The 143,676-nt window shown below is 47.7% G+C and overlaps 1 protein-coding gene across 2 annotated transcripts; it reads left to right on the forward strand.

The window, feature by feature from the left end:
* The first annotated feature begins 7,129 nt into the window (after positions 1–7,129).
* Tent4a (terminal nucleotidyltransferase 4A) lies at positions 7,130–41,699 on the forward strand. Of its 2 annotated transcripts, none has more exons than XM_057789805.1 (13): positions 7,130–8,144; positions 26,633–26,756; positions 27,582–27,628; positions 28,764–28,884; positions 29,879–29,986; positions 31,212–31,340; positions 33,512–33,725; positions 35,329–35,455; positions 36,109–36,209; positions 36,727–36,899; positions 37,377–37,535; positions 38,438–38,602; positions 39,608–41,699. In XM_057789805.1, exons 1-13 carry the CDS (start codon positions 7,429–7,431, stop codon positions 39,800–39,802), a joined length of 2,379 nt encoding a protein of 792 aa, XP_057645788.1. In that variant the 5' UTR covers positions 7,130–7,428; the 3' UTR covers positions 39,803–41,699. The 2 variants fall into 2 exon arrangements, with proteins under 2 accessions (XP_057645788.1, XP_057645790.1); XM_057789807.1 differs by having other exon boundaries at positions 39,611–41,699.
* Positions 41,700–143,676: the final 101,977 nt, after the last annotated feature.

The following is a 143,676-nucleotide window of genomic DNA, read 5'->3' on the forward strand; positions in this document are numbered from 1 at the left end:
GCACCCGAGGTGGTGAGGTGTGGCACTGGGCTGTCCTGAGACGTGACCTCAGCCAGGAAACACAGCCAGCTTGGCTGATGCAGCTGCAGGAAGTGTCTGAGGGTAGCCTGTGGTGTGAACACTGGCCCTCAGCAATCACTTCTTGTCCCTTCAGACTACAACCAGGACAGCGCGGGGATGCGGAAGAGAAATGGGAAAACATAGATGGTCCTGCCTTATTTTTAAGTGACTTGTCATCTTCCTATAGATTTTAGTCGGTTCCAAAAAATAAAAGAAACATCCTATAAGCTGAACACAAGCCAGAGACACCAACGTGTGGTGTCAAGGGCTCCATGGAGATTTCGCCGTCACTCATGCTGACTTGTGCGAGCGGTGGCTGCCGTGTTCACACCCGAGCCCTCCTGCCACAGTCCCTTCAGCTGAACCCCACAGCTCTTAACACCCCTCTCTCCTGCCTCCGCACACCATACCAGTCACGGATCCTGGGACCCACCTGTTCATAGCAGTTAGCACCACACACCTGCTGGTTTCAGACTTTCTTAGGGATACATATTTGAGTTCTGGATGCGAGAGGTGAACTGATCACCCCAGGCTTGGCCACTCAACCTCCTTCAGGACCCTCTTCCTAGTTCTCCCCCACCCCCCAGCCCCGTTTGCCCTCCACCAGGAAGCAGAGGGCTCTCAGGGCCAAGGGGATGGGAAGACGCCTGAATCTGAGGGAGTGGATGGCGCTGAGCCCCCACCTCACGCTCAGTTCCCTATTGCCAGCTGAGAGGTCTTTTATTCCACCTGGATGGGGCCACAGATAGGAAAGAAGCTTTCCAAATGCGAGTTTCCTTCAGTATTTGACAGCAGCGAATTGGAGTAAGAGGCAGGAAGCAAGTAGCACCCTCTGGCCATACCATCTCCACACAAGTCTTGGTGCTGGGACCCTTGGGCCCTGGACAAGTTTGGTGTTAGAGCTGTCAGTCTTGGGTCTGAGCCCCTTGGACTTGACGGTTGTGTGGAGGTCTTCCGGTGGCCGGGGCTCTTTGTGACCCACTTTGTCACTGTCTTTCCATTTCCCGCTGTCCTCCTGTCCTGACTGTCCTTGAGCTGTTCAGCCCTCAGGTGTCAGTGGCTGCATTCAGGACCCAGCTTCAGTCACCGTCTCTGCTGGAAAGCACAGAGCTGGGATGCAGCCGCAGCAGCTGCGGCACCCAGAAGGCCAGACAGGAATTGGGCATCAGGGGCAGTTGGGATCAGTCACGTGCAGTCGTCTCCTCCTGTAAGAGGTGGGATCCCAGTGGGTCAGTGGGATGCCCAGGTGGCCTCAGTGGCCACTGTTGCACCGGTTCTATCCTCTGCTGATTCTGTCTGCAGCTCAGCACGTACTACTGGAGGCAGGACAGACTAGTCAAGACAACGCTTCACTACACCAAACAGGAAGTAGGAGGACGTCTTCCTACACAGCCTGAAAGGGAACCATTTGGACCAATCCCAGCCATTTCTTTTGGATCAGTTATGGTTATTAAAAATTGTGCTTTCGACCAATCATGATCTTGCTACAAATCATAGCCTTCCCTCTATTAGGGGGCGTGTTTCCTCTCTCCCAGGTAGGAATGGTTCGAGGAGGCTTGCGATTGCAAGCCTGGTACAGATTGACAAGCCCTGTCTGGGTCTGTGCCTCCGAGAGCCAGAACAATCATCTGAGGTGTTTCACAGTTATCTCTAGGTGTCCACGGTGTGTTCAGAATGGCTGATGCTGGCACAAGCATTATCCTGCCAGCGACAGGTCTTTTGCTCAAGGAAGCTAGGGTAACAAGAGAGAGTCCTGTATCTAATTAGGTAGTCAAGTTGCTCTTCCTGGTGTCTTGGCTTATTTACAGAAAATGTCCACTAGAAGGAAGGCTTACAAACTTAAAGGACTCACTATTAGCACTAATAGGCTTTACCAATGCTTAGCCTTGCCCAGTGCCCAGAGAGAGCCCACCTGTTCTGTTTCAGCTGAGCTCTGGACACTGCCCTCAAATCCTTATCTGACTGGGTAGAGCTGAACCTCCTCCCTTCTCACACCCTTGATCCCCAGATAACAAGGTAGAGTTGAAGTCCCTTCTCTGTCACCCACATCCCTGGATATCCAAACCCTGGAAGGCTGGGTGGACTGAGTCCTCCTGCCTATACACCCTGTCCACCTTGGGCCCACGCTGACAGGGTTGTGTCAGAAATAAGCTCTCGCTGGGCACACGTCATTAATTTCAGCACTCAGGAGGCAGATTTCTGTGAGTTCAAAGCCAGCCTGGTCTACAGAGTGAGCTCCAGGATAGTCAAAGATACACAGAGAAACCCTGCCTTGGGAAAAAAAAAATAAGAAAAGAAACAAGCTCTCAACACATTATTTCCTCCAGCCTGAGATTGCTTCCTATAGTGGCCATGGTTGCTGACCCTCACACTGTCCTTCTGAATGATCTCCACACTAAAAACTGTGCCTGTCACTGATTTCCTGCTCTCGCCTCAGCCAGTCAGACAGAGTGGGCTCTTCTAACACGGTCAGACTGCATTGTCCTAGGAATAAACCTTTAAAGGGAGCTCCTCAATGTCAGAGCATGACACCTTGCCTTCCCAGGCCTGTTAGCATGTGCGGGCTTCAGCATTTGGGTCATTGCCCTTCCACAGATCTCTCCCTGGAAGGCATCTGCCCTGTTACTGGTCCGGAAGCTCTTCTTGACTCCCCCTTTTGCCCACCACCTCCTCTGTGCATTCAGGGTGCATCTCCACTTTCTCCACTGAGAATCTCTGGGCTCTCGCTCACACAGAGCCTGTGCAGGTCGTGTGTCTGTACTGAACAACTGCAGGAACCTTCCAGTTACAACAATCAAAGTGCCCTCTTGTGGAGACACAGTCAGTCCTGCTGACAATTCCTGACCTGGAGTGAGCTGGGGAGAAAGCCATGTCACCTAGGGCCCTGAAATGAAATCAGAGGGCTGCATTCTCCTGGTGGAGTTATTCTAAGGATGACCCGAAGAAGTCAGAACAGGCTCTTAGACTTAAAACACATCCATTGGCTTTGTGGTACCCTCCCCTAACTGGTTTCCCCTTTGAAGCAGATCCCCCCTTCTGTCATTTGTCCCCAGTACAAGCCATGACTCTACTGGTTTCTTGTCTCATTTCTTAGCCTCTCTGGCAGTTGAAAATGGCTATAATTATGATCAGTTCATCAATACAATTTAAGGAAAAAATGTAGAAAGGTTTTCTTGAAAAGTGATTGCTGTTCTGACCAAAGAGGTCAAATGCAGTAGACACTGCCCTTTACTTCCCTACACGTTCTTAGTAGGAACACGAGCTGGGTCGGGACAGCCCTCAGCAAAGGTCTGGGCTCACAGGCAGGACCAGCTTGTACAGGCTAGGGTGCTGTGCCACCACACCACTGGTCTGCTATCTCAGGGCTTCTTACAATTGGAGCAAAGGAACCTGCCTCCAGGTCTAAGCCTCTGTAGAGCGCTGGAGAGAGTCCTCTCAAAATTCACTCTCAGAACCTCCGCCCATGACCTTGATTGGAAATATTTATAGATATAACTGGTTAGGGATTGTGAGATGAGATCACCCTGGATTCAACATGGGCCCTAACTCCAACGATTTGCATGTTTGTAAGAAGGTGGGGGTGGGGTGGGGTGGAGAGATGGCTCAGTGGTTAAGAGTGTTTCCTGCCCTTGTAGAGGACATGGGTTAGGTCCCCAGCCTCCACACTGGGTGGCACAGCATCTCTGTAACTCTAGTTCCAGGATATGCAACATCTTCTTCTGGCCTCCTCAGACATCTGCATGCATGCATGAGCACACAGATACATGGACCACTTACAAACAACTCATTAATGAATCTTTAAAAAGTAATAAATAAGAGAAGACACAGACACATGGGGAGACAGTGGAGCCCTTATTATTAGCTGTCCTGTATCCACATACCATGTGTGTGATTGCAGCATCATCCGTTAAGACGGAGAGACCCATGTTTGTGTTAAGATCACACCTGTCCCTTGGGCTCACGGCATGTTGAGCAATGACGACATGCCGGCTCACACCTGCTTGTTTCTGGCCCTGCTCAGCCACACTAAGAACAAGCAGTGACATCTTGTGGCATGAGGAAACACATGAGGTTGTCAGCCTTGGTGCCCCCATTGCCTGCCAGCCAAATGTCAGGTGCATGAATGAGACCCTCTGGGAAAATCTACCTTTGGCTGTCTCAGCCCCTACCCACCAGTTGCTGATACATCACGTAGCCTGGAAACTCGGGTCTACATTTTCAGACCTGACTGTGTGAGCTCTTCGAGCCCCAAAGGGAAAGTGTTAGGTTTTTTTTTTCCTCCATGGAAACTGATGAGAATGATCTCCCTGCCCAGGGTTTCCAAGACTGAGTTTTTCTCTCAGCATCAAGGAATACATGGCTTCTGTGTGGAGAGATGGCTCAGCAGTGAAGAGCACCTGCTGTCCCTGCAGAGGACTTAGGTTTGGTTCCCATCGCCCATATGGCACCGCGTAATCATCTGGAGCTCCAGTTCCAGGGCATCTGACACTCCTCTTTGGCTTCTGTGGGCACCAGGCACACATGCAGTGCACTTACAATACATGTAGGCAAACATTTATACACATAAAATAAGAATAAGTAAATCTCAGAAAAAAGATATGGCTTCTATTTTACATAAAATGTTTGTGATCAAAACCTTTGTTCTAAGTACAAAACTTGTCTAGGGGCTGATTGATGGGGGGGTGCAGCTAAAGGCAACTGTAAAGAGCATTGCACTTTATGAAAAAAACCCACAATAAAGCATTGTAAGGAGAAAATAATGGCAACATGAATGACAGACCCTGGGAGCTGGCAAGGAGTCTGCAGTCAGTGCTCTCATGCCCTTGGCCATTCTGCTAACACTCACGGGAGGACTTACTCTCTGTGCTACACTGTCCTAGAGCTGACTTCCAGCAGAGGATGAGCCTTCCTCTCCCTAGGGACCTGTCATTCTGATGGAGTAGAGGGACCACAGTGAAACTATGTATCAGATGTTGTAGTGGGTAGAATCAAAAGGTGTTGAAGCCATCCTGGGCACCTGAATGGACTTATAAGGAGACAGATTTTACAGATGTTCTCAAGTTATGCTGATGCTGTTAGGGTGAGCCCAATCCAACATGACTGGTATCCTAGGAAAAGACACGGAAGCAGGGAAAGTGTCCTGCAGTGGTGGAGACAGGTTAGTGCTGTGGCCAGGCAAGCAGTGCCCAGGACTGCCAAGAAGAGCAGTCACTTAGAGGAAAGCGAGAAGCAGCGGCTGTTTTTGCTGTACAACCTTCTGAGACAACAGGGCCTACTGACATTTTGATGCCAGACTTCCCAGTCTCCAGAATGGGGAAGGAACAAACTTGTTTTCTGGGCAAAACTTGTCTTAGTCAATCAGGGAAAGGAATGGGGAAGTTGAGGACAAGGTCTGCAACCACTTGGAAGTCATGAAAATGAAAAGGGAAGAAGGAATCATGTATGTCTGGAGAAGACCATGCCAAGAAGCTGTAAGAGTCAGCGTGAAAGCTCTGGGGCAGGAGTGTGCCCCACCCTGTGCGGCCGGTGCAAGCGAGGTTAAGGGATAGCTGTGGAGAGGGAAAGATGACAACACAGAGTCTAGAAGGTGAGCATCGAAAGAGCAAGCCCCCGTACAATTTTGAGGATGTAGATGATCTGATTTCTTAAAAGTAACAACTTGAATATGTATGCATACATGTGTGGACATAAAAGCACACAAATCCCTTAAAAAACCACCTGCTGTGTGGGTAAAAGCTAAAGGGGGCGAGAGAATGGGATGGATGCGGGAAACAGACCGACCCAAGGTAGAGGTGATTGGAAGGACCAAGGAGAGGAAAGGTAATGGTATGGTTTCGGATGCGCCTGGAAGCCAAATAGGGCAGAGGGATGGAAGGTGAAGAGGGCAAGGTCTCGAAATATTTTCCCTGATCCATTAAAATTGAATTCCAAGCTAAGGACTGTTTTTTTTTCTTTCCTGTAGTATTCAACACAACACACCCTATCTCTTTGGGACTGGGCTTTTTTGATTTAGACTGGCTTGTACTGTTTGCAATCCTCCTGCCTTGGCCTTCCAAGTGCTGGAATTAGAGACATACACCGCTGTACACAGCTTAACGCGGGCTCTCTCTCAGCACTGGCGGTGATTGCTACATGGACAGGTGGTCAGAAAACGCCAGAGACAAAACATTTATTCGTATTTGCGCCCCCGACCAAAGGAACTAAGTCCGCACTATGGCCCCGTCCACGTTGGTGCAGCCTTAGAAGCGCCAAGCACTCAGAACGATTTGCCCCTCCGTGGTACAGACCAGGAGCGGAGCCGCTCCCTTAGGCTCACAAATAGAGGAGCCCGGGTGCAGCGGGGCCAATCGCAGCCGGAGCAGAGAGGCTGCATCTGCCGGGCACCTGCCCTCCTGCCCAGGCTCGCCCCGCACATCAAACGCGCAGGACGCTGCAACTGCTTCCGACTTCACCGGCCGCGTGGCCCGTGGCGCAACCCAAACCACGCGTCCCGGCCGGGCGCTGGGGACTGCGGCGGGCCACGCGGGTCAGGGCTCTACTGGGTCACTTGACCGCACAGGACGGGCGAGCAGAGGGCGGCGGCTAACCCCGCAACCCTCGCCCGGCGCAGTCGCAGCAGTTTCGTTTTCCCGGCCAGCCGGGACCGGCAACCGCAGCACGCCAGCCACCACGGAAACTTCCACCCGGCCGCCCGAGGCCTCTGCGCACGCGCGGCGCGGCGGCCCGCGCCCCGCCCCCTCCGGCTCCGCCCTGTCTGTCTGGTCTGCAGGCGCCCTCGCCGCCGTCTCCCCGCCGCCGCCTCCCAGGGCGCAGGCGCGGTAACCAAGGCGGCGCTGTCTAGTGAGGATTTGAAATCCCCGCGCGTGCGCACTGCGCCGCGGCCCGCCAGGGAGGCCGCGCCTCCGCCCCGCCGCCCCCGCCGCGCCGCCTCCCCGCCCCTCATTGGAGCGGAGGCGGCGGCCCCCGTCCCTCCCCGCGCCCGGCCGCCGCCGAGGGCGTCTTTCCGCTGCCGCGCCGCAGGAGCCCCGTGACGGACTGACGGCCCGGCGCTCTGGGCCCGCCCCCTCGGCCGGTCGCCGCCCCTCCGATGGCCTCTCCCCGCCGCCCGCACGCAACGCCACCGCCGCCACGGCCCCCTCGCCCTCCCCGCGCCTCCTGAGCCGCCCGGACCGCAGCCGCGCCGCGCGCTCCACCGAGCGCCGCCCGCGCCCGCCCACCCGCGCGCGCACCGGAGCCGCGCGCCTCAGGCCCGTCCGTCCGTCCGTCTCGGTCCGTCTCCGTCCGTCCGTCCGCGCGGCCGGCCCGGGGCGCGGCGGGGGCGGGGCGGGGCGCGGCGGGCGGCGCGGGCCCCGCGGGGGCGGCGCGTGGATGGATCCGCGCGTGGCCTGGATTCAGCCCGAGCAGAAGGGGCCGGCCAATGCCCTGTGGATGCAGATCTGGGAGACCTCGCAGGGCGTGGGCCGCGGCGGCTCCGGCTTCGCGTCCTACTTCTGCCTCAATTCGCCGGCTCTGGACACGGCGGCCGCGCCCGGGGCTGCGGGACGCGCGGCGGTAGCGGCAGCAGCGGCAGCCACCACCGCGGGAGGCTCGGGGCCGGCGCCCGCCGCGTCGCCTCCACCGCCCGCTCCCGGCCCCTCCGCGCTACCTCCGGCTCTGCTGACGGCGCTCGGGCCCGCGGCGGACGGCGCGCGGCGCCTGCACAAGTCCCCGTCGCTGTCGTCGTCGTCTTCGTCGTCTTCCAACGCCGAGTCGGGCACCGAGAGCCCCGGCTGCTCGTCGTCGTCGTCCTCCGGCAGCACCTCGCTCAGCCGCGCGAGCGCCGGCCGCACCTTCTTCAGCTTCGCCGACGGCGCGGCCCACGCGCACCCCGGCCCACGCGGCCCCACGCCCGCCGGCTCGCCGCCGCAGCACCAGTTCCACCCGGGCCGGCGGAAACGCGAGAACAAGGCTAGCACGTACGGCCTCAACTACCTGCTGTCGGGCAGCCGCGCGGCCACGCTGAGCGGAGGGGGCGGCCCCGGGGCCCAGGCGGCGAGGCCCGGCACGCCGTGGAAGAGCCGCGCGTACAGCCCGGGCATCCAGGGGTGAGTGCGCCCGCCCGACCCGCGGGGCCGCCGAGGACGCGGGCACTTTAAAAACTCCGTTAGGACCAGATCTACCGGGCCGGGGATTGACAGTTCTAGATGGCGGCCCGGGGGTAGACGGGGAAGCCATTCTCGGCTTCCTCCCCTCCGGGGCAGGGAAGCCAGGGGAGCTTGCTGGGGAGTTCGTTCTTTCCTGTGAGTTAAATCGTGTATTTTAGATTTTGGTGTAGTCAGATTGAAGGCGATGTGTTTCTTCCATTTCTTCTTATTTTTAGAAGTGGAGTGTTGTGTGTGCTGAGGTTACGAGCTACGTGTTAATTCTGGGCAGACATTAACAGAAAGCATCACCTGGGGAGTCTAAAACTGCTTAAAAGCTCTCAGAATTTTTTCCCTGTGTACTCACAGGAAGGTGTCATTTTCATTTAAAAATTTTCCACACATCCCAGAGGACCTTTAGGGTTTAGTGTCCCCAGTGACAGCAAGGTGGGGGGTGCTGGTTTGGAATTGCCCCAGGTGAGACTGCTCTTGTAAAGCTATTTATTCAACCCGTTGGCATTTCTGAGCGTCTAGAACAAAATATTCGTGTATACTTTGTGTGTTTCAAGGCTGGTGAGTGTCTTGCTTCAGTTCCTGCAGATCTAAAAGGCATCGAGCCCCCACCCTTACCCCCTCAACCCTAGGCTTTCGCAGGGAGCCAGATCTGCCCGAAAGATTGCTAGACCCTGAGACTCCTTTGAGGTAACTGCTTAGGGGGCGGTTTGCGGCTTGAGGTGTGTGGGAACACTGATACTCTTTAATGGGCGTGTGTTACACTGTAACAGTTGCCCACCCTGCAACTTGTTTCACCGGGTACAGCATGCACTCCAGACCAGGAGTCGTGCCGGCTTGTAGAACTTTCTGAGGCAGGTGTCAGGGACCAGATTGTGTGTGTGGCGGTGAACCTGAGGGAGGTTTCTAGACTGTTACATAACTGCTGTGGAAATGGTGTTTCTCTTGGAAGATGGCTTGACCCCCCGACACTTCTGCTTGTGTGCTTCTTAAACACAAGCAGTGTTGTCTGTTCCTCAGCGATAGCCGTGGCTCTTGAAGTGACCCACGTGGTGGTTTGTAAGCTGGTGGGCCTCTGTATGTTCTTCTGGATGGGCCAGGTGTTTTTTGAGTCTGGGGCGGAGTTGAACTGGGTGACATGTGTAGTCTTACTGATCCCCAGACCTGGTCCCTCCTTTGAGTGCCCCTTCCTGGTATACTGGTGTATATTGCTACCTACGTGTTTATTCTTGGCTCCTGTCACCCTTTCTCTCAAGTCCAGTCATTGAGCAGATGCTGTCCCATGGACCTGTGTGTCTCTTCATACCTCAAGCACATTGGAATCATTTCTGGTGGAGACTGCCTGAGCAGTCCTAGCCTGCTGTCTTCTGTAACTGTGGCCTGGATGTGTCACTGGTCAGCATTCTCAGTGGGATGAGGTGCTGCCAGCTCCCAACTCCAAGAAGATCATCACCCCGTACCCTCCCCTCCCCCACTGACCCCCATCTCCAAGAGAGATGAAAGCTGGAACTCGGTGGTGCTTGGGATCTGTTACTCCGTCGCCCTGGACTCTTCCTCAGTTGGTCACTATGGTATAGAGGTCTTAAGAGGACTCTGAACCAGCTAAGAGGTTCGCTTTGGTCCTCCCTGGACCAGGAGATGCTTAACCACATCTCTTTCCTGTGCCTTGTGACTCCTTGTCTGTTTCAGGTGCATGTGCCCTGACTTTGTTGGGTGCTGAATCCTGGAGGAGGAGCTCTCTAGCTAGCCTGACCTGCCTGGGAGGGCAGGGTACCTCTGTCAGGTTCCTCCTGTGGGCAGCAGTAGAGCTGAGCCTGTATGTTAGGAGTAAAGGGGGCCCCAGTGACTGCTTCCATGTGACTGCTTGGTTGTATGTGAACCGACCTTGGGATGGCGTGAAAGAGACGTCTCTGAATCTTGTCTCGTCCACCAGCATGTCTAGAGTGATGTGTGGGTCAGCACCAAGTCCTTGTGCCTAGCAAGAGACAGAACTAAGGTCAAGTGCTAGCTGAAGTGTGGCCCAGTTAACGGTTGGTGAGGGGCTGCCGAGTAGTGTTCTTTCTAGTCTTGAGGTGTGTCTTCCCGAGGAGACTCTGCAGACCTCCCGAAAGGAGGATGAGTGCTTTCACGGTGGGTGAGAGTCTGCAGCTCTTGCTGACCCCAGTTGCTTCTCCGGCTGGTGGACACATGGCACCTGTGACATCCCCCAGCTCTGGGAGGAGTCTGCCCTTGGAAACTGCTTGCTGGCCTGGGTTCGTGGGACTGCTAGACTGCTTTCCACCTCGAGCTGGATGAAGAAAGAGGACGGCTTAGTGCATGAGTTTGGGGAGTAGAGAAGGTGGATCGTGGTTTGCGTACTGCTCCTGGCACAGGTTTAAGTTGAACTGCGAGACCTTTGTTTAGGACATGGCATACGTAATGTCAGATTACCTCTGCATGATCTCTCCTAGAGATGGAGGCAAGTGTGGATGGGCCCTCTGGGTCCTCTCTTTCTCCTAGTGATGGAGGCGGGTGTGGATGGGCTCTCTGGGTCTTCTCTTTCCCTTTTCAACCTGCTTTGCCTTCTGAATGCTCACCTCTGACCCACAGTTTTATTCCTTTGCCATGGTCAGCCTCAGTGACTTTAGAAGTTGCCTCAGGTTAAAGCTAAAACAAAGCCCTCTAAGTGGAATGGGAGTGTGGTCCTCATGCATTTAGTCAAATCCTCACAGGTGTCTTCCAGCAGGAGTGCAGTTGGACATGGAAGGCCTTTGCATACCCCTGCAGCCCCATGACCTGAGTTGACTCTGAAGGTTGTGTCCTTCCAGGTGTGCCTGCAGTGACAGCAGCCATGTGCAGCTTCTTTGAAGCTCTCCTCACCATGGTTAGTCTTTCAATGTGCTCTGCACTCGGTGATGGGAACCCATTGTCTGTGTTGAGCCCGAGAAGCCTCCCGATCAGCAGTTTACAGCGTGGTTGTGGTTGGTGATGCTCACAGGGCTCCATGCATGCTCTTTTTGCTGTATTCTTGGGAGGGAGTCAGAGCTTGATGGAGCCACCAGGTTCCTTCTCGTCCTGCACGGTTCCTGCCTGCTTGACAGAATTAGCGGGCCTGGGAAGAAGGCAGGTGAGGGCCAGTGGGGTGTACTGTGGAGCACAGGTACAGTCACCCTTGTCACCTTTGCCTTCATCCCTGTCTTTCTGGGAGCTTGGGGGTGGGGATGCTGATGCCTGGAAGGCTGGGAGCACTCCCTCTGCAGGTGACTGTGGCACAAGTGGGCATGCTTTATGGATTTCTTGCGCTGAGATCTGCCTTGGATTGGAGAGGGAGGTGAGAATGGTCATGCTGGCCACATTAACTCCTGTGCAAAACTTCTTCAGCTTAGTGGCCTCACTGTTGTCCATGTTCCCACGGCCAGTCTCCACATACATGGCTGCTAGGGTGGCTGAGGGGAGTCCTAGAGAACTGCTGAGCCACTTGCCTCTCTAGTGCACCATGGCTTGCTCAGGGCTACCCAGGAGGACAAGGCCAGTATATATATATATATATATATATATATATATATATATATATATATATATATATATATATATAATTAATTAATTAATTTTTATTTTTTGGTTTTTCGAGACAGGGTTTCTCTGTGATTTTGGAGCCTGTCCTGGAACTAGCTCTTGTAGACCAGGCTGGTCTCGAACTCACAGAGATCCGCCTGCCTCTGCCTCCCGAGTGCTGGGATTAAAGGCGTGCGCCACCACCGTCCGGCAGGCCAGTATATTTTTTTTGGACAAGAGTATTAAACAAGTTGGCATGGTCCTTTGGAAAAATGAGAGGCCTTATGGTTGGGGAGGCCCTGGGTTTGGTTCCTAACATCGAGGAGAAAAGGAATAGAAGGGAGGGGGAGACAAAAATAAAACCGGAAGCCGTGAGCGATTTTTAGACAGAAGTGGCTCAGTGCCCATGCTGTGGAAGGTGGGGTCCTGGGGTCTTGCTGCCGTGGTCTTTGGATGAAAAACAGTGCTGTTTTCACTAGAAACAGCATGCTTACAACTTAAAGTATTTTTAAGTAAACTTTATAATATTTATCTTGTTGTTATATATTTTTAGTTTTGATTTTGTGTATGTCTTTGTGAGTTTTTGTGCATCGTGTGTGAGCATCCACATGTCCGCATTCGCTGGAAGAGGCCGCTGGGTTCCCCTGGACCTGTAGTTACAAGCAATTGTGAGCAAACAGATGTGGCTGTTGGGACAACCGGGGTTCTCTGGAAGAGGAGCGAGTGCTCTTAACTGGTGGACTCTCCATCTAGCTCCTTAAGTAGACGTTTAAAAGAAAAAAAATACATAATTTTAAAGGCTTGTGCTTCAGTGTCTTGGATAGTTTTTGATCACAAATGTGAGCTTTTAGGTGTCATCTTTAAAAAATTCATACAAAAGTGGCCTTTGGGAGCAGGGGTACCAGTGCCCCTTGGAGTAAGAGGTTGTTGCGCCTTGGTGAGGTGGTTTGGGTCAGATCTTCAGGTTGTGCAGGAAAAGAGCTGTACTTAGAAAGTTATCCAAGATGACCAAGTTCACACAGTTAATTTGATGGTGCAACCAGAGTTGAAGCTGCAGGATGATCACCTTCCTGGGAGCCACCCCTACAGCTTGCCCTGAACTCCTGTTGCTGCCCTGAGGCCAGGTACGGGACTGGCCAGCCAGTCAGTGTTGCTTTTCCTTTAAGCACAGCTGGATGGCACACTAACCCCAGAAGACTGCCCAGGAGGTGCAGCCTGCCGCAGAGGCAAGCAGGTGATGCTCTGTGTGAGCGTGGCCCAGTGGGGCAGCCATGTCTTCTCCCCACCTGGCGTGTGCACTGACTACCCCACTTTTCTGTGGTCAAGTAGCCAAGTGCTGTGAACAGTTGTCTCACTAGGCACGGTCTTTGAGTCACATTGGGATAAGTTGGGTGGGCTTTCCACTCAGTTCTTACAAGGCGGGGGTCTAAGTATCAGGTGACGTGTGTCCCTAGGGCATACTCATTCCTGCCCTTGTGGCACTTAGGCTCTCTCCTTTTCTAGGGGCTCCCTTCCATCTTAAAGCCCACAAGATGCCTTAACCCCGATGTCTCCTGCCAGTTAGAGGAGACCCCTTCCTTCCAAGGGCTCACATGACTGGGTAGACCCATCCAGACACCCTGTCTCTGTCAGACTGTTTCCTAAGAACCACAGGTTTGGTGATTGGGCACTGACTGCCACACATAGGCATTGTTTAGTGAGGAGACAGCACTGCTGTGGGAAGAGGAGGCCATGGTTGTCTTTTCCCACACTCTGCCCTTGGCTTGGACATCAGCCAGTCCTGTCCTCTGGCTTGATCCTTACTCCTAGGAGATGACACGAGCAGTGTTGCCTCTGTGCCTTTTGCAGAAGGATCAATCTTTAGTTTCTTATTTTAAAAAGTTTACAGAAGAACCATGAGACTGCACAGAAACTGTATCTGAAAAGTGCCAGCCATGAGGTGTCCTGCATTAGTCAGATTGTCTTGGTGACCCACTTAAGTTGCCACTCGATAATTACAAAGTAGCCCATCATTGTTTAGTTTAAGATGTGGGCAACACCTGATCTGCAAGCCAGGTTGATGGGAATTGTGGTTCACCTATGGCCTTAGTTTCAGAATATGTGCCATGTCCAGGAGGAGCTAGAAGACCCCTCACAAGTCTTTCCTTGTCCTTCCTGACCCCACCTCTGCATGTTTAGTTCCTGTGGAGTTAGCTCCTACTGCCCCAGCCTGCACTCTGTGGAGTTAGCTCCCACTGCCCCAGCCTGCACTCTGTGGAGTTAGCTCCTACTGCCCCAGCCTGCACTCTGTGGAGTTAGCTCCTACTGCCCCAGCCTGCACTCTGTGGAGTTAGCTCCTACTGCCCCAGCCTGCACTCTGTGGAGTTAGCTCCCACTGCCCCAGCCTGCACTCTATGGAGTTAGCTCCCACTGCCCCAGCCTGCTTCCCCTACATTAGCTTGTACTCCCAGCACCAAAGACATACTAAGAAAGAGGCAAAGGACAAGTAGACTTTGTGTGCAGAAGTGAAGGAAACTTTAGTTTTTGTCTTAGGCATTTTAAAGATTCGCCTGTGAATGCTGCAGTGGATTTAACTGCTGAACTGTTTTAGTTGGTGCAGGAAAGCATGGCTAAGACCTACAGGATAAAAACATTCACAAGACACAGGATGGAAAGCAAGTTGCAGAGTCGCAGGTCGCATCCAAAAGGCTTCCCACTTGGTTGTAACATCTTCCTTTTTTAAAAAATAGATACCAACAGAAAAGTTACAAAACTTGAGTAAGTTCGGAGATTAACTGGTGACCTGCTGAGTGTCCCTAGTTACTTGTGCTGTTTGCTGGCAGCCAGTGTAGGCTGGGCTACATCGAGGCTTGACAACATGGGTTTCTGCATAGCCTTATCTTTTCCCAGCTGACAAGGCCAACTGGACGGGAGCATCTCAAGGGTCCTTGTTCCAGAGCTTGCTCGCCTTTCTCTCGTGGGTCGTGATACTCCTTTGCCTTTCCACAGATGCTGCTTCACACAGCTCTGGGTTTGGCCAGTGTTTGTTTCCCGAGGGACAGCGTGGGCATAACCTTCCAGTTCTAGTCCTGGGAATGCTGAGGTTGGTTAAGGGAAACACAAAGTCAAATTATTACTGTTTTTACCTGAATTTGTTTCCTGTATTGGGAAACATGCACTTGGCTTTGAGAACCTGCTGCGTCTGTCTTTTGGTTTCACCTGGGATCTCATTCCCAACTCAGCTTCTGCACCTGAAAAGTAGACCCTGTGACATCTACCTCATAGCAGTCGAAGACTTGGAGTCAGCTTGTGAGCTGGTCTGCATGTGTGAGAAAGGCTGCTCCTTCCCCTGTTCTCCCCTCAGGAAATAGAAACCCAAAATGGGCTTTGTGTTGCCAACAGTAAAAGCCTTCCTCTTTTTTTTTTTTTTTTTTTAAATAGGCAAAACTACAGACCCAAAGTTCCACGTCTTAGGGAGGGGAGGAGGATGTAGACTCAGCTGAGACCAGTGTTGACACTGGGCAGTTCTGGGATAGCCCCACCCCCCAGAAATCTGCAGTTGTATTTTAACTGCAGACAGCACCTTAGTCTGTTCTGTGTTGTGTGCGTGTGTGATATAACTGGTGGTCGGTGGGTTATGAGATGTGTGTGTTGTAGTGTAACTGGTGGTCGGTGGGTTATGAGATCTCAATCTTGTGCTCAGAGTGTGTGTGGCAGGATATGGCTCCTAGTCCCTCCTCAGTGGGTTTGTAGGGAAGACACAGCAGGGGCTGAGGTCCTGGGCAGAGGACGGCAGCTGTGTCTCTCCTGGGTTATGGGCACTGGCTGTGTGTGCTAGCCAGTACTAAGAGGGTGGCCAGTGAAGGTGAAAAACTGAGTTGAAGTTTAATTTATTGATTGTTTTGTGGAGTTGGGAATCAAGCTGAGTACCTTGAGCTTGCCAGGCAGATACTCCTCTAGTGAGCACCCTCCTGAGCCCTTATTTAATTTTAGTTAAAATTTAAATGGCCTTGTGTTTGGACAGTGCTGACTTTGTGCAGCTCTGCGTTCCATTTGAAATAGTGTGATTCAGTAAGTTGCTGAAATAAATTGAAACTCAACAGCAGTAAAAACTGTGTTGCTCAGCAAGTTGCTATGGAGAAAGCGCTAGAATCCATGTTTCTGAGTTTCCAGTGCAAATCTTTTATGAAAGGCTGATGATTCCCTGACTCGTGGAGTCGGGAGAGTGTAACGGAGCGACTCTGAGGGTTGGAGCACCGCTGGTTCAGCATGCAAAAGATGTGATGCCTGTTGGTATTTTACCCCGGGTCATCGATAGCCTCTGCTTCCCAGTCCCATCTCCCAGCAGCTCCTGCGCGCAGCATTCTTGGAGGCTAGTGAGCCCTGCACTTTCTTCTTTGACTTTCTGGATCACAACCACAAATGGGCACTATTATTTGTGTTTTACAGACACAGACACAGTCTAGATTGGACATACAGGTCAGTGCTGTTGATGAGGGAGTTAGCTTCCTCCAGGCTAAGGATTTAACAAGACACTAGGCAAACCGGAAGATAAGTTCATAAGGGACCGTTACTGTTCCTGTTCCAAGGAGTCCCTTTCCTAATGAAAACGAGCGTGTTCAGACCCTGCCTGTGGCTCCTCTTCTGTGGGTACTTGACTGCAGGGGACAGAGGAAGCACTTCAGGACTGGATCTTGCTTCCCAGGCTATCTTAGGGTCGATGGAAGGTGCTGACTTGCAGACTTGCCTTCCACTGGAAAAGCTGGGTATCCTACACTCCTCAACAGCTCGTTTTAACGAGATGAGGGAAAGTTTTGAGAGACTCTTAGATCTTGTCCAAGGATCACCTAAGAAGTGGTAGAACTGGGCTCAGGCTCCTTGCCTGGCAAGTCCATATGCTTCATCAGTGCTTCCCAGAGAGGGTGTGGGAGCATTTGAGTGCAGAGCCAGAGGCATGATTTGGTGACATGGCAGAGGCAGAGGTATGGCGAAGTGTAAGAAGATTATTTTGGTCACAGGCATCTTCTCTAAATCTAAGCAGCATTTTAAGAAGTGAGAAACAACTATGATATGGTGTCCAAATGTGAAACAGGCACTTGGCATGGTCTGGGAAATAGAAAGGAATTCTGAGTGTAACTACCAGTTTCCTCACGAGTCAGTCACCAGAGATTAGTGTATACACAGAAGCAGGATGGCTAGAAGGAATTTATTGCTGACCCTGATGACCTACACCTGCTGCTCTTCAGGATGCTCCCAGGAGGCATGGCGCTAAGCGAAGCAGTCCATCCAGAGTGGCACAGCTGGTAGGGGCAGGCTGTCAGGGCAGCCCGGGCCCACTCGTCAGCTAGGGTTGCCAGAGAGGTGAGGTTGACAGGAGCAGTACCTGTGAGTCCTGGGCTCTGGCTCCTTGGAGAGAGGCCAGATGCGGCCATGACTGCCTAGCTTAGAGGGCAGGACTCTGAATGCAACTTCCCACAGATCCAGCGCACGACCTGGCGCTGTGCTCTGCTACTAGAGTGGCCTCCTTCCTCACTGCCCAGGTTACAGATGGCCCTTTGGAGCATTTATGCCCATTCATTTAGTCATTGCTTTTTAAGAGTGGACCTCAAACTTGGGGCTGTTCTCCTGCCTCAGCCTCCAGTCTGCTGGAATTACAAATCTGAGCCACCATATCTGGCACCAATTTTAAAATAATGATGTATTTGTGAAGTTGATGCATTTTCTTAAACGTGGGAGCTTTGAAGTTAGTTCCATCACCCAGAAATCACCAGGTGACCACAAGTATAGATGGCATTCTCTCAGATCCTATAGATGATACTTGGCGCCATCAATAGCAGATTCACTAGAGCCATCTTCATTTAAACTTTGGTGAATTATTTATCTTGCTTTAGTAAGAGCTGTGCAGTTTCAGATAGAAACACAGGTTTCTAAGAGCTACTGCCAAAGCTCAGAATGTAAAGTGAAGAAACAAGGCACTGATTTGCTCTCTGTGTGCACTGAGACCTTCTGGGTCTTCCCGCCTACTGCTGGTACACAAGGCAGCATTGCTGTGAATTTGGTACATCTACTAGCATTTGTTGAGCCCTCCCTGAGCCAGTGTCCCAGGCCCTGTTCTCAGGACTACCTGTGTGGATTCTGTGCAGATTCCAAGTTGCTGTCCTGTTGCTTTCATTGGCTTGGCAGGGTTGGCCCTGCTTCCCCGAGGCATCCCTGTATTCTGGCTGGGTTCTGGGTTACCACGCTCTGACCCTGTGTCTGGTTTTTGCCTGCTGTGTGGCCTGGTGGTACTGCACAGCGGCCACTGCCAGTACTTTTTTGTGTAGGGACTAGATGGAGCACTTTTGAAGAGCAGATAAGGGCTGCTGCACTGCCTGATGGGTTGCTTGGCTGGCTTTCCATCTCAGAACAGTGCCACCACCACCTTGTCTTCTCTGGTCTCTGAAGATAGATACTAATTGCTCACCTGTCCAGAACACCTCTGTCCAGTGAGGCAGACTTTTCTGGACTCATGCTGTGTGCTGCAGACTTGACATTGCCCTGCAGAGTAGGGAGGGGCTTTATTATGTTGCTGGCTTTACCTTCCTGGGGTGGCAGTATCTGATGTCTGTTCGTCCTTGGATGCCTTGTTTTGACCCCTGACTTTCCCCTACATTAGTGATACGTTCTTTCTGTTTTTTCTGTGGAGCTGGCAATGAGGTGGTTTTGTCTGTCTTTAATTTTTTTCCCCTTTGGGGTTGACTGTTTTTATGATACCTTCCTCCTTCCCTACCTGTGCACAGCATATTTCCCCACTGCTCGTCTTAATACTGACTTGCTGTGAATCCTGTGGGAGCAGCTCCCATCCCTAGTCCACCTGCTGTTCTGAAAGTCTGCCTGTGCCCGAGGATGATCATTCTGTGCCCTGCAGGTCCCAGATATTGGGCGGCAGAGGTGCAGACTGAGCTTTTTCTTGGGACCTGAACTTGGCTTTGAGTTGTTTCAGCTTTCCAGGGCTCAGTGCTCTTGGCTTCTCCCTGGACTTCCTAGAAGGCCTGGTGGCCTCTTGTTTACAGTCAGCCCCTGGGGACCGAGGCCGCTCCAGGGCTCCTGCACTCAGTCTGCAGTGTAGGGATACTCCTCCCCGCAGGGTTTCCTTGCCTGGGGCTGCTGTTCCTGTCTGACTGCTGCTTCTTCTTCCAGCCCCAGCCTCAGCAGCACCTCCTTGGAAGGTCAGCCCTGGCAACTCATCCTGAGCCACATAGCACATTTTGTGTTTCTTGTAGCGTGTTGTTTATTCGTTACCCCTCTCCACGAGGAAGCCCCTTCCGGGAGAGCAGAGTGAGAGCAAGGGCCTTGTTTGTCCTCACTAAGTAACTGGAGCATACAGGTTGCTTCTGCATTTGGTTCTGAATATTAGCAGAAATCTTTGGGCCTCTTGGGTTATTTTCTTTTCCTCTCTCTTAATCCCTGCTCTTTCTTTCTATAGTTTTGGTAATTTTCCACCCTGATAGGGTCCCCTTTTTCTTACAAGGTTCATCTTGTCATCTTGCATCTCGGCTAGGGGCATGGCTGCAGTGGGGCTGGTTCAGAGTGCATGTCAGTGATGCCATGTGCTCCATGACCAGTGTCGCGCACACATGAGAGAGCAGCGCTCATGTTCAACCAAGATGCTTCTTTCTGCAAGTCTGAATGCAGCTGCAGAGCTAGCTAGTCTGCAGTTTCTGGTCTTATGCCTCTAAGGAGCTTGGGCAGCTGGGCTGTTGGGGTGGGGTCTGATCAGGTGCCTACTCCTACCCAACTCCCTGCTCAGCACATGGAATTGTGGGATAGGTTTTCAGGGCCCTGACTTTGCAAGTGGGATGGGGACCATCTGGAATGACTTCCTATAGTAGTGACCTGAGAGGAACCAAATCTGAAGGGCCTGCAGAAGGTGTCTGCCAAGTCAGAAGGAACACCACCAGCCAGCTTTAAGGTAGAGGCTACGAAAGGTGGGGTATTGATGGAGATGCAGGCCTAAGGGTGCCTTCTGCTTGATTTTGGTGTGCCACTGGCAAGAGTGGTAAAGCTAGGGTTCTATTAGTGTTTGGGGGGATCAGGATCATAAAAGCAGGAACTTACTGAAAAAAATTTAAAAGAAACTACCCATCATTCCCCTACTGTTGACCCAAGTGTGTTTGTTTCTATTTTATAGTAGGGCTACTCTTGTAACAAATGCGCCATTCTGTGCTTGTTTGTTAAAGTCTAGTTCTAGGTCAACATTTCTTACCATCATAATTGAAGGCTGTTTTTCCTAATCATTGGGAATCAATATCCCTTTGTGTGGAAGGGTTGCTCTGAGGTGGTATTTCTCAGCGAGGTGGCTGCTTGTTTCTGTATTTGCTCCAGTACCCATGACATGAAGTGGAACTGAGCTGTGCTCCTCAGATTTAGTGCAGTGGCTCAGTCATCATCTGGGTGCCAGTCCCACTGCTGCGTTTCCATGTGCTCGGGGCCTGAGCACTGGGGCTGATCAACTGGTCCTTCTGTAGGGATCGAGGGGCTGTAGCCATGGCGGCTCTGCCAGCACTGGAAGATTCGCCATGAGGTACCTGCTGTTGAAGCTAAGTTCTTGCTTTGCATTATGAGAAAGAAGCCCCCTGGTGGCTTTAGGGCTTTTGCAGTGTCCTTGGGTTTTCTCTGCCTGGGGTACAGTCTTGGGTCACTGAGGGTGCACATGGGCACCTCTCAAACCCTTGGTTAGACTCTGGAAGGTTCTTGGACATCTGTTTGCTTAAAGTCAAACTGACAGCTTTGGTCACAAAGCTGCAGAGCCCTCTGTCTTCATCCCCTGTGTATACTAGTTGGTATTAACAAGTTAGAGCCTGGAGTCTCCTGATGTGGGAATCTCAATTGAAGAATTGCCCAGATCAGATTAGCCTGTGGGCACGCTGGTGGAAGATTGTTTCCTAGTTAATTATCTGGGAGAGGTGCCCACAGTGGACAAGCCATTCCCTGGGCTGATATTCCTGGGTTGTATGAGAAGTCTAGCTAAGCATGATCCCGAGTAAACCAGCAAGCAACCCCTCCCCCCCCCTCTGGCTGCTGAGTTCTGACTTGATGTCCCTCACTGATAGACTGTGACCTGGAAGTAGGGCCACATAATGATGGCCAGTGACCTGAAAGTAGGGCCACATAAACTCAGAGTGTTTTATCACAGCAACACTTGACCCTGGCCTCTCTTGGTGCCCCCAGGGAGTAGCTGCTGCTGGAGAGACCTTCCTTCTCTCCTGAGCTTCCCGAGGTCAAGCCCTCACACACCTCTGTAGTATAGCTGTCATCCCTCCCCCTGCTTGTGCCTTCTCATTCCTTTCAGAGCCCCTTGTAGAAGATAGGTACCAGAAAGGCTCCTGCAGCTACTCAGAGAGCAGCTAGTGGGAGTTCTCTAAACACCCATGGGCCCAGTTCCAGGCTACTTCCTTCTACTTGTTTTGAGCCTGCAGTTAAAAAAAGGTGTTTGATAGTATGATTCAAGATTTCCTAATTTGTTTCTGATTCAAAGTTTACTAAATCTGTCCAGATACTCTTTGCCTTGTGTCATAATTAAATAAGTGATTTATAATTAATTCATAAACTATGCTAGTTAATGATGCTTTAAAGAAGATTATCTGCTCTCAGAATAGTGGAAGTGATTCATTCATTCTCTCATTGGATACTTGTACTTCCCATTTTCTTAGCAGTCCATTTCTTCTGGCTAGTAAGGAGGTAACTGCAGCTTAGTACCATGGGAATCAAAGAAAGCTGCAAGACCTTTCCTGTCTGGCTGCTCTGTGTACACCAGTCGGTGTTAACCTACTGTAGTCAACTTTAATTTTTAGCTTCACGGGGTGTGTGTATCAGTTAATTCCAAATATTTTTACCAAGGTGCTGTTTCCTGGCTAAAGTGGTGCCTAAAGGAAAGGGTTTTGGTTTCTCAGAAGCTACTGATTTTAAAGTTTTTTGAGGCTGGGCATGGTGGTGCATACCGTTAAGTCCAGCACTTGGGAGACAAAGGCAGGTGGATCTGTGTGAGCTTGAGGCCAGCTTGGTTGGCATAGCAAGTTTAAGGTCAACTAGAGCTATGTAATGATGCCATGTCTGAAACCAACAAGAACAAAACCCCAAACAAAAGCTTTTGAAGACAAAGTTGGAGGAAGGGAGAGAATAATTGATAGCTGAGGACTGTTGCCAGTGTTTTGTGTTGAAAAAGACCAGGAAGGGAAATCAGCACTTGAAGTCAAGTACGGTCCTAACATCACTTTCCAGCAGAACTGGGAGCTGATGACCAATGGGCTCTCTAGGTAAAGGAGGCAAGCGTTAACAGTTGTAGAGCTTTGGACCTTTGGGGCCCAAGAGCTGTGTCTAGGCAAGTTGGGAAGCCACAGTGCTAGCAGCTCACAGTTGATGTGTTAAATGCTGTGGACACATCCAGGGAGGGTCACCCATTAATCTGTGTGTGTTCTTTCTCATTTGCACACACTTTCTTTCTCTTTTCTCTCAGATTTATCTTATGTCCTATGTATATGAGTATCTTGCCTGCATGGTCTGTACACCATCTGGGTCCAGAAGAAGGCATCGAGTTTCCTGGACCTGGAGTCCAAATGGTTAGGAGCCTCCATGTGGTGCCAGGGACAGAACCTGGGTCCTTTGCAAGAGCAACAGATGTTCTTCACCCCTAAACCGTATCTTCAGCTCTAACCCTATTTTCTTTCAGTAAAGGCACTGCTGTCACTCAGCATTTGGGTGTTTTCTTTGTCCCTTCTTCCTGTGGCTGTGGTGTCTAAGCCACCCTTGTTGCATGCTGTGACTGCCTCTGCTGCACATTTCCCTGTGTCCTTTACTCGACGCAGTGCAGCTGCCGGCCTAGGCTTGAGAAGAAGAGCGGCACCTCAGGACAGTTTAGGAGTTGTGCTGGTTGGGGGTGGAGAGCCCAAGCCAGAAGCTCTGGGACTTGTGGAGTAGAGAAGGAACCAGCTTTGCCAGGGAGGAGTGGTACCTCCTTCACCTGGCTTGGATTTGCGAAGATTGTTTGGATGCGGCACTTCCATAGTGGAAGCTGTCCTCCCTGGATGGCCATTGTTTTCCCCAGTAGCTGGGTTTGCTATGGAATGATTTGGTTTGGCTTTGTAGCTGTGGTTGCTTCTTCTTACAAACAGCCCAGTGATCTAGGCTCCATGCCCTGATTTGGGTATTAAGGGCAGAAACTGATAGAGCATACAGAAGAGACATGAGAAAATGTTATGTTTTCCCTCCGTGTTCTAAGGTGGTGTCATGTAGTCCAGTCTCGATTCAACTCTCCATTCCCATGCTCTGTCTCAAGTGCTGGGATTATAGATGTGGGCTGTTGGAGGGAGGCCACTTGTTGGTTCTCAACTGCTCAGCCCTGAAATAATCACACAGAAACTGTATTATTTAAATCACTGCTTGACCCATTTGCTCTAGCTTCTTATTTTCTAACTCTTACATCTTGATTTAACCCATTTCCCCTAATCTGTGCATCATGAGGTCATGGCCTACCAGCAAAATTTCAGCATGTCTGTCTGTCTCCGGTGGCAGCTCCATGGCTTCTCCCTGACTCTACCCTTCTTTCTCCCAGCATTCAGTTTAGCTTTCCCCACCTAGATCTGTTCCCCTATAGCTCTGCTATAGGCCCAAAGCAGTTCCTGAATTAACCAGTGATATCCGCAGCATACAGAGGGGAATCTCACATCAGTGGGCCACCACACTTAGCCTGCCATTATCCTTGAATGGATTTGGACTTTCAGGAAATTGATTATAGACAAAAACTATCTTATTTTTTTTTAATGAACTTTATTTTTCAGTAGAAAATACACAACAAAAGTCAGCTCTCTAGTATTCTCATGCTGAAAACTAAAAGCTCACCAAGAAGCCTTTGGTCTGGCCATTTCTGCCCTCTTCAGAACAATCACAGAGTGCCCAGTTCAGGCACTGCAGTGCTCAGTGCAGTCCCTGCCCTCGATGGAATTGGAGCTGTGCCTGGCCTGTAGATCAGATGTCATGGTTGGTATCTCAGAGACAAACATGGTCCCCTTGTTTACAATGCTCCTTTTCTACACTGTAACAAGAGCAAATGGAGTACAGAACTCAAGATGCTCAGGGAACCCAGCAGGTGTAGTGGTGGCGATCCCTTCCCAGGCACTGGTGAGGAGGACTGAGACCTGCAGGCCCAGCGTATGAAGACGAGGCTCTGACACAGTGAACACACAGGCCTCTAGCACACCCCTTTGCATTCTTCCTTTTCTGCACCCGGGGAGGCTCCAGGATCTAGGAGTGGACGTAGAGTCCCACCATGCTTCCAGGCCATCTGAAACCAAGAGGTTTCTCAGCGCTGTCCCTGCACAGGGGTGACTTTTCTCACTGGGCAGTGCTGACCACAGGCCTGCTGGACAGCAGAGGCTTAGCATTGACTCCCACTGGCTGTGGGATGCTACCTCCATGGCCCAGGAGGGCTGGAACAGATCTGTTTCCCATGTCTGTTAACAGCTGCTGTCAGTCGTCAGGCGTCCTGCCCTCACTGACTCATTCATGGTGCTGTGGTGACCCTGCTTCCTTCCAGGAAAGGCCAACAGGAGGCTTGGCTTTTTGTTGAACCCCTTTGTCTTAGTTACGGTTTCTTTTGCTGTGCAGAGACACCATGACCAAGGCAACTCTTTTTTTTTTTTTTTTTTTTGGTTTTTCGAGACAGGGTTTCTCTGTGGCTTTGGAGCCTGTCCTGGAACTAGCTCTGTAGACCAGGCTGGTCTCGAACTCACAGAGATCCGCCTGCCTCTGCCTCCCGAGTGCTGGGATTAAAGGCGTGCGCCCGGCCCCAAGGCAACTCTTATAAAGGAAAACATTAACTGGGTCTGGTTTACACTTTCAGAGGTTGGTCTAGTCTATTGTTGTCATGGCGGGAAGCATGGCAGTTTGCAGGCAGACACGATGCTGGAGAACGAACTGAGAGTTCTACATACGGATCAGTAGGCAGCCAGAGGTGAATTGGCTTGAACCCCTGAGACCTCAAAGCCACCCCTTAGTGGCACACTTCTTCCAACAAGGCTACACCTCTTAATAGTACCACTTCCTATGGACCAAGTATTCAAACCCATGAGTCTATGGGAGATTTCTATTCAGACCACCACACCCTCATCTCAGAGGAGCTGAGGCAGTCCAGCAGCAGTGTCCTGTTCTGAGAACAAAGCACACGTTCTTGACTGACTTTTTCCCAGAGCAGTGATAATGTTTGCATCTCATTTGCCATGATTTCAGACAGACAGAGTGCCTGTTCTCCTAGCTGTTAGAACCACAGCACTGGAATCAGGACACCTGTGTTCTGCAGGGCACCACTTCTTGCTCAGGCACCTGGGTAGGTTGTGGCCTTCTTTACCTTGGAGAAATGCTGGTCATTCCCTCTTGGCCCTGAATGAGTGATCAGACATCTGACCATACTGTTTTACTGGTGGGGTGCCTGCTGTAGACCAGAGGACTTGTCCAGCTGTCCTCTCTGGAGTATCAGGGACAGTCCTCCAGGTAACTTCACCTGAGGGAAAAAGCCCAACACTTGAGGCGTCAGGAGCAGAAAGGTGACTGTTTCATTCTGTTGATATTTCAGACACAGCTTAAAGAAGGTTGATTGTATATGCTGCTTTGCTAGTGAAGACTTAAGTCACGTTTTGGCCATTGAACCTCTCTGTTTACAAGATGTGTGAGTGTAGCCAGCCTGGGAACTATGCATGAGTTTTTTGTGAGTTAGCCTTAGTGTTCTGCTGTGACTTTGGGCCAGTTATTTAATTATCTCCTCTGTCTCTGTGTTGGCCTGTCTCTGAACCTTGCTCTCAGTCTGTGAACACTACTGGTCTCATCCGGAGCTGCTGAGACCTGGGGCTGTTGGGCTCCTGGGGATGGATGTTCATGAATCTTTTCTGTCTCAGGCTGTGGGTGTTGTCTATCATGAGGTATCCTGTGTGATTCAGGATGCCTTGCTGGGGTCTGATCCTTTGGCTGGCTGCTGTGCTGCACTGTGTTCATTGGAAACTGCCTTTGCTATGAGTGTACCTCTCAAATTCACATCGTCTTGAATGTATCTTTAAAGGCTAGTCATCAGTACACTGATATCTAGAATTGACAGGAGTTCATCTGTGGAGCTGAACCATGCTGTGAGCTCTCATGTACTCCAAAGTTTTCATTCTGTACTTTCATAGAAAAGAAACTCGGGGCTAGAAAGATGCCTCAGCAGTTAGGAGCACTGGCTGTTCTTTCAGAGGACCTGTGCCTGATTCTCAGCTCACTGCTGTCTGTAACTCTAGTTCCCGGAGATCTGATATCCTCTTATGGCCTCTGAGAGTACCATGTGTACAAGTGGTGTGCAGACATGCCTGCAAACAGAACTCCCATACACATTAAATAAATAATAATAAAAATTAAATAAGTAGATTTTTTTATTTTTTTATTTTATTATTATTATTATTATTATTTTTTTGGTTTTTCGAGACAGGGTTTCTCTGTGGCTTTGGAGCCTGTCCTGGAACTAGCTCTGTAGACCAGGCTAGTCTCGAACTCACAGAGATCCGCCTGCCTCTGCCTCCCAAGTGCTGGGATTAAAGGCGTGCACCACCACCGCCCGGCAGTTTAATTTTTATTTTATGTGTATGGTGGTTTGCTGTATGTCTGTGTACCATGGGTGTATCTTTGGAGACCAGAAGAGGTCATCAGGGCCTCTAGAATTAGATTGACAAAGGATTGTGAGCCACCATGTGGGTGCTGGAAATCGAACCTGGGGTCCTCTGTAAGAGCAGCAAGTGTTCTTAACCCCTGAGACATCACTCCAATCCCAGAAACTAGATTCTGAGTAGCTCCAAATATGTTTTCACCTGTAGAAAAAGGTAGGATTCTATTTAATTGTAACTCTCTTGTTTTTCTTTTTTATTCACCAGACTTCATGAGGAGATAATTGACTTCTATAACTTCATGTCCCCTTGTCCTGAAGAAGCAGCCATGAGAAGGGAAGTGGTGAAACGGATTGAAACTGTGGTGAAAGACCTCTGGCCAACAGCTGATGTGGGTATCTTTTGTGTTACTTCACACATACCAGTCAATATGAATGCCCTGTAATTGTTTTGCCAGCTGTGTCCACACACATCCATGCTTCCCATTACTCTGGGTATAGTGGCTGTCGAGGCACAATCCTGGGTAGCACCTGGGAGCTGTTTAGAAAAGCATTTTCCACTGCACTGCTGAATCAAACTCTGGAGTGGTCCAGCCATTGGTTAGCTCACCAGTGCACAGTTGGTTGAGGACCTAAATTAGCTTGAGAAATTAATTCATATTTATATTTTCATTTTCATTTATCCTCTCTCTCTCCCTCATTCTTGTTTTAAAATCTCCTTAAGGTTAGAAATCTCACTCCTGCCCCACCCCCTGCAGTCACTGCATTTTGCAGCATATAACTTGTTTTATTAGAAATTGCAAGTCCAAATGGAGCATGGTGGTGTATGCCTTTAGTTTCAGCACCCAGGAGGCAAAGCCTGTGAGTTCGAGGCCAGCTTGTTTTGCATAGTAAGTTCCAGGACAGCCAGAGCCACATAGAGAGACTCTGTCTCTAAAAAACCAACACAAGACAGTGTTTTATAGTACCTCACTTTCACGTGGATGAGTAAGTATCTGTGGAAATGAGGAACTTGGTTGTAGTTGTGCAGACACCCTGCAGTATGCCACCTGACTGGGCAGCTAAAAACTGTGCCTGGATTTTGATAACAAACATAAACGGATTTTTTAGTTTGTAGCATTCCACCTGCTCCCTCCCCTATCCAAGCTGGTTTGTTGTTTACTCATGTTTTGCAAGGTGGGAGCCTGCTGACTCCAATGTGGGGTGTTTTCTTTCAGGTGCAGATATTTGGCAGCTTTAGTACAGGTCTCTATCTTCCAACAAGGTAAGTACCACTCAGATGACTGTGTGCTTTAGTATTTATTGGGTAGATGGTTCTGTGTATCTGAGGCTCCAATAGTCAGCTGGAGAAGAATTGTGGAGCACAGAGGGATGCTAGGCAGAAAGTGAATTTTAGATTATTATTATTAAGGTATCAAATTGCTTGCTTGGCTTTTTTCGTCTTGCATTTAATTTTTTATGGAATAGAAATGTTGGGCATTAGAGACAGATGAATGGGAACTGCCTTAGTCTCGTGCTACTGTAATACAATAAATACCACAGTCTGGCTGAATTGTAGACACTGTCTCAGTCTCCTGATACTGTAACATAGTAACCACAGTCTGAGTTGTCGATAGTGCCTTAGTCTCCTGATACTGCAACATAGTAATCACAGTCTGGCCGAATTGTAAACATTGTCTTCAATCTCCTGATACTGTAACATAGTAACCACAGTCTGGCCGAATTGTAAACATTGTCTTCAATCTCCTGATACTGTAACATAGTAACCACAGTCTGGCAGAATTGTCTACACTGCCTAAGTCTCTTGATTCTGTAACATAGTAACCACAGTCTGGCTGAATTGTAAACATTGTCTTCAGTCTCCTGATACTATAACATAGTAACCACAGTCTGGTTGAACTGTCAACACTGCCTTAGTCTTCTGATACTGTAACATAGTAACCACAGGTTGGCTGAATTGTAAACAATAGAAGCTTATTTGGCTCTCTGTTCTGCTGACTGAAAAGTCCAAGATTCAGAGGCCGCAATTGGATTAAACTCTTCCTTTCTATAAGTACCCCACCCATGTGTCAGTGGTCTTGATATCACAAAGACAGTGCCCAGAATCTGTTCCCCCTCATAAAGGTCATCATGCAAGAGTCAGTGACAGTAGCACAGCTGACTGGAAAGTGGTATCTGTTTCACCCCTGTGGTTCTGGGGGCTTTGAGGACCTTCTCACTCTTGTTTTTCATAGTTACATGAGTTGAGCTATGTTCAGTGCCCAAGGCTTAGGTCCTTAGTGGGATTCTGCCGCTGCCTGGTAGTATAGTGGCCACATGCTGTGGGGCTGGCCTCCCATGTATGATGTCACCTCCTGGTAAGGTGTGTTGTGACCAATATATGTTTCTCTTCTGTCCAGTGACATAGACCTGGTTGTCTTTGGAAAGTGGGAACGTCCTCCATTACAGCTGTTGGAACAAGCCCTTCGAAAGCACAACGTGGCTGAGCCATGCTCCATCAAAGTCCTTGACAAAGCTACAGTGAGTATGGAGGCCTGACACCTCCACCTGAATAAGAGTTCCCACATAGTGCCAGCGTCCTCTGGTCTTTCTTGTCGTGGTTACTGCCTACATTTAAAGATTGTCCTCTTGTGGTATATACATGCAACTGATCATCTTCATGCTTAACCAGCTGAGAAGCTGCCCGCCCGTGATAATTGGACTTTTTGACATTTGTGAGATCGCCACCCTTGATGCTAAAAGACAGAATTGTGTCCATGTGTGTTCGAGGAACAAGAGGAAGAAGAGGATAGCTCAGGAAAAACTAGCGTTCCTTGTGCTGTTGTTGGAGTGCAGCTTAGGGATCTGTGTGGCTGTGTGGTTTTCATGTGGGAAAGACAACATGCTAGCTTATATTGCAGGAGGAAAATCAAGAGTTCCCTTTGTTACCCAGAGCTGTGTCTGCATAGGAAAGGGCTCCCATCTTAACAGCTAGAAGGTGAGATTGCATCTAAGGCTTTTCAGCTGCTGCAGGGGTGTGCTCTCTCTACTGACCATCCTCGATAATATCCATGGATTCAGATCTTGGAGTGCAGGGGCTTTGTGTGTGGTGCAACCTGTGTGTCTGCTGCAGCTGCTCCAAAACAAGTACGGTAGTGTTGCGGCTTACTGCTCCGTGTGTCTGACCCCTGCCCCAAGTCTACCGAGAAGAAATGGCATTTATGTGTGGTAATGGTTTCTTAGGGTGCATGTGCAGGTCAGGCCTTCCCACGGGAGTCTTCTTTTTCAGGCTCTTGTTCCCCTCTGACTGTCCCACTTCAGAGTCAGCCTGCAGGAGCAGGTGCAGTGGGGACCTGCCGTGAGGACAGTGAAGGGGGACGTTGGACATCTTTTGGGTCTCTAGTGACCACTGACAGAGCCTTTCTCTTTAAAACTGCCCTTGAGGACTGCTGATTCCCTTTGTGAAGAAAGGGAGGGGAATGGCTGTCTGGAGAATGTAGACGCCAAAGCCGCTTTTTAAATTAAATCTTCGCAGGTGCCAATCATAAAGCTCACAGACCAGGAGACTGAAGTTAAAGTCGACATTAGCTTTAACATGGAGACTGGTGTCCGGGCGGCAGAGTTCATCAAGAACTACATGAAGGTACTGCTATTACAGGTTCCATGTGAGATCCTGTTACTCCTTTTTCTCATGAACGCTAAAAACCTTGGAATGGGGCATTGTTAGCAATACAGAGGGTTCAGTTATGAGTGCCCTGTAAAGGGGTTTCTAGAGGTACTTGAGAAGTACGTAGCTGTTTTTCTGATTTACTATGAGTAACCACTTCCTAACATTGAGTGTCATTTTAGAGAGCTTTGGGGAAATGTTCTTTCTGTTAGTGCACATCCTTGCTCCCGGCTCAGGGTCACATTCACAAGTTTAGGTCGACATTCCTTCTGTCTGTTCCCTCGCTTTAGAGGCCTCAGTGTTGGGGAATATTATTTTCAGGTGTGTGACTTTTGTTTATACTGCATTTATACTGTGTAGCTGTGTGAAGCTGTGTTACTGTGTCTGTCTAAAACACCTGATGTTCCTAATAAAGAGATGAGCAGCCAAGAGTGAGACTGGAGCAAGGATAGACGAAGCTGACAGGCAGAGTAGGAGTAGGAGAAAGGAAGAGGAGCCAGAGAACACGCAGAGGAGGATACTAGGAGCCCACCAGCCACAGAGTAAGAGTGAAAGTAAGAAAAGGGGAAAACCCAGAGCTTAAATCATCCTAACTACAGGAAAGTCAGCTAGAAGTAAGCCAAACTAAGGCCAGGCATTATATTATAATATTATAAGCAATATTAAGCCTCTGTGTGTGATTTATTTGGGAACGGGGTAGCGCCCCCCTCCCCACAAACAAAGAGTGATAAAAGATTGGCCTAGTGCTTGAGCTGGTGCCTTCTGGAGCTCTGACCAGGCCTGTCTGGCTCCCTCCTCTCTGTCTTCCACTTTGTCAGCTCCTCTCCTTTCTCATCTGATCTCAGCATTTGCACCCGTGAGAACACTGGATCAGCTCCTCTGCGCATGCCTTGGTCTCGCTGCTTTCCCTTGTGCTGCTCGCAGCCCGAGTACACCTGCTTACTCTTGCGTGCTCGGGATTCTGCTGGCAGCCCTACTGTGTCCCCTGACTGAGTCACTGCTCGAGCGGAAAGGGTGTTCTCATACTCCCTCAACAAGTGTGAATCCTTCAGCCTTGGAGACAGTTAAATTTGGAGACAGTTCTTTTTTGGAGGTGGGGGCAAGAGGATGGATTAGCAGTTCTTTCTCTTGTGAAACTTGCTGTCTGCCGTCTCTTTAAAAGCAGATCAGCTGACCTGTATGTGTCTTCTTGCGTTTACAGAAGTACTCGCTACTGCCGTACTTGATTTTAGTGTTGAAACAGTTCCTCCTGCAGAGGGATCTGAACGAGGTCTTCACAGGAGGAATCAGCTCCTACAGCCTCATCTTAATGGCTATCAGCTTCCTGCAGGTGAGTGGACCTTCTGTGAACTTGTTCTCTCAGCGTAAGTGGCGGCCCTCACCACTAGTGAGCAGTCTCCCCCTCCTGCTTCTGTTCTGGCTCAAGGTGTGGCTGTCTTGGCCAGTGTCATTCCTGCGTCTTGATTCTGTGGCTGGCTTCTGTCAGGCGATGTCTGTCTGATTTCCAGGAAGCTTTTACTATGTTGAGACCGTGTGAATTGTGTATTTGGAGCAAGAGAGCAAGAGCTAGTTGGTTTATTGCTATATGAACTATACAGAGCCCTTTCCATTGGTGCTTATCTGTAATCTGTCCCATCACTTTCAGAATGAAGGACGGGCACCAACATGGGGAAAAGATGGAGAAAGTTTCTTCTACGTTTTTCTCATTTTGCTTTTGGAGATGAAGTCGCTCTAGTTCTGGATGGCCTGGAGCTGACTGTGTAGCCCAGACTGACTTGGACTCATGGCAGTCCTTCTGACACAGCTCCCTAGTGCTGAGATTACATGTGTGAGCCACACTCCCTGCCAAGCCTTCTGTGATTGGTGGTCTTAGTTATGTGTCATCATTGTTCTGGTGAGTGAAGCGTAGGAGAGGCCAGTGACACCAGACCTCCACTCTAGTCCAGATGACCTAGAATTCACCTTGTGCTCCAGGCTGGCCTTAAACTAGTAGCAGGTTTTCTGCCTTAGCCGCCCAGGTGCTGGAATTATAGGCATGATCTCTTAAACCTGTTAACGATGTCACATATATAAAGTAGTACCCGAGTTAATTAAAATTTTATGACATTTAACGTTTGCTTGAGAAAAAAAAATTCCTGTGTATTTTATCCCCTCAAGTATATGCCCCATGTATATCAATAATTTTCTTTGCCCTGTACTTGGGGAGGGTTGTCATTTCCAGCGACCTTGCTGCCCTACAAGTTAAACCACAATGCTGACTGTGTGTTAGCTTTGACTCCCAGGCTTGTTGCCCCTGAAGCTTATGTCCCCGAAGTGTGACAGCAGAGGAGCTTTTGGTGTTGAGCCCCCCGTTCTGATGTGATGGTGCAACCTCCCAGTGCACTGAGCATTGCCACCACTGTGAACTAAATGGCTCTGTTTGTTTCTTGAGTGCCCCTGATTAGAGGTGACATTTCAGTTATCTTGTAAAGACAGTTGTGATGTGCATGTCACCTCCTGATGTGCTTGTTCCTGGGGTCCTTGCGGCTGTGAGACCTCACAGGGCCATCGAGACAGGATGGGATTGCTGTTTCCTTTCTACCTTCTGTGCCTATGTTAGAACCCACCAGCCTCAGGCTGGACCATCTCACAGTTGCCTGAGGGAAGGAGGCCAGGCCCTGGACTGGACTGACTTGAGTGTCTGATTTGATTCAAAGGCAAGGGAATAAAGGCAGACAGACAGACTGCCCTGTTCTTTGGCAAAGGTTCGATCCAGGAACCCCCAGAGCTCTATGTCACAAGGGAGCCATGCTTCCTGCTTCAGCCACTGTGCTGCCAGGACTTGTGTGTTATTGAGACTTGACCATCGTGTTGTAGAATTGTGCGGAGGACAGAGTTCCCTGTGTGGCTAAAGAGACTGAGTGGTGAGCCATATACAACCTTTGAGTGCTTGAAGTGTGACCAGTGAGACTGCAGGTGCTCGTTCCTTAGTGCTGGCTGCATGTGGGCAGTCACTGGTGCAGAGGAGTTGTCGGGACAGTGGGCAAGGGACCTTAGGAGGCTTTGGCTTGCTTGCTTGAAGAGAGTGTGGTGATGAGCTCGGCCTGACAGTGGTGTGTCTGGGAGCAGGATGAGTTTCCTGGGCAGAGTTAGCTTAGTCCACTCACATTCTGGTTCACGCGAGGTGTGATTCTATTCAGTGTTGTTCTGCCACCTATTGGTGGCATTTCAGGAGGATGAGATTAATGTGAAATGGTGTGTCCACCATCCACTTGACAGTCACACAGAATATGGAAAACTTACCTACTGTCAGGCAGCATGGGGCTAATCAGGTGTCTGTGTTTGGAAGTCATGGTCTGAGTGACTGACAGGCTGGCAGGTGCACTGGGGCCTCCTGGATGCGGCTCACACTTTCTTAGGGGCTGTTGAGTGGGGACTCTGAGTCTCTGGAGAGGCTGCTAGGGACGTGTCTTTAGAACGTATCCCTAGTTCATACGCTTTGTGGCTGTGCTACTTTTACAGTTACATCCAAGAATTGATGCCCGGAGAGCTGACGAAAACCTTGGAATGCTTCTTGTAGAATTTTTTGAACTTTATGGAAGAAATTTTAATTACTTGAAAACTGGTATTAGAATAAAAGAAGGAGGTGCCTATATCGCCAAAGAAGAGATTATGAAAGCCATGACCAGTGGGTACCGACCATCGATGCTGTGCATTGAGGACCCCCTGCTGCCTGGTGAGCTTATTCCCTCTGGCTGGTTTTGTACCCACAGACCTTAGCGGTGACACTGTCAGTCCTTGTTCTAACTGACTTACTGCATTTTAAACGTCACGTCACGTGAGTGCTGGACTTGGGAAGGTTAATCACTGCGTCCTCTAGAAACCATTCACTCCTGGGAAGGAGCACACCAGGAAGGGTGGAGTCTCCCGTCCTGCAGCACTTTCTCCCTGGCTTTCCTGTGTCATCATGAACGTTGCTGTTGTTTCCATGGGGGCTGAGCCAGGGCTCTCCCAGCCTCACTCCCCTTGGCATGTGTAAGGGGGCTCGTGTCACCGTGGTAACAGTGACCTTTAAACCTTTGCCAGTCTGGTAAAACCATGCTGCAAATTCCTGTTTAACTCTGTTCTTTTCAGCTCTGCACATGGCTTATTGAGCACCCCTTGGGTGAGAGTCAGCGAGGGCAGGGGGACAGGGTGGCTGTGCTCTGTCCCTTCTCATAGGACTGCAGGTGTGGATGCTGGGTCTGCTGAGCAGGCTCCTCAATGGATTTTTATCTTAGGGGAACCTGTCCCACGCTGTACCCCTGTGTTAGGGGAACCTGTCCCACGCTGTACCCCTGTGTTAGGGGAACCTGTCCCACGCTGTACCCCTGTGTTAGGGGAACCTGTCCCACACTGTACCCCTGTGTTAGGGGAACCTGTCCCATGCTGCACCCCAGTTTGTGGTTTTATTTGTGTTTATTCCTGTTCATTATTTGTTTTATTATCCTCAAATTTAATGAACATTTTATTAGTGTTTCAATGCTTCTAGGATGTGATTAATTTCCTTAAAAATTTATTGAAGAGAATGTCCTGACAGTTCTTCTCAGCTGTCTTTTAAGAGGTCTGAAAGATTCCATAGACGGGGAGGTGTGGTTTTCCTGAGTGTTGGACCAACGAGCTTGTGCCTTCAAGTGTCTGTATCAGTGTGTCTGCATGACTGCTGTCCTATAGCTGAGTCCAGGAAGACGAAACTCCAGTGTCCTCCCTAAGAGTCCGCACCTCACCCGCCCGTGAGGGATGAATGTGTGTAGTTCCTCTTAACTCTAGGGACAGCTTCGTTGGGTTGCTCTGAGTTTAGACTGGTAGCGCTCTTCCTTAGAGTGCTCACTCCCCACCAGCTCTCCTTGTGTGTTCAGGTGACTGCCCTCTCATCTGTGGGACACTGTCAGGACTTACCACTGAGGTTATTGATCATGCCAGAGCCACACTGCTGGTTCGTGCTTAGGATGTCTTGGATTTCCTTGTGGTGGGTGGTTCCTTGTGGGTATTTTTTCCTTTTTCTTTTCCTGCTACCCTGGGACTTAGGTGACCTCATGAACTCTCAGGATCCCTGTGATTGCCCCCTTTGCAGTCGAAGTAGTAGACTGCTGATGTGGCATCTGATGTACACTGATCCTGTGTGTGTTTACATACGTGAGCTCTGTACTGCAGTCGGCAGCACTCGGCGCTGTGTTCTCATGCCTGTTACATGAGCTGCTGAAGTTGGAGGCCCTGTTCCCAGGACCGTGTTTGAGAAGTTAGAAATGGCAGGGTGATGCTCAGGCCTGAAGCAGTCTGACAGTTGCCTTTTGTTGCAGGAAACGATGTTGGGCGGAGTTCCTACGGGGCCATGCAGGTGAAGCAGGTGTTTGACTATGCCTACATTGTGCTCAGCCATGCCGTGTCGCCGCTCGCCAGGTCTTACCCCAACCGGGATTCTGAAAGGTAATGGGTCTTGGACCTGGGTCCCGGGGAGTGGCAGCTCTGCTTTCTCTAGTTGTGTGTTTCTGTGATACTGGTGGGTACACTGTCATTCTTGAGTGGACCTTGGTAATAAGGATTGGGATTCGGGATGGCTGTTGGATGGCCCATGGTCTAGGGCTGAACATTCCTTAGTGGGGTGGTATTTTACTGGAGTATTCTGTATGGGGGCAGATCCTGACTTCTAAACCCTGGATTGGTGCTGGTCCATCCTCCAGTCGTGCATGGTTATCTCTGACTCTAGGTTAGCTACCGCATAGGTATAGCATGTGGGGGTGGGGAGCAGACAGCTGGTGGGGAGGACAGGACTGCGCAGCCTGCTGTTGGGAATGGCACTGTGGCTGTGCTGCAGACCAGCACTGGGGTCTTTCCTATCCTGTAGTGGGAAACAGTCAGCACTCCATGGCTGCTGTGAATGGGGGTCTGGGCCCCTAAGAGCTGGATTGGAGCCGTCGTCTTTCGTGGGCAGATGGTGGTTAAGGACCTCCTTTTATCATGACCTCATAGTACACTTGAATGTAAACACATAAGAACTCATTCACTCAGCTCGACTTCTTTTGTCTTTTATGACCCTCACACCTGAAACATGATGTCTGTGTCCAACCTGTTCTTTGCAGTACTTTAGGAAGAATCATCAAAGTCACCCAGGAAGTGATTGACTACCGGAGGTGGATCAAAGAAAAGTGGGGTAGCAGAATCCTCCCATCTCCAGACCTGGGTGAGAGACTGACACGGTCTGAGGCTTGGCCCTCTGCCCTTACCCTCTCGTGGGTTGTTCAAGCCAGGAAAGTGGCTCCTTCTACTTTTTCTGACAGACTGTTCCTTCTGTAAGACCTAAGCTAATAGAAGTAGAGCAGAAGTTGCAGTAGAAGTGTGGAAAGGGGCAGGCAGACGTTGTTGTTAAGGTTGATTGGATTCCAGCATGTAATGGCCAGAAATCATTGAGATAGGTATTTTTTCATTTCAAATCTTAGAATTCCAGTGTATCTTTGTATTTCAGAATTCTGCATTTCTATTTCAAATACTTGCTTTATGTTATAGTTTATAAAAGCTATAGGTAAGATTTACACACCCAATGTTGGACAGATATTTTAATGCTTTCTGATAACTAGTTTAATATACATTTAAAATTAGGTTAACTCAGATTTAAGGTTTGGTTTGTTAGTTGCACAGGTGACATTTCAGAGCTCCGCAGCCCTGGGCTGCTGGCACATTGCTTTGCTTTCCTGCCCCAGACAACAGGATTAAGATGAAGGAGAGAATCAACACTTGCAATGGGGAGCAGATGCAGAGCCGGGAGCCCGGCTCCCCCTACAGCCAGCGCCTGACTCTGTCCCTGTCCAGTCCCCAGCTGCTGTCCTCAGGTTCCTCTGCTTCTTCCGTGTCCTCGCTCTCTGGAAGTGATATTGTGAGTGGGTTTTTGCTCTTGACTGTCTCCCTCACCTGTGGGGTGGTTGGTATCCTTGTTATCTCTAACAGGGAGTTCAGGACCTTTTCCTCCGTCTCAGTCCCTTCCTGGGTGTGCATGCATACGAAGTCTGTGCTTGGTGTTCTTTGCCATAGGCCTTAAGCCCAGGCTGTGCTGCTCACACGACCGAGGTAGTAATAGCCCTCAGCCAAGCCATGGACTTTTTTCAGTGGTTTTTGTTTTTTTAAATCTGGTTTAGAGATTTATAAACTGAAGTCCACGTGTTTCATCTGTATTTCCTATAGCCTGGTCTTTCTCAGTTTTGAAGTAACTCTGAGGAAGCGGGTACACTTGGACCATCTGTTGCTCAGCCTGATTTGCTCGAATGACCTTTTCTGCTTGTCTCCCTGAGGGTGCGTTTTGAGACCTCAGTGGCACCCTGCTCACAGCTCTCCTTGTTTCTGTGCTGGACTCTAGGACTCAGATGCGCCCGCCTGCACCACTCCCAGTGTTTGTCAGTTCAGCCTACAAGCACCCACCACCCTGATGGCCAGCCTGCCTACAGCCTTGCCAATACCCAGCAGCAAGCCTCAGCCTGCTGCTCCCAGAACATTGATCATGACAACGAACAATCAGGTACAGACTCCCTCTCCAGAGCCAGCATCTGAGCCAGCAGTGTTCACTGTGAACTGACTCTCCTTCGGGCATATTTGTGTCCTAGGAACTGACATATTTGGGTGGCTGTAGAACACAACCCTGGCCATTCTGTAAGATTTGGTGGAATCTGATGCGGTTGTGTGGGTGCCCTGCATGCAATGTCTAGGTGTTATCCAGCGTTACCCACTGCTGGCTGCAGTAGACGCTTGTCTTCGTTCCCCCAGAAATCAGTGTACAGACCCTGAAATGTCAGCATGGAATTGAACTCTTCTGTTAATTACATGTTGTTTAGGAATTTTTTTCTTTTTAAAATTTATATAAAATCAATCTAAAATATAAGTATTCAATTTTATGTAGGCATTCCAATTGTATATCAGTTGGATTTGTAGCCATTCAGTACAGTGTTTACTTGAAAGAAAAGCAGTCTGGGTGGTGGTGGTCCGCACCTTTAATTCCAGCATATGGGAGGCAGAGGCAGGCCGATCTCTGTGAGTTTGAGGCCAGCCTGGTCTACAGAGTTAGGTCTGGGACAGCCAGAGCTACACAGAGAAACTGTGTCAAGAGGGGCAAAAAAGAAAAAAGTAAAAACAGCATTTGAAATGGAGGGCAAACGCAGAAGATAGAGATGTGTCTCCTGGAGTCGCATGGCCCTGCTGAAATCATCCCAGACTGCTCTGAGTCGTGAGCTGCTGAAGCATATGACTCCAGTGTTGGCGTGTCTGACACAGTTCACCCCAGCTGTGTAGACTAGTGCACACGGGAGCTGCCGAGGCAGTTGTTTAGGAGTTAAGTTCTGTCCCGGGTCAACTTGATAGTCTTCTGATAGGGACGTTGGTCCCCACTGTCCGCTCTGGAAGCTCATGTTTATCTTTTCCTTCTAGACCAGGTTTACCATCCCCCCGCCAACCCTCGGAGTCGCCCCTGTTCCTTGCAGACAGGCTGGCGTGGAAGGAACCACGTCTTTGAAGGCCGTTCACCATGTGACTTCCCCAGCCATCCCCTCGGCATCCCCCAATCCACTGTCCAGTCCCCATCTGTATCACAAGGTGAGTGCTGTCTGTCGTGCTACAGGAGTCACCGCAGCTGGGTCTGTGCCTCTCAGAGAGACCAGAAAGTTTCAAAGGGGCCTCTGTGTCTGCTGTGCATCTCACCCTGTGTCTGCCTGTGCAGCTCACCCCTGTGTCTGCCTGTGCAGCTCACCCGTTTTCCTTTGTCAGCAGCATCTCAAGTGCTAGTTGGTTCACTGCGACAGTTTAAGCAGTGACAGCACTGCCATTCTCCCTGGTGCTGCAGCGTGAAGGAGAGCAGGGCTTTCAGTGGACTCCAGTTCACGTTACCACTTACTTTGGTTTTTAAAGTCAAAAGGTAGAGCCAAGCCTTACCCTTGCCACAGCCTGTAGTGGCACTGTCAGCCAGTCTACCCAGTTGCTGGCTTCCCTGCCCGTGGGAAGCTTTGTGCTGAACCATGCTGGGATGTCTTGCCAAGTCTCATTAGCCATGGGAGTACTTCATGCCCTGGGACCCTTCCCCTTCCTCTAAGGCATCAGAGAGAGCCCATGACCCATGCAGGGCTGGATGCAGTACTTACTAAAGTAGCTCCTCTTTGCTTACCCCATCCCAGTTGGCCAGTGTAGTTTTGCTCTGGGAGGGGATAATTCCTTATTATGGGTGTGCTGGCACTGGGGATGGAGAACTCCTGCCCTCCGCACTGCCACCTCCTCCACCTGGTGGGTTTGCCCAACTCTTCCCGGAAGCACCTCATGCTTCTCTTGTCCTCTTTGCAGTTGCTTTGGTCCTGTAAAGGTCCTGAGAATTAGGTAGGCATACGTGACTCCTATGTATGCTTCCGGTCACGGACAGTGAGGTTTACAGGGACCTTCTCATACCTGTGACGAAACAGAGCAAATCAGAAATCTGTATAGGACGTGGAGCGAAGTGACCTCTTGTTTGCCCATTGCACAGCACAGCACAGCAGGGACGACGTGGCTGTGGTTCTTGTCATCTCATGGTCTGTGTGCTGCATTTCAGCCCTGCTCTCTCTATCTTTCCAGCAGCACAGCGGCATGAAACTGTCTATGAAAGGCTCCCACAACCACACCCAGGGCGGCGGCTACAGCTCTGTGGGTAGTGGAGCCGTGAGGCCTCCTGTTGGCAACCGAGGACACCACCAGTACAACCGCACCGGCTGGAGGAGGAAAAAGCACGCACACACGAGGGACAGCTTGCCTGTGAGTCTCAGCAGATAATGGCTCCTGGCTGCTCCCACCCCAGACTGCGCACAGCACCTCCACTGTGGGCTGCCGAGGGCCGCCCGGCACAGGTCACTCTGCATGTTTGTGTGGTGGCCGCATCCATCCTACAGAGCAGCTCCCTGTGCTCATCTGTGAAGCCTTACTACACGTGGATGTGCGTCTGCCTGCCTACGAGTCTGCGCCCGTGCCCAGCAGGGCGGCTGAGGAGTGAAGGACTGCGTGTGCTCCTGTCTGTCCCAGGCAGAGAGGTCAAGCCCTGCTACATGTCTTTCTCACAGGAGTGTGCAGGCTGCCATTTTACTGCCCTCATGTCTTGTTTGAAACTTTGGGACTGTTTTTCTATGTAAATATTGAAAACTTATGATTTGTGCAATAACTCAGATATTTTTTATTTAATTTCATATTTTCACATAAGTTATATTTAAGGGAGGAGGGAATTTTTTTTAAACACGCTTAGATCCTTTCCCAATTTGCATTTTCTAAGTTGGGTTCCTCGTGTCGGCTGTTGTCTGTTAAGTGTCGTTACCTGAACACCGTGAGGAGGGGCTTGCGGGTTTTATTTTTACGTCTTTTCTTTTGGTCGGATGCAGTGAAGGAGCCAAGTCATCGTGATGGTTTTGTGAGGCGTTCAGCTCCCAGGCCTCCAGTGCATTCCTGGCAGCCTTGCTGTAGGCCTTCGGCTGTGGTCCTGCTCTGACCACAAGTTCTGACATTTTGGTTTGGGTTTTTAAAAACTAGACAGCAAATCCAGCATTTAAAGTGCCAGAAGTAAAAACCTCTAGGGAGCAGAGGTGGTCACATCATAGAGATTGTACAGTACTGTGGCTGTGCCGTGCTACGGTCCGGGAAGTGATGTGTCTGAACCGTGGGCCTGGGGAGTATCGTTACAGACAATGGCACCCAGATTAGGAATGTGGAGAGAGGAATTTCCTTGATTCCGTTGAGGAATCTGCATAGCGGTATGCACTGTTCTGTTAAGAGCAAATATCTGAAAAGTACCTCCACGGTTCGGGGCACGTGGGGAGTATTTTATTGTATCACAGGAGAGCACAGCCCAGCCAGCGTGGGCCCAGGAGCGGCTGGTGCCTGACGTCAGCAGCATACAGGTATACTATGCAAGTGTATTCTGCCACAACAACCACTGTCTTTGTTACTTGTTTTGAACAAGATTATATCCATCGCCTAACCCGAGTCTCTGGAGCACCACGGTTGTCCTGGGAGTGCTTGCTCTTGTAGGCCCTCTGGCTTCCATTTCTAAAATGGGGGCTCTGGCCCTGCTAAACACTACAGTAGGTCGGTCTTTAAGTCCACTGGTAGAGAGTGTCAAGACAAGACGCTGATTGCTGTGACATCTGATTGGCATGCAGCAGTGGGAGTTGTAGATTGATGTCTGAATGTGACGGACGCCTAGCCAAGGACAAGTTGTGCGTGTCTGGGTCTGCCTCTCGCTGCCACTGCCATGGGGGCTGCTGACTCTGAGACAGTCCTGAGCAGAGTAGCACATGGGGTCTGCAGCTCATGAGGATTGGAATCATCCAGAGTATTTAAACTATTTAAATTGTGAAACCTGTTGCTAAAGAATATTTAGGAACACTGGTCCACAGGCCTGTACTAGTTATACATTAGCAATATTGACTGTATCTGCATTAAGGAGCCACCCTGGGGCCGTGCGAGTGACCCGCAGATGTGCGTTTTAAAGTTCTGTCCAGGCACAGGTGTGTGTCCATCCCTGTAATGGTGAACCAAATGAATTGGCCTGGCTACCACTGTGGCCACATGCTACAGGTTGACAAAAGCTACCATGTTTCAATTCTGTGTATGGACAACAATGTGGACACTAAAATTGACATATTTTTATGTAAAGTTTTTCTATTCTTTGATTTTTAATAAACTTTAGAAATCAGCTTTGTGTTGACTAGATGCTTTCCTCTGAAGGGTGGAGTGGGGTGGTTTCTGTATTAGCTGCTTGCTGGGGTTAATACGATCCTCAGGTCATCACATGGGGTCATGCCTGCTGCAGGAGTTTGAGCCCCACATGTGGGTGCTTGAAGTTTCAGGAGCACTGTGTGCTCCCCACTATGCTGTGGTCTGGAGGCCGGCATCCCAGGGAAACGTGCCTGCATGCAGATCAACGCTGCCACACTCGAAGCTCCCAAACATGATACCTGCAGTTTCTGGTGTGTAGGGAGTTTGCTAAGCATGCCTGTAAGTGACAGGACTCTCAACTGCTCAGCCCATTCAGTGTGTGTGGTGGGACGCTGTACCGCCTACTGCACAGGCCGGGAACAAAGCACGCATCCGTCCTAACACAATCGTTCTTTCAATCAGAAAAGGACCAGTTCATGGCCTTAGAAGCTGCAGTGAGTTCCAGGCAAGGTAGGAAACCATACCAGGCCATTTTCCTTGGAAGCTGGTCTTCTCTCCTCGTGCCTGAGGCTGGCTGTGGAATGTGGGCAGTTTCCATTTCTGCAGAGCAGTCCACTGCTCCTGTTTGCTCTCACCCACAAGTTCTCAAGTCTTGAGTGTGTGTCCAGGCAGTGGGGACAGATGTGACCCCTACCTCATAACTGTTGGCTCAGGTGTGTGTGGGGGGATGCCTATCTTAGGGGGCTCAGTCATAAAGGTGAGAGTCAGGCCAGATGCTGTGGTGCCATTCGCTGCCGCTGAAGGCCACATGCAGATGAGAGGAGCTTCACGTTGTGACAGAGCCCCTCTGAGTTGTGGTGCCCATGCTTTGCGGTCCACACGGTTGCCTGACAGGGAAGCTGGTGCTGGAGGTCGGTCTTCTGCTGTGCAAGGTAGGCACTGCCCTCGAGCCAGTTCCAGCAATGTTTGCCCAGTGCTACCTGCATGCCTTTGCACCTGGTCTCCTGTCCCCTCTGGTTTGCCCAGCTTTGAGGACACAGGTCAGTCTCTCACTGAGCTTTTGTCTTGACAAAACAAGCAGGCTCATCTGCTAGCCACCTCAGCCCTGGGCTCAGGAAAAGGGATGCTGCAGTTACTTGAGATGCGGATAAATGACAGAATCCTCTCCAGTGAGGGTCAGCTTCAGACCTTCGTGCTTCCAGGGACAGCTCCAGCTTTACCTGGTCAGACTTGGTGTTTGCCTCAGCCCCAGAAGCCCTGCTCTTAATAAACTGAAAGACCACTTCTTTCTTGAGGCTGCCTGCCTCTCTCCTTCACTCCAGCTGGGGTCCACATCCTCTCTCCACTGCCTCCAGCTGGTGCTGCCGGCCCTGCCTCTCTTGCTCAGCCTGATTCTGCCCCTGCAAGTTCTCTTCATGGGCTCTCTCCGTATGCTCTCCCCAGCCCTCCTGGTCACACTGGCCAGGTAGCATGAGCACTTCTGGCTTGAGCCTGTCTTCTGATCATATAATCTAGACGGGCTTTCTGTATAGTTCCCCCGCCCCAGGCCGCCAACTCAGTGGGTCTCCAAGCTCATCCTCTCTTGCTCCCTTAGCCCTGTAGCCACCTGCTTCAGGTGACCTCCTAGTCAGGCATCATGGCCTTGAGATCCACTTTATTGGCAGGTTGTCAGCCTCTGCTGATCTCTGTTTGCATTCCTTCGCCACTGAGAAGCTTCCATCCCTGTGTTCCCATTGTCTCTCTTTTGGGTATCAGATACTCCTCACCTGCTGCATTCCTCCAGCCCCTTCTGTATCACCCAGAAAACCATCTGTGAAAGACACAGGTAACTCTCTCACTGCCTGGGGTCCTCAGGTGCTGACTTTCCCCTTCATTGTGTTCACCATTCCCATGGATGCCTTGACCTAACCAATGTCCAAGTACACTGTACTGAGATCCTCTTAGAAGGGAAATCCGTGGGGCTAGGGAGAGGGCGTGGTTCCTAAAGTGCTTATATTATAAGCATGAAGACTTGAGTTTATAACCCCAGTATCATGTAAAAAAGCTGGAGATTTGAGGGCAGCAGGATCCCTGGGACTTGCCACCTGTCCAGCCTAGCTTAATTGTGAGAGCCAGAGCAACAAAACACACACACACATACTCATTCCTGCTTGCTGGTAACCCACCGGCTAGAATGCCCCGTGGAATCCTATTTGATAATTGGCTCAGAATCCTTTTCTCTCTCTCATGTTGCTGTCCCCATAGGTGGCTTGTAGGCAGGCTGGATACTTGTCAAGGACCTAGCATTGAGCTCTCATTTCTATCTTCTGTCTCCTCACCACTGAAATGGGGCTGTCCGTCTCAAAGATCCTACAGTACAATAGGTGTGTTTTGACAGAGAATCTTCTCTAGGAGGCAGTACTTTGGTTCCCCCTTTGATTCTCAGTGATGCTGAGAGGTGTGGCAGCCATCTGGAACTACATGGTGGCATAGGGAAAGCGATAGAGGAGGAAGACAGGAAGGCCCTGGAACTCCAACCAGGCACTGGAGCTCTTTTTGTAGGCACAGGTGGGACATTTACATGAAGATCAAACCCGTGCCTGGCACTCTGGACTCTCAGCTGAACACAGTTTTTATTGATGTGTTTAAAAATCATCCAAAATACAAGCAGCCCTGTAGGAGGTACTCTGGCTGCGGGAACAGCTTCATTTGCCTCAAGTCCTTCCTCTCCTTTGCTGTGGGATAATGCTCTTTTACACTGTAAAGATTTGTCACTCGTATTGGTTTAATAAAACATTGATTGGCCAGTAGCCAGGCAAGAAGTATAGGTGGGGCAACCAGACTAAGAGAATTCTGGGAAGAGGAAAGGCAGAGAGTCAGTTACTAGCCAGATACAGAGGAAGCAAGATGAGAATGCCTTACTGAGAAAATGTACCAAGCTACGTGGCTAAAGGACAAAAATTATGAGCTAATTTAAATTGTAAGAGCTAGTTAATAATAAGCCTGAGCGAATAGGCCAAACAATGTATAATTAATATAAACCTCTGTGTGTTTCTTTGAGACTGAATGCTACGGGATGACCAGGTGGCACAGAAACTTCTATCTATATACCTTCCTCCTGGGTTTGGGAGACATGAAGCTCCTAGCAGCCCATGGAACACAGTTTTAAACCCGCAGACCAAACACATTCATCCCCACCTTTTATTCTGACTTCCTAACTTAACAATAACAACTTCTTCTTCTTCTTCTTCTTCTTCTTCTTCTTCTTCTTCTTCTTCTTCTTCTTCTTCTTCTTCTTCTTCTTCTTCTTCTTCTTCTTCTTCTTCCTCCTCCTCCTCCTCCTCCTCCTCCTCCTCCTCCTCTTCCTCCTCCTTCTCCTCCTCCTCCTCTCCCTTCCCCTTCCTCTTTTACTGAACCCACTTGGTTCCGGCTAAGGAAGGCAGCTTTCACACAGGCTATGAATCTTGGGCGTGAAAGTGGACCCTATGTCCTGGAAGGGACAGCTCCCTATATTAATGACTGCACACCTGAAATATCTGGAGAGGGACAAATCCCTACCATCCTGGTTTCTTTCATGTCTGCCTCCTAACCTAGTGAAAGCCTGGGGGACTTCCTCCTCTGCCCTTTCAGGGCTGGTTTTTCTGCTTCCCTTTCTGCAAAGCTCCACATCACAGACCCACCTGAGCATGCAACCAGCAACCACGCAGGCAGCTGTGGCTGTTGCTCTGGGATGCTGTCCGCAGGGTCATGTGGCTCCTACAGGTGGAAGTGTCCTCTACCTCCCATCTGGGCTGGCATTCAGAATGTCTGCTGTTCCTACTGCAGGAAGCAGTGTCCCCAAGAGAAGAGAGAGGGCAGCCTTGTTCCAATCTTGCAGATGCTCAGCTCTGCCAAATCAGAGTCAGAACCCCGGAGCTCCCTTTTGCTAGGCTGTGTGGCCTTTGACCTCCAGGCAAAGGTGTTCTCTGAGTTAACGTTTAATAAGAAACCATGCTGGGCACACAGGATTTTGAAGTGCCCTGAAAACGGGGCTGCGATGTTCTCTGCTGAGGAACAGAGAGGACACAGAGAGGACTGTGGCATCCTGACAATGAGGATGCCTGGGGGTGCTGCCTCTTGGGGGCCACGGGTCTTTCTTACTGCCCCAGGGCAGCAAGAAAGTTGGGGGTGTTTCCAGATTGTTCACTGAAGGACCCCCCTCCCCAGAACCTGCTGTGGAGTTCTCATTCTGAGTTCTGGTGTGGCCGGGGTATTGGTGGCCATCATGGTCCCCCATGTGCTGGGAGGAGACTCCGACTAGCGCCGTGTTAGGTTGCTCTGTCTTTCGGAGGACGATGGTTTCCTCACACTCAGGGCCCAAAGGGCTGTGATGAGAAACATGGATTGCACAGACTTGAGGATGGTATCTAGGATCCCTGTCTTTGCTCATTGCTGTAAGCTTTTGGCAGAGGATGCTCTGCTCTTTTACCTGTGTGGAGAGGAGGCGGCCCACTGTCTGGGTGTGTTGGAGAAGGGGGCAGAACCCACCGAAAAGCACTCTGGAGGCAACACCACGCACAGCCACCCTCCCCTCCAGACATGGCCGTCCATGGCCTTTAGGTGTGGCTTCTCGGCCTCCTCCCTTCTCTCTCTTCCTCTCTGGTGCTGTCTGCCTGGCCGGCTTGATACAGGCTCTTGGGAAGGAGTCTGGGCTACATATGCACCACTTCACTTCCCACTTGAGGATACAGGAGAGTGACGGAGGCTCCAGGCGCTGGCTGGGCCACAAGCTAGAGTGTGGTATAGCTGTCCTCTGTGGGCTTTGGAGGGATGAACAGCAGCACATGCCATGGAGCCCAAGCCCTCATGACAGAGAGACACCTTTCTAGCCACAAACACACTGCGGCGGGTGGGCAGTGTGAGTAGGAGCAAGCAAAGTTGCAGCTGGGGGCAGGGAGGGCTCCCTACAAGTCCTGCTCCCGACCAGGTCCGGGAAGGGATTCTGGGCTCTGACTATTTTGGTGAATATGCCACGGCCACATTCAGGGAATAGCAACTTGGTGAATGGCCTGTAAACAGATACAGCTTAAGCTAATGGTGATGAAATATCCCAGGTTTCATCAGTGAATGAACTCCGAACATGCCTTCTGTGTCATCTGCCTCCCATTTGCCCATCACGCCCCATCCTGGAGGCATCTGAGCGACCACTGTTCTTCACCAGCCAAGCGGACACCACCACAGGGTGACCATTAGGGGTCACTGTTAGGGTCTGTGTCCTTCACAGTTCTGGCAGCTACCCCTCCTCTTCAGTGGCTGTGGCCCATGCAGCCCTAATGAGGCTTTTGTAAACATCTAACTGCTTCCTCAGAACGTGGCTCCCCATTCCCTGAGTTCAGTGTTTGATACATCTGATGGCATACAGTCCACACGTCTAACCCATGGCCCATGGGCCACTCTCACCCCAGGATGTCTATGAGTGCAGCCCAATATGAAAACATTATAATGGTCCTTTGCAACTTTCTTGGTAACCTGATTGCATGGTTCTCAAATGTAAACTTTTTAGGTAACACCGTGTCCTTATGTCCAAAGGTTGGACGTATCTTAAGCCAAATTTCCACGGGAAACATTTCACTCCTTTTCCAGCTTCTCCTTGGTCTTGGGGACGCTATCAAGTCACAAGTTCTATGTGTTCCCCATTATCTGTGCCCCCCACTTTATTTTCCCTTGTTCAGCACTGGGAGCCTCAGGTCAGGGAGTCAAGTTGGAAGGGTGATCCCAGGACGGGAGGAGGATAGCATTTGACGGTCACACCTGAATGACTCAGAGACCAGTTCTATCAAAGGGAGAACTTATTGATTTCCCCAGAGAACAGGGCAGACCAGGCTGCCCCATGACACATTAGGGTAGCCAGGGTCTGCACTGGGGTGTGCCCTGGAGAGTCAAGGCAGCTGACTGAGGTAACTCCAGGGCTCTGGACTGTAGGGGTGGCCTCTAATGGCTTGGCACCTGTCCTGGGACAGTGTAGGCAGAGGATGTTGGCTTGGGCATGCATGTCAGACAAGAAGTTGGGTGGCTAGTTTGCATATGGGAGGTGAGCTTCAGTCTAGCCACCTTGCAGGAGCAGTCACCCGTGTAGAGTGATTGTTTTGTGATTAGTGGAGGCCAGGTATGCACGGGGAATTGCAGCAAACACAGACAGACAGACAGACTGACAGACAGGAGAAGGCTGTTTGGACAGGAGTGGGCTTTGCCTTTTTAGGGAGTGGGAGCTGGAGACACAGATTTCCAAGTTCTCCGCTATGAAAGCTTGTGGGGACGTGTGCGGATCCTGGTCATGTTGCTTTTAAGCACCTTGAGTGGACAAGAGAGCTGGAGGACACAGCTCCCTTGGCCCAGGGCCTACCAGGCGTGGGGACATTCAGCTCATTGGCAGCTTCTGGAACAGGATGGCGTCTGACCGGGTACCCTAGAGCCTCCAAGGACAATACCTCAAAGGACCCTAGGCTCCACATGAGAGACACCTGGAGTCAAGTGTGTCCAAAAGAGGACAGCAGGGGCTGACAGACTCAGAGAAAGTACTGAAGCTGCTTAAGGCAAAATGACATCACGTCCTGAAGCTAAGAAGGGCGTAGTGGAGGGGGGAAGGGGAGGTGAGACACCATTGGTGGAGAGTTTGCTTAGAGTAGTAGGAGGCCTTAGAGCCAGCATCTAACACCTTAAAACAAACAAACAAACGAAAAGTTTGTATCTACAAAAGAAACATTTTCCTACCCTGAAGAAATGGTTAGCCACGTGCCTGGGCCTGGCTCCAGGCAGCAGGAACATAGGAGGCAAACAAGGCCACATCTCACAGAGCTGAGCTCCAGACCACGGTCCCATGGGTCACGATCTCTCTGGCCTGCTTATGTCACACACTTCTGCTGTGTGTCTCTTTTAAAATGTTATTTCTTTTTCTATTTCTGCGTGTGGTTGTTTTATCTGAATATCTGTGCACTGCATGCTTACAGTACCTACAGGAGCCACAAGAGGGCATCGCATCACCAGGAAATGGAGTTGGAGACTGTGAGGAGCCGCCGTGTGGGCGCTGGAATCAAACCCAGATCCTGTGGAAGAGCAGCCGGTGCTATTGACCAAGGAACCATTTCTTCAGCATCTCTCCCTCATCCCTCTTGCTCTGTTCCTGCCTCCTCAGTTTGGATGCTTGCTTTGTGGGCTGCGAGCTTTCGGCTCTTGTGTAGGTAGGGACTAGGGAACCATGCTATGCCTTCCTGTGGTATCTTGATGGAGACAGGGAACCTGTGCCCCTTGAATAGCCCTTAGTCTTTGAAATGGCTTCACGAGCATGGTAGTGGTGGGTGAGGGTGGGCTTATCTGGCAACATCTGTGTTTCTCAACACATTCCCCCAGGAAGGACAGTCTTAGTCTCTGGCTACCCTGCTGGGAACCCGGGGGTCTGCTCTGTCCCTCTCCCTTCCGTGGAGACTCTAGTACTTCAACAGGGCAGCGTCTTGTAACAGGTTTGGGCTCTGCTTTCCCAGGTGGAAGATTTGGGAAGAGGGTCCTGACTTGCCAGTCCACATGGCTTTGGACTGAGTTCCCAACCATCACAAACACGAATACTGGGTTCTCAGCCCGCGGAGATCCTGCGCCCTCTGATGTTTTCTCTGGGATGGGTTGAACATCACTGGCTTTGTGACTGTATTGGGGCTTCAAAGGTCACCCCAGTTTTCAGCAATTCTCTGAGGACTCAGGATGTGATGCGTACCCAGGCACTACTGGGCGTTGCTGTGGCAGTGGAAGGAGACTCAGGCATATGGCAGGGAGCTCGGAAATGGTACCCGGCTTCTGGAAGCCTTTCCAGTGAAGTCACTGAAAGTAGGGTAAGAACAGGGGAGGATAAATCCTTCATGGAGAAGAAAGGAAACACGTCGGAGGTGAGCAGAGCTGTTCCCGCCACCGATCTCTCTCAGGGAGAGGTTCTGTGTCAGCACCTCACCGTGCCAGTCAGTCCCCGGGCAACAGTGCCAGATCAAAGGTAGAACAGTACCTATTCTCCAAACCGCAGAGCGCTTTGCAAGCGTGATTGCTCAAGGCTGCTCGGGCTTGGAGCTCTCTGCTGCTCTTGATTCAACAGTTCTTATCCTCCCAGGAGACAGGGAAGATGAAATGCGTGCAGCAGAGGGCGACAATTCAGTAAGAGAGTTACTCCACGGACTGCTCGAGCTTTGTGTGAGACGCGACATCAAACCATCCCTCCAGCGCTTTTCAAGTCAGCAGATAAAAACCCGTGTTGCAGGCTGCAGGGGATTTTCACACAGGCGGCTGAATCGACTTTTCTGAGACGCAACATGGGCTGGTGTCTATGGTCTGTTTGTGGGGGGGCTGGAAGAGAGAAATAGTTCACAAGTTCCTGTGAGCCTGCCTTTAGTGGCCCAGAAGGAACCCTGCATGCTTCTCTGAGCCTGGGCCCAGCTTCAGGAAAGCCGGCTCCACGGGTCACCGGGTCATGGTGGGCTGGCACTTCCAGCATGAGGAGCTAAAGCATGCTGAGGGAGGGGGTTGGCAGGTGACTTCTAGTTGCTCCCTTTCTTCACTCTGCGGCTTGAATGAAAGTCAGCGACCTAACCCAGTATCAGGATACAGGTTTTAAAGATCTACTTTTAACCTTATTTATGTGTATTTGTGTGTGCGTGTGCGTGCGTGTGCATGTGTGTGTGTGTCTGTCTGTGTACAGGTGCCCTGGAGGGCAGTAGAGGACATTGGATCCCTTGGAACGTGAATTATTTGTGGTTGAGAGCCACCTGAAACGGAAGTTGAAAGCTGAGCTTGGGTCCTCTGAAAGAGCAGCAAGCACTCCTAACCACTATTTTACCTAGCAGAAGGTGCTTCAGGCACCACGCTGGTCCCACCTCAGACCTAATCCAATCCCTGCCCTAAACCTAAGGTGGTCTTCACAGTCCACACTGCTGAATGGCTCTCCTAGGCTCCATTTGCAAGGACCTGGGGTTTGTTTGCCCTTGGACTATGTCATTTCTTTTGTGGCTTCTCTGCTCATATGAGTTAAGTTTGATTTCTAACTTGGGGACCAATCCCCTGGCCACCTGGAAAATGCCACTGAGGACTTCTTCCATCGGAAATTGTCAAGAATTTATCTTCAGCAAAGGCAGTTGCTTCCCTCCTTTTGGAGAAGTCCAGGCCCTTCACTGGGTTCTCTTGATCCTCTGTTCACCTGCCCCTCCGCCACCATGGTGGCCTCCCTGTGGGGCAGAGTTCAGAGGAGCTGATAGACACTTCCAGACATCTTCTCTATTCTCTTATCGACTGCCTAGATGTGAGAAGCAGAAGTAGGGAAATGGCTAAGGTCACTGACTGGGTACCCAGGGAAGGGGCTATTTAGGTGGCAGTCAAAGCATGTGGGGGCTGACACTTCCTGTTGCTCTTGACATATGCCAGAGCGCTCCAGAGATCTTTGGTCCCCAGTGTCAGGGTCACCAAACCGCTGCAATTTCCTCACTGGAACAAAAGGAGGTGTGCTGTAGAATATTATTTTAAGGTGTGTGACTTTTGTTTATGCTGAGGAACATTTGTTTAATGATGTAAAGGTGTGTTACTTTTGTTTATACTGTGGAACATTTAACAATGTAAAGGTGTGTGGCTTTTGTTTATGCTGCATTTGTTTAACTCTGTGAAGCTCTGATCCTTTGCCTGTCTGGAACACCTGATGGTCCAATAAAGCGATGAACGGCCAATAGTGAGGCAGGAGAGAGGATAGGCGGGGCTGGCAGGCCGAGAGGACAAATAGAAGGGAAAAAAACGAGGAGGGGAGCAAGGCAAAAAGAGAGGATGATAGCGGCCACCCAGCCTCTCAGTCCGTGGAGTAAGAGTGAAAGTAAGAAGACAGAAGAAAAGGGGAAACCCAGAGACAAAAGGTAGACGGGATAATTGAAGATAAGAGAAGCTGGTTAGAAACAGGACAGCTGAGGCCGGGCGTTCATATAAGACTGCATGGGTGATATATATGGGAGCTGGGTGGTGGGCCCCCAAAAGAGTTAAGAGTAAAAAACAACAGCAGAGGTGTCCAATCTTTTTTTTTTTGGGGGGGGGTGCGGTTTCGAGATAGGGTTTCTCTATGTAGCCCTGGCTATCCTAGAACTCACTTTGTAAATAAGGCTGGCAGGCTGGTCTCAAACTCAGATTTGCCTGCCTCAGTCTCCCAAGTTCTGGAATTAACGGCACCACCTTGCTGGTGCCCAACGTTTCAATATGACCTTATCTACATTCCAGCCATCCTAGGATGGATGCATGTACTCAGGAGGCCACTGGTTAGACATGCAGCCTGGATAGACGGAACGCTTATGCCTTCCCACAATTTTTATACTAAAACTCAGCGCTCCTACTAAAGGCATTAGGAAGGGAGGTCATTGGGAGGGCAGAACTTCACAAGTAAAGTTGATATCTTGTTAGACGAGCCTGACAGAGCTCCTTGCAACCTCTGTGTGCAAGTGTGCGCATGCGTGTGTGTGTATGACCACGCACATAGATGGTCACCTCTATGTGTGCAAGTATGCACATATGTGTGGGTCAGTATGCATATGCATGGCCACCTCTGCATGCAAGTGTGCGCATGTGTCCTCTGTACCTAGGATCAGTCATACCCTCTCCTTCCTTCCTTTTCACTGCTATGGGAAAACGCTGTTTAGAGAAGCAGCCGTGAACACCACAGCACACACCGAGCCTGAGGGTGGGATGCCATAGTCTTAGAGCTACAAGAAGTTAGCGTTTCTGTTGATTAGTTCTCTAGTCTGGGGTAATCTGTAATAGCAGTGCCAATCGATGACGACAATACCTTGGTGCTTCAACCCAACATGCTGGCAAAGAAATGGGTCTAATTTCGAGCAAGCAGTCATTCTGTTAAGAGACAAGGAAGGACACTTCTCTGGAAACATGCCACCACCCCGAGGAGGGGTCACTGCACACGTGGCTCCCTGGCGTGAGTGGAGGCACGTGAAGCTCATCCATCAAGAGCCTGTCTGTGGTTCCTGCTGCCACACGACTGCATTCACCGTGATGTAAGAAACATAAATATTAGTCTTCTCTATCTGAACAATGTTTGTTCTTTTTTTTTAAATTTTTTTTTATTTTTGAGACAGGGTTTCTCCGTAGCTTTTGGTTCCTGTCCTGGAACTAGCTCTTGTAGACCAGGCTGGCCTCGAACTCACAGAGATCCATCTGCCTCTGCCTCCCGATTGCGGGATTAAAGGCGTGCGCCACCACCACCCGGCCTACAATGTTTGTTCTTGATGAGGAACTCAAAACTATTCACCTTCTCCATCCTGTATACCCTTTGTGCAAATGTTCTGACCCCCACACACTGGGAAAATGTTTGCTTGTGCAAAGGTCGTAAGTTAGTGGCCCATCCCTCTCCACTTTCCTTGATTTCCTTTGCACTTTATTTTTGATTTTTGTTTTGAGACAAGGTTTCTCTGTGAGGCCTTGGCTGTCCTGGAACTTACTCTGTAGACTAGGCTGGCCTTGAACTCAGATCTGCCTCCTGAGTGTTGGGATTAAAGATGTGTGCCATCATACTGAGTTTATTATTTTAAAACTAGTCAATATCAAGACTGTGGGGTTAAACACCAGTCAGTGGGGAAAGACACCGTCTCCATCTGTATTAAGATAGAAACCAGTTGTTGCATTCGGAGAGCAGACCCTGTACCTTATGGGGCAGCACAGTGGAGCTTGCCCTGGAGCGTGTGGGTGAGCGGGCCCTGAGGGCAGGAGAGCAAGGACATGGCCCTGCTCCTAGCTGCCTGTAGCATTGGGTGAGCTGGCCAGGGCAGTGCTGGGGATGTATCTCCCTAGTGCTGGGATCAAAGGCGCGTGATCCCAAATGTTAGGATCACCTTTGTGTGAGCTCTATTTCTCTTTTAGACAGATGCAATTTTAGTATAGCCCAGGGTAGCCTTGAACTCACGGAGATTCCTCTGCTGCCTCTGTCCCCCAGTGCTGGGGTTAAAGGTGTGTGCACCACTGTCTGGCTCTATGGCTGACTAGTGGCTTAGCTCTGCACTTTGATCTTCAGACAAGCTTTGTTTGTTAGATTAGAAACAAAAATATCACTACAGAAAATGTACTGGAGGGCAGGCAAGAGGGCTCAGCTGGTAGAACTTGCTGTCAGGTCACATGACCTGAGTTTGATCCCCAGGAATCTACATAGAGGTAGGAGAAAACTGAGTCCACAAAGTTGTCCTTTGGCTTCCACACGGGCGCCTTGGCACCAGTGCCCACGCTCAGACACCCCGCCCGTCTAAAATTCCTAAACGGAAGGAACTTCCATTGCTCTGAGTGGTGCTGAGTTTCCTACCCTAGCATCCCTGTCATCCCCAGCCCCTGAGTACAGGACATTAATAAAGGGTCCCCCTCCCTGAAGCCCACCCCCAACACATTCTCTCTGCCGCACCTGCACAGAATCTTTATTGCAAAGAAAAAACAAAAACAGGTTGAAGACGGTGTGTGATGGCAACGCACCTTTCTGGGAAACGAAAATGGCCCAGTTCCCAGCCAATGTTGCTTTTCTCCGAGACGAATATCTGGCTGCACTTGCAGCCTCGGAATGCTGGGAGTTCAGCACAGCACATGGGAGCCAGAGCGTGCCTGCCTCTGCTGACAGACCTGAGAGCCTCTCTAAATTTATCCCGTTTCCTGCTGTGCTGGATCCAATTTGACTTTGAACTTTAAGAAAAACAGCTCCCTGGGTTACATAACTGGCAGCACGGCGGACGTGAGCCGAGATGGGAGACAGGAGCGCTTGTGAAAAGAAGGGAAAAGTTTCCCTTGCTCCAAGGCAGGTGGCGCTGGCGGCTGCTAGGCAGGGTGGGGAAGTGGGTGCCCCCCCCCCCCAATTTCTGTTTGAGTCAGGGTTTTTCCTGTTTCCCCTAGACAGGTTGCTTCTGGGCTCCGCAGAGGCCTGGCAGATGAACGTGGAACCATTTAAGGGTTTGCTGCCGGCATCCCGCCATCTTGGCCGCACATTAGGCTCAGACCTGGGACCCTGTGGCAGTGATGCAGATCTATTTAAGCTGGGGTGGAGTGTGGTGTGAAATAGGTTTACGAGCTCTTGGCTGTTTTGATTTACGGTCAGGTCTGTGTTCAGTTGGACGGAATGCATTGCTTTCTCAGACAGCATTTGACGATGAGCGGGGAAACCCACATGCCTCTCTTCGGAATCTGTAACCCGGGAGGTGTGGTTTTTAACACCATCAAGTCATCAAGTCCCCCAAGTTCCCTGCATCACGGTTCATGTGTCCTTTCGTGCCTCGGGTCACTGGTATTTCTAACAGTGTTTAGAGCCACAAACGCTCCCCCAATGACTCTATAGCTCTGTGCTGTATTTAAAACCAAACGGTAACTGGTTCAGGCAGGGGTGGGGAGGTGTGGGGGTGTGGGGGTGGTGGTGGTGGTTCCCTGATAAAGTTGTCTGTGAGTGTGTTACCTGGAAAACTTGAGTTCCCCATTTTGTTTCCTTAATTTTATTAATAAGAATTAGAACCGGGAGGTGGTGGCCCAGGCCTTTAACCTCAGCACCCAAGAGGCAGAGACAGGTGGATCTCTGTGAGTTCGAGGCCAGTCTGAGCTACAGCCCGAGTTCCAGGACAGGCTCCATTTTCTTAGAGTTTGAGAGCAGCAACAGTGGTCAGTAAGCAGCTGCTGCAGCTGCTGGGAGCAGCAAGATGAGAGAAAGCCACACTCCTTGTAAGCAGCTACCTTGTGGATGTCATAGTAGCCCAACTATTAACCTGACAAAAACCCAGAGTCACCTGATCAGATGGGGGCACATCTGTGAGAGATTTGCTTGATCGCTAATTGTTTAGGCTGCCCCCCACCCCCATTGCGGGTCGTACCATCCTCAGGCATGTGATCCTGGCTGTTTGAGAAGGGCAATTGAAGGTGAGTCTGGGAGCAAGCTAGTAAATGGCATTTCTCTGTGGTTTCTGTTTCAAGCTCCTGGCCAAGTTCTTGCTTTGGTTTTCCTTAGTGATGGACTGTATGTGACATGTGAGAGGAAATAAAGCCTTTTCTCCCTAAATTGTAGTCAATACCTGGTCACAGCAACAGAGACCAAAGTACAAAGACAATGGACAAGCAGTCACATGATGGGAGGACGGAGGGATGTGGCTTCAGAGAGGAAGACTGAGATGAGGACAAGGAACATGTGCCCAGGCTTAGGCCAGTGTGTGAAAGAAAAAATAAACAGGAAGAAGGAGAGGTTACAGGTTTCTGAGTAACCCAGACAAGCAGAAGACTCCTGTGCCACCCGATGGAAGTTCCGCAAGTGCCTTCTCCAAGGGCGGGGCTTCTGGGAAGGACAGGTACCTTAGCTCATTAGGGGATAATTATTGCTCCCTTGTTAGCATGTTTCTGGGTAAAACAGCTTTCCTGGGCGGGTAGACTTCTGGCGTGGTGACTGGCAAACCCAGTTGCATTTACTCTTCTCTTTGGAGCAGATCAGAATGTTGTGTCTCTACCCAGGGCCAGAGGTTTTCCCTGCTTTGACCAGGAGGCCTAAGGAGCTGTGGGAACGTGATTGACAACTTGGCACAACTGGGAAGAGGGCAGCTGAACTGGAGTGCTCCCATGGTCACGTCTGTGAGTCTGAGAGGCATTAACTGACGCAGGAGGGTCCAGTCCAGCGTGGGCAATGCCATCTCTAGGCAGGTTGGCTGCATTGTATAAGCCAGGTAGCTGGACAAGGCAGAGCGAGCCAATGAAGAATGATTCCCTGCTGGGCTCTGCTTCAGCCTCTTCCTCAAGGTTCCTGTCTTAGCCTCCCTCAGTGGCAGACTGTAACCTATTAGCTGTAATAAACACTTTCCTTCTCGAGTTCCTTTTGGGCATATATCACAGCAATAGAAAGCAAAGCAGGACGTTGTTACTATGTCTTCTGTTACTACAGAGACAGGAAGTGAAGGACCTAATGCTGTCCTCATGTCTCCCGCGATGGGGCAGGGGCAGAAGTGAAGCAGAAGCCAATTCCTCTACTGGAAATGGTGTGGACTACAAATAAAGCCTCACAATAACAAGCCCATGCTCTCGGCTAGGCTGCTTGCTCAGAACTCTTTTCTTTACTGAAAAAATAATATATGATGGTTTCTGAAAACCACATTATCTATCACTATTTATTGTGTTCTCTGGTTTCTCTAGGATTGTGGCTACACGGAAAAGAGAGGAGGGGCCTTGATGCTACAGCCTAAGCTTAGCCATACATCCGGGGCAGGAGATGTGAGTCTCATATAGCATCTATGCCATTCTGAGTTCCTGTCACTCCAAATCATTTTTTTTTATTTTTTATTTTATTTTGCTTTTTCGAGACAGGGTTTCTCTGTGGTTTTTGGAGCCTGTCCTGGAATTAACTCTTGTAGACCAGGCTGATCTTGAACTCACAGAGATCCGCCTGCCTCTGCCTCCCAAGTGCTGGGATTAAAGGCGTGCGCCACCACCGCCCGGCTCCAAATCATTTTTAATAATGTTTTATTAGAACCAGGACCTGATTGGCGACATTGGTTGTGTTCTGTTCTTAGCTTCAGTTGGTATAGCATGGCTAGCTGCCTCGTGTAGTGGTTTGACTGGGAATTGTCCCCCATAGGCTCATGTATTTGAGCATTTGGTGCCCAGCTGGTGGTGCTGTCTGGGAGGTTATGGAGCTCCTAGGAGGTGGAGGCTCGCTAGAGAAAGTAGTCACTGCCGGGAGGATTTGAGGGTTTGGAGCTGTGTCTCTCTGTGTCCTGTATGTGGATGGCATGACCTGTGAGTGTCTTGCTCCGGCAACCATGCCTTCCCCACTGTCACTGACTCCTCCTGTGGGACTTTCAGCCAGAACAAACCCTTTCTTCCTTCAGCTGCTTCTGGTTATGAAGTTTTATCATCATCATAGGAAAGCAACTGCTGCATCTCTCCTACGGATGCTTTGCTGAGAGAAGGCAGTTATCTCCTAAAGATAACTTTTCTTATCATTTCCCCTTTGTGTTCTTTAACTTTTTTCTTCTCCATATATTGCCTGCAAACTGGAAGTTAGTTCTAAAAGTCTGATTGGATTCCAATGCAAGCGTCTTGGCAGGAACGCTCGGACAGTATATTTTTCCGTCACCGTGGGTTTCACAGTGCCAGGTGCTGCTATTTTGGGGTCACCACACCTAGGTGGCTGTCTTAGTTAGGGTTTCTATTGCTGTGAAGAGACACCATGACCACAGCAACTCTTATAAAGGAAAACATCTAACTGGGGCTTATAGTTCAGAGGTTTAGTCTGTTATCACCATGGTGGGGAGAATGGCAGCATGCAGGCAGACATGGTGCTGGAGAAGGAGCTGAGAGTTCTACATCTTGATCTGCAGGTAGAGGAAGAGACTGCCCCTCTAGGCGGAGTTTGAGCATGTAAGTCCTCAAAGCTTATCCCAACAGTGACAGGTTCTTCCAACCAGGCCAGACCTGCTCCAACAAAGCCACATCTAAAAGTACCACTTCCTGTACGGCAAGAATTTAAATATATGTGTTTATGAGCAGGAGCCTTCCCATTCAAACCCCACAGTGGCTGTGGTGAGTTCTCACTACCAAAGAGCAATGCTTGACGCTGTAATAGCTCAGAGGCTATGGGTGGATGTTGTCATTATTTGGTTATCTTGTTCCCCAGTATTTTTTATTTTATTATTAATATTAAATAGTATTAAAATATTATTTTTAAGACAGGATTTCTCTTTGTAGCCCTGGCTGTCCCAACTCACTTTGTAAACAAGGTTGACATCAAACTCGCAGAGATTCACTGACCTCTGCCTCCTGAGTGATGGAATTAAGGGTGTGTGCCACCACCACACCTGGCGTTCCTTAGTATCTTTGGCCATTCTATTTTTAGTATATACTGGTGGCCTTTGCTCAAGTCAATGGCTTTTCATGTAATTGTCTCTGTTTATACTTGGCAAATGAGAAGCAGACATGTTCCCAACCCAGACAGGTGCCTTTCTGATTTGCCTCTTTTCTTTGGAATTATTGTTTTTGAGACTTTTATATGTGAGTACTGTATTTGCATCATTTTTACCCCATTTCTTCTCCTCCCAACTCTGTCCACATCTTCCCATTCCCTCTAACTTCATGACTTCTTTAGTTATTATTTTTAATATTGTTGTTCATATGTATATGTGTTTAGGTTGGCTGCTTAGGATTGGAAAAACCTATTCAGAATATCATCCCTAGAGTACCGGATTCTTCTTGTCCTAGCACTCATTGATTGCCCGTAGCTCTTTATTAAGTATGAGACCTTTTGAAATTCCCTTCATCCTTGTTTGCATGACAAGTGGTGTGGTCTTCGCAGGTCTTGCTTAGGCAACCATGTTGTTGGGATTTTGTGGGTGCAGCTTCCCGATCATGCCCAGAAGATGCTGTCTAGCAGCAGACATCCTGGTCCTCTGGGCATCTTTCTGCCTCCAGGGATATGGTTTACTTCAGCTGCCCCTCTTTCAGTCCCATGTCTCTCAGCAGCTGTCTTTTGCTTATAAGCAACCAAAACTTCAAACGCGACACAATCACCTCCAGGATCCAGACTCCCTGTGTATTTCCCTTCTTACTCTCTCTTTAAAGACTTTGTTATTTTTAACCTGTTTTATTTCTATGACCGTCTATATTCATTTTCCATCTTTCTGAAGCCTATGCACATTGTGAACCACGCTGAAACCAGTTTAGAGGTTGTTTCCGTCTGGATCTGTCTTTACTGCGTAGCCCTCGTCTTTTTCGTCTGCATGAGCAAAAGACTGCTAAGCTGTGCTGCCAGGACCTCTGTTGTGGCTTTGGCAGCCGGCTCCTCCCGCTTCTGGAGTTGCATTTGACTTGGAGCTGCATTTAACTTTCCTAGGTTTAGGAATCTGGTGCCTGTGCTGCCACGGGTGTCCTACCCAGCAGGCTGCTTCTACTTAGCTCACCAACAGGAGTTTACCCCTATGGCAGTTTCTTAAAGGGGCTGTATCTTTTTTTTTCTCAGCTTTCTCAGACCCTACCAAGGCGGATATTCCAGCTCCACCTTGGGTAGCAGGATGTATTTTTTTTTCTACTTGTTCTTTGGGGGCCCACCACCCAGCTCCCAGTTAAATACACAGAGGCTTATTCTTACTTATGGATGCCCAGCCTTAGCTTGGCTTGTTTCTAGACAGTTTTGCTAGCTTAAGTTATTCTACCTACTTTTGCCTCTGGGTTTTTACTTCTCTTACTTAGGTATCTCTTTCTCTCTGTCTTACTCCATTGCTGGTTGTGTGGTTGGGTGGCTAGCCTCTGGTACCTTCCTTTCCTCCTTTTCTCCTTCTCCCTCTTCTCTCATCTGTTTATCCTCTCTACCTGATATCCCCACCTATCCCTCTCCTGCCTACCCATTGACCATTCAGCTCTTTATTAGACCAATCAGGTGTTTTAGGAAGGCAAAGCCTCAGAGTTAAACACATGCATCAAAAGAATACAACACATTTTTGCATACAACACATCTTAAAACATTATTCTACAATACCCCATATTCTCCAGTTTCCCCTGAGCTATAGGTGTACACGTATCAGTTGGAGCCAGGCACGCCATGGTCATTTACTCTCTGTGTTTGACCCTGTGTGAATTTCTGTAACAGTCTCTAGGCACTGCAAGAACAGGCTCTTTGAGGAGAAGATCTACACTTAACCTCTTGGTATAAGGATAAGTATTTAGAATATCGTTTAGAATTTAGAATACAATTGAAAATGGCAGAGGTAAGTTCTCCTTTCGGTCCATAACATTCCTTGCCACAGATAGCTGGCTGGATTTATAGTGCCAGGCATGAATCCCCTCCTAATAAATGAACCTTTGGGTCAATTAGACAGTTGCTGATCTCCCCTGCCCTAAGATAAAAATGCCACTATTGCACTGTTGAAGATATCTTACCAGGCCCGCCATTGTAGGTCCCAGTCTTCATAGCTGCATGTGGCGCTGGACTGCTTTTCTCCATTGCTCTAATTGTAGCTGTGCACATTGTCTGTTGGAGGCCAAAGTTCTGAGGGGGAAGGAGTTGGTGTGAATGTGCCCCTCTGCCCTTGCACTCCCTGAGCCTAAATCACTGAGTCCAGTTCTACTCCCTGGACCCACTGCTGGCTAAATTCTCCCACCTGCGAGTTCTGAGTTGTTAAAATTTGAAGAGCAGGTCCACAGGGCTTGGAGGACATCAAGCAGGCATTAACGCTTCTGCTGTGCTTCTTACTACGTCAGTTGATTGAACCCACAGCAGACACTGAGAATACATTATGTTTTAAGCTAGAATACCACGGAGGCTAATCATCTAACTTCAGAAAGAGTTAGGGAGGCCGTGGGAACACTGTTAGTGGGAAGAACAGAGTTACAGAGGACTTGGAAATGGTAACTAAGCTTCAAGAGTCTCCTGGATCTTATCCATAGAATGGGCGCTCCGGTCTGAGGGTCCTGTAGAGTGTGTGCTGACATAAAGACTGAATTCTTGCTTCCTGAGTTAACTGGAAGAACTGTGGAGGGGGTCATCAGGAAGGGAGGGGACCAGAAGCTGCCAGTCACTGAGTTGTCCTATGGTCTTGGGATGGAAGTTGGACACCGGCAACTGCTGTGACATTTCTAGTTTATCTGTTACCGTGACAAAGACCCCGACAGAGAGCAACTTAGGCAGAAGAGTTAATTCAGCTCCCAGTTCCTGGCTACAGTTTCTTTTCATAGAGAAGTCGAGAGGGAAGACCTGGAAGTAGCTGGGCACATCACACACCCTGTCAAGCAGAGAGAGATGAATGCATGCACGTCTCTGCTTAGCTTTATTTCTTTACTCTCATACAGTCCAAGACCCGAATCCAGGGAATGGTGTTGCCCACTGTGGACTGGGTCTTTGCAGCACGCAACGCCTGTCTACTCTCTATACGCTACCATACAGTTCGCGAGCTTCAGGCAAGGGGCTGGAGGTTGAAACAAAGACACACAGACAGAGACATGAACCTCTAGTCACTGGTAAGAAGCCCCTTATTCAATAGCACCACGGAAGCTCATATACCCAACATGGTCAGGTGGGCCAACAGGTGAAAATCTTATCCTCTGATCCTCAAGGCCAAGGCAACACGTACTCGTGAAGCAGAGCTGGTAAACAACTTTGACACAGCTTTCAGTAACTTAAATCAGAAGGAAAGTAAAGATCTCTAGCAGAGAAGAGCAGCTGGAGGCCAGGACTTCAAATGGTCCCAACAGGTCTTCCTTCATCAGTCAACTCGATTAAGAAAAGCATCCCTCACAGACATGCTCACAGGCCAGCAGACGTGCTCATGGGCTAGCCTGATCTCAGACGTGCTTATGGGCTAGCCTGATCTCAGATGTGCTCATGGGCCAGCCTGACCACAGACATGCTCACAGGCCAGCAGACGGGCTCATGTGTTGGGAGCTCTCGAGCCCCTTGATTTTCTTTGCCTGCTTCAGATTCTTTGCCTGCTGGAGTGAACTGAGCACGAGACCTCACCTGCAGCTGCTCTGAACACGAGAACTTGGTGGGAGGCTGATGAGACCTGCAGCTGAAAGATCCGGAGAGCTGGGCATGGCTAAGGATCTTTATGTAAGCTGCCCTTGAGCACAATAAAGTTTGGCATTTGGCATTCTTGTATCAAGGATGACCTGTGTCCATGTCTCTGTCTGTCTGTGTTCGCGTGTGATTTTAAGTCTCCAGCTTAGTTCCCGGTGCGCAACCGGTCCTGTAGTGCAGTCGCTACAGCACTGTCAGCTTTTACACTCACAGGCCAGCCTGACCACAGACATGCTCACAGGTCAGCCTGACCACAGACATGCTCACGGGCTAGCCTGATCTCAGACATGCTCATGGGCCAGCCTGATCTTTACAGCTCCCCACTGAGACACTTTTCCTGGGGACCTCTGGGGTCTGTCAACTTAGCAAGAACTCTAACCACCCAGGCACTGTGCTGGGAAGTCTCTGGAGTCATTGGCTTCCTGCTTTGCGTGTGGAGACATGGACACTACTTGGCTGCCTTGGTGGGGCGCTGTGACTGCAGGGAGACCTCCCCACCCCCTCAGGCTCTGACTGTCATCTGACCCTCTGGCATCCACGCTTGGTTGAGGTTTCCTACAGATCCAGCAGAGCTGAGGGTCTGGTCCTTCTGGTGCCCTGTGGTCCTGGGGATGGACGCCAAGGCTGTCACGGAGGCAGCGCAGCTCTGCCCACACTGCACTGGCACAGGATAGCTGTCCTCCTGCTGGGACCCAAAGAACTGAATAGTGAATGCAGCTGTAAAGAAAGGCTGGTTAGACAGGGAGACAACTTCCGCATCTTGCCGTCACAGGACACGATAGCCATAATCCAGGGCCTTCGAAACAGAGAAGTCACTCAAAAAAGTCTTTTAGATAGGCATGTAATCGGGAAATACTTATAAGATTCTGGGCCTTTTTGTATGCAAAAATTTATTGACTTTCCTTTGCTGTTTTCCTCTAATGGACTATTTTTGGAGCCAATTAATTTGTTCTGGAAAAAAGTACATAAACTGGCGAGAATTAAAAAAATACCCCAGAAAAGCAAGAGTTTAATTATTGTGACTTAATTGCAGTTTTTAGAAAATGATACCTAGATCTTTGAACTTTAAATCGTTTGTATTTTTTCCATATTTTAATAAGTCACTGAGCTTTTGGAATAAAGAAAAATATTGAGTATATTGGGGAAGAGACCTGGCTTGGCTGATGTTGCTAGGCCTCTGTTTATTTCATGCCATACAGATTCAGTAATTCGGACCGCTCTGATAAGATGAGGAAAAAATGCTGGCTTGTAGGAAATTTACCAAAGAGTGACTTTTTTCCTCCATTATCTTTGCTAGGCTTTTCTTCAGTGTCCTACATAGCCCAGCCTGGCCTCTAACCTGCTGTCCTCTGGCCCGAGAAGCGGTGTGGAGGAGGCTTTTTACATGGCCACTGCGGTACTGAAACTGGAGGCGTGGCACTGGAGAGCATTGCGGGCACTGTGTGTGGCAGCAGTGGCTTTAGAGAGTGGGCAAGTTTGTGACCACAGAAAGCACAGTGTGCAGAACACACATCTGGACCCGGTGGTTGCTCTCAATTAGGTGGTATCTCAGTTCCTATTCTATTTCTGTGAGGGGACACTCAGACAAAGGTAGCTGATAAATGAGATCATTTAATTGGAGGCTTACTTACGGTATCAGAGGGTTATAGTCCGTTATCATCATGGTGAGGAGCATAGTGGAAGAGAAGCATTGTGCACATGTGGAGGAGGGGGTGATCCTGGGCCTGACATGGGCTTTTGAAAACTCAAAACTTACCCCCCAAGTGACACACCTCTTCCAAGGCCATACATGCTAGTCCTTCCCAAACAGTTGTGTGTGTGTGTGTGTGGCATTTTTGCCTCTTTTGACTTTTTGAGGGGTCTGCCACCCAGATCACAAATAAACCTTACACAGAGGCTTATTCTTAAGTTATGAACACCTGGCCTTAGCTTGTTTCTTGCCAGCTTTTCTTAAATTATCTTGCCTACCTTTTGCCTCTGGGATTTTATCTTTGTCTATTTCTGTATACCTTTCTTCTTGCTCCATGACTGGGTGGCTGGGTAGCTGGCCCCTGATGTCCTCCTCTCCTTGTTCTCTTGCTCTTCTTTCCCTCCTCTCAGAGTTCTCCTCTCTATCCTCTCTGCCCGCCAGCCCCTCCTGTCCTTGCTCCCGCCTTGCTATTGGTCATTCATCTCTTTGTTAGAACCATAGGTGTTTTAGACAGACACAGTAACACAGTTTCACAGAGTTAAACAAATGCAGCGTAAACAAAAGTCACACACCTGAAAATAATATGCCCCAAGGCAGTTCTACTAACTTCGGGTCAAGCATTCAAACACATGAGCCTATAGGGGCCATACTCATTCAGATGACCACAGGTGGGCTCAGGCTGGTTTCAGAGGCCACATGAGTTAATCTGTGTCTTGGGAACATGGGGGCTGCTCATTGATGGAGACAGCTGTGCTGATGAGCGACTTAGCACGATTGTGGGCGGCAGCAGAGGTTTAGGATCCTTTTGGTTAGGAAAGCAGCTTAGCTGGTTGTGTGGCTCAGTGACATTGGGGTGATGGTGTAGTTCTGCCCAATATGTCAAGCTTGCATACGGTTTAGTCTAGTGCGTGCTTCAGAGACAGTATTGTGGAGGCCATGCCAGGTAACGGAGGCAGCTCAGACTAGCTGTTGCTTGGGATGATTGCATTAAGGCTTAGGATGTTATGGAGGAAGTTTGGAGGCAGCCCAGATGGAAGCAGAGGGCTATCCCCGATACAGCATTCCCACCGTAGCCGCCTGTAATGGGACAGGACCATCACATTTGTTGTTTCGTTCCTGTTCTTTGTGTGGAGGAAGTGCTCACTGGGAATAGCTCAAGTTTTGATGGTTTTTGCCACTGATTTCTGTATCCAAAAGTAAAGTCTGGAGAAAAAAAGCGCGATTGATCCTCAACTCAGGGAGCTTCACCTTTCCCTGTGCCTCTTCCAAGGCACTCTGTATGCAGAGCTGCAGGGCCCAGAAACTGACCCCAGAGCCCAGAGCAGCGAGGGAGAGCTGCGGGGCGCGCATTTCGAGGGGGCGGGGAGACTTCGCTTTTCTTGTTTTTTTTCTTGCTAACTCCCTTCTTCCTCTCATTTAGTCTGCTTAGGGCTCCCATCTTCTAGAAGGGGCAGAAGTTGTGCAGAATGACGGGAAACCAGCCCATCGCCCTTGGATTCTAAGACCTCAGTCCTGCACTTACAGCAACAGCAGCCGCCATCAGGAGCCCGTTCGCGGGTTAGGAAGTCAGTAGGATTCGTTCTCACGAGGAGGGCGTCAGGAAGTGCGGAATAGAATTCTGACTATGGTCGCGTGAGTGTTCTGAGGGGGCGGCCTGAGGAAGTAGGTGCTCGCTATAGACTGGATGCTTTAGGGAAAGGGACAGACATCTTTGTGGGCATGTTAATGCATCTCGTTTACAGGAAGGGCTGAGTGCAGCGAGGCTGAATTCAGATGGTTCAAGGAAAAGACACTGGGAGGCGCTATTTCTCTATCCAGGCGTCACCGAGCCGCTGGGAATGCTTTTTCTCTGTCAGGTGATTGTACTGTACTCTTTTGCTCTTGCCTGGCAGCTCACAGCTGTCTTCTGTCTCTGGGAGTTCAAGGCCAGCCTGGTCTACAAGAGCTAGTTCCGGGACAGGCACCAAAGCTACAGAGAAACCCTGTCTCGAAAAACCAAAAAAAAAAAAAAAAAAAAAAAAGATCCAGGAGTGGATATGCTCCCTTGTCACTGATGAGAGGACCTGGACTGTGTGGGTCAGCTGGAGCAGGGAACTCACCTGGGCAGGACAAGTCCCTAGGGAGTGAGTGGCTGAGATCACAGAAGACTATAGGGCAGGGGAGTTTGGGGCTGAGGAACTGGGTGCAGTAAGCGGGGAGGTTCCAGGTTTAGGGCTAAGGAGCTGGGTGCAGTGAGTGGGGAGGTTCCAGGTTTAGAGCTGAGGAACTGGGTACAGTGAGCAGGGAGGTTCTAGGTTTAGGGCTAAGGAGCTGGGTGCAGTGAGTGGGGAGGTTCCAGGTTTAGGGCTAAGGAACTGGGTGCCGTGAGCAGGGAGGTTCCAGGTTTAGGGTTAAGCAGCTGGGTGCACTGAGCAGGGAGGTTCCAGGTTTAGGGTTAAGCAGCTGGGTTCACTGAGCAGGGAGGTTCCAGGTTAGTTTGTTGCCACAGCTCAACTCCCCTGTACTCTGAGAAGAACACAAAGCATTTAGATGTCAAGTAACTCCATCCATAGTAGCTAAGAAACAGAGTAGGGACGATGCCACCCATGGTTTCCAGCTTAGGAAATAGGGTTTTGTACCGCCCGCCTGTACTACATGACAGTATGGTATTTATTACTCGTGTATTGCATTGCCTGCACTACAGGACCATTCACGAGCCGGGCAAGGGCCTGGAGATTTAAACACATAGACAGATACACGGGTCGTCCTTGAAACAGGAATACCCCCTTTATTATGTCCAGGGGCAGCTTATATAGGGATCCTTAACTGATAGCCACGCCCCAGTAAAACCTCCGCCATCAGGAACTCCTGAGGGTCTCGTGCTCAGAGCAGCTGCAAGCATAGCACATTGTTTACAAGAAATTCAGGATCTGCCAAAGGAGGAGCAGAAGGAGAGAGAGCACGAGGAAGGAACTCAGGACCGCGAGAGGTGCACCCACACACTGAGACAATGGGGATGTTCTATCGGGAACTCACCAAGGCCAGCTGGCCGGGGTCTGAAAAAGCATGGGACAAAACCGGACTCACTGAACATAGCGGACAATGAGGACTACTGAGAACTGAAGAACAATGGCAATGGGTTTTTGATCCTAGTGCACGTAATGGCTTTGTGGGAGCCTAGGTAGTTTGGATGCTCACCTTAATAGACCTGGATGGAGGGGGGTGGTCCTTGGACCTCCCACAGGGCAGGGGAACCTGATTGCTCTTTGGGCGGAGGAGGGAGGAAGACTTGATTGGGGGAGGGGGGAAATGGGAGGTGGTGGTGGGGAAGAGGCAGAAATCTTTAATAATTAAATAAATAAATTAATTAATTAAAAAAAAGAAATTCAGGATCTGGGGGTTCACAGCTCCCAACAGGGTTTGTGGGGTGTCTAGGAAGGGGTCTCAGTTGGTGACGTTTCTAGGACACTTCTAGCTGTCTTCCCCTCGGCACCTTGATATTAGCTCTAAGCACAGAGGAATCTTAACATGTTATTCATAAATAGAAATAGGTGGAAAGGTTATTCTTTCTTGGAAAGGATAGTTGAAAGGGAAAGAGGCATTTTCCATGGCCAGGAACTTCAAGCCAGACAGTTTCACCATTGGCCTCCAGGGGTCGCTATTATCCCACCACAGCCTGATGGTGACTGGGAAGGCTGCAAATCAGAAGACTTTTAATAGAAGAGATTTTAATTGTTTCTACATTTTGGAAATAAAGCAATTTTCATTTGGAGAAAATTTAAAACTTATTGTTGGGGAGCGTAGCTGAAATTCTTCCCTAAATTTAGATAACCCTTTCCTAAAGTGTTTACAGAACTGCATATTGTTTAGAGCTGGCCGTGATTCATGATTTCTTAAGTGATTTGTGCCAGGCCTTGTTTAAATGAAAACTTTTCTATTTCACTTCATTTCTTATAGTTTATGCCATAGTTTTATTTGGAATGTAAACAACACATTACATGTTATATTTTTGTTTCAGTCAGCACACAAAGCTACAGTTGTGTTATGGCATTTGTGGGCTCTCCCTCCTCTCTCCTTCCCTCCCTCCCCTCTCTTCAATCTCTTCATCCCAGCTCCGCCAGCCCCACCCCTCCACCGGCAGCTTCCCTTGTACTCTCCTGCCATACACACTCTTTCAGACTCCTTCTCCTCTTTCCTGGTCCATTCTAGTTTCATGATTTATACCTCTTCATGAATTTCTACATGTATATAAAATTTAAGATATAGGATAGGCATATGAGAGAAAAACACAGTATTTGTCTTCCTGAGTCTGTATTACTTCTTTTAATATAGTATTTTCCAGACTACACATCTTCCTGAAAATATCATGATTTTAGTTTTCTTTAGGTCTGAATAAAATTCCGTCGTGTGCACATATGACATTTTATCGGTTCATCCGGTGGTGGCCATCTGGGCTAGCGAGACCTCCTCTACAGACATGTTACCACTAATGTGACTTCACAGTAGCACACCGTCCCCTTGACACCCAGGAGCGCCATGGCCGAATCATGGGATGATTCTACTTTTAGCTTTTGAGGAACCTCTCTCCTGTTTTCTGTAATGAATACCAACTTTGGGAAAGCAGGCTCCGCAAGCAGGCTGTACAGCACATCTGACTGAAGTTTCTGGTGATGAATAAGGGTGTTGTTCATCAGGTGACTTCTAGGGCACACCCTGTTCACAGAACTCTGGGGGATATTTCTTGTTCAGTCTGATAGTGAGACAGAACTGGGCACTTGCCATCTGGCTGGCCACTGAATCACCATAGGTTGAAAAACTTGATTGTTTAAATTTTGGGGTTGAACGGAACACACACACACACACACACACACACACGGTGATTACTTTCTTCTGTATAGCCATCTCATTAGGTTTCAGACTTCATGTTCACATGACAGAACTCAGCCTGAGGAAAACAGGAAGCAGCAGACATTGGCAAGGTGTAGATGCCATAAACTAGACAGGGTTGGAGGTAAAGTGACTGAGGACCTTCCCTGTCCCCAGCTTCAATCTTGCCATCCACACGGGGCTACTGGTTGCTTTAAGGTGGGCATGCTGGCCATGGAGCCCCAGGCAGCTGCCTGTTCCCATTTCTTCCATACTGGGATTACAGGTGTGTTCTGTTGCTGACATGGGTTCTGAGGGACAAACTTAGGTCCTCATGCTTACGATGCATGACTAAGCCACCTCCTCCACCCTGGAGGGTCTGCTTTAGACCAGTCTCTGGCTTCCATATGCAGCACAGCTGTCTCTTGGCCAGTGTATCTCTGTCATTGGCCGAGGCCTCTCCCTCAGCTAGGCTGAGCCCCATCATCTTTTGTTATCTTTACTTCCTTAGTCCTCACTAGAGACAGCTTTTCTAAGTGAGTTTTTCTTGTCTGCAGAGTGGCATGAAACCATGGCTTTCTACCCAAGGTTATCAACCAAACCAGCTGTGTCCACGCTTGTGGTGGGAGCCCAAGGCTCTGATGGGCCAGTTTCCCCAGCCTGGGTGCTTCCCCAGGGAAAGGACTTTCTCTCTCTCCCACACACTGCTCTGTGGTCCTAGGGTCCCGGATGGTTTGGATGGATGAGTTTAAGGAGGAGTCCTGGAGAGATGAACCAGGTGCTTCTCCTTGGACTACTTGAGCAGGGTCTACAGTGGCCGTGCCATTGGCTTTGAGACCTGTGTCCACCAGAGACGTTTGCTTCCAGTTCCCACGAGGAACCTCTCTTACCGTCTCTGCAGCACGGCGGTTGGCGCTCCCTGTGGGGTTGTCTTAGCCTCCGGTTGGCTCCTCACCTCTGTCACATGTAATGTATCCTCCATGTTAAGCTCCTTGTATTATTTTCTGAGTCCAGGGATGTGTTTCCTCTACCTCCTAAAAGGTTCACAGCCTTCCTGAACAGCACCACCAAGTGGAACCAATTGTTCTGAGACGTGAGCCTTTGGTGGACACGTCATGTTCAAACCCTGGGCCTTTGTCTTCCAGAGTCACACATAGAAATGTGTCGCCCTTCTTGTCCTTGGAAATGGTGTGCCAACAGCATCCTTGTCTCTCAGTGCGAGAGCCGAGCTGCTTGGTTTTAGAGAGAGGTTCTTTTGGCTTGTTGTAAACGACCCGATAACATTTCATAATTAACACTCCCCACCCCCTAAGTCCTTGGTGGTTAATTAGGTTCCTTTGAACTGAGCACACTTCTGTGCTGGAGTTTATAACCTGCAGGAACCCCAGGTGCTGTATTTAATTAGTTCAGAAACCTCCCTTCCTAGCCTATGAAAGAATAATGAATTTTATCCTTACGGTTTAATAAGTTAACCCTGACAAGTTTTGCCCCAGTTAAGCACACACAATCTACGTTTATCCTGGCTTCTGTTTCGAGCATGTCAGTGCCTTTTTGTTATTTACAATTTTCATCTAATTTTGTCTTTATTATGAATTTATTTTTTTTTTAAAAAAACCTTACAGGAAATTTTCCTGCATACTGGGTGTCACGAAGTCTCTTGTCTTGACACCTCCAATGCTGGTTCTTTGCATTACTGGATAGTGCACACTGAGTGGTACCATCCTGTCTGTCTTCTCAGTGGGATAATGTACAGTGTCCATACACCGAGTGGCACCACCCTGTCTATCTTCTTACTACACTGAGTGTTCCTTACCTCCTTCCTCTGGGTCTTCCCAGTTCATCTTTGATCTTTGTTCCTCAGATTTCTGCTCTTTGGCATCTCTCGATTGCCTTAGTGATTTGTTTTTGCATTCATGGAAAATTCCAGATACTGGAGGTAATGGTTTGAATGAGAATGTCCCCCACAGGCTCATATATTTGAATACTTGGTCCCTAGTTATTGGTATTGTTTGGCACTAAGTTTAGGGGGTGTGGACTTGCTGAAGGAAGCAAGGCACTGGAGGCAGGGTTTTGAGGGTTAAAGGCACTTCTTTCTGCTCCTTGCTTGTGCTTCAAGATGTGAGCGCTTAGTTTGCTGCTCCAGGCCCTTGCCTGAGACTCAGAACCATCTTGTAGTACAGGCGGCACACTACAGGTGTAGTCCCATGCATTGTGTGTAGAGTGCAGAACAGGAGTAGCGCTGAGTTTCAGCTTCCTGTTGGGAATCTCCTCACAGCGACAAGAATTTAGCTACTTAACTAAAAATACGCAGTGATAGCTCACTAAGTGCAGAGTCCACGAAGGAGGGAGATGAGGTGCAGGTTCCTTTCCTTTACCCTTGAGTTTTAATTAGTGTTCACCTTGAATGACAGTCACACCTTACTGCTAGTCCAACCTGTGCACCCAGGAACCTCTTCTCCATAATTAGAGGACTCACGTGACTGAACATTAAGTGCAGCCAGGATTGTGCCCTCAGGTGTCGAAGTGTGAGGGGTTCTACGGAAAGTTCTGAAGACGCTGCAACTGGAGCAAGAAAGAGGCACAGTGCCTGGAGAGAGTGGTCCAGGAGCGGGCAGAGAGGTTCCGGAAACAATCCCAGGAGGAGCCTCGTGGCTTCTGAGTTTCCTTGACTATCGCTAGGAGGATCACTAAGGTAACAAAAAGGACAGCTCATCCCTGCGCAGGGCTCTGGTAAGAGGATGGCTCAGTTTCACTGTCCATCCATGGGGACAGAGTGACTCAGTGTGGCTGTCTGTCATCGGGACACGTCACCCTCTGGTGCTCCTAGGCTTCCTCTCCACTAAACCACCTGCTCCATATCACATCCCGTGGTGACCGCTGGTTTCAACAGATGATAGCTTTCTCTTGTCTCTTTTATTGAGAGCCCTTGAAGTTTTACATCAAGGACGGCCCGCGAAAAGCAGCAAGTATACACTCACATGCTTTATGTATTTTTGTAAATCAGCAGAAGATAAAAAGGTGGGTTTCATTTACGTGTATTTTCCAGGGAATGTTTTGAAACACACACATACACACAAGCATAACATACCCAATACATACATACAGTTACACACACATACACACACACTCATAAACATGCATACATACCCACAGTACACAGTCATATGCACATACACACATATAGTAAAAACACACATATATACATATACACACCAGGCACATACATACACACACACTACAAATATAGACACACACACAAAAACACTTAGACATATACATACACACAGTGCACACACATACACACACACATATATATACATACACATACACACATGCATACATTACACACACTTATTTATACACATATACACATATAGTACAAACACACATATAGACACATATACACAAATAGTACCAACATACATATACACGTACACACATACACTCACCACACACACATACACATGCGCGTGAGCACACACACACACATTTTAGAAGAATGATGGCTACAGACAAACCTGGAAAGAGCAGAGAACAAACCATCAAGCATACATACATATACACACATAAACACTCTCTCTCTCTCTCTCTCTCTCTCTCTCTCACACACACACACACACACATTAGAAGAATGATGGCTACAGATAAACCTGGAAAGAGCAGAGAACAAACCATCAAATGCTGCACTTGAAAAAAAAAAAAGCGGAGAAAATCCAAGGGACGCTTCTGTGACTTCCCCATCTATTTTACTCTTGATCGCATTTCTTCCTGAAGTCTGAGTATCTCCATCAGGTGAAGACAAAGAAATCCCAAACACCTGTGGGATGGTGAGCCTTTCTAGTCCAGCTTGTTGCGATATCTTTTCTCTCAGATCATTCCTAGCTTACTGTTTCCCTCTGATTTACACTGGGAATCAGTTTTCCTTTGAAAGTGGCCGAGGAGCAGGGGTTCACCAGAATGCCTTTCTTTGGAACTTGAGCATTGAAGTCTAGTTACTGAGTTTGTTTTTCTGTTCACCAAATTTTATGCAGCTCTGTTAGCTGGAAAAACATGGAAAAGGGAAATTTAGAATGGCCTGAACAGGTAACAAAGTCAGGGCCCCAAACATCCTGCAGAAGGTCAGGAAGTATTTCCCCAACTTGGTTGTGACGGTTACTTAACCCTGTTATGAGTGTAAAATCCACCAGGGACAAAGTTGAAAAGAGCAGGCATGGCTGTGTGGCAATGAAATTCCATTTATGGGTACCCAGACTTCAATTCCCTGTGATAGACACATGGCTCAGATACTAATCTTCACTTTGAAGTGTAAGAACAAATGGCCAATGCAGACACCCACAGCGGGACGAAGTATGTTTCTACAAGGGGCTGAGCCACTCGTGCGACAGCTGCACCTTCCCCACCCCCGAGGCTCAGAGACCAGAGCAGGTAGGAGATCCGGGTGTAGCCTGACAGGACTTCTGCACTCACAGCAGTTAGTGAGTCTGTGGGTGCAGCCGTATGGGGATGGCTTTGCCACTGAAGCAGTGGATGGACTTTTGCTTCTCAGTGCTGGGCTGGTGAGCTTGTTTAGTGACCTCACCTGGGGTCAGCAGCACCTTTTTATCTAACACAGAGATCTGGGATCTGGGCGGGGACCATCAGGAGAGGCACTTATGGGTGCATGTTTTCTTGTATGTGGAGCCGAACAAATACATTGACAGGAAAGTAGAAGGGGGCTGTTTGGGAAGAGGACAAGAATTAGCAAGAGGAGGGAGGGGTAACATGGCAGACAGTAATGGGGCTGACTGTGGCCACAGTGTACCCTACACTGGAATGAAGATATTACTACAAAGCCATCCCTTTATATAACGAATATGCATCAATCAAGAATTTTAACACATGACTCAGAATTGACAACGGTGCACCAAGTGTAGCCCGGGGTTACTGCTGGGTTCATTCAGGTCTCGTGAACGCCTTCGGCTTGTGGAGACGGATGTCACGGAGAGGAAGAACAATCATTTTCAGGCTTCCACCTTACAGGCGCTTACCTGCATGGCCCACTTTTGGAGATGTACTCAATGATCTCTTCCTGTGACAAAGCTCCTGGAAAGTTGCTCCATCTGTCTGTCATCCGTCTGTCTGTCCCCTGGTTGTGCTGTCTGTGTACTGTCTATCTGTCATTTGTCTCTCATCTATTTCTATTTTCTAATCTAGCTAAAATCTATCATATTTATATTTATAAATACAGAGAGAGCTCAGACAGAGACACACAGACACACCCAGGTTGAGAAAGGCAGAGAGACACTGGTTAGTTTTAAGGAGTTATTTTGTGAACTCATGCAGGCCTTGTTGAGTCCACGGCTTTCACCGAGGGCTTCCAGGCCGTGCGTGGATGGATGACCAGGGAGAGTCACAGCGCTGTTTGGAGACCCTACTGCAGAATTCCTTCCTGCTCAGAAGAACACAGTTTTCGTTCAATCCAGGCCATTAACAGTTCAGGCGAGACTGCCTCCACCATGGGCCTTCATCTGCTTTACCCATTGAGAGGAAGATTTCTCTCGGTCACAGAACACTGTCACAGAAATACCCAGAGTAATATTTGATGGAGAATCTAAACCATGCTGTTCCGACTAGTTCAAGCACAGAGTTAATTTGCACAACTCTTACTTAAAAGCAAAGAATGTCTGTGATGAGGGTTTGGCCAACGAGATGTTCACAAGCCCACAGCAGAGGCACCGCCCACTCAGTGTCACAGGCTCTCCTTTCCACGGCCCGCCTGAAGCCAGCAGCCTTCTCTTCTGTACGAATCATTGCAGCATGTCAGTGCCCTTGCCTTGGAGCAGTGAGTCCTGTGTTGACAGAGTGGGCCTGAAAAATCGTTGTCCTGGCATCTTCTATGAAAAAGGGAAATGATTGCTATAATACGGAGCCACTGAGGTTGTAGACAAAGCCTCTCCTGTCCTAGATCAACACTTCCCAAGCTGTATATGGGAGTGTGCATGAGTGTGAGTGTGCACATGTGCTATACATCTTTCAGCACGCTTCTGTGTGTAGGCCACATTTTCACATATATACTCTAGTGTGCACACTTGTGTGTGTGCGTGTGTAAGAATATCTACAGCTTTACAGGCACATGTTTAACTGTGCATGTGTGTGTGTGTGCGCATGTGAACATCTGCGCATGTGTTTCTGAGTGTGGAATTTCCCCTGAATCCTACATATTGGAGCTCACTCATCAGTGTCATGAAAGCCATTTCAAAGGTCCAATCACTGAGGCTTCTCTTGCTGATTTTCATGGCTTTCTGCAGTTGCATTTATCTTTTGCACGGAGCAGTGTTTTAATGATCTATAACACAAAGTGGTGTTGCTATGGGCTATCCTGGAGGACTCTTGTAGGGCAACCCTTCATTTCCTGCCTACACCAATCCTAAGCACTGTCTCCCTAACACATACCCTGCGAGACTGGCAGTCACCCTCCTGCCCAAGCGTGTCATCAGTCTAGAAGGTGCTAAGACACTGACAGCTCCTGCCCTGTGCAATCTTACCAAAGTAGCATAGCAGAAGCAGCTTCCTGGAGTTCTCTGGATGTGGGCAGGAAGGGGGCTCACAGCTAGTGTGTAGATGGCCATATTCAGGGCTGGCAGCTGGACAGTTGGTGCACACTTTCCTGCTCCAGTGTCCCTGCTTCCCTGGGGTTAGATGCCACGCACGGCGCCTTCGTGTCTGCACCCAGTTACTAAGCTTCGGGCAAGGGGGCTGGAGGTTAAAATACACAGACACACACAGACAGAGAGACAGCGACACGGGTCATCCTTGAATTCCCAAAAATGTTCAGGGGCAGATTATATAGAGATAGCCACGCCCCAGCCAAACCCACCAGAAACCACTCTCCTGCCATCAGGAACTCCTGAAGGTCTCATGCTCAGAGCAGCTGAAGGCACTCAGATCAGGGGATTACAAGAAATTCAGGATCTGGGGTCTCACTGCTCCCAACAGCTAGAGACATTGCCAGCAGGGAAAGCGGAAGAGAAATGACAGGGTCTGGGGAATGGAGACCATGCCCTAACATCAAGGTTTTAGCCTCTAGAGTCAACTCATTAGCTTCTCCACAGGCGTCACAGTTAGCTGAGCTGAACAGTCCCTTCTGTCACTTTGTTGGTTAATGGGGGCTCTGCCACTCAGCTAGAAGATGCCTTGACACCCATACAATGTTCACTGGACTGTGACCGGCAGGCCTTCCTGCCCTTTGCTACTGTGATGATGGAACAGCCGGGGTCAGGAAAGCGGGGAGTCCTTCTCAACAGCAGGCAGTGGTCCCCTGTCGGGTGGCTGCTCCCTCTAAACCGAAACATTCTCTCTTAGAAGAAGGTACAAAAGGTTCGTAAGACTCATGAACCCAAGCAGACACACCTGTGAAGCTTAGGAAGCACGAGTCACACGGTTCACAGTTTTACAAACAGAGACTAATTGCTGGGGAAAGGAGACTCTTCCCCAGCGGAGCTGCCTGAAAACTGGGTGGGGAGTTCTTAGGATGCAGCTTCCTTAGTCATTACCATAGCAGGGCATCTTAGACAGGATGTGACTGCCTTGGGCTGCCGGGCTATGTCTGTCGGGTAAGCCACCCCAGCAAACTCTTTGGGGACCAGGCTGGACTCCAGTGGATTTGTTTCTTTGGCTGTTGTGGAAACTTGACTCTGCGCTGCTGTGTACCTGGTGAGCTGCTCTTCCACCCCGCTGAGGCACTTTAGGGGTCATTCCAAGGGCATTCAGTGTCTCTGAATTGGCCGCACAGGCCAGTCACGGAGCGACAGTGATGCTTGGTTCTTTCTGAGTAAGGATTCAAGGTAAGTCACTTAAATCACCTTAAATCCCCAACTCTGTTTGGCTTTGTTGACTGCAACACACTTTCTTCTCCAGGGTTTGTTCCACTCCCTGTTAGCGGCTTTCCTCAGCAGGTATCCCATGACTCTGGCATTGCCAACACTCTAGGGTCTCCAGGTTAAGTTAGGCTTCAAGTTCAGAGATTCATGCAGTGGCCTCTCTAGGCCACCATTCAGGGGCACCCCTGACACATGACCTGCCTTTGCAGCTTTCCTTAGTCTAGGAGGGAGACTCCCCAACCATTTTATTCTATTCTTAATGCTAAAGCCAGAACCAGACGGCCGAAGATGCAAAGTTCTGCTGGTTGCTGAGGTTGGAACATGGCCCCTCAATTACATCTTCACAACTTTCAGGTTTTGGTGGTGACCATCACTGCCTCAGCTTGGCTGTCTTACTCTGTTAAAGTTAAAACTTTTCATTTTTATTTAGAAAGAAAAAAAAGGGACAATATTAGGGAATATTATTTTCAGGTGTCTGACTTTTGTTTACGCTGTGGATCGTTGGTTTAATGACATAAAGATGTGATGCTTTTGTTTATGGTGCTTTTTTTTTTTTTTAACTCTGAAGCTGTGATTTTTTTGCCTCTGAGATACCTGATGGTCTAAAAAAGAGCAAAAACACCCAACAACAGTTCTAGATGCCAGGAGGGAGGTAAGAACTCCTCTCCATAGCAGGTGTGCTGAGATGTCCTGACACGGGTGTGTGAGCTGTGGACACTTCTCTTCCCTGTCCCCTAACTCTTGCTGGCTCAGTCCTGGCATCAGCCCATTGGGCTCAGTTCCATGATGCCAAATGTTCCACTTAGAAGGAAATGGTCCATCCTGAGGAGTTGAGGGCAGGAAGGGACACTCAGTGGTGTCCTCAAATGAGCCCTCCATTGTTTGGTCCCAATAATTAAATATTCTCAGACAGTAGGACTGGCTTTTATTCAAATGCGAATGTAAATTGCCTTTTCTGGCCCAATCTAGGCAACCTTTTAGCATATCTGATTTTGAATACCTGCCTCTCTCCGCTGGCATTAGTGGAGATAATTGAAAAATTGCAGCACTTATATTCATGTTTAAAAAATGGTTTAGGAAGCATGTTTCTGCCTTCAGATTGCCAGAGTGCCTCTTATTCCTGAGAAAAGGGCTGAAACAAGATGTTTTTTCTTTTCTTTTTCCTCCCTCCCCCCCTTTCTTTCAAAAAAACTTAATTTTTTTTTGAGTTGACACATGAAATAACATACATTTATGCTGTACCTTTTTTTTTTTTTTTTGACAAAGTTTCTCTGTGTAGCCCTGGCCATCCTGGGCCTCTGTAGATCAGGCTGACCTCAGACTACCTCCCAAATTCTGGGATTAAAGGCGTGCACCAACCACTGCCTGCCCCTCCCCTATCTTTCTTTTTCTGAGTCAACACTTCACTCAGTATCACAAACTGGCCTGGAACAAGGTGTGTAGCCCAGCCTAGCCTTGGACCTGTGGGCATTCCTCTGCCTCAGACTCCTGGGCACTGTGAATACAGGTATGAGCCACTACGTGCCACCATCGTGATACATGTCTACTGTGTCCAATATTCCGATCAGGGTAAACGTGGAAGGTTGTATTTATATGTATTTGTGCATATACACACATAAATACATACCTACATACATATACACATAATACATAAACACACAAATATGCATGTAACAAAACTAATGTAAGGAGAAAAGGCTATCAACTTGAGAGTGGGAGCAAAGTAATGTAATTCTATGTCAATTATAAACTTATTTTAAAAAATCCTCTCTGTCTTCCCTGGCCTCCCAGGAGACCCAGACGACTTGGCTCTGTGTCTGGGTCGCTCCTGCAGTACTGAACACAGGCTGTCTTTGTGTGAAGGCCACAGTGATTTATTGAACTGACGACCTGGATTAGCTCAGTTCTGCATGTCCTGTTGGTTCCCAGTGCTGGTGCCCAGAGAATGAAATATGGCAGTGAGAGCCCAGGCAACTCCAGAAGCCTCCGGCTTTTTGGTTTGAATACTGTTCAGTCTGGGAGGGAGCCTGGCCCGGCAGGGCGCTGGGGTCATGGGGTCCTTAGAGAGGAGCCCTGTGACTCTCCTGCCTAATGGAGCTTTGTCAGGCTTTCAGACTAACCGCGGAAGCCAAGAACCGCTACTAATTAGTCCTGATAAAAGCATCAAGGAAATCCTCAGTCGCTTGTTTCAGGTGGTGGATGTTTTCTCAGCCTGTCCTCCATGGACAAGAATAACTAGTGTTAATTGCTCTGGGTGTCGTGGTTGCTAATTAGGAAGACCCTGTTTGCTGAGGCCCTGAGAGCCAGCCCCCTCTGACCCATCTTCTGGGATGATGTTTGTCAATGTCTGGGGCTGCTTTTGATCTGCCTACAAGGAACACAAACACCCTGGAAACCACTGTTGAGAAGGATTTTTCTGAAAACAAGCCCCCAAACTGGTCATTTCTCTTAGGCATAGGAACTTGGATCCTTATGTTCCAACTCTTCTTTCTTAGAGCTCACTCTTCTGTTGACCCTCAATTCATTGATTAAAAGTTCCCCCTTTAAATATTTTACATTTCATGTTAATAGTATAATGTTCTGAAAAATAATTTTATTTATCAAATGCTTTGCCCAACTTGGCTCTTAGAGTCATTTCGTGTTCTTCTGTGTGTGTTTGTGTGTCTGTGTCTGCCGTGTGTGTGCACCTGCACATCGAGGCCAGAGCAGGGTGTCGGATCCCCTGGAGCTGGAATTACAGGTGGTTGGGAGCTACTGTTATGGGCGTAGGGACCTGAACTGAGTATTCTGACAACTACTTTTACTCACTGAGCCATCTTTTCAGTATGGGAAAACTCCCCTGGGTTGGTTGCTGGTGACAGAGCTCTGAGATTTGCCTGGACAGAGGCGGGGAGGAGTCGGGGTGCCGACATGCTGAGCTTGGGAGAACTGACAATGGCCGGTTGTGACTTCAGTTGTTCAGTCTCAGACCTAGTGACACCTTTGTCAGCTCTTTTCTCAAAGGAGAGCTTTCTAGTGTGTCTGGACTAATACTGGACTCAGCTTTTTCTGACCCTCCGCCTCCATTACTCGAGTATCCCACAAGTCATGACTTTGTGAGGGAAACCATCCTGTTCTCTCCATGTCCTTTATAGTTGGGTTGCCTGATCCCCCAGGATATTCCCATTTTTCAAGACCTCAGCATTTTAAAATTGAATACCAGGTGCTATAATTTCTTATGTAATTATTGAATATTTTATGCAAATCACTCAATGACTTTGATACTAAGCGTACTAACCCTGCTCTGGGTATATTTCCCCAAAGGCGTTGACTTGCCTGTAGCTTTAGTATTGTGGGGATTCCAAATCACAGTAAAAGGAAGGTCTGTTTAGTTTTGAAAAGCAGAGCAGCCCACCGGGATGGACAAGCTAAGCACACGCCTGCAACTTCTACCTTGTTTTCAGAGTTGCCGAGGCGTGTGTGCATGCAGTGCTATTTGTACAGTCCACTTTGGTACTGACCAGAGGGGCTCGGTGTCTGTTTGTTTATAACTCTAAGTTTTAAATTCTCTGTTACATAAATTTGCTCATTAGAAGTAATTCCACCCCTCTCTTCCCACTCCCTCAATCCCAGCAGAACTCTAGTCTATCTTAGTTGAGGGACTTTGGAGGTAAGAGCCCAGCAGATGGACTATGTCGGGGTTCAGTTACCTTTCAGTCCCACTCCTCTGTGTTAGCACTAGCCCAGAGGACTGTGTGGTCGTCTTTTGTGCGTACCAAGTTTTCTGAGAGCATGTGGCTTAGAGACAGTTTCCTGTACGGAGCTTGACTATGTCTGTAATACTTCAGGTAGCTTCTCCACAGCAAGCAAACCTGGAGACAATTGGGGCCAGGCAGGGAGAAGACTCAGGTGGAGGTGAGGCAGCCGTTCTACTGCCTTGCCTTGGGGCCCTGTGACTTCATAGTAGCCCTGCTGAGTGGTGCGTTAGCACTAACTTAGGTGGGGTAGACAGCACACGCTTAACTGCTAAGTCCATCTGGTGCTGTCTCCATGTGCATGTACTCTTCCACCTGAACGTGGAAGAATCTACTTAGGGCATATCTCCAAAAGAATGGCTCTCCCTTCCCCAGCAGCCATTAACCGCCCATAGTTCCACAGTTAGTGGCAGGGCCTTGTCCCCCTCCACCCCCAATTCTGAAATTTTGACTGGCTTGACAGGCTTGATGTTGTGCAGGTCTTGTTCATGTCACCAGAGCAGTTGTTGAGTTCATGAATGTGACGACCATGGTGTTTCCAGAAGAAAGCATTTCAGAACCCCCTCCCCATTCTCAGAAGCTTACATCTTTTCTGTCTCCCCCTTTCCAATGTTACCCGAGCCTTGATGGAGGGTTGTGGCATTGATAAAGATGTCTTATTTAAGGCTGAGCCGCTAGTCTTAGCTCTTTGAGCAGCTGCGGGTCTCAGCACTGATTGCCGACAACAGCCCAGAGAAGCGTCTCCCACCAGGTGGAAAGCTGCATGGATCTAGTTTAAGCATGTGTATTTAGAAGGCAGTCTGGCAATATGAACATTTAGCAGAGTAACAATAATTGGTTCTACCCTAGGGTCCATGATCTCCCCACCATGGACTTTTGGCCAGGATTATAGCAGGCATGATTTCCATCCTGTTAACGAGGCCTCTGACCCAATAAAAAGCTGTTACCCCGTAACGTTCCTACCACTGTGGCCCCAGTGGGCACGTCGTGCACGGCAGTTTGGTGTTGTGGCACGCAGGGTCCGGTGCCGAGTGAGATCGCTGATGTCCGTTTCCCCTAACAACCTGCACACACCTTCCACCACTCAGTAAAGCCAGTCAGCATGGAGGACATATCCTCCATGGGTTTGTGACTGGCTTCTCTCCATCCTGCAGCCGACGCATGTGATATCTTTAGCAACACGGTCTCACTATGTAGCTCTAGAGTGTAACCAGAAGCAATGGCAACAGCCTGTGCTACTTTGGCAGCCTCTGGGGTCTCCCTGATCAATAACGTATGGGGAGGTATTGTGTGCCTTGCACTGATAATTTTATTTAATGGCCCATGGTTTTCATAGTCTCTGGTAGCACTGTTCAAACTTTTTTTGGGAAAAATATTTTGAAGTTAGCTTATTAACTGGTGGGCGTCTATAAAGCTTGCTCATATGTCCTTTAGTTAACTCATGTGGAATATTGCTGTAAGGTGTACTTTTGTTTATGCTCTGGAACATTTGTTTGATGATGCAAAGATGTGTTTGATTAAATAAAATTCACCTGTGGTCTGGAGGCTGCGTCAGCAACGAGCTGACAAGAAGTTGTAGGGAGGAGCCAGGTGGAGAAGGGTTTATAACGAGGGGCCAGGAAGAGCACGGGGACTTGGGAGACTGAGGAGGTGAGCTGGGTGGGCTGCTTGCTACTCGGGTTTTCTGGGGAGCAGGATTCTACTTCAACCTTTGAATCTTGAGTTCTTTAGTGAGACAGAGATTTAGGTAAGTTCTCTTAGTAGCTTTGAAAGAGTTGGTGCCGGAGGGAACGAATGTCTTCAGTCTGCGGCTCTTCTAGCCGCTGCTGGGAGCGGAAGAGTTGCTGTTGCTGACTGGGATGGGCAGACAACACACTCATCTATCTCCCCCGTCTCTGCTGAGATCTTTACTCCCCAGTCTCCCTTCCCTTCTTTCAGACTACATAGTAGTCCACTATCCCTCCAACTATAGTTCTAGCTGGGTTGTAAGATAGATTTCCATGTGGCTTTTTGTAACTCTCTTCCTCTTCTTTAGGTTTTCCCCATTCTCTCCCGCCCCTCCTTGGCTGAGCATTTCTACCTGTAGGGTTCCTGCTGCATATGTAAGCACACATCAGTCATGGCTTATTCACACAGCAGGCCCCAGTGCTCACGGCTGGCGGGCAGCTTCAGCCCCTACAGCCAGACCCAGGAGGGAAGGTGGAGGTGTGCCGAAGCCGTCAGCACCCATGTCAGCTCTGCTGACGGGATCACGAGAAGTCCTCTCCATTGTCCGTAATTGTCATGAGCTCAGCCTACCACGTTGACCTGAAGAATGAAGTTTCTGTTCTGGTGAGCAATACCTGGTTCTGATTCTGGTAGAGGTTCTAAAGGAGGGCAGTTTGGAATTGTTGCCTGAGAATTAATGTCAGGGTGTCCTTCATATCCTTGTGCGGTGCATTTAAGAAAATGCTTCCATAAGATCGGGCTGTAGGCAAGCCTGTACGGCATTTATTAGTGATTGATGGGGGAGGGTCCAGCCCATCATGGGTGTTACAACCTCTGGGCTGCTGGCCCTGGGTTCTTTAAACAAGCAGGCCGAGCAAACCATGAAGAGCAAGCAGTAAGCAGCATTCCTCATGATCTTTGCGTCAAGTCCTGACTCCAGGTTCCTGCCCTGTTTGAGTTTCTGTCCTGACTTCCTTTAGTGAACAGTGATGTGAATGTGCAGCCAAATAAACCCTTTCCTCCCCAGGCTGCTTTGCTGAAGGTATCTTATCACAGCAGTAGTAGCCCTAAGTAGAACCATCCCAAACTGTCAGCTCAAGGTGTTGTCCTGCCTGCAGCTCGCAGGGCAGCTCGCAGCTATTTCACGGCTGCTGGTTGAAGACATGAAACTCCTGGTCAGCAAAAGAACTTCCTTGTGCAGATCATAGTAATCGCCAGAAAACTAGGACTGTGTGCCCACGCAAGCCCCAATTCCCATAAGGCAGCGTGTTTAGGTTTTAGTGGACAGTAGGACACCCATCTTTTGGTCTAGATAGAGACAATGGCCCTAGACCTCCAAGGTAACCCACTGTTGTAGAAAGGGAGAGCCAGAGCCAAGGAATTTCGGAGTGGCTTTACTTCCTTTGGAGGTTGGCCAGTGGTTCATATACCCTGGGATCTCAGAATACCATAAGAGAAGGGTTAATGGGGTGAAGCTGGAAGGTGCTTACAGCTCCAGTTTCTTCAGTTTGCCCTTGATCCAGTGCTCACGGATGTGTACCTGAGTCATGGCCAATATGGCGCCCTCCTTCCAGGAAGCTGTCCGCGGCAAGGGTGAGCTAGGCACTTATCTGATGCTGCAGAAGGCATCCCTGGTCTCTTTGGACAATTGCTCATTTGGGGGTTTGTCTTTGTGAAGGAACAGTTTCTCTTATACTTGCATGGCTGGCAATGTCATCTATTTATAGCCTCCCTGAGCAACGCGCATTTGCATGTCACAGCATGCCTTTAAGGCATTTCAAAGCCTAGTTTCACCTAACTGTGTACACATTTCTTCCACAATTCTGGCTTCAAAGATCTTTCCTCCTCCTCTCTGGCAAGGTTCTTCCTTTTCATGGGCTGAGTGTCCCCCCCCAAGTGTCATCATGTGTTGGGGACTGCACACCCTCAGACCCTGAACTTTTATGACTCCTTGCCTGTCCGAGTAAACAACTTGTTTTCCTATGCTTGCAGCTGCTCTGAGCACGAGCCCCTCATGAGTTCCTGATGGCAGGGGAGTGGTTTCTGGTGGGCTTGCAGTGGAAAACCCTGAGAGCTAGGACACGGCCACTAGTTGAGGAGGGCACCATATAGTGCAGTTCCGGGTGGAGCAGGAGCCACAATCATACACGCACACTTCGTTTTCCATGTCACCTATGAAGGAGGTAGGATGGGTAGCCTTCAGCAGCCCCAGTCGTGACCTGGAATAGGGCACAAGAGACCCCACCCCATGACCATTACCTCTGACCCTGCTTCCACAGCGGCAGTGGGTGGCAACGTCCTTTGTTTTCCTTCCATTCACAGCCAGCCCCCAGCATCAACCCTGAGCAGCAGTCCCAAATTAGATGCTGCTGTTCTGTTGTGTGTGTGTGTGTGAGAGAGAGAGAGAGAGAGCGAGCAGAGCGAGAGCTGCACTGTACCCTTCTGCAGTCCCCTGGGGGCTGTTTGCAGCAAATGTTTGTGATGCAGACTGGCATCTGCTAACTCAATGTGTTGTTTAATGGTAGATCTCTCTTCTATGGCAGGGAGGGACCCAGGGTGGCAGTGGTGGTTCAGTTGCACTTCTGAATCTGTAGGGTTTAGTTTGTTACAGAAAAATAGGTAATGGAAGGAAAGCTTGCATTAACAGGACTCTATTAAAAGAGCCAATTAAACTGGGCTCAGTGGGAGAGGAGGCATGTGGCCGCCAGCTAGGCAAATCTGATACAAAGGAAATCGCCAAGCCTTCCCTGCAGATAGCCTGAACTCCAGGGAGCTGAGCCACCTTGTGGATCTATGGCTAGCTTCCCCAGGTCCTGAGTCCGTTCTCAGTGCTGATCCCAGCCTTCGGTGTGATGCTTCAGGGGCCTTGTGCGCCACTTGGAATCAGGGCTTCCCTGCATTCCTGTGCTGAGTCAGAACCACCTGCTGGGTGTGCCCATGTGTGAAAGCTCCAACCTGCCCTGCTCCATCTGAGGGCTCTGCAGCCCTCCCTGGCACCGTCCTGTCCTTTTCTCTCCATCCTCTCAGCTTCTTCATCCTGTAAGCCCAGCTGCTCCAGAGGCTGAGGTGGCGCTGGGCTGGCCATGGTGGCTCCACACAGGTTGCTTCTGTTCTGGTAATAGGGACATAAAACTCTTTTAGGTGAAATACCGATGTTGGAATTTTTAAAGGTCAGCTTGCCAGGGGCAGAGTGTGAAGGCCCTTATCTTCCAGGCAGTGCGAAGGCTGAAATGTAGACGAACTAGCCTATGTTATAATCTGCCCCTCCCCCTGAAAAGGCTGGGGACCCTGGGTTCAGTGTCCGTGGTGGGTGGCAGTGGAGCATGACAAAGCAGAGGCACTCAGCAGGCAAACCCACCAGCTTTCCCTCGGACCTCCCTCTGCCTGCTGATGCTGTTAGCTCTGGAGAGGGTCCGCCTGTCTTAGTGGACACCTCCCCAGACCTGCCCAGAGGTGTCAAGTTGACAATCAGGACTGACGACCACAAGAGCCAAGACGTCTTCAGAAGTCTGAGGAGCCACAAGTACAGCAATACAGGCAGAAAGCCATTGTTCATATTAAAGAACAGGTGATGGTTGGGGATGTGGCTCAGTGGTAGAGCAACTGACTAGCATATGTGAGACCTGGATCAGCATGTGTGTGTGTGTGCGTGCGTGCATTAGAGCAACTGACTATCATATGTGAGACCTGGATCTACACACACACATACACACACACACACACACACACACACAGAGAGAGAGAGAGATCAACCAATCAATTGATCAACAGAAGCAGCTTCTTGCCCTTCTCTGAAGAGTGTCTGTGGAGAAGTGTTCAGCAGAGTGGGTGGAAGAACAGGAGGCCCCTGCTGGTGGCCATAATACATGGAGGAAGAAAAACCTACTGTACACAGGTTGGCTCTAGACACATGATCCCTGAAGAGGTCACAAGGACCCTTCATTGTCATGAAAGTCTTACTAATGTCTGTACAAGAGGCCCCACAATTTATTTTTCTAGAGATCATAGTTAAACAACAGCAAAAGAAATCAGCGAGGAAGGGGAGGTGAAGAGTTGGAGAGACTGGGCGGCCAGGAAGCTGGAGAGCGTGTTTTTTAGTATTTGGTTGAGAGGATGAAGAAAAATGCTTTTGTTTCCCAAAGAAAACACAACTATCCTGGTAGGTGACCTCCCAGGTACTTGTGGCAAAAGACGTAATGGATTCAGGGAAATATTAGACCCACAGAAATATTTATTAGTGTGTGTCTGGGGGATAGTAATTAATATTCTGTTGCAGGAGCAAAATCCTTTGAGACTGAGTAATGTTTTAAGGCTGAGGTCTAAAGTTGGTCAGCCTATCGGTGAGGGCTCGCTGACTACATGACAGCATGGTGGAGTCACCGTGGTGGGGGAGATCACAAGAAGTCTGAGGGATTCAAGGTTCCACTTACTCTTGTTATGACAATTCCTGGGAAGCAACTGCAGCCTTGGGAGAACTGTACCAATCCCTGAATGGGGGTCCCCAGTGTCCACCAGCCCCCACCCCTTAAAGATCCCAACAGCTCAACAACTCCACCCCATGGCTGGGTTTACAGAACGTGAATGCTTGCCAGATAATCTGTCTACATCCACACTGAAGTAGGAAGGCTGAGCTGCCAACTCTGGAGCCAAATGGGAGTTCACTTCCAAGGTCATTTCTCTTTATTTTCAGTAAAAGCCATTTAGCAGATTATCTTCTTCAAACTCTACCTGTGTCTTGATCTTTTCCTTAAGAAAGATTTGTTTCCTAGATGACAGGGTGACAGAAGGCCACGCGGGCTCTGCACTATGTTTAAATCAGCAGTGTCCCATTTTTCAGGCCTCCCTGCAAATGATTCCAATTGCATTTCCCTTCTTTCTTCTTTCTCCCTTGGGAGTTTTCTAGCTCCCTGATTTATGCTAAGGTCAGGGGAATGTTGGCGGGCTGCTGCAGAACATAACTCACTGAAACCCCTGACATAATGGCGGGGTCACCAGAGCACAGTAGAATACATTAGCAGCGGGGTAGATTAACATGCTGTTAATGCTGATTTATTCCTGAGAAGTACTTCTTGAACACTCCCTCTCGGTCTGCTTGTCAGGCCCGAAGCTGAGGCTGTGTCTTCTCCATATTCATCAGGGTTCTGCTGCAGCAGGCACGGGCATTGACTTGTGAGAAGCAACTCATTGCTGGTGGGAATAATTCAGGAGATGAGTTGGGAGAAAGTGAGTGATCTTTATATCCCAGGGATGCAGGAATCGAGGGCTCAGAGTGCATTTTGCTCTCCGTGGCACACATGCTACGGCCTGGGGAGATGCTGGGCCTGCAGAGGCTTCATCCTGCTGGGAGAGAAGACTGCTTATGTGTTATTTAGTGTCATGTGTGGCTGATGGCCTGCTGGACAGAGGGGCTCTCTGCCAGATTCTTCTGGTAGATGAGGTCCATGGGGGCATTTGGAAAATACCGGGAAAAATCTGGGAAAGGAAACTCCAGGCACAAAGGATGGATATGATTACTTATATCCATCCTTTTACTTCTAATGGCTGCCAGCCGTTAGAAGAGTGCGGTGAGTGGCTGGGAGAAACATTTTAAGAAGCCAGTGGGTATTGGAGTGGCAGGCCCACCTGGTGGACATTGTGGGTTTGGTCAGGATCTCCTTTGTAAGAATTGCTGTGGTCATAGTCTGTCTTCACAGCAATAGAAACCTAATTAAGACAGCAGCTGTTTGTGTGCACACTGTGAGCCAGTTCCTGTGGAGGCAGAAGACGGTCATGTTGTAGCCCCGTGGTCATTTTGTATAGGATGACTTCCTGCCTGTGCCCCTGTGAAGATACAGAATTTGTCGCTATGGTTGGGTCCTTTTAGTCAGGGTGTTAGTTATTTTTCTCATTGCTGTGGGAAAATTCCCTACTAAAGTGGTTTAGAAGTTTAGAAGGCATGGCTTATTTTGACTTGATCTTGAAGATAAGAGTCCACGTGTTGGGAGGGTGTGGCAGGGGGGGCTAAAGCTACTGGTCAGAGATGACTGCTGGGCCCCAACCCACGTGGGCACTACCCATGTCCAGGATGGCTTTCCAGTTCCCTACTGTGGAAACATGTTCCCAGACTCATGCAGGTGTGTCTCTGAGCTGATCCTGATATCCAGTCAACTTGATAGCTAAAATTAGCTGGGAAGTCCCAGGTCAAGGCACCAGCAGATCTGGTGTCTGGTGAGGCTCCCTTGTGGGTTTGCCAAGGACTGTCTTCTCATCTTGGCAGAGCAGAGACTGTTGAGAGAAGAGTCCAGCTCTAGTTATATCTTAAGATGGTGCTAACCTGATTCCTGGCCCTGGTCATACCTTCTCATGATGGTGCTAACCCGATTCCTGGCCCTGGTCATATCTCATGATGGTGCTAACCCGATTCCTGGCCCTGGCCACATCTCATGATGGTGCTAACCTGATTCCTGGTCCTAGTCATACCTTCTCATGATGGTGCTAACCCGATTCCTGGTCCTAGTCATACCTTCTCATGATGGCACTTACCGGCTTCCTGGCCCTAGTCATACCTTCTCATGATGGTGCTAACCCGATTCCTGGCCCTGGTCATATCTCATGATGGTGCTAACCCGATTCCTGGCCCTGGCCACATCTCATGATGGTGCTAATCTGAATCCTGGCCCTAGTCATACCTTCTCATGATGGTGCTAACCCGATTCCTGGCCCTAGTCACACCTTCTCATGATGGCGCTTACCTGACTCCTGGTCTCTATTTTTCATAGCCTAAGTATTTAATCACCTGAGAGGCTCAGTCTTCACCATCTGAATGAAGGGACATGGACGTTAAATCCTTGTGAATCTACATAAGCAAAAAGTCCCATTGGTGTTTCTCCAGGCCAAGCAAAAATGAATGCCTTCTCGCCTTCACCTTGGGCTCCATACATAGACCAGCATTCCTCCCAGAGGTGAATTCTGTTGCGTGGAGGAAAAATTAGTAGAACCATTGTATCTATGGTAAACATTACCAAAATGAAATACTTGTTTCCAGTGTGTCTGGGGAAACGTCAGAATGGATAGTTCTCTAGAAGTACTTTGACCTTGAGTTCATTGTGGAAAATGGTTATCTATGGAGTTGTTTTCTGAAGCAGTTTTATGGCCTCTGCATGACTTTGGTCACAAGACTATCCAGGCACACATAAACATCTTGAGTTATTGGGTCCTGCAAACAGTGTATAATAAGGACTATAGTGGCAAGGGTGTGATGATTTCAGCCAAACCAACACAGCTGACACTTCCGGGTTCCAGGGCCACACATGCGCAGACAAGCCCTCAGGAAGAAGCGCCTAATGGCCCCGGGGATTTTAAAAGACCCTGTACGACCCACGTGCGGCCTGGTTGCATCACCTTCGTCTGACGCAGTTGACCCTTACGCACATGCGCGAGTTCCGTCATCTGCGTATGACGTAACCACATTATCCACCTGTGCGCATGCGCTAGGCAGCCCTTAAATGCTGGATGCGCCTTCTTCAAGCCCTTTCTCTGCACACTGACTTCACCAGGCCTGTCCACCCCGCCCAATAAACTCCTAAGCAGGTTTGTTGCATGTTCCGTGTTTCCTTCTCACTTGCGCCAGGTAATTTCAAGGAGTGTGGTGCTTTCCTTCAGAAAGAATATATAGTAGATGGGGGCTTTGGTATGCGTTACTTGTTTTATGCAAAAAAAAAAAACCACGTTAGTGTAACAATAAGTAAGCCTTTTGCATGACCGTTGGAGGTTTAGTTCATAGAAACTGTTCCTCCCTGTTGCCAGACAGTCTAAAGTTCATCTTGAACCGACCCTCTTTCTTCAGCTGACATACACAACACAGGACACATGTATGTCATGGTTGCTTCCTTACGACGGTAGGCATCTAAGAAGAGCATGCCATCTGCATGCTTACACTCGCAGTTCCTCTGTCTGTAAGACCAAGGTCCAGGGATGCTCTCCTGCTTTCTGCCCCCTACCCAGCCCCTCACCCACCTGCTGGCCCCACAACCCTGTTCCTTCTGTTTCTGTGCACATGTTCTACAAATATTTTGCCTGGAGTCGTCTTGTGTAAGCAAGCAAATGATCCCAACTTCGCCAGTCTCTGAGAAAGGAGTTTATAGTAGATCCTCAAAGGGCTGGAGATGCCGGGTGTTTTACTTAGACCCGAGGAGGCAGGAGCTCTGAAACCTTCCATCTTCACCCCCAACTTCATCTTGAGCAGCTGATCTTCAGTTTCATTCAGCCTCTCTCCCTTTGGAGCCAGGTCTGTGCACAGCTCACTCATATCGCATTGACTTAAGCAGGCTGAGGAAGCGCCAGCGTTTTCCACTTAGTGATCTGTTTTATTGGTTTGTCCTTGTGCCAGCTGGATGGGAGGAATCGCGCTGACGACAGCCCAGACCGTCCTGGAGCAACCGAACTTCCACCAGGCCAACAGCCGTCGTGGAGACTGCTCCAGCTTGTGCTAGCTCAGTGATTGGTGCTCAGTTTTCACACAGGAACTGATTAGACGCCTAACCGATAGAGGCTCCAAGACTTCGGTAATGTGGTCACACCCACAAATCATTAGTGCTCAGTAGAGAACATAGACCTTGTACCTCGGTGGGATGCAGGGAAGCAAAAGGGTGCTTCAGTGCGTATCCAGCATAGAGCTGGTGGAACAAAGAATGGATTGTGAGCGGAAGTGCCTGTTCCTTCTTTGAATTTCCTTTGGTACCACAGAAGCCTCTGCTGTTGGGTGTTACTGTAATACAGAGTGGATCCTCGGGGCCTGCCTGCATCAGCCCACCTCCTCAGAGCATCTGATTCTAACATTAATTGGTGAATGTTTACACCACGGGCAGTTGTGCCTTGATCTCTCCTTCACGTACTCCATTGAACCCGGGTGACACTCCGTGATTGTGGAAGTTGCTGAGCCTGTCGCACACACTCTAATTGAGACATCTGCAACAAGATGTGAAAGCTCTCTTTTCCAGCTAGGAAGTGTTGAAGACATTGTATGCCCAGTGGGTGACCCAAAGCTCCTCATCTTGAGTCACCTGGGGATGGGCCGTGCTGATAGATTAGCTGCAGTCCCACGTGTGCGTAGTTGTTAACACTGAGAGGTCACAGATGACCACCCCCCCCCCCACACACACATACCCCTGCGTCTTGTTTAAATCACCTTGAAGCCTTTGTGGTCTGGAGTCTGTAAACAAATGTGTCTGTTCCTGACTAAAAGGAATGAGAGAAGCTTCCATAGAATGTCTCCGTCTCAGGTGGGACATGAAAGTCCCTGCTGGGGCTTCATACATTCAGTGTTTCTCAATGTACGGAAAGCCTGTAGATAAGAAGTAAAGCCCCATATGCATGAAGCCCACAGCAAACAGAGGGCTGGCTGTGTGCAGGGGGCTTTAGAGTCATGGGGGTCATGCTGGTGTCTCCCTGGATCTCAGATGTCTCCTCCCTAGGAAGGGATGCTAGTCTCTACCCACAAGGTTGTTGAAAAAGTACGAACATAGTGCAGTACCCTGATCTCAGAGTTGGTACCTGGTGAGGGTCAGACAGCGTTTGCTGCTGTGTATATATGAGGCTCCCTGCACAGCCCTGCCCAGTCTCTCAGCTGTGGTTCTCTACAGCTAAGTTCTTTTTCTTTTAGGAATACATTATTCCAACTCCACTCACCAGGATGGTTTTCTGGACCTGGACCTGAGATGTGGTGTCTGCAGCAGCTGCTGGGAAGCAAAGGGGGTCACCTGACATGGGGAGCCAGTTCCCAGGACTCACCATGACAGCGAGAGACAGAAGAGAGGGGTGAGTGTGATACTCATTTACTGCCAAGGTTCCTGAAGGTCTCTGAAGAGAGAAAGCCATTTGGTAACTACTACCAGGAATCGCTTCTGATTTCCTTTTGAAAGTGCGTGTCTTTGCCCTTGAATAACTCCGTGCAACTCTAGGTCAAAAAGCTTACATGTAATCCATTTAAATGCATCTTCCTGATTCTACCTAACAAAGTGGATGAAGAAAACCTCCGAAAGGCATACAAATAAAAGCCTTCAGGTCACTCTTACAGTAACATCTAAGAAAAGAATCTCTGGGTGACTTTAGTCTTGATCTAGGTTTCTCCTGGCCTTTGGATCTTTCTAGTTGGGACTCCAGATGCCAAAAGGAAGAAGGGGGTTCCCTCTCCAGTCTGCCCAGATGAAGACCCCCTAGGTGCCCAGCAATTCAGGAATGACTGCTGCCTTTCTGTGCTCAGCTTCAAGATACGTTCAACCTTCTGACATTGCAACTCAATCTCATCATCCACAAAGAGCCATACAGTTGAGACACACACACACACACACACACACACACACACACAAAATCATACAACTCCAAACTTTCCTAATGTTTTAAGTGAGTGAATGAGTTTTCATTGGACAACATTCACAAGAGGCCTTACCCACTTCCCAAGGTTCGCAATTACGAGCCTTCTGTGTTTTTTTTCCTTCAAATCCTAATGTTAACTCCTTGAACATAAAAAGTTGGTTTTCTGTAGTTTATGCTACTCAGAGCTGGAGACGAGATCAGTTAACCCACATATAAACGATGCTGGACTTTATGTAATACATGCCCTCGCTGCAGCACCTATTCCTGAATGCGCTGTGCACTTGTGTTGTACGTGCTCATTCTTGGGTGATTTGTTTTGGGGGACCTAACATCGACTCACTGCTATGCCAGAAAGAGTTTTGAGCGTGGGGGGGGGGTCACGGAAAGGACAGACTCCCCTCTCTCTTGTAGCTGGCGTATCAGGAACAGGCTGCCAGAGGGGAGCTTCAGGTTTCAATGACTCTGGCTTCAGACCAGGACACCCTGCGCGATCCAGTTGTGTTCCCTCATTTTCTTGGCACTGTTCTGAGCCCCTAACCTCTATAAATTCATACTTGTTCCATGATAAGAGACCCCACGTCTCCATCCAAGAATGGTCATGCATATGTGTAACCCTAGCACTGTGGAGGTAGAAGCAGGAGGATTAGAAGTTTAAGGCTAGCCTAGTCTGTGTCATGAGTTTTTGAGGTAGCCTGGGGTACATTTGAGTAGCCTAGGCTACACAAGTCTCTGTGTTAAAACACACTCACAGATGTAAGCCCATAATCCCCATAATGGTTAGTGATCACAGTTAACTCGCCAGACCTAGACTCACTGGGAAATAAGCCTCTGGCCACTCCTGTGGGTTGTCTTGATTCATTCACGTGCGAATGTCCCCTCTTAGCTATGAATGGGCTCTTGGGCTGTGTTAAAGAGAGACAATGAGTTGAGGATGAGTGTGAGTGTGCATTGCTCTCTACTTCCTGGCTGTGCATGTGACAAACAAGTCATCTCAAGCCCTGCTGTTGCCCTGCCTGCTCTGCTGTGATGGCTGTACCCTGAACTGTGAGCCAAGCAAACACCTCTCTCGAGTGGCCCTTGTCAGGGTGCTTTATCCTAGCAGCAGGAAAGAAGTGAAGGAACCTGCTTGGACCAAAAGGATTTCTTCAGCTAGGATGAGAAAGAAGAAAGAGGAAGATAATGGACCTCTCATCTTCTTTGTCCCGGATCTACTACAGTTGAGCTTGTGCTCTGCAGTAATATATATTAAGGTTCTGCCAGAACTGTCATTGTGACCTTATTTCAAAACAGTCTTTATAGATGTAACCATGGCAAGATGAGGCCTTCTGAGATTGGGCCTGGGAGCAGGGCGGAGTGCAGTGCCTGTGTGCTGGGGATCAGAGCAAAGACTGCAGTGAAACAGGCGCTCGCCTGGGGACAGAGCATTCCTAGGAGCAGCTAGGAAGAGGTGGCACGTGCCCTCTTGGTGACAGTGCACTCTCGTGTGCTGGCCTCCTGAGCTGAGAGAGGATGAGAGGCTGGTTCTGCTGCGCACAGTGCTCAGGAAATGAGGGTGACAAATGCGTTCCAGCAGTCAGCTTCAGATGAAAGCTTGGTTAGTGCAAGGGATACCTGGGTAGCTGCTAAAACATTGTTTCTTGGTGAATCTGCAAGGGTCTCTATGGAAAGATTGGCATTTGAATCAGGGGGCTTTAGAGCACATGTAAGCCCAGAGCAATTCTGAAGATTGGTTTGAAGACAAATGTCATAAGGTAGTGTCACAGTTTCTGTTGATTTGACACGGACCTAGACATCCCTTGGGCAGGTGATTCTGGAATATATAAACAAGAAGACTGTAACAACAGTTTTAACACAAAGAGGCCATGAGTTTGAAAGAGCAAGGAGGGTGTGTATGAGAGGGCTTGAAGGGACGAAAGGGAGGGGAAATGAGGTAATTCTATTATAATCCCAAAAATAAGAGTAAATAATAAGCCAGACTTTTATTACTGGTGTGTATGTGTGTATGTGTATGCAAAATACATAAATATAGCTTATGGAGTCTGTTTTACTGGCGTGTATATGGTTTAATGGCTGACCATTTTTATTGGACAATTGATAAGGCGAGGTTAGTTCTCCTTCTCCCAGCAGTAATTAGTTGCCTGCACTTCTTGTCTATATAAATATATGCATATCAATAATAATAAATGAGAAAGAGGTTATCAACTTGAGTGGCTGTGAGTGGATGGGGTTGGAGGGAGGGCACCCAGGAGGGGCTGGAAGGAGGGAAGGGAAGAGGGAAGCGATGTATCTCAATTAAAACATAAAGAAAGCAAAAGTATCCAAGCAACCCCGGGGGAGCCTATTAGTAAGCTGAGTTTCTCTGTGGTCTCTTCTTTTTCTGCCTCCATGTTCCAGCCTTGAGGACCTGTCCTGACTTCCTCCGGTGACAAGCTGTGACCCAGAAAAGTAAGCTAAAATAGACTTTCCTACCCAAGTTGCTTTGGTTATGGTGTTTATTAGGGTAACAGAATATGAGGTAGGACAGGGAGATCTGGGGAATTCTCTGGGGAAATACCAGAGAGGAGGTAGCTTAAGATGGCACGGTAGCACTTCCAACACGGGTTACCCAGCCGGCAGGGGCAGGGGCACAACACAGGCTTCACATGCCCTGCCCCCCGTGTCTAGCTGGTCCCCATGTCTGCCTCTGGCCTGTGATATATGATCCTGACTCCAGGCCACTGCTGACTTATCAGAGCCAGACAGTAGCACTAATGAGATTCCCTCCAGAAAAAGTCTGCAGTTTTGGCTGGAGGAGCTCAGGGAATTGGATGCCCTGGGGTTGAGTGAGAACAGATCAGGATCTGGGGCTCATCACTCACTCACCCACTTCTTGCAGCCCTAATGAGTTCACAGAAAGCAATTTCTTGGAATCCGGGTTAAAGAAATGCTAGAGACGCTTGTAAGGGATGAGTATGGCCAAAGGGAAACACGAGTCTGAGCTTTGTGTTGAGTTCAGCTCTGGAGCGGAGCGGCGTGGGATGGAATTGGTCTGCTTCCTATGCATATCTGTGACGTATCAGTGGAGTAGTTCCTACTGCTGGAGAACTGCTGAAACTCCATTGTTGCCTTTTCCCAGCATGCCTTGCAATCTGACGCCACGCCTCTAGCACTCCATCCCTTATTTGGTAGGCTGGGGTTCCATTGGTCTGTACCGCCTTGGTGGGGCAAGATTTTCTCCTGACCTTGCCGATAATTTCCTCTGGCTCTAGAGTTTCATTGACCTCCAGCATGGCTGGGTCTGTGTGACTACATCACCAATCGCTTTTCATGAACTAATAGGAGTCTACAGTGCAGTTCAGGGGAGGGTTTGGCTGCAGGAGGCTGACAATCAACGGCAGCAGCTTAGTCAGTGAGCTTTAATAACAGGCGGCAACAGCAAGGAGCCAGGGCTGGTACCAGGCTTCACCGCCGTACACCGCGCCTCCATGCCTGTGCTCTGTGCACTATTACCCAGTTCGTAAGTTTCGGGCAAGGGGCTGGAGGTTAAAATAGACAAAGAGACAGAGACACGGGTCATTCTTGAATTCCCCAAGAATGCTCCCTTTATTGTGTTCAGGGGCAGCTTATATAGAGATAGCCACGCCCCAGCCAAACCCACCAGAAACCACTCTCCTGCCATCAGGAACTCCTGAAGGTCTCGTGCTCAGAGCAGCTGTAGGCACTCAGATCAGGGGATTACAAGAAATTCAGGATCTAGGGTCTCACTGCTCCCAGCACTTCACAGTTCCAGGGCCAAGCTCCCCTCTTCTTGCTCTATGTCCATAGGAGAGAACTTCTTTCCCTTGGCCTTGGGACACCCCCAGGACCCCCCAGTGAGGAGTCTGTCCTGTGGAGAAGTCAGGTGGTTTTCTGAATGTCACTTCTGTTGCCTGGCACCTATCTCCTCCATGGAAATGAGAGCATTCTGAAGGCATCCATGCTGGTCTTGTCACGCTATGGGCACAGACAGTTAAGAGGATGGATACACACATGCGACTCAGAAAGTACATTAAATGGGAAAGGGGTCAGAGAGGTCTAGAGGAAGAACCCTGAACTGGAAGTCCCCAACCTGAGCTCTCCTTTATGGGGACGTAAATTAATTCTTCCAAGCACCCCTCCCCAACATCCTCTTTTCCTCCTTTCTCTTCCGAAAAAGTCAGGTCTTGCAGGGAAATCAACTCAATGTAGAAGCCAGATTTTTGCACGCCTCATCCGCCACTCTGCTTATGGGGTCGGCAGGGACCGGCCCATTGTCTGGCATTTGGAAAGCACTATAGCAGATGTGTGTGCATGAGGGTGAGTGTGAGACTGAGAGTGTGAGCATGTGTGTGCATTTACACAAGTCACATGTGTTTGTGCACGTGAGAGCATGTATGCAAGTCTGCACACAAGGGAGTATGTATTGGTGTGTGTTTCTGCATAGGTGATTGTGTGAACTTGTGTGCCTGCCTGGGCGCACATATTTATGGGTGTGTTATATATGAGTGTGCAAATGTGCACATATCTAAACGCATACGTGCATGAGTAGGTGAGTGTATGTGGTCAAGCTTTGAGTCTGAGAGAATTGTGAAGAGCCGATAAGCCACACAAAAGAAACTCACTTAGGGCCCGAGAGAATGAGTTGTGTGCTGTTTGTGTCTGTCTGTGTCTGTGTTTTATTTTGCGGTGCAGAAGATTTGGGTGCCACATTGTAACAGTTCTGCAGGAAGCGACACGAGGCATGGCCTGGCTTTGGGAAGCTCTCTCTATGCCCAGCCTTCTCGGCAGGTTCTGAGGCCAGCAGCTAATTCACATGGCTAACAGCTGTCTTTCCCCCAAATCTGCCAGATTTGGCCAGGCAGCTGAGGAGGCTGCCTTGGGGCGTGGACCTCTTAGAGGCTCTGTTTGTCTGCGCGGTGGTTGGCACAGCACTTCTGCCTGAGTTGAGATGACCCAGTTTTGATAATTGAACAACTGTTGATCTAGGCTGTTTATCTCCTCGCCTGCTTCTCTCACACAGCCTGTTTGCCTCTGCCTTTTGTCTAGCGACTCAAGAGTGGCTGCCACGGGTGGGCGGAGCTCTTGTTTCTATGAGCATAACAAGATGGTACCCGTCAGACCAAAGGGGGTGGGCATTACCGTCCTGTTTCTTTTGTGGTGTGGAGCCTGGCCAGTTCCCCACTTGTCCTCCTTGGGTCTGTAGTGCAGGGGAGGGGATCACTTCCCTAGAGTCATGATCACGTGCCCCAGCCCCTTTGTGCTGCTGCAACCTTTGCAGACTGTGGCCTGGCTGAGGGTGTTTCAGGAAAGGCCAACAGAAGAGCTGTTCAGGGTCCAGGGCGGGATGTGGAGGGATGTGGTGGGAGACAACAGATGATAGCCATACTTGACTGGTGGTGGCGTGGATCCGCATAAGCAACTGCTCATTCGTGCAGGCCTGGAAGAGGCGTTCTGCCCATTGGTTCCTGCCAATGCACTGGCTTTACTTTTACTTATACCATCCTCTGATGGACGCTTAGAGGCTTTGCTTCCCATCACTGTTAATTTTGTACCTAATACAAAGGGGGTTTGCCTTGGACTGGGCCTGAAATATTTTCTTTGTCATTTTTATGCGTGAATGTGTGTGTGTGGGAGCATGATTGCATGTGTTTCATCATACATGTGTAGGTGTGCATGCATGTGGGTGCATGTACACGTGGAGATTTATTGCTGGACACCACCCTTGTGTGTGTGTGTGTGTGTGTGTTTGTGTGTGTGTAAAACATACAATTCCTTCACATTACTCCTTGAGGCAGGGTTTCTCAGAGGAGCCCAGAGCTTGCCAATATGACTAGTCTCTTAACCAGCTTGCTCTAAAGAGCCTCTGTCTTCACCTTCCTAGGCTAGAATTACAGGCCAGCCACCTCATGTCACCTGTTGTTTGACATATATGTGGGTTCTAGGAATCCAAACTTTGATCTTCATGCTTGCAGGGAAATGAAAGCCCTGTAACCACTGATGTTCCCACACGACAGGCATACATGTACACACACACACACACACACACACACACACCTGGTCATTAAAACAGTATTGACTTTTGTACCTTTTGTGATGTGTAGGTGTAATTACGTGGGCATATGCCCAAGGGGCTGGACTCTGGAGCTGGGCTTAGAGATCTCTGTAGGCTATAATGCACATCCTGGGACCTGAGCTTGGGTTCTCTAAAGAGCAGCCAGCTCTCCTACTGCTGAGCCATCATCTCTCCAGCTCCTGGTCCATCTCTTCTTAACAATGGAGAAGACTGAAAGCTGAACCACAGACAAGGGATTGAGCAAATCTGGTACCAAAGCCCGGGCATCTAGGGCTCTAGGCAACAGATGATATGAAGGTATCTACACATATGTGCATACAAAATGGTAGTACTGCTTCTGATGTGTCTTAGAAAAGTAGGCCCCCATTAGTGGAGATAAAACATTCCTTTATCTCACGCCAATGTGCAGTGTAGCTTGATTTTTCATTTTTTTTAATATATGTATTAGTAACTCAGCGGCTTTTTGACAGGCTTTGGATGCTCTGAAGCCTGTCCCCTTCTATTACTTGATGGAGATACAGTGTGGGCTGGTGACTTTCTCCCTCCCTCCCTTCTGTGACTGGAGAACAGGGGTAGAGACAGAGGAGCAAGATCAGCATTGATAATCAGTTGGCAGATAGAATGTACATTGTTCCCTACCAGGGTAAATGTTAGAGAACAGCGTGACCCAGCAAGAGCCTGAGCATCTCACAGAGGAGGAGCAGCTGTGTAAAGGACCTATGACATTGGACATGAAGGTCACAGAACCTCGCTCAGAGCCCGGTTACATCTTCAAGAGTGCTTTTCTCTATTCCTGTTGTGACTTAAGTGACCCTGGAGAGCAAGAGTCCCTGAAAAGAGCAGAACCGTCCTTGACCCCTCTGCAAGGCTGGTTTGTCAATTAGCACATGTGTGACTGTGGATAGGTTGGGATGTTGCAGGTCTGATCTTCCACCCTGTGTCAATCTGACTAATAATAATTGCTGACTGAATGGCTACAAAGAGAGAGAAAACCACAGAAGAAAATAAGAATAACTCACAATATTATCCCTATTAATATTTTTCATCTATGGTTTTATCATTCACGCTATTTAATGTGTTCGTAGCTGCACATTCTTTTGAATTTCATAACAACTCCCCACGACATTGTCTCTGCAGTAATAATTGCCAGCAGCTGCATGGCGAGCTAGAACTGATGCTTTAATATTGGCCGAGTAAGAGATTTCAAACCCTGTGAAGATTTGTGATTATTTCCTTATGAGATCTTGCTAGAAATGGATATAAGACTTCAAAATGATTTCATTATTTGTACCCGCGACAGCAGAATGTCACCTCCCTCCTTCTCCTTCCTGTCTCCCTCCCTTTCATTTCTTCTTTTCCCTCTTCAGTATTTCAGTCTTAAAAATATGAAGGTGAAACACAAGCTGGTTATTATTATTATTATTAATCATTATTATTAGTCAGATTGACACAGGCTAGAGTTATTGGAAAAGATGCTTCCATAAGATTGCCTATAGGTAAGTCTGTGGGACTATTGTCTTAAAGAATGATTGATGGAAAAAAAAAAAAAGAATGATTGATGGGAGGGCTCAGCTCACTGTAGGTGGTGTCACCTGGGCAGGTGGCCCTACATTTGAGAAGAAAGCAGAATGAGCAAGACACAGGGGACAAGCCAGTGAGCAGCCCTCCTCCACTGTCTCTGCTTCAGTTCCTACCTCCAGGTTCCTGTGTAGGTTTCTGCCCTGACTTTCCTTCAGCTGGTTTGTATACTATTATCTGTAATAAACCTTTTCCTTCCCAAGTTGCTTCTGGTCATGGTGTATTGAACTAATACATGAAATATCCTAGCCTTCCCCCTTCCTTTCCTACAAGGAGGAGATTCATTTTTAAATTATTGTCCTGGTTTCGTTTCTGCGGCCATGAGAGAGGCCCTGGCAGAAAGCAGCACAGATGAAGAAAGGGTTTACTTTTTTACAGTTCAAGGCCACATTCCAGCATTTGGGGGATATCAAGGCAGGAAATCAAGTAGCTGGTTTTATCAAATCTGAGGTCAATGGCAAAGAGAGACTATATACATGCTTACCTTGTTAGCTGCCAGTTTCCTCTGCTCTTTTACTGTCCAGGACTCCCTGAGTGGGGAATGGTGCCAACCACAGTGACTGGGTCTTGCAGTCCAGCTCAATGAAGGCAGTTACTTACAGACAGAACCATGGGCCATCCTGACCCAGGCACTTCCTTCTTCAGGCTCTCTTCCTGGGTTGTTCCAGTCTGTGATGCATTGATGCTTAAAACTAACCATCACAGCCATCCCTATAAATCCCAGCTGCAACGAGCTGTACCAGAAAACCTGTCTGATTGCTCATCAGACCACTGGGATTGTGATGGAAGGAGTTCACTGAATAATGGGATGCCTAAACTCATGGTTTTAGCATCTTTCACCCAGATTCGCCTGTTCCCTGGTCATTGCTGCACGTCCTTGATGTGGTGACGGAATCTCAGCAAACCTAGTCTGTAATCACTGTGCCCACTTGGGTTCAACCACTCTTCTCCATTCTTTTCCTATGTGCTTGTGGTTCTCCAGGTGCATCTTGGGAGGACTAGGAAGGTCTTCCCCGAGTAGGTTACAGGATAAGAACCTGGAAGCGCTCAGTTAAGGGCAGAGTGTTGTCTTTAAGGCAGACTTACCCACATGACAGGAGTCTGCTGTCTTCTTTCAGCTCTGTTGGAGACTGGGCTGCAATTGGCAGGCTCCCCGACTCAGTGACAGCTAGTTGGCAGACATCGTATGTAACGATGCATGAAGTGAACCAGCACACACGTTCTTTGATCAAAGCATGGGGAATCCTGCAAACATAATTCTCGCTGCTGCTGGAATCACAGTGATTTGGTACTTAAATTAGCTTCAGTGTCTGGGCGGGGCACTTGATATTTATCTATGACAAACACAAATGGGAAATGAGGTCTTATGACTTATTAAAATTGTGCTGATCTTTGTATTCCCCGAACAATATATGGGTAGATGAGCATGGGGTTCCTACAGAGTCTGAGGTAGAGGCCCCCACGTGTGCAGTCTTTTCTGTGGACCAGCCTGAGAAGCTAGAGAAGATATTAGGATGCCACACAGGCTGCATCTTTGCAAAGCCTCATATGGCGCTGAGCCCACCGGGCACAGCTAGCGGTGGAACTATGGCCCAAGCCTAAGACATTAGTAATAACAGTGAGTGGTTTCATTAATTGATTCATTAATTCATCGGTGCTTCAATTATCAACTATTTTTGTGTGTCTGCTCCGGAACCTTCCATGGCTCGTTAATGCCCATCTTCTCAGTGAGGAATGATGCTGTGGATGTACCAACTTTGTCTAAGTGGCAGTGATTTTTTAAAATCTCTCCTAGGCGTTTGGCCTCATTAATATTTTAGAGTCATTGACAATTCTCTTTAAGGTTCAAACCATTCTTTATGCGAAAACTGATCACAGTTCTAACACAAAGGGACAAAGTGACCATCAACGTAATCGATTCACTTTAAATTAGACAAAATAAATTAAGTTGGCTTAAAGTTTTAGAAGACAGTAATAAAATCTGTTTGCTTCTTGCCTGAATAGGATGTCAGTTGGGACCCTAGCAGTCAGAGAACAAACTGTTATTACGAGAACACCTTTGGGGATGGGATGGTATGATCTAGAAGCACACATGCTCACTTCTATTCTGCCTCATTCTGAGAATAACTCTTCCTCTACCCAGAAGCCTCTTCCAGCTGATACAGAAGAGGGTCATGCGTTCTGGACAGTAGAGTACCAAGTCAGGGAGAGGAGGGACTTCCCAGCCCATAATTCATTTGAGAGAGAAGCCACTTTCCATCCTGCGTGGACAGAGTAGAGGAATTTCCCCAGGCTCCACACTCACTGTCAGCAAACACAAATTCTAGGCCTGAGAAGGTTGCTGTGATGGCCTCAGAGCATTGAGGAGCCAGCTGGTCACTGGTGTGTTTTCAAAAGCAGTCTGAGCAGCCGTTGTCCGTACACAATCTTTTCCTGCTTCTGACTTAGTTCATTCAGCCCGTGGCACCTCTGATATCATTCATTTCCTGTCCCTCTCTCTCCTCTAGCCTGGCAGCTGTATTTTATTCTTTACTGGCCCTCAGTGAACACATGATAGAACGTAGTAGGGTTTTCTGTGACAACCCTATGTTTTAAATAGTTCCCAGTATCAGTGGGTTACAATGGAGGAATCTACCAACGATAGAGCTGAGAAGCTAGGAGAGAAGCAGGCCAGGGATGCTGGGTGGTCCCCCCTCACCTCAGTCGCTCCCCTCTGGCTCTGGGTTCAGCACCAGGCTTGAATTCTCACTGTCCAGACATGAGTTAGACAGGTGATTTGAGTCACAATGGTGAAAAGCAAGAGAAATTGTCAGGTGATGTCACGGGGAAGGGAGCAGAATCCTACACAAAGGAGCCCCAGGGATGGGACAGAGTGACACTTTTGAGTGTGGAGGTCTAAGCAGTTCATGAAGGAGAAGAGCCAGAAGTTGTCGGGGTGTGGGTCTGTGTATTTGTATGCACATCTTTGTGTAGCTTAGAGGACATTGAGGTTGTCTCATGTGAGAGGTGGCAGGAGTAAGCTGTGAGGAGGCTCAGAAGAAAGTCTCCTGGTTGGAGGGGGAGATGTGGGATTTCCCTCTGTATGCTGTGATTACCAGTGATAAATAAAGGAACTGCTTTGGGCCTGTAGCAGAGCTATAGGGGAACAGAGCTGGGCAGGGAAAACTAAATGGAATGCTGGGAGAAAGGAGGGTGGAGTCAAAGTGAAGCCATGTAGCCCCACTGGAGACAGACATGCCCAGAAATTTACAGGGTAAGCCACAGCCACATGGCGATACACAGATTAATAGAAATGGGTTAAATCAATATGTAAGAGTTAGCCAGTAAGAAACTAAAGCTAATGGACCAAGCAGTGATTTAATATAGTTTCTATGTGATTATTTCAGTTCTGGGCAGCCGGGACAAACAAACAAGCAGCCCTGCCCTCTGCTGTTACAAGTGAAGATGTTGGATGTGGAGTAGGGAAAACTGAGGAACTTTCTGGATAATAAAGTAGGGGAGGGGAGGCATATTAGCACCTGAGAGGTAGGGGCAACCATGTGCAAAGAGGGACAGATTATGAACTAGGGTATGTTGGCAGAAAAATGGGGCGGTGTCCTGGAGATCAGGAATCATGACTGACGTGGGACCCTACCTCTGCCTCTACCCATCAGCGCTCAGCAGGTCCAGGGTAGCTGCTGAGCAGCGGGGCTTGGGCTCTCTAGAAACTAATGGGAGGAGGGTGAGCATCAGAACAGCCATGATAAATAGGCTCTGGTCCAGACAGCCAAGGATCTTGACCCCAACACAGTTCATTCAGGGTCACAGGCAGTAGGCAGGAGCTGCTGCAGAAGGTCAGCTTTCATAGAGCCACCCCAAGTGAGTGACTCAGCCCCTCAGCGTGGAGCACCATCCGTAATCCATCTCTCCTCATCGTTTAGCGTCTCCTGACTCATTCCTCTTCATTTCTCGCTCTACGATTTTGGGGACCTGACAGAAAATTGAAAATCTCTCAAATCAAGAACTTCAAGATGGGGACCGCAGAACAAGTGTGGTGCCCACAAACATCCCTGTCTCCTGCCTTCCTGCTCCTTCTCCATTTGAATCCATTCCCTTTCCATCTTCACTGTTTCTGCCAAGCTGCTACCATGGGCTCAAAATCTGCCTCTAAGTCATTTCCTTGTGCTTTCTCCAGGCCTCTGTTGTGATGCTTAGCACTGACTTGCCTTTTATTGACTGAAATATACAATACATGGGCTGTTGAGTGAGAGCTAGGAAGGAGAGTGAGCTGTGGAAGGCCAGGTATTCAGACTCCTCCAACCCATTTTGCGATCACGACTGTGCCATTGTGCGGTAGTCACACCCTTACGTCCATCATGGGACAGAGTAAGGATGTGGACTGCAGGGGTCAGATTTGTCTCCAAGCCTGGAAAAGATTTGCAGCTTCGCATTTACTTTGAAGATTTGAGTGAAGCAACAGCCTTAACCTGAGTGACTCTATTTGGAGTTTAAGTGCGAAGAAAGAATGATACCTGCATCCCATCTTCATGAGTCAGCAGCGGCCATCTGCCAGCGGAGGAGCGGGCACGGGCTGATAATCCATTTATACCACTAAATGGCGACACCTGAAAATACATCGGATCCCATCGGGAACACCAGACAAACGAGTTTGTCAGTCACACCAGATGTGACTAAAGAAGGATCTCTCCAACGAGAGGGTGGCAGACATGCTGCCTAGTCTGAACCTCAGCCAGGAAGATGAGCATAGGCGATTCCTGCCTCTGCCCCCAGACTGCAGCTCAAATTCAGTTTCTCCTGCCGGTGGCACCCAAGCCTGTCACATGGCCCTGTACCTCCCGCAGATCTGATTCCCAAGCCTTCTTACTTTGCCCCCAGCAGGCCTTTCTCTTTGCCTGTGTTAGATCAGACTCTGAACTCCGTACCCTTTTAACCATTCCTCAGCCATCCTGTTATTGTGTGAACTGTGATGTATGACCCGAGAGTTAGGCTGGAGAGAAAGAAACCGTGATCGCCAACGGCAAGCTACTGGCAGAATCAGAATGAGTTGGCAGATTGCAGCCAGTGGAACTGAGAGAACTTCTGAATTCATTGTTTGACAAATTCTACTGTGGAATCATGGCCATATCTGTTTCTTTTTAAACATAATTCTGTTATTGTGTGTGAGTGTGCATATGTCTGTGGTATGTGTGGGTGTGTGCGTGCCACAGTCCGTGGAAGGCAGACAGTAACTTTGTGGAGTCAGTTCTGTCCTCCTACCTCTGTGACTCTGGGGGATTGAAATCAGGTCAGGGGGTTTGTGTGGCCATCTTGCTGGCCCTGGTATTTATGTCCTTGACACAAGATCCAACAGTAGAGGGTGTCTGTGGCAGACAGTAGAGTGTCTAGATTACCACTGGGGCCTTTCTTAGGTGACTCCCTGGACACTTGCCCTCCTGACTGAGCTTTTATCATCAGTCCAGGGAAGCTGATGTTGGGAGCTGAGTGCAGTCAGAACAGGCCCTGTGGATGGATTTAATACAAGCTGAGGGAATGTTGCTGGGCTATTCTCTAGTGAGGGCCTACCTTTGAGGAGATGAGCACACTCCATCCACTGTGTTACTTCCAGGCCTTCTGCCATAGTGAAGAGACTGTAAAAAAATCTTGAGATGAACAGGGCATGTCTCCTCTCTTCCTCCCTTGAGAGGATGAACAGGGTGCATCTCCTGTCTTCCTCCCTTGAGGGATGAACAGGGTGCATCTCCTGTCTTCCTCCCTTGAGAGGATGAACGGGTTGCTTGAGTGAAGCAACAGCCTTAACCTGAGTGACTCTATTTGGAGTTTAAGTGCGAAGAAAGAATGATACCTGCATCCCATCTTCATGAGTCTTCCTCCCTTGAGAGATGAACGGGACGTATCTCCTGTCTTCCTCCCTTGAGAGATGAATAGGGCGCATCTCCTGTCTTCCTCCCTTGAGAGGATGAACGGGGCACATCTCCTGTTTTCCTTCACACATCAGAAATGATGCAGCATAAGGCTGAATGAAGTTGCAGAGATACTTTGGGACAGCTATAAAGTGGACACTCTGATCTTTTATGGCCAGGGCATGAAAGAAGAAACAAATGGAAACAAAAATCTTAGCATGTCCTTAGCATGTTGAAACACACCCAAGCATGGTGGCTCTCACCTGTATCCCCAACACCTGAGAGACCAACTGTTCTGGGCTACTTGACTCCAGGACAGCCACATGTGAGAGGCTGTGACACTCTTCTCGCTCTACAAAGGGACTGAGAGATGACTCCACAGGTCTAGCCCTTGCTGTGCATGGGGTTCTGAGTGTGGTCTCTGGAAATGCTGGCATGTGGCCAGTGCCTGCCATCCCAGTGCTCAGTATGTAGACAGGGATAATTAGATAGCTAGTCAGTCAGGTTAGCCAAGCAGTGAGCGAGCTGTAGATTCAGTGAGAAGTGCCGTGTCACCAAATAAGGTGGAGCAGGCCATTTACCCCACACTTGGGAGACAGAGGCAGTTGGATCTCTTCGAAGGTCAGTCTGGTCTACACAGTGGGCCCATACCAACCAGGGTTACATAACGAGACCCTATCTCAGGAAACAACCAACCAACCAAAAAAAAAAAAATTTCCCTCAAAATAACAAAGAACAGGCAGAGAGAAAGGTTGATGAAGATGAAATGCTGTCTTTCACCTTCCCCATTCAGGTGTGTGCATAGCCACCTATGACTCAGCTGGAAAAATATTTATGCACAACATATGATCAATATTCACAAAATAATTGCTCATGTGGTGTGCTGCACAGATACAAATGCAGTCCGTACATTGCCCATTGTAGTTTTGTAACCTGCTACATTATAAAATACCACACTGTGAAATGATAAAGGTTTCTTTGGGAGGTAAAAGCTCTAGTGTCTTTGAAGAATCCTAAGAACGTTCTAGAACCTTCATGAAATCAGTCTGCTGCAGTCACAATGGATGCAAAACTTGGATTTCCTTAGCCATGTGGCCCTGAGGAGTGGTCCAGAACATGTTAGGGTCAGCATTGCCGGTCCCCACTGCGTGACTGTGACTTGGGAGGTAATGTGGCCTCTCTTTAGACCTCACTGTGTGTGTAGAGTGTCAGTGTTGTCTGCCAGGACTGGTGTGAAGAGCCGTGAGGTACTACGACGGGTGCGTTGTGTTTGCCCCAGTCGGCTCCCTCAGTTGCCAGCTGTAGATGCTGTGTACCTGTTCAGGGTCTCCTGTCTACGCTCCCAGCGTAGGGCTGTGCAGAGTGCCTGTTTCCTTAAAACTCATCTCTGCTTTACATCCTGGCTGTACATAGGGCTGTGCAGTTGCATTTGGATTATGGGAGGTGTACATTGTCTGACTTCATAGACAGGAAGCAGGAATGTTATGGGATAACACAGTTTAGAGAGCTTTTATATATTCTTATTGGGGAAAAGTGTCCTGGGTCTATAAGAAGCTATTACAATTGGGAAAAATTTAGGAAATAAGACACGATGAAGTATTGGCATGGCCACTGCTGGAATATGACCACCCATACATGGAGGTGGTGAGCCTCGGACACGCATAGCCCCTTTGTGCACTGTGCATCTTTCCGGCCTGGAAGGTTGACTTGGCTTGAAGGTTAGAAGAAAGTATCTGTTTAACTGGCAATAAAATTTAAAGCAATTTAATAGGATCAATTCTTGCCATTGCTGTTTCTTCTTCTTTTTTTCTTTAAATATTATGCACAGCTGGCTTGGTAGCCATCTGTTTGGGGCCAGTTTGTCTGCAGAAGAACTAATTAAAGAAGGAAAGATTTGTCATCTTAAGGAATGCTGGCAGCTCTCATGGCCCTCGGGGGAGCAGAGTCTTGTTAGAAAAATAGTCTCTTTTTTTGTTGTTTGTGTTGCTGTTTATTTGATGTCTAATTTATACTCGTTCTGATGTGTAATCAGCAAGGATGCCTGTTTTCACATAGAGTGTGCATCTTCCTCGGACTGGGGGCAACTCATTTCTAAGGGTTAGATTTTCAATTATTATAAACATTATCTTATTGCTGCGGCGGATTTTCTTTCTTAGCATATTTTAATAATTAATTTTTGTGTGTGCATTTTAATGTGTGCCAAAGGATATGTGTGCGTGTGTGTGTGTGTGTGTAGGTTGAAAGACAGTTTTCTGGAGTGGGTTGTCTCCTTTGCGTATGTGGGATATGCAGATTGAACTCAGAGTGTCAGGCTCTAAACACAGAGCCATCTTGCTGCCTCTATTGTGACTGACTTTATCTTTTTATTGGTGGTTATATATACATATATGCATTCACCTAATATAAAATTTGCTATGAAGCCATGTTTGAAATATCCATGCCACTGGCATTGAAAATGTCCATGGTTTTGTACCGCATCTCTTTGCAACCCGTTTTCATCACTTAGGTACCAAGGATGGTTTCTGTCAGGAAGACATCAATCAACCGTGTGCCAGGAGCCTCTGGGTGTGGCTCCCCTGCAGTGGCAGAGCCACTTTTTGATGGAGGAAGGTCATTGGTTAATTATTAAAAAAACTGCTTGGCCCTCATAGGTTAGAACATAGGTGGGTGGAGTAAACAGAACAGAATGCTGGGAGGAAGAGGAAGTGAGCTAAGACGCCATTTCCTTTCCTCTCTGGGGCAGATGCCATGCCACTGTGCTCCAGAGCAGACGCGATGCAGCCAGCCACCAGGTCAGACATGATGAATCTTTCCCCGTAAGACTGGTGCTACACAGATTATTAGAGATGGGTTGATCGGGATATGAGAAGTAGCCAGTAAGGGCTAGAGCTAATGGGCCAAGCAGTGTTTAAAAGAATACAGTTTGTGTGTTGTTATTTCGGGGCATAAGTTAGCCAGGTGACCAGGAGCTGGGGCGGCAGGAACACAGCCCGCAGCTCCCCACTACAACTTTTGTTCATTGGGGACTTCCAGGACAGGACAGGAAGGCAGACTGTCCTTTGGATTTCCATCCCGTTTGCAAAGGATTTGGGATGGTTGTCTGAGGTGGACGAAGTCTTCGACAACGTAAATGCTGTATTTACACAGAACATAGTGTGCTCCTCTGCTAACTGCTTGGGTGGGGGAACCAGGTCAAATTTCTAATGTATACATCAGTTTTCCATTTCATGGGCTCCCTGGTTTTCCATCCATCAAAAATCTAAGAAAATATGGTAATGAGAAACATGGGTGTATGAGCTTTGACCCCATTTTATCTCCAGTTTCTGGAGTCCTCCAAATGGGGAGCTCTTGTCAGCAATTAATGCGTTTTTTTTTAGAGTGATGAGGCTGAAAAGCAGCCTTGTTCTTTAAGGTCAATTGTTTCTTTTTGATACAAATGTAGTTAAATTATAATCTCATTGGTTCCTGGTGAGGCTTCTATTCAAATCTGTGGGAGACCACCTGCTTCGGATTTCATCAGTAAAAAGCCTATCAGATGATTACACTTCTTTCAGCCTAGAGAGTTTGAAACAAACCCTGAATTCTTTAAAATCTCAGTCACTTAAAAATTAGTTAGCCTTGCTTGTCCTGGTAAATCCACTTATCAAGATGCTAATTACTATTTGGGCATAACTTATATCCGACTGTATTAAATTCATTTGATACGTGTAAGAGTGGAGCCTCTATCTTACTTGTATCTTCCCAGAAATAGTGGCCTACTTAGTGATATATTAGTGATGTATTAATATTTATTAAGTGCTATGTGCATAACATAACATGACATTTTTTTTATTAGAATACATTTTGTAATAGAAAATCAAAGAGACAATTGATTTTTTTGCTCTTGGAGAACTTTCCTGGGGCATATTCATCAGTACCGAGTGATACCTGTGCCACAACCTTGGGAAGGAATGAATCAAGGTTTGCCTACGTCTGCAGGAGGTGATGCTCGGGAGCGATTGTCGAAAGCTTCACATGGCTTTAGAGAGACACTGCAAGGAGAAGGAGGGCATGTGAGGTTGTTGTCGGGCTGGCTCCTGCTGTGGTGTCTGCCTTGTTCACTCCTTTCCCAGTTACCCAGTCAGCGGGAACCAAGGCAAGTGCAGTGCATAAGGCATCTGGAGAGATGGGAGGAGGGAGGAGGATGAGAGAGAGGATATTCATATGCTTTTATTAAAGTTTCATTGTTGCAATTTTTCTATTTTATTCTTGTTCTCTGTCTGGTACTGCACCTAATTAGAAGGTTTTTTTTTTTTTTGTCATAGATATAAGTGCAGAAAGAAAACATAACATATGAGGGTTGGTAGTTTTTACTCTTGTAATGGATTAATGCCCTCAAATATGACCCCAAGAGATCCCTTTTCCTTATGTTGTTTTGTTGGGTTTTTTGTTATAGTGGCAAGATTAATAACTAATACAAAGAGGAACTAGTGTGTGTGTGTGTGTGTGAGTGAGAGAGAGAGAGAGAGAGAGAGAGAGAGGGAGAGGGAGAGGGAGAGGGAGACTGTGTGTGTGATATGTGGAAACTTCCTTTCCTCGTCACCAGGAATCATAAACATGAAGTATGAGCTTAGGAAAGCACATTTGGGTTCAGCGGCTTAGAAATAATTCTGAAAACTTGGGAAGGAAGAAAAGGAACAAAGAGGAGAGTTCTAGAGACCTGGCAGATTCGCGGTGGGACGAAAGAAGGTCAGGACAGGCTGGCTCTGCCACTGTAATGGTCCCCAGGGTGATGTCACCCTCTATCCTCCTCAGCTTAAGCTTATCCCTCTCAGTCTGTCGCTTTGCTGGGCCATGCAGGCTCCTTCTTTGGTGATTCTTACTCCTGAGGTTTGACCAGCACTGGGCTCAGGTGTGGAGTGAAGCCGGTCGTCCCTTGCTTCTGGCTCGAGTGGAGCAGATACCACAAACTATAGCAGGCCTTTTCTTCAGAAGCAGGTATATCATCAGCTGAAAACATCAAGCAAGAATAAACATCACAGCCCAGCAGTCAAGTCCTGTTCACTATGGTGTCTGTCCCCCCTGTGGTCCCCTGGGCTCTGCAGTTCTCTGCTGCTGTCCAGCAGGAGAGAGAACACTGAACCCCACATTTCTAATTCAGGAAGAGATCCAAATTTATAATTGGAAGTAGTGTCTCTTCTGCATGCAACCACTTTAACAACATCAGATATGAAACATTGTTATCAGACATGGTTCATCACTAGGAACTGAAAATTAAGTCAGTGAGATTTTTTTTTATCTTTGAGGGTGAGCATTGGTATTTTTTTTAAACTCATGGTTTAGTGGTTTTTGCTCTATTTTATTTTATTTTACTTTTTTTGAGACAGAATCTTTTCACATAGTCCTCTCTGTCCTGGAACTCACTATGTAGACCAGGCTGGCTTTGAACTCACAGAGATCCACATGCCTCTGCCTCTGCCTCCCAAACACTGGGATTAAAGGCATGTACCACTATTCCCAGCTGTGTTATTTTTATCGTGATATATATGTATATACGTAAAGCTGATTGTATTTTTAGAAGTCATTTGATTCTAAAATACATATATCCACAGCAATAATACATAGTGCATTTTATCTAATTAGTATGTTTTATCTCTTAGAAATATTAGGTTTACATCTTTCATCTGTTGAAATATCCTACATACCTAAAATATCACTTATTAATTGCAGTCAACTTCTCTATTTTAAAGGTTAATTTGTTTTTATTATAAAATACTACAATAAAAATATTTCCATCTAGGTAAATTGTGGCATTTGAAGCCGATCTATAACAGATTTGATTCTATTTCATTTCTAATATGAAAGATGACCTCTGGAATTCTAAAAATATCATTGTAAGCCATGAGCAGAAGGAAAACAGCAGCGTTCCCCACCGCAGCATCAGGGCCTTGGGCTCTGAAGGCTCGCCCAGCCCTGCCAGGTACTCTGTGACCTTTGTGCAATGTTTTGTTTCCTTTTAAAAACTGTTCTCAATCTGCTAACCCATTAACCCAGTCTGTGCCGTGTATACTCGTGGTTGTAGGACCAGCAACCGTGGTCTGATTGTAAGCCAGGTCTAGGAAAGCCGACCTTGCCTCTCCTAGGAGCTCTTCTTTTCCACAGCTGCTCAGTAGAGGTGGGAGTTTCTGGACCGTCTCCCACCCCAAGCTGGATGCCGACTGGCTTGATCTTGGCCAGGCAAAAGGAAGCTTCTGAGTGTAGTGTTCTCCTTGTCCGGAAGAGTCTGTTTCACCTGTTTCGCTCTGCCCACCCGCTCACCTCTGGCTCTTACACTCTGCCCAGCCCCTCTTGGGCACGAGCCTTGGGGAAGGCTGTGGTATAGATGTCCAGTTCGTGCTGAGCCCCTCACTGTACTTCACAGGATCTTCTGCCCTCTGATCAGTTCTGAGTTCCTGCACTCTCTGATACTCACCGCAGGCAGGAACTTCTCAGAGGAGGCCCGAGAGCTACACTAAGGAGACAGACTTAGAAGGCAGTTTGATACTATATCCATTTAGCAGAATTGTGGTAACAGCTTCACCCCAAGGCCTATGCATTCTCCACCCACCAGTTTTGGGCTATGTTTATAGTACCAGGCTTGAGCTTCCTCCTGTAGAGTGGCCCTTTAATACAGTCAGAAAACAGTTGGCTATCTTTATAACGTTCCTCTCACCCCTGACATATCCTGCACCCTGGTCTTTATTGCAGTCCATGGTGTTTGCAGCTGGGCATAGAAGCCTGTATAGCACCTTCCAGTTCTGAGAGCTAGCCAGTATGGAGGAAGCTTCCTAATCATTACCGGGTTCTCCATGTCCTGTGACCAGTGTGTATAGTGTCTTCAGCAATTGGGTCTTACCATCAAGTTCTAGAGAGAAACCAAGAGCAATGACCACAGCCTTTATTTTTTGCATGCCTGTGACATTCCTCTGACGAACAATCCAAGGGCAGGTATCCCCTGGCCAACCCTGGGCTTTTTATTTGGCAGTAGTGATGGGGGTTGTTGGAAGCCCTTCTGTTATGAGACCATCTCAACATGGAGGTGCAGAGTAGGCACCCCAATGGTGTCTTGGTAGATCTGTCATCAGAGTATAATATCTAAGTGGAGTCAGGCTGTCTCTCGAGAGATACTGATGGCGTCCATACACACTAGGGAGGCCTTGGATGGAGCCCTGCTAATCTCCCAGAAAGAAGGTGTGCATGCCAGCATGGGTATTGGAGAGTCTGCTTTCATGAACCCCAAAGGAGTCTTTGTTCATCCCCATTTGGTTGTATACTGGAGATGAAGATGCCTTCTGTGTAGTTGGACGTTTCTCTTCTGTCAGCCTGTTTCCAAATAACCAACACAGAGGCTTAATATTACTTAAGAATGCTCAGTCAATAGCTCAGGCTTGTTACTAATTAATACTTAAATTAATCCATATTTCTTATCTATGTTTTGCCAGTTGGCTCATGGCTTATCTCATTCTCTACATGTCTTGTTTCTTTGGTGACTGGCTGGCATCTCCCTGACTCCACCTTTCTTCCCAGTATGCTCAGTTTGATTGTCTCGCCTAACTTTATCTTGCCTTGCAATAGGCCAATCAACTTCTTTATTAATCAATGAGAGTAATACATATTCACAGTGTATAGGAGGCTTATTCTACAGTGCTTCTGGGACTGAGATTCTAAACAAAAGGTACAATCGAACTGCTATTTAACTCAGAGGGCAGAGATGCAAACCAGGTGAGTCAGATCTCAGCTCAGCATCCAGAGCTCTTGAAGCATTATGGTGTCTGGGGTAAGAAGAGCTGGGGGCAGGAAGATATGGAAAGGGTGAGGTGGGTGGGGTTGAGCTGGACAAAAGCATTTTAGACCGCAATACTGGACAGGAAATCAAAATTTGAGCTTATGGGAAGGCTCAAATCACCTTGGAGAGTCTGAGAGAGGACACTGAGACCCATGCAGCCACATGCTAGACTGTGTGGTATATTCAGATGCTTAGCAGAGAGTTAGATTGCCCATGACCAAGGGGCCAAAGACCAGGAGGAAGAACCAGATGTAGCAGTGTGGTAATAAGAACCATCCAGGACGGGCGGTGGTGCACAACTTTAACCCCAGCACTCGGGAGGCAGAAGCAGGCTGATCTTTGTGAGTTGGAGGCCAGCCTGGTCTACAAGAGCTAGTTCCAGGACAGCCAGGGCTGTTACACAGAAGAACCCTGTCTCAAACCAAACCAAACCACCACCACCAACAACAAAACCCATCCATCACCAATCCCCAGTGCCACCACACCATTGAGCTGGGGAGTCCTCTGTACTTTCCAGCTCTCGTTAGCTAGATGTCCTCAGATGATAACACCTACAGGGGCTTCTGGGTCCTGGTGTGATGTTTGAGGAGTCGTTTTATTGAAGCCATTCACTTACCTCCTGACTTGATCTCATTGAACATAAGTGTATATATGAAGTGAGAGATAGTCTTGATGTTAGGGTGGTGGAGTGACCTCTGGGCCTGAGGTCACGCTGCTGGTGGCCAGCAGCATCCTGGCACAGATACGTGTCTTCTCCTGGGTGAAGGCTACTTATACTCCCTTAAAAAAATAAAGCAGAGGTCATGTCTCTGCAAGTGACGCTTGGGAGGGGTACCCCAGGGGATGGCCATCTCCAAGGCTAAGAGAGCCCTGCCCCATGTCAGAGGCCGACGCCACAGGCACAGGCGAGGATACTGGGCTCTGGATGGAGTGGAGGCCGACGCCACAGGCACAGGTGAGGATACTGGGCTCTGGATGGAGTGGAGGCCGACGCCACAGGCACAGGTGAGGATACTGGGCTCTGGATGGAGTGGAGGCCGACGCCACAGGCACAGGTGAGGATACTGGGCTCTTGATGGAGTGGAGGCCGACGCCACAGACACAGGTGAGGATACTGGGCTCTGGATGGAGTGGAGGCCGACGCCACAGGCACAGGTGAGGATACTGGGCTCTGGATGGAGTTGAGAGTGGGACTCAGAGGTGGGAAAGAGTGGAACTTGAATGCACTGCCTAGGACTCTTGAGGTCTGTCAGTGAGTGATGAGTGACCCGGGACTTCTCTGAGCACAAGAGGGATGGGGAACTGTCCTAGGCACAACACTAGGGGCCTTGTGATTGCCTACTGCCGTTTGCCTCAGGTGGCATTGCCTAGATACTGTATGTCTCTCGAAAGGGTTTTCTCATTGCTCAGATATTCAGCTCCCTCCAGGTTTTACAGCATTCTGCTTTTCTTCTACCCACAGAGAGCTGGAGTTGCCCATGCAATCTTTGAAGACACCAGAATGGGAGACACACATTGATTCCATTTGCATTCTCGGCTTCTCAGATTGTGCCTCCCATTGTCTCTGAGATGGAATTCTTTGCCCAGGCAATCACAACACAGTGTCTCTGTTAATACAGAAGACTCTTAAAATTGGCAAGGGGCCTCCTCCGGTTGCCACGGAAGAACAAGCCTTTTTCACTATAGGATCCAAATTGAAGTGTGTGGGTTCCATGGCTTGGAATGTTTGAGCTTGCTTTCCGGCAGCCATGTGCATGCGTGTGCGTGCGTGCGTGCGTGCGTGTGTGTGTGTGTACTGGACAGTGAAAACTTGGGTTGAGAAACTCCCTAAGCCTGATCACTTTTTCTATGTGGGCAGAGCTAATTAGTTAACTAGTACTAAAAGCCTTTAAGAATGCACGTAGTATAGAATGAACAGGTGTGGAGAGCAGCCTTTCCCCGAACAATGTGTTCCCCAAATCATTTGTTAAAGAAAAGTTCTCAACAACAGGACCAGTGGTAAACATGAAGCCAGCACCTCACATCTGAGAGTGATGATTTCATTGGCTTCCATTCTTCTAACATAGCCATTGAAACTCGATAGGACTCGGTGGTTTTAATTTGAAACTCACAAGATGGCCTCTACATGAAGAAAGCACATCAAATCTCCCTTCCTCTCATCATCTACCTTGTTTCCAGGTGAGAGTGGTCAGGGACATCACAAGCTTGAAGGAACCCGCGCCAGCCATACTGGGAATGTGCTTCAGTACAGCGCTGATGTGTCTCGTCCTATAACCTGGCTTTATGAGGACCTGATGTCTTTGTGTGGCCCGGAAAACCCGATAGAGACATGACAGTGCCCTTGGTGGCTCTCTGAGGGTGATGGGGGCAGGTCACCCCCTCATCCAGCCACACAGTGACCTAGTGCCAACTGTCCAAGTAGCCACGTGTTCAAGTCTTTGGAACTCAGCTTCCAGCAGTTGCCCCCGACCCCCAATGAGGTGGGGAGGAGCAGCAGGTGCTCAGAGAGGCAGCAGTGTTTTTTAAGTTTTAATTTTATTTTATCTACAGTAGGGTTTGCAGAGGTTGCCCTTGATCTCCATGGAGTTGCATTTTTTTTCATGTGATGTCCAAGACAGCATCCTGACAAGTCCACACAAGGGAGTTGTAGTCTTGTTTAATGTCTCTGGGCAGCTGCACAGTAAGTGTCTTGCGGGAGAGACACAGATGATATTGTCACAGTTCCATCCAGTCCAGTCCCAGAGGACACTGTCTGCCCGCCGATGCATTGGGTGGTACCGTGAAATCAGAACCGGAGGCTCCAGAGAGTGGCACAGTGAGGAGGTCTTGTTCAAGGAGCACTCAGTGCTGTCTGTAGTAACAGCTGCTACTCTCTGGGTGACAGGCAGGCCCCCAGCAGGGTGGGATATTGAATCTGCTCAGTGGGGGTTGGCGTTTCTTCAAACCTTGTCTTCTCTCGTCATTTCCCACTTCCCACACTGCATGGATCATCTGGGGGATGGAGTCTCAGACTCCAGGGTACCTGAGACTAGCCAGCTGCACAGCTGAGAGGGGCATAAGCGAATCACAAATTTCTTTCCGTTTTGATATAAAGATGGTGATGGCAGCAGTGACCTCACACGGTGAGCAGTACTGTGCTCAGTGGGGACCAGACAGCACAGACGCTCAGCGGCCATCTTATGGGACTTTGTCACATTTCTGGTCTTGCGGGGAACCCTCATTTCCAAACTGCATAATTTCTTCTCTTATATGCAGTTCCCTAAGAGAGGAGTCCTGCCAGTAAGTGGATGTTTTTATAAAGGAAGGAGGGAAGGAGGAAGACTCCTTAGAGGAAAGTTTTCCCTTCTCTCCAGTTAATAATTTCTGCATCCACGTTGCCTTTTCCTCTAGGAGGAAGTGCTTTATCTTTGCCCAGTGACACTTTGACATCTGCCTCTTCCACTCCAGTGAGTCACTTGATCCATGGCTCTTTCTGGTGTGAAGTAACAACGCACACCTCACGTTAAGTGCAGCATTGAGCTCATCACCAGCTCACATACACGCTACAGAGCCCCCGTTTGTGTTGGAGCAGTGTGAGCTCTGCCACGTGGGGAAGGCGGGAGTCCTCTCTGTAAGGAACATTGTGGAAGGCATGAGGGAGAAGGTGAGATCTGGAAAAACCGGTCACCACAAAGCACACTGTGAATGAGGCCGGGTAACTGTGCATTCACAAGAGGACAGATAGACAATGGGGACAGATAGACAATGGAGACAGGGAGACAATGGGGACAGGTAGATTCTACAGCAGTGGTTCTCAACCTTCCTAAAGCTGCGACCCTTTAACAGTTCCTCATGTTGTGCTGACCCCCAACCATAAAATCACTTCGTTGCTACATCATAACTGTAATTTTGCTTCTGTTATGAGTTGCAGTGTAGATATCTGCTGTGCAGGATCTCTGCTGTGTGACTCCCCGGTTGAGATTTACTGTGTGAGTTATGTGGGGTGCAGCCTACAAAAACCTCTTTAGTGAAGGCAGTGACAACAGGTCAAGCTAGCAAGTGGTCTGTTGTTTCAGGTCAAGACCTGCCCCTAGAGAGTCAGGAGGGACCAGGGTGAAGGTGGCTATGCAGACGCCATGTGTCTGCTTTGACCAGGACAGCACTCTCACTTGTCCTGCTGCCTCTGTTCGGCATTATCGCTAATGCTTTCATCTCTCTGAAAATCAGATTCTGCTTCAAACAGGCAGTGAGTTACAAGAATAAGCTGACATTACTTCATCGCTACCATAACACAGTGATTTCCTTCTACCCTAAAAGAATTATTTCCATAATAACCCATGCTTAATAATGACATGTACTTTTCTTGCCATTTCATGCTAATAGGACCAAGCAGGAATTTTTATGATATAATTTGAAATTTCTAAAAGGACCCAAATCCCCAAATCTCTCCTGTAGAAATACTCAACGTGAGTCTCATTCTCAGACTCCTGGAGGAAGGATCACCATTTCAGACTGAGGCGGAGAATTTAGCTCTTGGGAGTAGGCCTGAGGCAGTGATCTCTACAGGAGCAGGTCCAAGGGAGCAACCACTGAGGGAGATCAAGCAGATACAAATCAGAAAAGAAGTCAAACTCTCACTATTTGCTGATGATATGATAGTTTACATAAGTGATCCTGAAAATTCTACCAAGGAACTTCTTCAACTCATAAACACTTTCAGTAATGTAGCAGTATACAAGATTAACTAAAAAAAAAAAAAAAAATCAGTAGCCTTCCTTTATACAGATGATAAATGGGCTGAGAAAGAAATCAGAGAAACATCACCCTCCACAGTAGCCACAAATAACGTAAAGTATCTTGGAGTGACTCTAACCGAACAAGTGAAAGACTTGTATGACAAGAACTTTAAATCTTTGAAGAATGAAATTGAAGAGGACACCAGAAAATGGAAAGATCTCCCGTGCTCTTGGGTAGGTAGAATTAACATAGTAAAAATAGCAATCTTACCAAAAGCAGTCTACAGATTCAATGCAATACCCATCAAAATCCTAGTAAAATTTTTCACAGACTTCAAAAGAACAATAGTCATCTTCATATGGAAAAGCAAAAAAAAAAAAAAAAAAAAAAAAAAAAAAAAAAAAAAAAAAAAAAAACCAGAGTAGCCAAACCAATCCTGTACAATAAAGGAATTTCTGGAGGCCTCACTATCCCTGACTTCAAACTCTACTACAGAACAACAGTACTGAAAGAGGCCGGTATTGGCATAAAACAGATAAAACAGACAGGAGAATCAATGGAACCTAATCAAAGACCAAGATATCAATTCATACACCTACAAACACCTGACTTTTGACAAAGAAGCAAAAAATATAAAGTGGAAAAAAGTATATTCAACAAATGGTACTGGTGTAACTAACTGGGTATCAACATGCAGAAAAATGAAAATAGATTTATGTCTATCACCATGCACAAATTCAAGTCCAAATGGATCAAAGACCTCAACATAAAGCCAGCCACATTGAACCTCATAGAAGAGAAAGTGAGAAGTACACTTCAACATGTTAGCACAGGAGACCACTTCCTAAATATAAGTCCAGTAGCACAGACACTGAGAGAAACAATAAATGGAACCTCCTGAAACTGAAAAGCTTCTGTAAAGCAAAGGACACTGTCAACAAGGCAAAACAACAGCCTATAGAGTGGGAAAAGATCTTCACCAACCCCACATCGGATAGAGGTCTGATATCCAAAATATACAAAGAACTCAAGAAATTGGTTATCAAAAGAATAATCCAATAAAAAATGGAGTACAGACCTAAACAGAGAACTCTCAACAAAGGAATCTAAAATGACTGAAAGACACTTAAGGAAATGCTCAACATCCTTAGTCATCAGAGAAATGCAAATCAAAACAACTCTGAGATTCTATCCTACACCTGTAAGAATGGCCAAGATCAAAAACACTGATGACAACTTATGCTGGAGAGGATGTGGGAAAAGGGAACACTTCTGCATTGCTGGTGGGAATGCAAGCTGGTACAGCCCCTTTGGATGTCAGTGTGGTGGTTTCTCAGAAAATTAGGAAACAACCTTCCTCAAGACCCAGTAATACCACTTTCGGGTATATATCCAAAGGATGCTCAATTGTGCCACAGGGACATGTGCTCAACTATGTTCATAGCACCTTTGTTCGTCATAGCCAGAATCTGGAAACAACCTGTGTTCTTCAACCAAAGACTAGATAAGGAAAATGTGATATATTTACACAATGGAAATTACACAGCAGAAAAAAATATCTTAAAATTTTTGGGCAAATTGATGAATCTAGAAAACATTATTTTGCGTGAGGTAACCCAGACCCAAAAACACAATTATCATATGTACTCACTCATAAATGGTTTTTAAACATAAAGCCAAAAAAGCCTCCACCAGCCTATAATTCACAATTCCAGAGAACCTAGACAACAAGAGGACCCTAAGAGAGGCATACATGGATCTAATCTACATGGGAAGTAGAAAAGACAAGATCTCCTGAGTGAATTGGGAGCATGGGGTCCATGGGAGAGGGTAGCAGGAGAGGGGAGAAGGGAGGGGAGCATAGAAAAATATATAGCTCAATAAAAACAAAAAAAGAAACACTTGACATTCAGTAATAGCAATAATAACCAAGATGATTGTCAACACCCAGTGATCAGTGGGTGTGTATCAGTTCCGATGTCATTAATGTCACTTACAGAGTGGTTTAATTTTGGAAGTTACCCAAGGATAGGGATGTTGTTGTCCCCAATTGTTAGGGAATCTGAGGCTTGAGGGGTCACTCATTTCCCAACTGGTGTCAGTAGCAGTGCAGCCTGATCTGTGGTGGCTGTCCTTCAGATTCTCTAGCAGGGTGAGAAAAGCTGTGGCATTAACCTTCCCACTTCTGCCTCGGCCTGTGGTCATAGCTTCTGCAGTGGGGAAGTGACTCTCAGGCATTTTTCTCTCCTTAATTTGTCAAAGTTGAAACTAATGGCTCATTGTGATGAAATACCAACGAACCAATTTTTCCATCCATTCCTCTAGCAGAGTAAAGTATTTATGGAAAAAATAGCCTTAAACAAAACATGACTGAGGGATTAAACTGAGAAAATAGAGAAAAATAATGCCAAGAAGTGATCCATGTAATTCTGCTGAACCTGTAAAATCAAACCATCAACCACAATGTGGGAGTGGAGGGTGAGATGTAGTGTGTATTTGTGACCATGAAATGCGGTGAAAAGACAATCGTGCAATCCCAGTGTGGGCAAGCCCTGGGGTAGCAGCACCAGGGAAGGACTGCAGGATGCTGCCCCTGCTCTCCTGGCCATGAGGATGGAAAAGCAATTGAACAAGTATGCCATTATTGCTGTTGCTGCTGCAATGTTTATTCCATAAGCAATCACATAGCTAACACATTCCCTGGACTGAGTCTCAGAGAAGCGCAGAAGCCCACAGACAAATCCAGCTTCTCAGGGAGAGTGTACACAGAGAACCCCCAGGCTTGGTGTGGCCCTTAGCCAGGACTGGCTGTTTCTGGGCTGCCACCTCTTATATTTGTCTTCCTTGTATTTTATTTTGGAGACTTTAGTAGACCATGCTTGCCTCATATTTAGAGAGGTTCTCCCGCCTCTGCCTCCTGAGAGCTGAGATTAAAGGTGCGTGTCCACTTTCCCCTCATTTTATAGGATTTAACTGGTTGTAGCTCTTTGTCTAGGGCTGAGGCCCCAGGAGATTCCCCTGTCCTCATAAGCATGTTTATTGTGCCTTCCAAGTTCAGGTCTTGTTGAGGCTGTCATGTGGGTGAGATTTCATGGGTGTAGCTTCTCTGACATTTCCAGGAGGTGCAACTTCACACAAAATCCTTGTTCCTCTGGGTCTGACAGTCTTTCTGCCCCCTCTTCCACCATGATCGCTGAGCCTTAGGTACAGTTGTATTGTAGATATATTAGTTGGGGGCTAGGCTCTGAAATCATATTCATATATATATATGTATGTATACACACACATATATGTAACATTGTATGCACTGGGCAGGATATATATATATATACACACACACACATATATATGCATATACATATATATATGCAATAACATTAAAGAAATAGAGACCATGAATTTGAGAGAGCAAGGTACCATTGCATGAGAAGGGTTGGAAAAGGGGAGAGAAGAATGGTATAATTATACTTTATTTCAAAGAAGTTTCTAAAAAAAAGATTTGAAGAGAGAAAGAAAATTTGTTGATAATGGAATTATGAAAATAATGGAAGCCAGTGGCTATAGTGTTTACTCTTCACTCTTCCAGGGACAGCACCTCACCCAGACGATGTCTTGGAAGCGAATATAGAGTCATCCACCCTCAGAGATTCAATGTGGTGCCCCTACACTCTTGACTGCCAACACACATCACCAGCATTTAGTAAATGGACACACTAGTGCTTAAACAAACCAACTATTTGTCTTCTAGCTTAACTCTGTGGTTACTGTCTCACCAGTAATATAACTTTTGATTTTTGACCATGAAAATATTGACTCTGTGTTCTGGGGTTTCTTTATTGATGTTAGGTGTGGATAGAGACTGGTAAGTAACTCACCACTAGTCACTGACTTCCTCTCAGACACACATTATAGAAGTCAAAGAGTAACACACAAAATGCTACAAGAGCAGAGTCCAGCTGAGAAGGGGAAATTCGATGTACCAGAAACCTAAGGAGACAAGGTATTTGCCCTCCATTGGAGGAAGCCATTGTGCTGGGGAGGAAAGATTGGAGCCTTGTGTGTGAGACCAAACCCATTCCTCACTTCCCCACATGACTCTGGGTGAGAAAGAGGTTGGAGCTGTAACACAGATGGGTCCAACCTGCTGTGTCCGTGGGGATACTCGACTTTTAGCGTGCGGACTCAGTAGATAGTCCTGTACAGGTTCGTAATCAAATCTCTTGCTAACAAAGCTACATTGATCTCCTTGTATGAGAAGGCTCGTTAGCCACTATCATGATGGTGGCCTTAGAAAATAATACCAGCTAAATGGAGAGGGTAACGGTCACGGGAGGACCCAGGGTGTGAAGCCTTTAACAGTGGAGATGGAAGAGGTGTGGCCTGTGTGCATCTGTGTCCTGTGCCTCAACTTTGCCTTACAAGTCCTCCAGAGAATAGGCAAGGGAGGATGCCAGGACTCATGTCTGAGAGGAGAATGGTGCATTGTGGGTCAGAAGCATAAGCAGTTCCTTGTCCCAAGAGATGCCCAGTTGCAGCTGTTCACACAGGAGTTTCTCCAGAAAAGTCAGAGTAGCTTGGCCAGTCCGTGGCATTCTTCCATCCCTGGGGAGTAAAGATGGAGTCTTGGAGCATCTGAAGGACCAGCAGAGAACAAATCAAAACAACAACCCTTGGATAGGAGGAGAAATTAACACTAGTAGTAATATTTAAAACAAACATGGCTCAGAGAGATGAGACAGAGAGGCTGGCCACAATCAGGTGCTCACAAGGAAGATGAAATGGGAATATTTTAAAAATGCAAGTAATGCAATAAAAACACAGTGAGCTGGTTCTGTGGTCATGGTCAAAGGAAGCGTGGGGATTGGGCCGGGCAATTGGGAGTCAATGCGAGGGCCATGAGAGAGACACGAGTGGCCTGAGCAGAATAATTAATAATCACGGAAGGAAAGGAAAGGGAGGAGTGGACTGGAAATGACAATATCCCAGTGATTCCAAGAAGCCATGGGACAGCAACCAATGTCCTCTTGGAGAACCGAGGGTGAAGAAGGAACAATAAGCCCAGGTCCTACACCCTTACACACAGTCCCATGGAAACTGAGCATCGGATGGGGAGATAACCACAGATCTGTTCAGAGCAGAAAAATCACATCATCTTCCAGTAAATTCAAAAAGCCAGGTTGTTCTCAAAGTGTCAGTAGTATAGATGGGTGCACAAAGAAAATGGAATGAAGCGTTCACATGTTGAGTGGAGAGAAGTAAGTCATCATTTAAATTACTGCTATAATACAATCTTATAAAAACTCACACAGTATCTCTCCATGAGTTATTTGTGAAAAATATTTTAGAAGGTGCATCGTAGCAAGAATAAAAATAAATCAAAAAAAAACCCCAATGAAATGGAACTGTAGAGAAGATACTCAGAAAATGGTACAATTGCCTAACTAAGCACTGAGTTCCAGAAGACAGGAATGCCTTTAACAGGTTTCAGTTACTTAGATATCAAAATAAAAAGAAGAAATACATTTTTCAAACTAGTCGAAGAGGGTTTTCTATGTCAAAAGGAAGATAAGAATAGAAAATAAGGGGGAAATTACAAGGTACCTCAACCCACCCCTAGCCAAAGAACTTGAGGAAACTAAGAAATACTGAGAGTGGGAGACCACCCCCAATTGGTTAGCAAGTGGTCAGCACCAAAAATCCTATGCATATAAGCAATGCTAAATGGGCAAAGCAGGTTGTGTGTGTGTGTGTGTGTGTGTGTGTGTGTGTGTATATATATATATATATATACAAGCATGCACCCATGCACATGCATTCACATGTGCATACATGTGTGCACACACACACACCAGTAGCAGATTAAAAAAAAGGCAATAGTTTAGAGGGGGAACAAGGGGAAGAAATGGGAGGGGTTGAAGGGAGGAGAGAGAACGGGAAAGATGTATATTTAATTATAAGAATAAAATAAAAAATATAGAATAAACATGGGAAGTTGAAAACAAACTTTTTAAAATAAATCACAGTGTGGGAAGATGGGTCACTGGGTAGAAGTGCTTGCCAGCAGGCCTGATGACCTTGCTTCAAATCACCAGACTCTCAGAACCCATGTAGAAGCTGAGTGCATAGCACACATCTGTAGTGCCAGCTGCTACTCTGGTGAGATGGGGGTGGAGACAGGAGGCTCTCCAGCTCAAGAGAGATCACACTGTTATCCCTACAGTGATCAGGAGGAAGTCTCACACCAGGTACAGTGACAAGGGGAGGATTTAAACTTGAAGGCTGTTCTCTGACCTCTAAACATCCACTGAGATATGCACATGCCTATGCCCCATACATGGATAAGCATGCATGCACACACTCGTACTCCACACACATACATGCAGAATAAGTCATCGAATAATCATAATTATCACAACTGTATGTGAATTAAATACCATACTCAGGAGTTGTATAGATTGAAGTTCGCAAAAGAGATATTGGAAACAATGAATTTTTCATCTCTAGACAGAAGAGACTGAACAAAAAGCATAGAAAAGTCGAAGAAAAGAAAGCAGAAAATGGGTGAGAAGCAGGAGAAAGCCAGCAAAGCAGTTCTTGCATCTGACAAAGGTGGGATCCAAAGAGGAGACACCACGGAGGGGAGAGAAAGGCTAGGCAGAGCTAGGAGACTCTTCACAACTGGTCTTCAGTTACGCTGCTGCAGAGAATCTGGAGAACAAAATCATAAGCCTGTCAAAGTCAGGTCTTAGGAGAGTCACTGGGAAGAATGGGTAAATAGCTGGACTAACCTGCATCTTAACACGGCAGATCAATGTGATAGAGCCAGGGCAGAATCGTCCCACTGCCAAAGTAAACAAAGTAGATTTGAAAAATTGAACTGAGTAAAAATGTCAAAAACTGGTTCTTTACAAAGATTTAACATAGACTTCTGGCAAAATTGATGAAGTAATAAGACAAAATACATAAAAAGAAGCAAAAACCTGCTGACTGGAATGGAATATATAGGCATTGCATGTCATGTGACTCTCCTTTTCCAACCTTCAAGAAATTTGATCAGATTAGTAGGAACTTGTTCTCTGCAGTAAAGAAGGGGAGGGGTCCAGGAACCCTGCTATAAGGGAATAGGTGTGTCTAGGGTAACGTGCAAGCCAGACATTTATTATACATATTTTTAAAAACATATGTTTATTCTTTGAGAGCTATATACAGTATATTTTGGTCATATTTCCCCCATCCTAACTCTTCCTACATCCAGCCCCTCCCTTGCCCACTCAACTTCATGTTTCTCTCTCCATTTTTAAACCCAGGGAGCTCAGCTATGTTGCACATGTTTGTAAAGTAAAACACACAGCCAGCTATATGTATGGCTGGTTTGGAAGGTTTTAGCAATGAAAATGACTACCATGGATAGATGGTTATATAATGATATTGAGGATTAATTTAAACGGGACAGTAATGTGCTAAAATTAAGACAGTGCTTGCCCATTTATCTTAACTCAAGAATTGGGAGCAACTAAATTCTGTGCTCCTTGGGGTCAACCTTAAAGAAGAGAGAGAGAGAGAGAGAGAGAGAGAGAGAGAGAGAGAGAGAGAGAGAGAGAGAGAGAATGGATGAGAAGAGAAAACAAATCCTAGGTGTGCAATTGTTCTTCTGCTTCATTGACATGTTTAGATTCAACCCCAACCATATATAATATTTGCAACTTATTTCTGAGGTATCCTCATTGAGTATTTGGTGATAACTCTCCCAATAGGAATAGAAGCGAGCATTCATATATGATCTTTTTAGAGCCCCCAGCATATGTTGACATTGGGTGTTTGAAATGACTGAAAAATGGCCAGTTAGAGCCATTGCTAAACTAACTTGTTAGTGACCCTGATGAGGAGGAACTGTGCTTTTCCAACCATGACTTGAAGCACCCCCTTTTCTTCCAGGGAGTGTGGTGAAACCAGCAAACCCATCTTTTGTCCTCTGAACTTACCCAAGAGTCAAGAATTTCGCTTTTTGGTGTAGTTGTTTGCATTGCATGTGGGTTCAGTATTCCTCTCTGTCAACCTCCACTTGTCTGCATATACATTTGCACAAATATTGTTTGCGCTAAGTTTTATTTGAATAAGGTTTATCCAACAGCTACTTCCCTGTGTGATTTTACAAATGAGTGAGGTCCCCCTCCTATGTTTTCCTCATTTGCAAAGCAAAGGTCTGGACCCAGGTTCATTCTGTGAACCTAAGAAACATAGTCTTAGAAATACTAAAGTCAGTCAATTCCTTTTTATTCTATCCTGTGGAGTTTTTAGAGCAGTTCAGTTCCCTGTTGGTTCTGTACGATTGTCATTTAATGTAGAAGCCACAAGCTTCTGTGAGGGCAAGAGGTCTGACATGGTGGAAAGAACCCTAGATTGTACTGCAGTGTTCTCTGACTTCATTGTGCTCCCTGACATACAGTTCCTTAAGTGGTTGAAGGGCTTTGGAAGCGTGTGCCTGGTCTCCTGGCCCTGGCCCATCTTTAACAATGATGGCCTGTTCTCACTGACCTTCTAGACTCTTGCACATGGAGACACTTGAGGCGACACTGCTGGCTGGAACTTGCCAGTGTGAGGCCTGCACCCAATGAGAATGAAGTCAACTGTAGGAATTCTCTCATGACACCCGACTCAAAACACTGATCGGTTGAGTGGATTTTGGACACAATGGCATATTTGTATGGAAGTGTGTGTGGCAGACTCTGATAGAAAACTAACATGTTTGAAATAAACAATCTTTACCCCTTCTCTCACTTCATCCTCTCTCTTTTCTTTCTTCCTCATTTCTCCCCCCCTTTGTTCATTCATTCCTTACTTCTTTCTTCCCTTCTTCTTGTCCCCATTTTCTTACTCCTTTAACCATGTGTAAGGAACAAACTTTAATTCATGCAAACCAAGAGGCCACTCCAGTCCCATTAGCCTATGTTTTCTGGAGAATGTTTGTCTACCAAGAAAATATTTAAAAATTTGGAGCAGGGTGGATCCTAGTGGAGTTCTGTTGCGACCAAGGGACACAGCTCCCGGCAGACGGTGGGGAGAGCTGGTGGCACTCACATCCTCTTCTGCATGTGCTCCTTACTGGCTGTGTGACCTTGCCCAAGTCAATCGCTTTTCTAAACGGAAATTTTCTCATCTATTTAGGGCTTCCTTCCCAGAGGAGTCAGGAGGCTTGAAAAGTACATACAAGGCATTTAGAACAAGGCTTAGCATTCGCCAAGCACAGAATTAACATGAGCCTTCTTCGTTTCTTGTTATTGTGACTATGCTTTCTCAAGGGGTGTGTTCCATGCTGTGACAGGGACAGGGGACCAGCATACAATGATGTAAGACATACACCATTCCCAGTGACAGGCCTTGCTTCTGATTTATTGCTCTATTTCTGAGCAATATTTCATAGTATGAGTGTTCTGTGGCTTGTCTCTTCAGCAGCTAAAGGATATTCAAATAAAAATTTCTGACTTAAAAAAATTGTTGCTCTGAGACAAGATCTCATTCTTCAGCCCCTGCTGGCTTAGACCTTAGTATGTAACCCAGTTGGCTCTGTTTTCATGGCAATTCTTCCGCCTCACCTTCCCAGGTGTTGGGATTCCAGGCATGAGCTCCTGTGATAGGCTTCTACTTCTCATTTTATATACAAGCACTCAGAAGTTACCGTGTGAGAAGGTACCGTCACCCTTTCCTCTAAGAGTAGCGTCTCTCATTGTTCCTGCACAGCATCAGGACCAATCATCTTCCATTTGTCCTCTACCATCGACAGTGCTGCTTCATTTCCTTACATGGACAGGTTCGCGTGACTGCCATTCCAGCGAGGACAAACTATTCCATCACCCAAAGGTTCCGGGATCCATTGTCTCTCTGCTCTGACACAATGCCTGACAGGAAGCAGTGTTGATATTAACTAACTCTTACATGTTAAATTAATCAATTTCTATTTTATATTTTACCATGAGGCTCGTGGTTTGTTACCTCTTGCTTCTTGGGCAGTTACGTGGTGTCTGCCTCCTTTGGAAGCTACATGGTGTCTCCCTGAATCTCTCTCTCTCTCTCTGTCTCTCTCTGTCTCTCTCTGTCTCTCTCTGTCTCTGTCTCTCTTTCTATCTCTTCCAACCTGGGTATATTCCCTCCTGGCACAACTCTGCCTCCAGCCAAGCTCAGCGAGTAGCCAGCACAGGGTCAGCCCTTCCCCTTGGATTTCTTTTCTGCTCCACAAAGATGTTTCCCCTCATTTATTCCCCTCATCTCCTCAGTAACTTGTTCCTGGTCATCCTTTCCTACCTGGTGGTGATGGGGACTTGAAGTCTGAACGCAGCACACCGTGGCCTGTGCCACAGGTCCACGTGTCTCTCACAGAGCTGCACAGCAAACTGTTCCCCATGGCTGTGCATTACAAGGGAGGAGAATCAGAACAAATGAGAAAATACAGGGTCCACTGCCACACTAACGCCTGATTTTAGAAGATGTTTTGAAGACAGAAGATCCTTCATGATCCATCACAGGAGGAGGGAAGTCTGTGGGGATTAATACGGGAGGAGCATTAGAAATTCATGGGTCTGGCTTGCTTAAGGAGACATCACAGCTTCAGAGAAAGCCACGCTCTGATTAGTCTATGGCCGTAGAGGGGCGCTCAGCAGTGGCTGCCGAGGAACGGCAGAGTTCGCGCTGAACATCCAGCACAGTTTTATTTAACCCCTTTGTTCCAGCTGCAGCCACTGGCATCGGTGCCCAGAAAGGATGAAGATAAAGTAGCTACAAGGAAGTTGAAAGGACTTCTGAGAGTCGTCTGCCTCTCTCTTTGAGAGAATTTATATAAGGTCATACCACTGTAAAGTGTTCACTCATGTAATAGACACTGACGTGTCTAATGAGTGCAAAGTTGGGAGACAAGAGGGAGGCTCAGCACCTTCTCCAGGGCCTGGAGTTCTTGTCCAGGCATCATGCCTGTGCATTCTTGTTTCTAGATCCGACCACTGTCTTTACATGTCTAAGACTAAACAGAAGCCCTGCCCTGGAGTCACCTAGGCTTTCTTCTCCATTTTCCCTTTCCTATTCCTCCTTTTCTTCATTTCCCTTCATCTTTTCTGTCTTCTCATTTCCCCTTCCTTCCTCCCTTTCTCTTCCTTCTTTTCTATCTCCCTATTTTTCCTTCCCTTCTCTTTTCTTCCTCCCTCCCTCTTTCCTTCCCTCTTTCTCTAGATTTTCTATTTTCTTTCCACACCTTTCCATTACCACCCCGTCTCCATTCCTTTTTCTGATATAGGATTCCTTCCTATTTATGGTGAATTCTGTGATGAAAAAAAATCTAAGGAATGGCTGCCTGACTAAATACAGGCTCCTTGGGTCTAGAGGACCAGAGGAAACAGCTCAGCTTTTCCCATCCACCCCATGCTCTTAGTTAATGAGGCTGGTGAGACTCTCACTCTGTTTGAAGAGATCCCCTAGATGCAGAGATGAGGAGGCAGAGACAGAAGGACCCACACCTGGCACTCTTCCCCTAACAACCCTTTCCTTAATTGGTTCCTTGAGACCCAATGCCTGGCCTCACATCCTCTTTCAGTCAATTCCACTGTTAGCTTCAGTTGCATGGATGAAGAGTGATTGGCTGGAGAAAGCAGGATGAAGCCATGAGATGCTCTGAGGCAGCCACAGTGTGTGGAAAGCTACCAGCAGCCCTACCAGCAGCCTGCAGATGTGGATCTGGGGTGCTGCCATTCCAAGCATTTGAACCCCCCCAAACCCACCAGCGCTCACGCCGTTGACATGTGCCGGCTTCGTTGTCAGCACAGTGATAGAGGGCTGCCAGCTCAGCCCCGTGTTCACATGGAGCCATCAAGTACCCAGAGTGAAGCCAGCATGGCCATAGGGTCAGAACTGCAGCAGGCTGTCAGTTACATGGGACGATTCCATTCATTCCCACTCAGTGATGCTTTGTTCTGTAGAAAGTAAGTGGTTTTAGCATTTTTCTTGTAAGAAGCTTGGGATGGCAAATATTGATTACCAACTTCACAGGCTCTACTGTCACCATGGAAACAAAGCTTTGGCCATGCCTGTGATGGAATCCCTAGACTGAGTCCATCGAAGCAGGAAGATCCACCCTGCATGCAGACAGCACTCTTTCTTGCTCAGGGGTCCGGGGCTGAGTATATGGAGAAAATGAGATGAGCACCATCATCCATTTCCCCCCAGTTTCCTGACTGTGGTACACAGCTCTGGTCTATGTGTCCACGACCCAGGCATACTCCCTGCCTGTGTGTGCTGATGGCTCAGCTGCCTGTGCCTGTCACCCACAGTGGTGCCCTTATAAGTTAGGTGGATCACCCACTTTTCCCACATGAGGGAAGACCCCCTGGCTTTTAATTTTTGATAACTCTGTATTTATGTATGCTCTGCACTGCCTGGTTGCATTTCCTGAGTTGACACAGCCGCTGGCCTCAGCTAACCCCCTTCCCGATGGCAATATAGCACATTTGTTTTCTCTGTGAATAAATGAGATCTAAAATTACCCAGCATCTGCAATGCTTGAGTTAACACCACATTGCTTCCCTTCCCTTGTCTTTCCCAGAACAAAATTGCTTTGCCATTTATGCTATTGATTCTGCCTTTTGAAATATCTATAGATATGCTTTCTCCTAGAAAGTAAATTCCCTGCTTTGTGGCATTATATCCAAAAAGTATTTTATGGTTTTGATACGTGTGACTGCACTCAATCCAGCTTCGCTGGGTCCTGTGGAGTGCTTGGCTTCAAGGCTGGGGCATCAACTGGATGTATAGTCATGGGCTATGTTCAAGTGTTGTGTGAACGGCAGGGCTGCGTTCCCAGCGCCCAGCCGCCCGTATGGTTATTTTTACATCGGAAATAATTACATGGAAACTGTATTTTTTTAAACATTGTCTGGCTCATTAGTTCCAGCCTCTTATTGGATAGCTCTTATATATTGATCTAACCCATTTTTAATATTTTGTGTAACATCATGAGTTGGCTTATCAGGAAAGATCTTAATTTGCGTCTGTCTGGAGTGAGAGAATCATGGCGACTGTTTGACTCAGCTTCCTTTTCCCAGCATTTTGTTTTGTCTATTCCATCCATCTAAGGGTTGGCCTATCAAATGGGCCTAGGTAGTTTTTTTTATTAATTAACCAATGAAAGCAACAAATTAAAAAGAAATCATTCCCATATCATTCAAGTTTCTAAGACCCCAATTTAGCCACCTTCCTTTACAAACCTGATCTGTCATCTCTAGCCATAACATAGATAAATTCCCAAGCCTCTTGGGCTCACAGGAAGTCACAAGGTAAATGCTGTTGAGGGAATCTCACTATCAGGATTTTGCTTAAAAATTTCTATTGAATTTCTAGGAAACTGATAAAAATTTTTCCCACTCCTAAATTTGATTAACTTGATGGTGCTATCAATATGTATATATATTGAACAACTGTTTAAATGACATTAAGAAAAGCTGCTGGGCGGTGGTGGCGCAGGCTTTTAATCCCAGCACTTGAAAGGCAGAGGCAGGCAGATCTCTCTGAGTTCGAGGCCAGCCTAGTCTACAAGAGTTAGGTTCCAGGACAGGCTCCAAAACTACAGGGAACCCCTGTCTCAAAAAACTAAAAAAAAAAAAAAAAAAGAAAAAGAAAAAGAAAAAGAAAAGCTGACATTTTGTTAAAATATCATCTGACAAAATCTGGCAAGGGCACAGTGGTGGCTTCTGCGCTGAGGCCTAGGAATGTTCCTTCCTGGGCGTTTTGGCTGTCAAGGCAGATATACGCACAACTATTTCTGTATGTATTGTACATATGCAAATGTATGTGCATATATAATTTCAGCCAGCTTTCCTCATCCTTCAGATTTTTATGTTTTGATTAGTATTTATGGTGCGTACACATTAGTGGTTTTCAGAGCCTTATTTTGGCTTCCCCTCTCCCTCTCCTCTTCTACTATTTGGAGTCTGAGAGCTCCTCTGAGCTCTCTCTCAGGTCTCCACTAGACTGTGACAGGCCATTGCGACAGAGTCCATGGAATGCCAGAACTTGTTATTCTAAAGCTGTTCCTTCCACCTATTCTAGACTAATAAATCTTTCCTAATCATCCCTTTGAGAGGTGGAACAAGTTTTTATTTCCCTCCTTTATAAATTGGATGTGTTTATGTTCTTGACTGACAGAATGCAATGTCTTGGGCCATTGATCACAGCAGGGTGAGTGCCTTTGTTTTCCATTCTACCAAGATGTGCGTTCTTGGGACCTTTTCTTTGGGACTGTCTCTTCCATGTTCTGAAGAAGCCCAGAAACGTGTATGGAGAGGCTCACATAGGGAAACATTGAGGTTTCTGGTTCATTGAGGTGATCACCTGATGAGTCCTTATCACCCAGGGCACTGCAGTCATTTCGTGGGTACAAGCTAAGAGCTCATTCGAACTGTGTTGACTCCAGGTGTGGGTAATCTAGTAGAAGACTTTCTAAATCCATTGACCCTCAGACTGAGGTCTCTCAGAGAGTGAACAGCTAGGATCCCAAGCAGAGGACTCTGATTTGAAACTGAGGTCTACCCACCAAACTGCACAGCTCATCAGCTTCAGGAGAGGGAAGGTTGGTTTTAGGTTAAACAGGTCACGAGCTGCTGTGTAGAGCGGTGAGAGATTACACCATGGTGCGAGAATGAATCACGATCCAGAGGAAGATATACCGCAGGATTCAGGCCTGCAGTAGTTGGAGTTCCAGAGGTGAGCCTGAGGACAGAACCACGTGCTGGCTCTCGGAGGGTTGTCCGTGTGAGCCCTCAGCTCTGGCTCTCAGCAGCTTTTCTGGGTGACTCATACCTTTTGACAGCAAAAGGAGTTCAGAAACAGTAAGGGACTTTTGGTACAGCTTAAGGAAGGGAACATCAAGTCGTCGGGCTCAGATTCTACTGTGCTTGGTTAGGGATGGCAGTGATGGGTTGCAGACTGTGGTTCAGAAGTTCACTGTAATGTCTGGTTTGTGTTAGTTATGGAAACCATTAGGATCCTGGGCTCTGTTCATCTCATGGTCCTCTTCTTCCAGTTAATGAGTATAAGAAAAGGTAGGAGTCAGGTATCCTGTTCCTCACCTTGGGCAGAAAGTGGTACCCACTCTTTTTCATACTTTGAATTGGTAAAGGTCACTGACCTGGTTGTCTTGATGGATAATGGACTAGAAGACATGTTTTATTTCTCTTCTCTTCTTTTCTTTATTTGGCTCAAAAGCCATCTCTCAGTGGGTGACAATCTCTGTCTTCCATAAGACATTTGTATCTAGGTTGGAAACCTCACTTAGAGAGTCATTTCTAAGTTTTCTTCATGTATATTCTTTAGCATTTGTCACCATTGATGAAGCTGAAACTGATTGATCTAACTCATCTACCCCTCCGAATCCTTTATTATTTGTTTTAATTTAAAAAATTAACAAAGTATTAGATATAATTATGAAATTTTCAAGATATGCTTTGTATACATCATTCTCTGTGTTCCTTCAGCTCTTCTTCCTTTCCCGTTGACCCCTCCTTCTCTCCGTCATCTCCACTCTTTCCCCACCCCATTACTTCTGCTTCTCCCCCAGCCTCTCCACACTTCCTCTTCCTTGTCCCCTCCTCCCCAGTCTCCTTTCTGTCTTCATGTCACATGGAGTTTATATTTTTTAAATATTTATTTATTGCATTACAGAGCAGGAATGCTGTTTGGTTCTGACCTTTGTGGCAGGAGCAGAGGTTGTTTCTCACCGGCTATTGTAGATGGATGCTATAAAGTCATCCCACACTAGCTCAGAACTGAGTATAATAAAGGGTTCCTTATTTAGGGGTAGACTCACGGATCACAGTCCTCTGCACAGGCGGGGATCAGGAGCTGAGTCCAGCGACCTAGAGAGAGAGGCCACACTAGATTTATGTCTACATTTATAGTATAAGAGACCACCCCAAGTGTGCTGGTATCTTAAAGGCTATTGGCCGAAGTTGTTTGGACAGTAGGCTATGATACATTGATCTTTTAGGGCTGACCACTGGGGATCTGGTAGTCTATTAGGGGACTTGTCCCTGGGAAAAAATAATCCTCTCTTTTTAGCAGTCATTAATAATCTATAGCTCATCATCTAGGGGTGGGGCCTTGTGAGGTTTTCTCATCCATATTGGCTTGTTAACCATTGCTGTCATTGGGCAGTTCTTTTTAGGTTACCTTATTGCTTAGGTTTCACGGGTGCTGTTCACTGTCATATATAGGCCACACTGTCTCATAGCAGATGGCCTGGTCCTCTGGCTCTTAGGAACTTTCCATTCCCCTTTCCCTCCACGGTCCCTGCGCCTTAGCGAAGGAATTGGATTGTAGATGTATCACTTGGGGCTGGGACCCCTGCAATCAGTTGTTTTCTGTAGCACAAATAATAAAACCCAGAGACAGAAATTGGGGTTCAATCTGAAAACCAGAAAAGTAAAGCATCCAAGTCAGTAGAGAAGTCTTACCTCTACCAAGGCTGGGCAACCACAAACTAAGCAGTCTAAGCCTCTTTCTTCTCATTTTATATTCCCTCTAGTGCTGGGATTGAAGGTGTGTGACTCTCTAATACTGGGATTAAAGGTGTGTGACTCCCTAGCACTGGGATTAAAGGTGCAGGCCACCACTACTTGGATTTGTTTCTGCATTGATTTTGTGTAGCCCAGGGTGGCCTTGAACTCACAGAGATCCATCTGCCTCTGTCTTCCATGGGATTAAAGGTGATTGCCATCTCTAATGGCTTTAACTTTGCCTCTGGTCTTCAGGCAAGATTCATTTATCAAAATGCAAACAATATACCAGTGCAGTTTTCTACATTTTTACTAGTTGTAGATTTCAGAGATGCTATCTATGTTCTATAATAAGAAAAATACGAGAGGCTAGAGATGCAGAATGGACTTGGGAATTGTACTGGTTTAGGAAGAGGCAATGGGAAAGTCTTCTCTGGGTTCCATGGTCTCACCAGCCATGGGCAGTTGGCTAGGTTTGCAGGGCCCAACATGAATTCCCTCTTAAGTGGGCCTTGAGTTCAGCTTCCCAGAGATATAATTGCCACTGTTTTATTCTTGGGTATACAATGCTGTGCTGGTCATTGTTGTGGTTTATAGGATTAACGACTGAGATGGCTATTGGCTGCTTTTCTCCTTTGACAACTGGTACAGTTTCCCTGTTGTATGTGGAGCAGTGGGCTGCGTCCCGCCACCCGGCTAGCTTAACCACCGAAATAACCACATGGAAATTGTATTAATTAAACACTGCCTGGCCCATTAGTTCTAGCCTCTTATTGGCTAACTCTCACATCTTGATTCAACCCATTTCTAATAATCTGTATATCACCACGTGACTGTGGCTTACTGGGAGAGATTCAGCATGTCTGACCTTGTAGCTCGCTCCATGGCGGGTCTCCCTTTCTGCTGCTTTCTTCCTCCCAGAATTCAGTTCTGTCTTCCCGCCTATCTAAGTACTGCCCTATCAAAAGGCCAAGGCAGTTTTCTTTATTCAACCAATGAAAACAACATATAGTCAGAAGGACCTCCTACACCATATCCCCAAATGCTAGGAGAGCATAGGGAGGAGGCTTCCAGGTCAGTTCTAGATTTATCCCACGCCACACTGATTTTTAATTGTGGCTCTTGGAGCTTCCTTCTTGATGGCTGCTTTAAAAGTTTAAAGTTTATCAAGTGCATTGCATGTGTGTCTGTGCACCTCATGCATGCAGTGCCTGCAGAGGCCACAAGAGGGCATCATATCCTCTGGGTTAGAGTTATAGATGGTTGTGGACCATCATGTGGGTGCTGGGAGTAGAAAAACAGTCCCTTGGAAGAGCCATGTGTTCTTAACGACTGAGCCATCTTTCCAGCAAGACTCAGGAAGACTTTGCTCTGAGCTCTGGTCATGTGAGTGACTTTGGGGAGGCAGATTCTCTTCTGTACGGGTTACTAAAGAGGTTGCCTTCTGAATAAAAGTGGAGAAAGGAGACAACTAAGTGCCAATATTCTTCATTTGTATGTTTCCTGGTTCTTCTCCATAAGAACTGCTTTTATTTTACCACACACTCTGCACCATGGTAACCTGACACCTCTGAAACCATGAGCCCATATAACCCCCCCTTTTTTTTCCCTGAAGTTGCCTATGTGAGGGCTTTGCCACAGCAATGGAAATATCATTCAGCAGTTTCTAATGCAGCAGTCTGTGGAACAAAGGTTAAGAGTCTTGAGAACAAGTTGTCTTCATGTTGATGATACTCCAAAATCCCTCCTCCTGTTCTCTCCATCTCCAACCCTTTCTAATTTTTTTCAGTCAAGGAGTTTGCAATCTGGTGGTAAAATCAAGATAATCTCACTGTGTTTTCAGTCACAATAGAACACCTCAAGATGCACAGCTTGTTCAAGGTTGACTCCAGAAGTCACCAATTGAAGGGATCTGGCTACAGACCCTCTAGGAGCCACTCTTGGGTTAGTGTAAAAGCCCCTCCAACCTTTAGTATAAACTCATTATCTTAGGTCATCAATTAGATGGCTTTATCTCCAGGATGGAGGCCATGACAACTACCCTATGTCCCCAGAGCTTAGCTGATTGTTGTACCTGGAATACAGACTCAGCAACCTCTGGTTGTTGATCTTTAGGGACGGTTCTCAGTACTGTTATTTCTTTGTTTCAAAATGTATTTGTGAGCAATGTATCTGAGTCCCCCAGGAATGTCTGAAGAACCTTATGATTTTAAAATAAAGAGACATTTGAACCTGGAAAAAAAATCAAAATGAAACCTCCAGTTTTTGAAACATAGGGAGACAAATCACTCTAAGTCCCCACAGTATTAAGCAAGCAACCTTGGTATTACCAGCCTTCTGCACAGAGGAGATTAAAGTTCATAACCCTCTGAGTTCTATGAAATAAAATTTCAATGTTTAGAGACTGAACTTCTGAAACTGAGAAAGCAATATTTTCCTCCCTGCTGTGATGGAATGAAGGTCAACAGGACTCTCCAGATAACATTCTTCAGATAACTAATGTCTTAGCAGAACTGATCCCTGGAGCATGTTTCAGAGCTAGAGCCATTGTCCCTGAAAAGATATTTCAGCATGAAAGCTGGTAATTGACAGAGAAATGCTATTGTTTTCCATGTCTAATGTTACCTTCCCAAGCTAGTTAGTTCGTTTGGATGCTCAAGGGACACCAGGCCATGGAGATGGATTTTAGTGAGGCTGTCATGACGATGCTGGCTCTCAGGACCCATACAGACCACAATGTCCCCACTGTGCCCAGGCCACCAGTGTTCTTGGGATAGGATACTCAGTCGTCCTTTGGCATCCACGGGGGACAAGTCCAAATTCAATTGCTAAATTAAGTTGCCTTTTTATAAAACAATTCATATTTATCTAAACAGCACAGGTTTAGTTATCTAAAAGCCCACACATGAGGTGAGTCACACTGCCTCCCAGAATGTGATAAATGGGTCCTTTGAGGTACAAGAAACAAAACAACATTAAAAAAACAAACCCTTTCACTTCAGGCTTCAAAATCGAGTACAGATAGGTTTTTAAAATTGTATGAACATAAAAGCAATGAATTAAGAGATATGGAATATTAGTGCTCTGCTTGAGCTAACAGGAGATAAAGACATTAATTAATTATACATTTTTTTTAAACTGTGAGAATGGCCTTCACTTGATTTTGAACCTAGCAGGAAATGATGCCTAGTTTGCACCATAAACAATGGTGGTCCTGTGGTCTGGTTGCTGTCATGGTCTTCAGAGAAGAGGGCTGGAGAAATTTGGGTCCCAATACAGCACCCATTTCCTCTGCTCTGATCTAGTTCAGCAATCGATAGATCCACTGGGCGATAGCACTTTGACAATCATTAAACCACCGATACCCAGTTTTATGCCTACACCTCTGCTTGACACCATAGAAGTCATGGTGATCCTTTGTCAACAATAGAAGGTTCCAGAGAAAGAGACCAGAGATGGAAAGAACACAAGACTCACTCTTCATGGTGATCCTTTGTCAACAATAGAAGGTTCCAGGGAAAGATAAAGAGACCAGAGATGGGAAGAACATAAGACTCACTCTTCATGGTGATCCTTTGTCAACAATAGAAGGTTCTAGAGAAAGAGAAAGAGACCAGAGATGGGAAGAACACAAGACTCACTCTTCTCTGTCACCTTCAGCCCTGTCATGTTCAAGCCAGCATAGCATGTTAGGACTGGAGTCTTCCCATAGAAAGAGACCATCATACCACAGCATTATGTTTCCTTACAATGGTTGGGTGTAGCATGTCCTTTGCAGAGACCCCAGCACCGTGGAGGTCTAGACTGTGGTTCACTGATGGCCCCTCTGTGTGCCTAGACCCCCTCATCTGGAGCCACAGCTGTAATCTTGAGAGGCATTTTCTCCAAGCTTCCTGGTATGTGAACACAATGGACTGTATTATTCAGACACAGGGAAGAAAAAAATCATATTTTCAGGAAAATAGATGAAAATTGAGATTATCACCTTAAGTGAAATAAAGCCAGAGACTAAAAGTAAAAAAACCACATCCTTCCTCCCTCATGTGATCTTAATATAAAAGACACAATGATAAAAGTGTAGGGACGTGGAAAGGAGATGCAGAAGGGGTAGAGGAAGTGAGGAGAGTTCTCAGGGTGCAGGATCCGCGTGGAGGAAAATGTCCTAATGGAACATCACTTTGTAGAGCCCACACACAGTATAACCAATGCGGCGCCTTATGAACACAGTGGACTGTCATGCAGCCTATGGGCAGAAGGAGCTCTGCTATCTGCAGTGAGACAGGGATGGGACAGTGCCATGCCAGGCTCCCATGCTGTAATAGTTCCAGCCTGTATCTGTGTACCCCTCAATTCTGGGGGTAGATGGCTGCTTTCTTTTAGGAAACCTTGGTGCTCTCTTTTTATTTTTTTATATATCTAGATAATTCTGTATTTTGATCTTCTATGATATTATCTCATATAGTTTCTTGCCCTTGAGTGATATGGGAACCATAATACTGATTCTGAGTCAAATTCAGTTATCATTATTTTTTTATTTTTATTTTGTTTTTTTGAGACAAGGTTTCTCTGTAGCTTTGGAGCCTGTCCTGGGACTAACTCTTGTAGACCAGCCTGGCCTCAAACTCACAGAGATCTGCCTACCTCTGCCTCCAGTGTGCTAGAATTAAAGGCGTGCACCACCACCTGGCCAGTTATCATAAATTTTATGGATAATGAAAATGTAACTTAAAAAAACTGCCCCAAACTCTATTGTCTATTCACTGCAAAAGAACCAAAGTGTGGTCCAAAGCTGTTGGAGAAAGTCTACCACAGAAAATTCAGGTCATTGAGTGACAGAAGCTCTAACTTCAACAGAAAAGGAATGTGCTGGCTCATTAAGCAAGTGACCGAGCAAACACTGGGCCCTTGAGCTGTAGGGGATGAGCTGGGGCCGGAGCCCATGGTCAGGGCATGAAAATAGTCACTGGCAGAAAAGCTGTTGCTTCAAAGAATCTGACCCTGTTTTTATTTCCACCAATCTAAGGCATTTGAACCCACTGGGAGCAGGGATAAAAGGTGCCTTCAAGATGGCTGGACCAAGGGGTTCTACATCTATTACTGTATCTTCATCTTATCTCTTCCAATGTACAGGATCTTTATAAGTAATGGCATTGTTTTGTGTGTCTGTGTGTGTGCGCATGTGCGCGTATGGTATTTTTCCTCATTTTTTCTTTTTAGTTCTTTGAGAATTGGCTACAGTATATTTTGGTCAGATTCACTCCATCCTTCCAGCTCCTGAATTCACATTGCTTGTTCACCAGTACTCCTTCATGTACTTTTTTTAACCACCAAGTTCAGTTTCTACTGCCCATGTATTCTTGAGTGTATGGCCATCTGCTAGACTCGATTGATCTTCCGGGGGCTATATTCTTAAAACTGCCCCTCCCCGGCAGCTGTCAATGGCCAATAGCTCCTCACTTAGGGGTGGGACTTCACGCCCACCTTCCTTCTCTATACTTTGAGTTTCTACAGCTTTTGTGAATGCTATCATTCCTATTGCAAGCTCTTATGTGCAACTGACATCCTGGGTCTAGAAAACACTTCCTTTGTAGTCGTACACTGCCTTTGGTGCTTAGGAATTTTGTACCCTCTCTTCTGCAGCGATCCTCGAGCCTGTGAGGAAGGGACATGATGCAGATGTCCCGTTTAGGGCTGAACATTCTGCGGTCTTACTCTCTGCACCTTGACCTGCTATGGGTCTCAGTGTTAACTGCTACAAATAGGAACTTCTCTGGTGTAAAGATACAGTTTTTACATAAATGTAAAAGTAGGAGCCCATTTAATATTCTGTCCGTTTCATAGAATGATAGCAGTGGGTTTTCCCTTAGTGCCTAACACGTCTAGCCTCAGGTTCCTGTTTGGCTATGGTGCCAGGTGTAAGTTTCTCCTGCGGAGCGGGACTTAGATCTAACCAGAAAGTGATGCGTTGTTCCCATGACACTCACTGCTATACTGGTGGATGTGCTTTTCTAGTCTGGTCATTGTTGTAGCTTGCAGTGCTCACAGCTGGTGAAGATGAATGCTTGCCCCATCCCCGTGTGGTAGAACGTTTTTCAGCACTGTGAAAGCTAGTCATTAGGGTTGAAGCTTCTGGGTGAATACACCAACATGATGATAAACATCTTTTTTTTTATGGCTATGAGCTGGAACTCCTTCAACGTAGGTACAATGTAGAGCGAAGGCATTGCGCTTGTCTTTTGCTTGTCTTATTGAAATCTGGGCACAGATTTTGAACTTCTCAGTGACATCATTCATAATGGTGATTTGTTCATTGATTTGATATATCTGAAGAAAAAAACTATGGTGCTTAATAGTTGATTCCTTACCGACAGCAAGACCAGGTTGGGTACTTGTCTACCACCAGGCGTCAGGTACCTCCTGTCTCTGCTCTAAGTGAATTGAGTACTGTTGGCACGCACAGGTGGGTTTCTGTGATGGCTCACAGAGCTGAGAAAGGGGTCCTTTGGGTCACATGGATAACGAGCCAGAATATTTCTCACCAAATGTCTCCAGGGTTCTCATCATAACATAGAGCTCAGATGTTTTGGTTCACGAGCTTTTCGACAACTCTTTAATGATTGATCACTTGGTATTTAACATGGTTTTATTGCCGTATTGGTGCTGTAAGAAGAGCTAGTCCAGGCTGTCCTTGTCATGCATATTATTCTTAAGACATGTGCCTATTAATGAAGTTTCTGAATACTTTAAAGAAGCTTTTCAGCCGGGCGGTGGTGGTGCACGCCTTTAATACCAGCACTCAGGAGGCAGAGGCAGGCGGATCTCTGTGAGTTCGAGGCCAGCCTGGTCTACAAGAGCTAGTTCCAGGACAGGATCCAAAAAGCTACGGAGAAACCCTGTCTCGAAAATCAAAAAAAAAAAAAAAAAAAAAAAAAGCATTTCAATAAGCTAACATATGGTTCAGTCAGCAGTTACATGTGAATTACGTAACAAATTTCTATCAGTGAAAATGGTCTGGGCTCATTACTGTAGGCTTGGCTCTCCTCAGATCAGAGGGTAGATGAGAGAAAGTGAAACGGGGTGGAAGGCTTTTCAGCTTCATTTTTTGTCAGCCGTTACTAGGCTTACTTACAGAGAACTAGTAACCTGGATGTTCACTTAACTCCAAACAAATTTCAGTGATAATTTGGACAATATGTCATTTTTTCCTGTGTGTACTTTTAATTTTGCATTATTTATATAATTCTTATCCCATCCATGTACTTTAATTACAGATATTGCAAAAGTGAAGTTGTTGATACTTTGCTCTGAATTTTATAGGCAGGCTTAGAATCATTCCTTTATCCTTTATTATGAATTCTTATTCCCCATAAGACATTCCTTAGCTGGTCATGACTGCAGGAAGTTGCTTATGTAGGAGTAAAGAACCTGGTCTCCCCTTTCCTCTGTACTCATTGTTTTCTAGGATAACATAAACATAAGATTTTTTTGTTTGAGTTTGTGTTTGCATGTGCAAAGAGTCTTCCAATCTCTCTTGGAGCTCATACTTCATAGAATGCCCTTCTCTGCTCCCCAAAGATGCAGAATCTCTGTTCTCAGCTAGAACATCAAGTCACAATGAACACAAAGTGAGGCGTGTGTTGAATTGTAACTTGTAACATAGTGAAATGCAGTACCTGGTCCAAAGACTGCAAAGGGAATCAGATGGCAGCAATGAGCCCTTGTACCCAGCAAGTGTCCTTCAAGACCAGGGATCAAAGGAATGCTGTCGACAAATGAATTATGAATTCTGTATGATGAACTCAGTATAGCCAACAAAATTAAATAGTTCTATGGGGTGCGTAGTATCTTTTCCATCCCAGATCTAGGATTTTATTGTAATTTATGTAGTGTGTATGTGTCTCTCTGTGAGTATGTCTGTCTGTCTGTTTCTCTGTGTGTCTGTCTCTCTGTCTGCCTATCTCTGTGTGCGTCTGTATCTGTCTCTCACTATGTATATGTGTGTGTCTCTCTCTGCGTGTGTCTGTCTGTCTCTCTTTCTCTGTTTCTTAATCACTTTCCATCTTCTATTTTGAGACAAGGTCTCCCTCCCTGAGCCTGGAGCTTGCTGTTCTGCTATGCTGAGTGTCCAGAGAGCTGACAGGACCATCCCGTCTCTGCTGCTTCCATGCTGGGATTGCAGGCCACACCTCTGAACTCAGATTTTTGACAGGGATTCTGGGGATTAAAACTCAGACCCTCGTGTGTGCCATGGCAAGCCCGTTGCTGGCTGAACCATCTTACCAGCCCCTATAAAAGATGTTTTAGCTGTAAACAAGATGTATACTTCTGGAATAATGTGCAATCTTCCTGACATCCTAGACCCTGGTAGTGCGCCATGGAGCACTTACTCAGTAAACACGTGATTTGTTTTAATGTGGTCTTCTGTCTACTGTCCTGATCAGTGTTGTCTGTATAGTCTTCCCATCACCTGAATGCCACTGTAAGACCCAGATGTATAATTCACCGAATACTGATTTGCTATGATATCTTTATCTTGAAATGGCCACATGTGATTGACTTGTTGTCTGTTCTAGAACTCACTGGATCAAGGAAAGACTGCACAAAGAAGGGAAACTTGTGTAATGAGATATAGAGTCCACGGGAGAGTAAAGTAAGGGTCTGTGGAAAGGTGAATGGGTCAGCTG

This window comes from Chionomys nivalis, chromosome 15 (genome assembly GCF_950005125.1).
Source record: "Chionomys nivalis chromosome 15, mChiNiv1.1, whole genome shotgun sequence".
Classification (NCBI taxonomy): Eukaryota; Metazoa; Chordata; class Mammalia; order Rodentia; family Cricetidae; genus Chionomys; species Chionomys nivalis.

What these genes read in the sequence shown, in the direction of transcription:
- Tent4a (XM_057789805.1), top strand. Translation starts at nt 7,429, where the DNA reads ATGGATCCGCGCGTGGCCTGGATTCAGCCCGAGCAGAAGGGGCCGGCC. An exon ending in GGTCTCTATCTTCCAACAAG is followed by an intron (nt 27,629 to 28,763) that starts GTAAGTACCACT and finishes TCTTCTGTCCAG; the next exon opens with TGACATAGACCTGGTTGTCT. An exon ending in CCCAACCGGGATTCTGAAAG is followed by an intron (nt 35,456 to 36,108) that starts GTAATGGGTCTT and finishes TGTTCTTTGCAG; the next exon opens with TACTTTAGGAAGAATCATCA.